The sequence below is a fragment of the Phyllobates terribilis genome, unplaced genomic scaffold (genome assembly GCF_046119375.1).
Source record: "Phyllobates terribilis strain yellow unplaced genomic scaffold, ASM4611937v1 Scaffold_3__8_contigs__length_932513732, whole genome shotgun sequence".
NCBI lineage: Eukaryota > Metazoa > Chordata > Amphibia > Anura > Dendrobatidae > Phyllobates > Phyllobates terribilis.
The window spans coordinates 2917900-3025854 of record NW_027362763.1 but is presented as its reverse complement, the minus strand read 5'-3'; the positions used below and the strand labels follow the sequence as shown (position 1 = coordinate 3025854).

General features: G+C 39.6%; 46 non-coding genes across 46 annotated transcripts; all 46 read right to left on the bottom strand.

Annotated features, from left to right (window-relative positions):
* Positions 1-3363: 3363 nt before the first annotated feature.
* On the bottom strand, positions 3364-3435 carry TRNAG-CCC (transfer RNA glycine (anticodon CCC)). The gene has a single exon. It is a non-coding gene; the product is annotated as a tRNA-Gly (tRNA).
* A 1355-nt stretch (positions 3436-4790) lies between these two features.
* On the bottom strand, positions 4791-4862 carry TRNAG-UCC (transfer RNA glycine (anticodon UCC)). Its single transcript has one exon. It is a non-coding gene; the product is annotated as a tRNA-Gly (tRNA).
* A 5613-nt stretch (positions 4863-10475) lies between these two features.
* On the bottom strand, positions 10476-10547 carry TRNAG-UCC (transfer RNA glycine (anticodon UCC)). The gene has a single exon. It is a non-coding gene; the product is annotated as a tRNA-Gly (tRNA).
* Positions 10548-12063: 1516 nt separating this feature from the next.
* On the bottom strand, positions 12064-12135 carry TRNAG-CCC (transfer RNA glycine (anticodon CCC)). Its single transcript has one exon. It is a non-coding gene; the product is annotated as a tRNA-Gly (tRNA).
* A 5445-nt stretch (positions 12136-17580) lies between these two features.
* Positions 17581-17652, bottom strand: TRNAG-UCC (transfer RNA glycine (anticodon UCC)). The gene has a single exon. It is a non-coding gene; the product is annotated as a tRNA-Gly (tRNA).
* Positions 17653-17749: 97 nt separating this feature from the next.
* TRNAG-CCC (transfer RNA glycine (anticodon CCC)) lies at positions 17750-17822 on the bottom strand. Its single transcript has one exon. It is a non-coding gene; the product is annotated as a tRNA-Gly (tRNA).
* A 1183-nt stretch (positions 17823-19005) lies between these two features.
* TRNAG-UCC (transfer RNA glycine (anticodon UCC)) lies at positions 19006-19077 on the bottom strand. The gene has a single exon. It is a non-coding gene; the product is annotated as a tRNA-Gly (tRNA).
* A 96-nt stretch (positions 19078-19173) lies between these two features.
* TRNAG-CCC (transfer RNA glycine (anticodon CCC)) lies at positions 19174-19245 on the bottom strand. The gene has a single exon. It is a non-coding gene; the product is annotated as a tRNA-Gly (tRNA).
* A 2268-nt stretch (positions 19246-21513) lies between these two features.
* On the bottom strand, positions 21514-21585 carry TRNAG-UCC (transfer RNA glycine (anticodon UCC)). The gene has a single exon. It is a non-coding gene; the product is annotated as a tRNA-Gly (tRNA).
* Positions 21586-22766: 1181 nt separating this feature from the next.
* On the bottom strand, positions 22767-22838 carry TRNAG-CCC (transfer RNA glycine (anticodon CCC)). The gene has a single exon. It is a non-coding gene; the product is annotated as a tRNA-Gly (tRNA).
* Positions 22839-24021: 1183 nt separating this feature from the next.
* On the bottom strand, positions 24022-24093 carry TRNAG-CCC (transfer RNA glycine (anticodon CCC)). Its single transcript has one exon. It is a non-coding gene; the product is annotated as a tRNA-Gly (tRNA).
* Positions 24094-42549: 18456 nt separating this feature from the next.
* Positions 42550-42621, bottom strand: TRNAG-CCC (transfer RNA glycine (anticodon CCC)). Its single transcript has one exon. It is a non-coding gene; the product is annotated as a tRNA-Gly (tRNA).
* Positions 42622-42717: 96 nt separating this feature from the next.
* Positions 42718-42789, bottom strand: TRNAG-CCC (transfer RNA glycine (anticodon CCC)). Its single transcript has one exon. It is a non-coding gene; the product is annotated as a tRNA-Gly (tRNA).
* Positions 42790-42885: 96 nt separating this feature from the next.
* TRNAG-CCC (transfer RNA glycine (anticodon CCC)) lies at positions 42886-42957 on the bottom strand. The gene has a single exon. It is a non-coding gene; the product is annotated as a tRNA-Gly (tRNA).
* A 1173-nt stretch (positions 42958-44130) lies between these two features.
* On the bottom strand, positions 44131-44202 carry TRNAG-UCC (transfer RNA glycine (anticodon UCC)). The gene has a single exon. It is a non-coding gene; the product is annotated as a tRNA-Gly (tRNA).
* A 1519-nt stretch (positions 44203-45721) lies between these two features.
* TRNAL-CAA (transfer RNA leucine (anticodon CAA)) lies at positions 45722-45793 on the bottom strand. The gene has a single exon. It is a non-coding gene; the product is annotated as a tRNA-Leu (tRNA).
* A 1351-nt stretch (positions 45794-47144) lies between these two features.
* Positions 47145-47216, bottom strand: TRNAG-CCC (transfer RNA glycine (anticodon CCC)). Its single transcript has one exon. It is a non-coding gene; the product is annotated as a tRNA-Gly (tRNA).
* A 6696-nt stretch (positions 47217-53912) lies between these two features.
* TRNAG-UCC (transfer RNA glycine (anticodon UCC)) lies at positions 53913-53984 on the bottom strand. Its single transcript has one exon. It is a non-coding gene; the product is annotated as a tRNA-Gly (tRNA).
* A 1517-nt stretch (positions 53985-55501) lies between these two features.
* Positions 55502-55573, bottom strand: TRNAG-CCC (transfer RNA glycine (anticodon CCC)). Its single transcript has one exon. It is a non-coding gene; the product is annotated as a tRNA-Gly (tRNA).
* Positions 55574-56923: 1350 nt separating this feature from the next.
* Positions 56924-56995, bottom strand: TRNAG-CCC (transfer RNA glycine (anticodon CCC)). The gene has a single exon. It is a non-coding gene; the product is annotated as a tRNA-Gly (tRNA).
* Positions 56996-59596: 2601 nt separating this feature from the next.
* Positions 59597-59668, bottom strand: TRNAG-UCC (transfer RNA glycine (anticodon UCC)). Its single transcript has one exon. It is a non-coding gene; the product is annotated as a tRNA-Gly (tRNA).
* Positions 59669-59764: 96 nt separating this feature from the next.
* TRNAG-CCC (transfer RNA glycine (anticodon CCC)) lies at positions 59765-59836 on the bottom strand. Its single transcript has one exon. It is a non-coding gene; the product is annotated as a tRNA-Gly (tRNA).
* Positions 59837-61019: 1183 nt separating this feature from the next.
* TRNAG-UCC (transfer RNA glycine (anticodon UCC)) lies at positions 61020-61091 on the bottom strand. Its single transcript has one exon. It is a non-coding gene; the product is annotated as a tRNA-Gly (tRNA).
* Positions 61092-62455: 1364 nt separating this feature from the next.
* TRNAG-UCC (transfer RNA glycine (anticodon UCC)) lies at positions 62456-62527 on the bottom strand. Its single transcript has one exon. It is a non-coding gene; the product is annotated as a tRNA-Gly (tRNA).
* A 1348-nt stretch (positions 62528-63875) lies between these two features.
* Positions 63876-63947, bottom strand: TRNAG-UCC (transfer RNA glycine (anticodon UCC)). Its single transcript has one exon. It is a non-coding gene; the product is annotated as a tRNA-Gly (tRNA).
* Positions 63948-64043: 96 nt separating this feature from the next.
* On the bottom strand, positions 64044-64115 carry TRNAG-CCC (transfer RNA glycine (anticodon CCC)). The gene has a single exon. It is a non-coding gene; the product is annotated as a tRNA-Gly (tRNA).
* A 4012-nt stretch (positions 64116-68127) lies between these two features.
* Positions 68128-68199, bottom strand: TRNAG-UCC (transfer RNA glycine (anticodon UCC)). Its single transcript has one exon. It is a non-coding gene; the product is annotated as a tRNA-Gly (tRNA).
* Positions 68200-70971: 2772 nt separating this feature from the next.
* On the bottom strand, positions 70972-71043 carry TRNAG-UCC (transfer RNA glycine (anticodon UCC)). The gene has a single exon. It is a non-coding gene; the product is annotated as a tRNA-Gly (tRNA).
* A 96-nt stretch (positions 71044-71139) lies between these two features.
* Positions 71140-71211, bottom strand: TRNAG-CCC (transfer RNA glycine (anticodon CCC)). Its single transcript has one exon. It is a non-coding gene; the product is annotated as a tRNA-Gly (tRNA).
* A 16283-nt stretch (positions 71212-87494) lies between these two features.
* TRNAG-CCC (transfer RNA glycine (anticodon CCC)) lies at positions 87495-87566 on the bottom strand. Its single transcript has one exon. It is a non-coding gene; the product is annotated as a tRNA-Gly (tRNA).
* Positions 87567-90170: 2604 nt separating this feature from the next.
* Positions 90171-90242, bottom strand: TRNAG-UCC (transfer RNA glycine (anticodon UCC)). The gene has a single exon. It is a non-coding gene; the product is annotated as a tRNA-Gly (tRNA).
* A 96-nt stretch (positions 90243-90338) lies between these two features.
* TRNAG-CCC (transfer RNA glycine (anticodon CCC)) lies at positions 90339-90410 on the bottom strand. The gene has a single exon. It is a non-coding gene; the product is annotated as a tRNA-Gly (tRNA).
* A 1183-nt stretch (positions 90411-91593) lies between these two features.
* On the bottom strand, positions 91594-91665 carry TRNAG-UCC (transfer RNA glycine (anticodon UCC)). The gene has a single exon. It is a non-coding gene; the product is annotated as a tRNA-Gly (tRNA).
* A 1350-nt stretch (positions 91666-93015) lies between these two features.
* On the bottom strand, positions 93016-93087 carry TRNAG-UCC (transfer RNA glycine (anticodon UCC)). The gene has a single exon. It is a non-coding gene; the product is annotated as a tRNA-Gly (tRNA).
* A 1350-nt stretch (positions 93088-94437) lies between these two features.
* TRNAG-UCC (transfer RNA glycine (anticodon UCC)) lies at positions 94438-94509 on the bottom strand. Its single transcript has one exon. It is a non-coding gene; the product is annotated as a tRNA-Gly (tRNA).
* A 1350-nt stretch (positions 94510-95859) lies between these two features.
* On the bottom strand, positions 95860-95931 carry TRNAG-UCC (transfer RNA glycine (anticodon UCC)). Its single transcript has one exon. It is a non-coding gene; the product is annotated as a tRNA-Gly (tRNA).
* Positions 95932-97281: 1350 nt separating this feature from the next.
* On the bottom strand, positions 97282-97353 carry TRNAG-UCC (transfer RNA glycine (anticodon UCC)). The gene has a single exon. It is a non-coding gene; the product is annotated as a tRNA-Gly (tRNA).
* A 1350-nt stretch (positions 97354-98703) lies between these two features.
* On the bottom strand, positions 98704-98775 carry TRNAG-UCC (transfer RNA glycine (anticodon UCC)). Its single transcript has one exon. It is a non-coding gene; the product is annotated as a tRNA-Gly (tRNA).
* Positions 98776-100125: 1350 nt separating this feature from the next.
* TRNAG-UCC (transfer RNA glycine (anticodon UCC)) lies at positions 100126-100197 on the bottom strand. Its single transcript has one exon. It is a non-coding gene; the product is annotated as a tRNA-Gly (tRNA).
* Positions 100198-100293: 96 nt separating this feature from the next.
* TRNAG-CCC (transfer RNA glycine (anticodon CCC)) lies at positions 100294-100365 on the bottom strand. The gene has a single exon. It is a non-coding gene; the product is annotated as a tRNA-Gly (tRNA).
* Positions 100366-101205: 840 nt separating this feature from the next.
* On the bottom strand, positions 101206-101277 carry TRNAE-UUC (transfer RNA glutamic acid (anticodon UUC)). The gene has a single exon. It is a non-coding gene; the product is annotated as a tRNA-Glu (tRNA).
* A 439-nt stretch (positions 101278-101716) lies between these two features.
* TRNAG-CCC (transfer RNA glycine (anticodon CCC)) lies at positions 101717-101788 on the bottom strand. Its single transcript has one exon. It is a non-coding gene; the product is annotated as a tRNA-Gly (tRNA).
* A 1182-nt stretch (positions 101789-102970) lies between these two features.
* On the bottom strand, positions 102971-103042 carry TRNAG-UCC (transfer RNA glycine (anticodon UCC)). Its single transcript has one exon. It is a non-coding gene; the product is annotated as a tRNA-Gly (tRNA).
* Positions 103043-104392: 1350 nt separating this feature from the next.
* TRNAG-UCC (transfer RNA glycine (anticodon UCC)) lies at positions 104393-104464 on the bottom strand. The gene has a single exon. It is a non-coding gene; the product is annotated as a tRNA-Gly (tRNA).
* A 96-nt stretch (positions 104465-104560) lies between these two features.
* On the bottom strand, positions 104561-104632 carry TRNAG-CCC (transfer RNA glycine (anticodon CCC)). Its single transcript has one exon. It is a non-coding gene; the product is annotated as a tRNA-Gly (tRNA).
* Positions 104633-105814: 1182 nt separating this feature from the next.
* TRNAG-UCC (transfer RNA glycine (anticodon UCC)) lies at positions 105815-105886 on the bottom strand. The gene has a single exon. It is a non-coding gene; the product is annotated as a tRNA-Gly (tRNA).
* Between the last annotated feature and the right edge of the window lie 2069 nt (positions 105887-107955).

Below are 107955 nucleotides of genomic sequence, written 5' to 3'. Positions count from 1 at the left end.
TTGTCCGCTAAAAGAAGTAGACATTTTAGTTTGGCTGGAAGATGGTCTTTCTTCTGCAGATGTTACTGTTGCTTTAACACCTACCCCACGGACACAACCTTTTTTCCCCTTCCCAACACGCCTATTCCCCTTTCCACCAGCAGCAGGCCTTTTTCCACTCATTTTGGTGGTTAACTAATTAACAACTCTGGAGTTGTTTGCACAAAAAAACAATGGATGGGAACCGAGCAGAGCTGAGTGGCCAAACTGTGGTATTAGGCCAAAACTATTGGCTGGGTTAGATGCAGAAAAAAATTATATTCAATTTGCAACCTGATGGAGGTCAGTATAGATGGACTAATAGAGAAAGTCCCACATACTGCTAGAAGGCCAAATATTTTTTCAGAGCTAGATGCAGATAAAAATTATTTTTAATTTGCAACCTGATGGAGGTCAGTATAGATGGACTAATAGAGAAAGTCCCACACACAGCTAGAAGCCCAATATTTTTTCAGAGGTAGATGCAGAAAAAAATTATTTTTAATTTGCAACCTGATGGAGATCAGTATAGATGGACTAATAGAGAAAGTCCCACACACAGCTAGAAGCCCAATATTTTTTCAGAGGTAGAGGCAGAAAAAAATATATTCAGTTTGCAACCTGATGGAGGTCTGTATAGATGGATTAATAGAACAAGTCCCACACACAGCTAGAAGCCCAATATTTTTTCAGAGGTAGATGCAGAAAAAAATATATTCAGTTTGCAACCTGATGGAGGTCTGTATAGATGGATTAATAGAACAAGTCCCACACACAGCTAGAAGCCCAATATTTTTTCAGAGGTAGATGAAGAAAAAAATATATTCAGTTTGCAACCTGATGGAGGTCTGTATAGATGGATTAATAGAACAAGTCCCACACACAGCTAGAAGCCCAATATTTTTTCAGAGGTAGATGCAGAAAAAAATATATTCAGTTTGCAACCTGATGGAGGTCTGTATAGATGGATTAATAGAACAAGTCCCACACACAGCTAGAAGCCCAATATTTTTTCAGAGGTAGATGCAGAAAAAAATATATTCAGTTTGCAACCTGATGGAGGTCTGTATAGATGGATTAATAGAACAAGTCCCACACACAGCTAGAAGCCCAATATTTTTTCAGAGGTAGATGCAGAAAAAAATATATTCAGTTTGCAACCTGATGGAGGTCTGTATAGATGGATTAATAGAACAAGTCCCACACACAGCTAGAAGCCCAATATTTTTTCAGAGGTAGATGCAGAAAAAAATATATTCAGTTTGCAACCTGATGGAGGTCTGTATAGATGGATTAATAGAACAAGTCCCACACACAGCTAGAAGCCAAATATTTTTTCAGAGGTAGATGCAGAAAAAAATATATTCAGTTTGCAACCTGATGGAGGTCTGTATAGATGGATTAATAGAACAAGTCCCACACACAGCTAGAAGCCCAATATTTTTTCAGAGGTAGATGCAGAAAAAAATATATTCAGTTTGCAACCTGATGGAGGTCTGTATAGATGGATTAATAGAACAAGTCCCACACACAGCTAGAAGCCCAATATTTTTTCAGAGGTAGATGAAGAAAAAAATATATGCAGTTTGCAACCTGATGGAGGTCAGTATAGATGGACTAATACAACAAGTCCCACACACAGCTAGAAGCCCAATATTTTTTCAGAGCTAGATGCAGAAAAAAATTATATTCAATTTGCAACCTGATGGAGGTCAGTATAGATGGACTAATAGAATGATGCTATGCCCAAAAGATTTTACTTCACTAGGTGCAGTAAAAAAATTGGTATTCTATACACAGGTGGTATATCTTGCAATACAGATAGGCTACTCCACTGACTAACACACTCTGCAATAGGCCAAAAAGGATTAGCTTTGCTAGATTCAGCCAAATGCTGTGAAAAAAACTTGCACAGCACTGGCACAGACCTGCCTGGCAAAAACTGATAGGAACTGATGTAACCTAGTCCTGAAAAGGACTCCAATTACAATTAGTCTTTACTCCCACAATCTATCTATTTAAGAGCACAGACCTGCCTGATAAAAGTCGTAGGAAATGCTGTAACCTAGTCCTTACAAGGACTGCAATCACAACTATTCCCTACTCCCAAGCTATCTGTAGATTTGTGCGAAAATTGACTTGAAATTAACAAGGTATAGCACACACAGCAAGAGCGGTGCCGTCTAACACGCAGCTGCAGCAGTGAGAAAATGGTGGCGACGGGGAAAATGGCTTGGTCTTATAGGGCAAGGACATGTGACATACACTGCCAATGACACATGCCCTTGCTTGTGTGAAAAAAAGCACTTCGCTCCGTGTATGCGCTGCTGATGGGCTGACAGATTGCACCTCCCCACTGCAAATGCGGGAAAGAGAAAAAAAAATGGAGATCTTCATTGTTCCTGCAGAGATCCATCCCCTGCCCCTCCCCCCACCCCGCTGTACACTCAAACTGCGTATTAACATTAATTTTCATCATTACTGAGAAAAAATCCAGTTATGATTTTGGTGCACGAACAGTTATCGAACATAACCTCGAACAGCCGAATTTTTCTCAAATTGTTCGTGTTCGCCGAACGGCTCAAACACTGCCCAAAACAGCTCGAATTTGAGATTGGCGAACAGTTCGAGTAGAACAACGCTCATCTCTACTGAAGAGCAGAAGATCAGTTAGATGAGACAGTTGAAAAAAATCTAAGAAATATTCTCTTCAATTTTTTTCTCATTTTCGTGGTTGCTAAACTCTAAGAAGAAAGAAGAGCCTGAGACTTAACACGAAAAATTAAAAGAGACTAAAAGCATCACCAAATGTGAAAAACAATTCATGCGTTTTCATGCGTTGGCCAGGAATCGAACCCGGGTCAACTACTTGGAAGGAAGCGATTCTCACCACTATACCACCAACACTTACAGAAGCCATGTTTTTTTCTTACATTTTCTGCACTAACAATACGAAATTATTAGTAAAAAGTAAGACGTGCCAGGAAAAAAAAACCCACATAAGTATTGCATTGACCAGGAATTAATCGCAGGTCAACTGCTTGGAAAGCATGTTTGCTCACCACTATACCAAAAATGCTTAAGGTACCCAGCATTTTTTTCACATTTTCTGCACTAACCCTTCAAAATTGTTAGTAAAAATTATGACGTGCCTGAAAAAAAAACACACCCATGTTTTACATTGGCCAGTAATCAAACCCGGGTCAACTGCTTGGAAGGCAGCTATGCTCACCACTATACCACCAATGCTTACAGGATCAGCTTTTTTTTTTACATTTTCTGCACTAACATTACAAAATAGTTTGTAAAATGTATGATATGCCAGAAATAAAACTACATAAGTATTGCATTGGCTGGGAATCAAACCCGGGTCAACTGCTTGGGAAGCAGCTATGCTCACCACTATACCACCAATGCATGAACCAGCTTGACTGGTTTGGGATCATGTCTGTTAAATCTGCTAAAGTTTTACTTAAAAAAAAGGAGGACTGAATATGTCTTGAAAGAGCCAAATACTAAAAAGTTTAAAAACAAGGCAAAGCATTGTCCAAAACTCAAAGATGAATTCTTGTGAATCAGCTATGGAGCTTTTCCGCCAATTCTTACAATTCTCTCAATTATTTTCACTTTTTTGCCAATAAGGTAACTAAACTCTTACCAAGAAAGAAAGTACACTATGAGCCTTAGGTCAAACAGATTACAAAGAGTGAACAGCAGCACCAAATTCCCCATAAAGATCTCTGCCATTTTTGGCATTTTTAACACTAACGCTAAAGACAGAGGAGTTTTTGGAATCAGTTATGTAGCTTTTCCACCTCTGCCTACAAATTCTCTCAATTAGCTTTGCTTTTTGCCCACTAAGGTAGCTAAAGTGTTACCAAGAAAGAAATAAAAGCATAAGCCTTAGCACAGAAAGTGAAAAAGAGTCCAAACACCACCAAATGCAAAAAAACAATGAGTTCTTCAAGAATTAAACTATGGCCTATTGTTTTAAAAGCAACTACACCCACCAGCATAACACCAATGCCAACCCTGACATTGCTTTCATATTGGAGACAAACCCTACAAAGTATTTAATCAACAACTGAAGAGCAGAAGATCAGTTAGATGAGACAGTTGAAAAAAAGCTAAGAAATATTCTCTTCAATTTTTTTCTCATTTTCGTGGTTGCTAAACTCTAAGAAGAAAGAAGAGCCTGTGACTTAACACGAAAAATTAAAAGAGACTAAAAGCATCACCAAATGTGAAAAACATTTCATGCGTTGGCTGAGAATCGAACTCGGGTCAACTACTTGGAAGGCAACGATTCTCACCACTATACCACCAACACTTACAGAAGCCATGTTTTTTTCTTACATTTTCTGCACTATCAATACGAAATTATTAGTAAAAAGTAAGACGTGCCAAGAAAAAACCCCCCACATAAGCATTGCATTGACCAGGAATCAATCGCAGGTCAACTGCTTGGAAGGCAGGTTTGCTCACCACTATACCAAAAATGCTTAAGGTACCCAGCGTTTTTTTCACATTTTCTGCACTAACCCTACAAAATTGTTAGTAAAAAGTATGACGTGCCTGAAAAAAAAAAACCCACATAAGTATTGCATTGACCAGGAATCAATCGCAGGTCAACTGCTTGGAAGGCATGTTTGCTCACCACTATACCAAAAATGCTTAAGGTACCCAGCATTTTTTTCAAATTTTCTGCACTAACCCTTCAAAATTGTTAGTAAAAAGTATGACGTGACTGAAAAAAAAAAACACCGATGTTTTGTATTGGCCGGGAATTGAACCCGGGTCAACTGCTTGGAAGGCAGCTATGCTCACCACTATACCACCAATGCTTACAGGGTCAGCTATTTTTTTTACATTTTCTGCACTAACATTACAAAATAGTTTGTAAAATGTATAATATGCCAGAAATAAAACTACATAAGTATTGCATTGGCTGGAAATCGAAACCGTGTCAACTGCTTGGGAAGCTGCTATGCTCACCACTATACCACCAATGCATGAACTAACTTGACTGGTTTGGGATTATGGCTGTTAAATCTGCTAAAGTTTTACTTAAAAAAAGGAGGACTGAATATGTCTTGAAAGAGCCAATTACTAAAAAGTTTAAAAACAAGGCAAAGCATTGTCCAAAACTCAAAGATGAATTCTTGTGAATCAGCTATGGAGCTTTTCCACCAATTCTTACAATTCTCTCAATCATCTTCACTTTTTTGCCAATAAGGTAACTAAACTCTTACCAAGAAAGAAAGTACACTATGAGCCTTAGCTCAAAAAGATTACAAAGAGTCAGCACCAGCACCAAATTACCCCTAAAGACCTCTGCCATTTTTGGCATTTTTAACACTAACTCTAAAGACAGGGGAGTTTTTGGAATCAGTTATGTAGCTTTTCCACCTCTGCCTACAAATTCTCTCAATTAGCTTTGCTTTTTGCCAACTAAGGTAGCTAAAGTGTTACCAAGAAAGAAATAAAAGCATAAGCCTTAGCACAGAAAGTGAAAAAGAGTCCAAACACCACCAAATGCAAAAAAACAATGAGTTCTTCAAGAATTAAACTATGGCCTATTGTTTTAAAAGCAACTACACCCACCAGCATAACACCAATGCCAACCCTGACATTGCTTTCATATTGGAGACTAACCCTACAAAGTGTTTAATCAACAACTGAAGAGCAGAAGATCAGTTAGATGAGACAGTTGAAAAAAAGCTAAGAAATATTCTCTTCATTTTTTTTCTCATTTTCGTGGTTTCTAAACTCTAAGAAGAAAGAAGAGCCTGAGACTTATCACGAAAAATTAAAACAGACTAAAAGCATCACCAAATGTGAAAAACAATTCATACATTCGCTGAGAATCAAACTCAGGTCAACTACTTGGAAGGCAGCGATTCTCACCACTATACCACCAACACTTACAGAAGCCATGTTTTTTTCTTACATTTTCTGCACTATCAATACAAAATTATTAGTAAAAAGTAAGACGTGCCAAGAAAAAACCCCCCACATAAGTATTGCATTGACCAGGAATCAATCGCAGGTCAACTGCTTGGAAGGCAGGTTTGCTCACCACTATACAAAAAATGCTTAAGGTACCCAGCATTTTTTTCACATTTTCTGCACTAACCCTACAAAATTGTTAGTAAAAAGTATGACGTGCCTGAAAAAAAAAACACCAATGTTTAGTATTGGCCGGGAATTGAACCCAGGTCAACTGCTTGGAAGGCAGCTATGCTCACCACTATACCACCAACGCTTATAGGGTCAGCTTTTTTTTTTACTTTTTCTGCATTAACATTACAAAATAGTTTGTAAAATGTATGATATGCCAGAAATAAAGCTACATAAGTATTGCATTGGCTGGAAATCAAACCCAGGTCAACTGCTTGGTAAGCAGCTTTGCTCACCACTATACCACCAATGCATGAACCAACTTGACTGGTTTGGGATTATGGCTGTTAAATCTGCTAAAGTTTTACTTAAAAAAAGGAGGACTGAATATGTCTTGAAAGAGCCAATTACTAAAAAGTTTAAAAACAAGGCAAAGCATTGTCCAAAACTCAAAGATGAATTCTTGTGAATCAGCTATGGAGCTTTTCCACCAATTCTTACAATTCTCTCAATCATCTTCACTTTTTTGCCAATAAGGTAACTAAACTCTTACCAAGAAAGAAAGTACACTATGAGCCTTAGCTCAAAAAGATTACAAAGAGTCAGCACCAGCACCAAATTACCCCTAAAGACCTCTGCCATTTTTGGCATTTTTAACACTAACTCTAAAGACAGGGGAGTTTTTGGAATCAGTTATGTAGCTTTTCCACCTCTGCCTACAAATTCTCTCAATTAGCTTTGCTTTTTGCCAACTAAGGTAGCTAAAGTGTTACCAAGAAAGAAATAAAAGCATAAGCCTTAGCACAGAAAGTGAAAAAGAGTCCAAACACCACCAAATGCAAAAAAACAATGAGTTCTTCAAGAATTAAACTATGGCCTATTGTTTTAAAAGCAACTACACCCACCAGCATAACACCAATGCCAACCCTGACATTGCTTTCATATTGGAGACTAACCCTACAAAGTGTTTAATCAACAACTGAAGAGCAGAAGATCAGTTAGATGAGACAGTTGAAAAAAAGCTAAGAAATATTCTCTTCATTTTTTTTCTCATTTTCGTGGTTTCTAAACTCTAAGAAGAAAGAAGAGCCTGAGACTTATCACGAAAAATTAAAACAGACTAAAAGCATCACCAAATGTGAAAAACAATTCATACATTCGCTGAGAATCAAACTCAGGTCAACTACTTGGAAGGCAGCGATTCTCACCACTATACCACCAACACTTACAGAAGCCATGTTTTTTTCTTACATTTTCTGCACTATCAATACAAAATTATTAGTAAAAACTAAGACGTGCCAAGAAAAAACCCCCCACATAAGTATTGCATTGACCAGGAATCAATCGCAGGTCAACTGCTTGGAAATCAGGTTTGCTCACCACTATACAAAAAATGCTTAAGGTACCCAGCATTTTTTTCACATTTTCTGCACTAACCCTACAAAATTGTTAGTAAAAAGTATGACGTGCCTGAAAAAAAAAAAACCAATGTTTAGTATTGGCCGGGAATTGAACCCAGGTCAACTGCTTGGAAGGCAGCTATGCTCACCACTATACCACCAATGCTTATAGGGTCAGCTTTTTTTTTTACTTTTTCTGCATTAACATTACAAAATAGTTTGTAAAATGTATGATATGCCAGAAATAAAGCTACATAAGTATTGCATTGGCTGGAAATCAAACCCAGGTCAACTGCTTGGGAAGCAGCTTTGCTCACCACAATACCACCAAAGCATGAACCAACTTGACTGGTTTGGGATTATGGCTGTTAAATCTGCTAAAGTTTTACTTAAAAAAAGGGAGGACTGAATATGTCTTGAAAGAGCCAATTACTGAAAAGTTTAAAAACAAGGCAAAGCATTGTCCAAAACTCAAAGATGAATTCTTGTGAATCAGCTATGGAGCTTTTCCACCAATTCTTGCAATTCTCTCAATTATTTTCACTTTTTTGCCAATAAGGTAACTAAACTCTTACCAAGAAAGAAAGTACACTATGAGCCTTAGCTCAAAAAGATTACAAAGAGTCAGAACCAGCACCAAATTACCCCTAAAGACCTCAGCCATTTTTGGCATTTTTAACACTAACTCTAAAGACAGAGGAGTTTTTGGAATCAGTTATGTAGCTTTTCCATCTCTGCCTACAAATTCTCTCAATTAGCTTTGCTTTTTGCTAACTAAGGTAGCTAAAGTGTTACCAAGAAAGAAATAAAAGCATAAGCCTTAGCACAGAAAGTGAAAAAGAGTCCAAACACCACCAAATGCAAAAAAACAATGAGTTCTTCAAGAATTAAACTATGGCCTATTGTTTTAAAAGCAACTACACCCACCAGCATAACACCAATGCCAACCCTGACATTGCTTTCATATTGGAGACTAACCCTACAAAGTGTTTAATCAACAACTGAAGAGCAGAAGATCAGTTAGATGAGACAGTTGAAAAAAAGCTAAGAAATATTCTCTTCATTTTTTTTCTCATTTTCGTGGTTGCTAAACTCTAAGAAGAAAGAAGAGCCTGAGACTTAACACGAAAAATTAAAACAGACTAAAAGCATCACCAAATGTGAAAAACAATTCATACATTGGCTGAGAATCAAACTCGGGTCAACTACTTGGAAGGCAGCGATTCTCACCACTATACCACCAACACTTACAGAAGCCATGTTTTTTTCTTACATTTTCTGCACTATCAATACGAAATTATTAGTAAAAAGTAAGACGTGCCAAGAAAAAACCCCCCACATAAGTATTGCATTGACCAAGAATCAATCGCAGGTCAACTGCTTGGAAGGCAGGTTTGCTCACCACTATACCAAAAATGCTTAAGGTACCCAGCATTTTTTTCACATTTTTTGCACTAACCCTACAAAATTGTTAGTAAAAAGTATGACGTGCCTGAAAAAAAAAACACCAATGTTTAGTATTGGCCGGGAATTGAACCCAGGTCAACTGCTTGGAAGGCAGCTATGCTCACCACTATACCACCAATGCTTATAGGGTCAGCTTTTTTTTTTACATTTTCTGCATTACCATTACAAAATAGTTTGTAAAATGTATGATATGCCAGAAATAAAGCTACATAAGTATTGCATTGGCTGGAAATCAAACCCAGGTCAACTGCTTGGGAAGCAGCTATGCTCACCACAATACCACCAAAGCATGAACCAACTTGACTGGTTTGGGATTATGGCTGTTAAATCTGCTAAAGTTTTACTTAAAAAATGGAGGACTGAATATGTCTTGAAAGAGCCAATTGCTGAAAAGTTTAAAAACAAGGCAAAGCATTGTCCAAAACTCAAAGATGAATTCTTGTGAATCAGCTATGGAGCTTTTCCACCAATTCTTGCAATTCTCTCAATTATTTTCACTTTTTTGCCAATAAGGTAACTAAACTCTTACCAAGAAAGAAAGTACACTATGAGCCTTAGCTCAAAAAGATTACAAAGAGTCAGAACCAGCACCAAATTACCCCTAAAGACCTCTGCCATTTTTGGCATTTTTAACACTAACTCTAAAGACAGAGGAGTTTTTGGAATCAGTTATGTAGCTTTTCCACCTCTGCCTACAAATTCTCTCAATTAGCTTTGCTTTTTGCCAACTAAGGTAGTTAAAGTGTTACCAAGAAAGAAATAAAAGCATAAGCCTTAGCACAGAAAGTGAAAAAGAGTCCAAACACCACCAAATGCAAAAAAACATTGAGTTCTTCAAGAATTAAACTATGGCCTATTGTTTTAAAAGCAACTACACCCACCAGCATAACACCAATGCCAACCCTGACATTGATTTCGTATTGGAGACTAACCCTACAAAGTGTTTAATCAACAACTGAAGAGCAGAAGATCAGTTAGATGAGACAGTTGAAAAAAATCTAAGAAATATTCTCTTCAATTTTTTCTCATTTTCGTGGTTGCTAAACTCCAAGAAGAAAGAAGAGCATGAGCCATAACACGAAAAATTAACACAGACTAAAAGCATCACCAAATGTGAAAAACAATTCATATGATGGCCAGGAATTGAACCCGGGTCAACTGCTTGGAAGGCAGCTATGCTCACCACTATACCACCAACACTTACAGAAGCCATGTTTTTTTCTTACATTTTCTGCACTAACAATACAAAATTATTAGTAAAAAGTAAGACGTGCCAGGAAAAAAAAACCCACATAAGTATTGCATTGACAAGGAATCAATCGCAGGTCAACTGCTTGGAAGGCAGGTTTGCTCACCACTATACCAAAAATGCTTAAGGTACCCAGCATTTTTTTCACATTTTCTGCACTAACCCTACAAAATTGTTAGTAAAAATTATGACGTGCCTGAAAAAAAAACACACCTATGTTTTGCATTGGCCAGGAATCGAACCTGGGTCAACTGCTTGGAAGGCAGCTATGCTCACCACTATACCACCAATACTTACAGGATCAGCTTTTTTTTTTACATTTTCTGCACTAACATTACAAAATAGTTTGTAAAATGTATGATATGCCAGAAATAAAACTACATAAGTATTCCATTGGCCGGGAATCGAACCCGGGTCAACTGCTTGGGAAGCAACTATGCTCACCACTATACCACCAATGCATGAACCAGCTTGACTGGTTTGGGATTATGGCTGTTAAATCTGCTAAAGTTTTACTTAAAAAAAGGAGGACTGAATATGTCTTGAAAGAGCCAATTACTAAAAAGTTTAAAAACAAGGCAAACCATTGTCCAAAACTCAAAGATGAATTCTTGTGAATCAGCTATGGAGCTTTTCCACCAATTCTTACAATTCTCTCAATTATTTTCACTTTTTTGCCAATAAGGTAACTAAACTCTTACCAAGGAAGAAAGTACACTATGAGCCTTAGCTCAAAAAGATTACAAAGAGTCAGCACCAGCATCAAATTACCCCTAAAGACCTCAGCCATTTTTGGCATTTTTAACACTAACTCTAAAGACAGAGGAGTTTTTGGAATCAGTTATGTAGCTTTTCCATCTCTGCCTACAAATTCTCTCAATTAGCTTTGCTTTTTGCTAACTAAGGTAGCTAAAGTGTTACCAAGAAAGAAATAAAAGCATAAGCCTTAGCACAGAAAGTGAAAAAGAGTCCAAACACCACCAAATGCAAAAAAACAATGAGTTCTTCAAGAATTAAACTATGGCCTATTGTTTTAAAAGCAACTACACCCACCAGCATAACACCAATGCCAACCCTGACATTGCTTTCATATTGGAGACTAACCCTACAAAGTGTTTAATCAACAACTGAAGAGCAGAAGATCAGTTAGATGAGACAGTTGAAAAAAAGCTAAGAAATATTCTCTTCATTTTTTTTCTCATTTTCGTGGTTGCTAAACTCTAAGAAGAAAGAAGAGCCTGAGACTTAACACGAAAAATTAAAACAGACTAAAAGCATCACCAAATGTGAAAAACAATTCATACATTGGCTGAGAATCAAACTCGGGTCAACTACTTGGAAGGCAGCGATTCTCACCACTATACCACCAACACTTACAGAAGCCATGTTTTTTTCTTACATTTTCTGCACTATCAATACGAAATTATTAGTAAAAAGTAAGACGTGCCAGGAAAAAAAAACCCACATAAGTATTGCATTGACCAAGAATCAATCGCAGGTCAACTGCTTGGAAGGCAGGTTTGCTCACCACTATACCAAAAATGCTTAAGGTACCCAGCATTTTTTTCACATTTTCTGCACTAACCCTACAAAATTGTTAGTAAAAAGTATGACGTGCCTGAAAAAAAAAACACCAATGTTCAGTATTGGCCGGGAATTGAACCCAGGTCAACTGCTTGGAAGGCAGCTATGCTCACCACTATACCACCAATGCTTATAGGATCAGCTTTTTTTTTACATTTTCTGCACTAACATTACAAAATAGTTTGTAAAATGTATGTTATGCCAGAAATAAAACTACATAAGTATTGCATTGGCCGGGAATCGAACACGGGTCAACTGCTTGGGAAGCAGCTATGCTCACCACTATACCACCAATGCATGAACCAACTTGACTGGTTTGGGATTATGGCTGTTAAATCTGGTAAAGTTTTACTTAAAAAAAGGAGGACTGAATATGTCTTGAAAGAGCCAATTACTAAAAAGTTTAAAAACAAGGCAAAGCATTTTCCAAAACTCAAAGATGAATTCTTGTGAATCAGCTATGGAGCTTTTCCACCAATTCTTACAATTCTCTCAATTATTTTCACTTTTTTGCCAATAAGGTAACTAAACTCTTACCAAGAAAGAAAGTACACTATGAGCCTTAGCTCAAAAAGATTACAAAGAGTCAGCACCAGCACCAAATTACCCCTAAAGACCTCTGCCATTTTTGGCATTTTTAACACTAACTCTAAAGACAGAGTAGTTTTTGGAATCAGTTATGTAGCTTTTCCACCTCTGCCTACAAATTCTCTCAATTAGCTTTGCTTTCTGCCCACTAAGTTAGCTAAAGTGTTACCAAGAAAGAAATCAAAGCATAAGCCTTAGCACAGAAAGTGAAAAAGATTCCAAACACCACCAAATGCAAAAAAACAATGAGTTCTTCAAGAATTAAACTATTGCCTATTGTTTTAAAAGCAACTACACCCACCAGCATAACACCAATGCCAACCCTGACATTGCTTTTATATTGGAGACTAACCTTACAAAGTGTTTAATCAACAACTGAAGAGCAGAAGATCAGTTAGATGAGACAGTTGAAAAAAAGCTAAGAAATATTCTCTTCAAATTTTTTCTCATTTTCGTGGTTGCTAAACTCTAAGAAGAAAGAAGAGCCTGAGACTTAACACGAAAAATTAAAACAGACTAAAAGCATCATCAAATGTGAAAAACAATTCATGCGTTGGCTGAGAATCGAACTTGGATCAACTACTTGGAAAGCAGCGATTCTCACCACTATACCACCAACACTTACAGAAGCCATGTTTTTTTCTTACATTTTCTGCACTAGCAATACGAAATTATTAGTAAAAAGTAAGACGTGCCAGGAAAAAAACCCCCACATAAGTATTGCATTGACCAGGAATCAATCGCAGGTCAACTGCTTGGAGGGCAGGTTTGCTCACCACTATACCAAAAATGCTTAAGGTACCCAGCATTTTTTTCACATTTTCTGCACTAACCCTACAAAATTGTTAGTAAAAAGTATGACGTGCCTGAAAAAAAAAAACACAGATGTTTTGTATTGGCAGGGAATTAAACCCGAGTCAACTGCTTGGAAGGCAGCTATGCTCACCACTATACCACCAATGCTTACAAGACCAGCTTTTTTTTTTACATTTTCTGCACTAACATTACAAAATAGTTTGTAAAATGTATGATATGCCAGAAATAAATCTACATAAGTATTGCAATGGCCGGGAATCAAACCCGGGTCAACTGGTTAGGAAGCAGCTATGCTCACCACTATACCACCAATGCATGAACCCACTTGACTGGTTTGGGATTTTGGCTGTTAAATCTGCTAAAGTTTTACTTAAAAAAGGAGGACTGAATATGTCTTGAAAGAGCCAATTACTAAAAAGTTTAAAAACAAGGCAAAGCATTGTCCAAAACTCAAAGATGAATTCTTGTGAATCAGCTATGGAGCTTTTCCACCAATTCTTACATTTCTCTCAATTATTTTCACTTTTTTGCCAATAAGATAACTAAACTCTTACCAAGAAAGAAAGTACACTATGAGCCTTAGCTCAAACAGATTACAAAGAGTCAACAGCAGCACCAAATTCCCCCTAAAGACCTCTGCCATTTTTGGCATTTTTAACACTAACTCTAAAGACAGAGGAGTTTTTGGAATCAGTTATGTAGCTTTTCCACCTCTGCCTACAAATTCTCTCAATTAGCTTTGCTTTCTGCCCACTAAGGTAGCTAAAGTGTTACCAAGAAAGAAATTAAAGCATAAGCCTTAGCACAGAAAGTGAAAAAGATTCCAAACACCACCAAATGCAAAAAACAATGAGTTCTTCAAGAATTAAACTATGGCCTATTGTTTAAAAAGCAACTACACCCACCAGCATAACACCAATGCCAACCCTGACATTGCTTTCATATTGGAGACTAACCCTACAAAGTATTTAATCAACAACTGAAGAGCAGAAGATCAGTTAGATGAGACAGTTGAAAAAAATCTAAGAAATATTCTCTTCAATTTTTTTCTCATTTTCGTGGTTGCTAAACTCTAAGAAGAAAGAGGAGCATGAACCTTAACACGAAAAATTAAAACAGACTAAAAGCATCACCAAATGTGAAAAACAATTCATGCGTTGGCAGGGAATTGAACCCGGGTCAAATGCTTGCAAGGCAGATATGCTGACCACTATACCACCAACACTTTCAGAAGTCATGTTTTTTTCTTACATTTTCTGCACTAACAATACAAAATTATTAGTAAAAAGTAAGACGTGCCAGGAAAAAAAAACCCACATAAGTATTGCATTGACCAGGAATCAATCGCAGGTCAACTGCTTGGAAGGCAGGTTTGCTCACCACTATACCAAAAATGCTTAAGGTACCCAGCATTTTTTTCACATTTTCTGCACTAACCCTACAAAATTGTTAGTAAAAATTATGACGTGCCTGAAAAAAAAACACACCCATGTTTTGCATTGGCCAGGAATCGAACCCAGGTCAACTGCTTGGAAGGCAGCTATGCTCACCACTATACCACCAATGCTTACAGGATCAGCTTTTTTTTTTACATTTTCTGCACTAACATTACAAAATAGTTTGTAAAATGTATGATATGCCAGAAATAAAACTACATATGTTTTGCATTGGCCGGGAATCGAACCCAGGTTAACTGCTTGGGAAGCAACTATGCTCTCCACTATACCACCAATGCATGAACAAACTTGAGGGATTTGGGATTATGGCTGTTAAATCTACTAAAGTTTTACTTAAAAAAAGGAGGACTGAATATGTCTTGAAAGAGCCAATTACTAAAAAGTTTAAAAACAAGGCAAAGCATTGTCCAAAACTCAGAGATGAATTCTTGTGAATCAGCTATGGAGCTTTTCCACCAATTCTTACAATTCTCTCAATTATTTTCACTTTTTTACCAATAAGGTAACTAAACTCTTACCAAGAAAGAAAGTACACTATGATCCTTAGCTCAAAAAGATTACAAAGAGTCTGCACCAGCACCAAATTACCCCTAAAGACCTCTGCCATTTTTGGCATTTTTAACACTAACTCTAAAGACAGAGGAGTTTTTGGAATCAGTTATGTAGCTTTTCCACCTCTGCCTACAAATTCTCTCAATTAGCTTTGCTTTCTGCCCACTAAGGTAGCTAAAGTGTTACCAAGAAAGAAATAAAAGTATAAGCCTTAGCACAGAAAGTGAAAAAGAGTCCAAACACCACCAAATGCAAAAAAACAATGAGTTCTTCAAGAATTAAACTATGGCCTATTGTTTTAAAAGCAACTACACCCACCAGCATAACACCAATGCCAACCCTGACATTGCTTTTATATTGGAGACTAACCTTACAAAGTGTTTAATCAACAACTGAAGAGCAGAAGATCAGTTAGATGAGACAGTTGAAAAAAAGCTAAGAAATATTCTCTTCAATTTTTTTCTCATTTTCGTGGTTGCTAAACTCTAAGAAGAAAGAAGAGCCTGAGACTTAACACGAAAAATTAAAACAGACTAAAAGCATCACCAAATGTGAAAAACAATTCAAGCGTTGGCTGAGAATCAAACTTGGATCAACTACTTGGAAAGCAGCGATTCTCACCACTATACCACCAACACTTACAGAAGCCATGTTTTTTTCTTACATTTTCTGCACTAACAATACGAAATTATTAGTAAAAAGTAAGACGTGCCAGGAAAAAAACCCCCACATAAGTATTGCATTGACCAGGAATCAATCGCAGGTCAACTGCTTGGAGGGAAGGTTTGCTCACCACTATACCAAAAATGCTTAAGGTACCCAGCATTTTTTTCACATTTTTTGCACTAACCCTACAAAATTGTTAGTAAAAAGTATGACGTGCCTGAAAAAAAAAAACACACATGTTTTTTATAGGCAGGGAATTGAACCCGGGTCAACTGCTTGGAAGGCAGCTATGCTCACCACTATACCACCAATGCTTACATGGTCAGCTTTTTTTTTTACATTTTCTGCACTAACATTACAAAATAGTTTGTAAAATGTATGATATGCCAGAAATAAAACTACATAAGTATTGCGTTGGCTGGAAATCGAACCCGGGTCAACTGCTTGGGAAGCAGCTATGCTCACCACTATACCACCAATGAATGAACCAAGTTAACTGGTTTGGGATTTTGGCTGTTAAATCTGCTAATGTTTTACTTAAAAAAGAAGGACTGAATAGGTCTTGAAAGAGCTAATTACTAAAAAGTTTAAAAACAAGGCAAAGCATTGTCCAAAACTCAAAGATGAATTCTTGTGAATCAGCTATGTAGCTTTTCCACCAATTCTTACATTTCTCTCAATTATTTTCACTTTTTTGACAATAAGGTAACTAAACTCTTACCAAGAAATAAAGTACACTATGAGCCTTAGCTCAAACAGATTACAAAGAGTCAACAGAAGCACCAAATTCCCCCTAAAGACCTTTGCCGTTTTTGGCATTTTTAACACTAACTCTAAAGACAGAGGAGTTTTTGGAATCAGTTATGTAGCTTTTCCACCTCTGCCTACAAATTCTCTCAATTAGCTTTGCTTTTTGCCAACTATGGTAGCTAAAGTGTTACCAAGAAAGAAATAAAAGCATAAGCCTTAGCACAGAAAGTGAAAAAGAGTCCAAACACCACCAAATGCAAAAAAACAATGAGTTCTTCAAGAATTAAACTATGGCCTATTGTTTTAAAAGCAACTACACCCACCAGCATAACACCAATGCCAACCCTGACATTGCTTTCATATTGGAGACTAACCCTACAAAGTGTTCAATCAACAACTGAAGAGCAGAAGATCAGTAAGAATGGACAGTTGAAAAAAAGCTAAGAAATATTCTCTTCAATTTTTTTCTAATTTTCGTGGATGCTAAACTCTAAGAAGAAAGAAGAGCCTGAGACTTAACACGAAAAATTAAAACAGACTAAAAGCATCACCAAATGTGAAAAACAATTCATGCGTTGGCCGGGAATCGAACCCAGGTCAACTGCTTAGAAGGCAGCTATGCTCACCACTATGCCACCAACTCTTACAAAAGCCATGTTTTTTTCTTACATTTTCTGCACTAACAATACAAAATTATTAGTAAAAAGTAAGACGTGCCAGGAAAAAAAAACCCACATAAGTATTGCATTGACCAGGAATCAATCGCAGGTCAACTGCTTGGAAGGCAGGTTTGCTCACCACTATACCAAAAATGCTTAAGGTACCCAGCATCTTTTTCACATTTTCTGCACTAACCCTACAAAATTGTTAGTAAAAAGTATGACGTGCCTGAAAAAAAAACACACCTATGTTTTGCATTGGCCAGGAATCGAACCCGGGTCAACTGCTTGGAAGGCAGCTATGCTCACCACTATACCACCAATGCTTACAGGGTCAGCTTTTTTTTTTTACATTTTCTGCACTAACATTACAAAATAGTTTGTAAAATGTATGATATGCCAGAAATAAAACTACATAAGTATTGCATTGGCCGGGAATCGAACCCGGGTCAACTGCTTGGGAAGCAGCTATGACTCACCACTATACCACCAATGCATGAACCAACTTGACTGGTTTGGGATTATGGCCGTTAAATCTGCTAAAGTTTTACTTAGAAAAAGGAGGACTGAATATGTCTTGAAAGAGCAAATTACTAAAAAGTTTAAAAACAAGGCAAAGCATTGTCCAAAACTCAAAGATGAATTCTTGTGAATCAGCTATGGAGCTTTTCCACCAATTCTTACAATTCTCTCAATTAGTTTCACTTTTTTGACAATAAGGTAACTAAACTCTTACCAAGAAAGAAAGTACACTATGAGCCTTAGCTCAAACAGATTACAAAGAGTCAACAGCAGCACCAAATTCCCCCTAAAGACCTCTGCCATTTTTGGCATTTTTAACACTAACTCTAAAGACAGAGGAGTTTTTGGAATCAGTTATGTAGCTTTTCCACCTCTGCCTACAAATTCTCTCAATTAGCTTTGCTTTCTGCCCACTAAGGTAGCTAAAGTGTTACCAAGAAAGAAATAAAAGCATAAGCCTTAGCACAGAAAGTGAAAAAGATTCCAAACACCACCAAATGGAAAAAAACAATGAGTTCTTCAAGAATTAAACTATGGCCTATTGTTTTAAAAGCAACTACACCCACCAGCATAACACCAATGCCAACCCTGACATTGCTTTCGTATTGGAGACTAACCCTACAAAGTATTTAATCAACAACTGAAGAGCAGAAGATCAGTTAGATGAGACAGTTGAAAAAAATCTAAGAAATATTCTCTTCAATTTTTTTCTCATTTTCGTGGTTGCTAAACTCTAAGAAGAAAGAAGAGCATGAGCCTTAACACGAAAAATTAAAACAGACTAAAAGCATCCCCAAATGTGAAAAACAATTCATGCATTGGCCAGGAATTGAACCCGGGTCAACTGCTTGGAAGGCAGCTATGCTCACCACTATACCACCAACACTTACAGAAGCCATGTTTTTTTCTTACATTTTCTGCACTAACAATACAAAATTATTAGTCAAAAGTAAGACGTGCCAGGAAAAAAAAAACCCACATAAGTATTGCATTGACCAGGAATCAATCGCAGGTCAACTGCTTGGAAGGCAGGTTTGCTCACCACTATACCAAAAATGGTTAAGGTACCCAGCATTTTTTTCACATTTTCTGCACTAACCCTACAAAATTGTTAGTAAAAATTATGACGTGCCTGAAAAAAAAACACACCCATGTTTTGCATTGGCCGGGAATCGAACCCAGGTCAACTGCTTGGAAGGCAGCTATGCTCACCACTATACCACCAATGCTTACAGGATCAGCTTTTTTTTTTACATTTTCTGCACTAACATTACAAAATAGTTTGTAAAATGTATGATATGCCAGAAATAAAACTACATAATTATTGCATTGGCCGGGAATCAAACCCAGGTTAACTGCTTGGGAAGCAGCTATGCTCACCACTATACCACCAATGCATGAACCAACTTGACTGGTTTGGGATTATGGCCGTTAAATCTGCTAAAGTTTTACTTAGAAAAAGGAGGACTGAATATGTCTTGAAAGAGCCAATTACTAAAAAGTTTAAAAACAAGGCAAAGCATTGTCCAAAACTCAAAGATGAATTCTTGTGAATCAGCTATGGAGCTTTTCCACCAATTCTTACAATTCTCTCAATTATTTTCACTTTTTTGCAATAAGGTAACTAAACTCTTACCAAGAAAGAAAGTACACTATGAGCCTTAGCTCAAACAGATTACAAAGAGTCAAAAGCAGCACCAAATTCCCCCTAAAGACCTCTGCCATTTTTGGCATTTTTAACACTAACTCTAAAGACAGAGGAGTTTTTGGAATCAGTTATGTAGCTTTTCCACCTCTGCCTACAAATTCTCTCAATTAGCTTTGCTTTCTGCCCACTAAGGTAGCTAAAGTGTTACCAAGAAAGAAATAAAAGCATAAGCCTTAGCACAGAAAGTGAAAAAGATTCCAAACACCACCAAATGGAAAAAAACAATGAGTTCTTCAAGAATTAAACTATGGCCTATTGTTTTAAAAGCAACTACACCCACCAGCATAACACCAATGCCAACCCTCACATTGCTTTCGTATTGGAGACTAACCCTACAAAGTATTTAATCAACAACTGAAGAGCAGAAGATCAGTTAGATGAGACAGTTGAAAAAAATCTAAGAAATATTCTCTTCAATGTTTTTCTCATTTTCGTGGTTGCTAAACTCTAAGAAGAAAGAAGAGCATGAGCCTTAACACGAAAAATTAAAACAGACTAAAAGCATCACCAAATGTGAAAAACAATTCATGCGTTGGCCAGGAATTGAACCCGGGTCAACTGCTTGGAAGGCAGCTATGCTCACCACTATACCACCATCACTTACAGAAGCCATGTTTTTTTCTTACATTTTCTGCACTAACAATACAAAATTATTAGTAAAAAGTAAGACGTGTAAGGAAAAAATAAAAACTACATAAGTATTGCATTGGCCGGGAATCGAACCTGGGTCAACTGTTTGGGAAGCAGCTATGCTCACCACTATACCACCAATGCATGAACCAACTTGACTGGTTTGGGATTATGGCCGTTAAATCTGCTAAAGTTTTACTTAGAAAAAGGAGGACTGAATATGTCTTGAAAGAGCCAATTACTAAAAAGTTTAAAAACAAGGCAAAGCATTGTCCAAAACTCAAAGATGAATTCTTGTGAATCAGCTATGGAGCTTTTCCACCAATTCTTACAATTCTCTCAATTAGTTTCACTTTTTTGACAATAAGGTAACTAAACTCTTACCAAGAAAGAAAGTACACTATGAGCCTTAGCTCAAACAGATTACAAAGAGTCAACAGCAGCACCAAATTCCCCCTAAAGACCTCTGCCATTTTTGGCATTTTTAACACTAACTCTAAAGACAGAGGAGTTTTTGGAATCAGTTATGTAGCTTTTCCACCTCTGCCTACAAATTCTCTCAATTAGCTTTGCTTTCTGCCCACTAAGGTAGCTAAAGTGTTACCAAGAAAGAAATAAAAGCATAAGCCTTAGCACAGAAAGTGAAAAAGATTCCAAACACCACCAAATGGAAAAAAACAATGAGTTCTTCAAGAATTAAACTATGGCCTATTGTTTTAAAAGCAACTACACCTACCAGCATAACACCAATGCCAACCCTGACATTGCTTTCGTATTGGAGACTAACCCTACAAAGTATTTAATCAACAACTGAAGAGCAGAAGATCAGTTAGATGAGACAGTTGAAAAAAATCTAAGAAATATTCTCTTCAATTTTTTTCTCATTTTCGTGGTTGCTAAACTCTAAGAAGAAAGAAGAGCATGAGCCTTAACACGAAAAATTAAAACAGACTAAGAGCATCACCAAATGTGAAAAACAATTCATGCATTGGCCAGGAATTGAACCCGGGTCATCTGCTTGGAAGGCAGCTATGCTCACCACTATACCACCAACACTTACAGAAGCCATGTTTTTTTCTTACATTTTCTGCACTAACAATACAAAATTATTAGTAAAAAGTAAGACGTGCCAGGAAAAAAAAAACCCACATAAGTATTGCATTGACCAGGAATCAATTGCAGGTCAACTGCTTGGAAGGCAGGTTTGCTCACCACTATACCAAAAATGCTTAAGGTACCCAGCATTTTTTTCACATTTTCTGCACTAACCCTACAAAATTGTTAGTAAAAATTATGACGTGCCTGAAAAAAAAACACACCCATGTTTTGCATTGGCCGGGAATCGAACCCGGGTCAACTGCTTGGAAGGCAGCTATGCTCACCACTATACCACCAATGCTTACAGGATCAGCTTTTTTTTTTACATTTTCTGCACTAACATTACAAAATAGTTTGTAAAATGTATGATATGCCAGAAATAAAACTACATAATTATTGCATTGGCCGGGAATCAAACCCAGGTTAACTGCTTGGAAAGCAGCTATGCTCACCACTATACCACCAATGCATGAACCAACTTGTCTGGTTTGGGATAATGGCCGTTAAATCTGCTAAAGTTTTACTTAGAAAAAGGAGGACTGAATATGTCTTGAAAGAGCCAATTACTAAAAAGTTTAAAAACAAGGCAAAGCATTGTCCAAAACTCAAAGATGAATTCTTGTGAATCAGCTATGGAGCTTTTCCACCAATTCTTACAATTCTCTCAATTATTTTCACTTTTTTGCAATAAGGTAACTAAACTCTTACCAAGAAAGAAAGTACACTATGAGCCTTAGCTCAAACAGATTACAAAGAGTCAAAAGCAGCACCAAATTCCCCCTAAAGACCTCTGCCATTTTTGGCATTTTTAACACTAACTCTAAAGACAGAGGAGTTTTTGGAATCAGTTATGTAGCTTTTCCACCTCTGCCTACAAATTCTCTCAATTAGCTTTGCTTTCTGCCCACTAAGGTAGCTAAAGTGTTACCAAGAAAGAAATAAAAGCATAAGCCTTAGCACAGAAAGTGAAAAAGATTCCAAACACCACCAAATGGAAAAAAACAATGAGTTCTTCAAGAATTAAACTATGGCCTATTGTTTTAAAAGCAACTACACCCACCAGCATAACACCAATGCCAACCCTCACATTGCTTTCGTATTGGAGACTAACCCTACAAAGTATTTAATCAACAACTGAAGAGCAGAAGATCAGTTAGATGAGACAGTTGAAAAAAATCTAAGAAATATTCTCTTCAATATTTTTCTCATTTTCGTGGTTGCTAAACTCTAAGAAGAAAGAAGAGCATGAGCCTTAACACGAAAAATTAAAACAGACTAAAAGCATCACCAAATGTGAAAAACAATTCATGTGTTGGCCAGGAATTGAACCCAGGTCAACTGCTTGGAAGGCAGCTATGCTCACCACTATGCCACCAACACTTACAGAAGCCATGTTTTTTTCTTACATTTTCTGCACTAACAATACAAAATTATTAGTAAAAAGTAAGACGTGCCAGGAAAAAATAAAAACTACATAAGTATTGCATTGGCCGGGAATCGAACCTGGGTCAACTGCTTGGGAAGCAGCTATGCTCACCACTATACCACCAATGCATGAACCAACTTAACTGGTTTGGGATTATGGCTGTTAAATCTGCTAAAGTTTTACTTAGAAAAAGGAGGACTGAATATGTCTTGAAAGAGCCAATTACTAAAAAGTTTAAAAACAAGGCAAAGCATTGTCCAAAACTCAAAGATGAATTCTTGTGAATCAGCTATGGAGCTTTTACACCAATTCTTACAATTCTCTCAATTAGTTTCACTTTTTTGACAATAAGGTAACTAAACTCTTACCAAGAAAGAAAGTACACTATGAGCCTTAGCTCAAACAGATTACAAAGAGTCAACAGCAGCACCAAATTCCCCCTAAAGACCTCTGCCATTTTTGGCATTTTTAACACTAACTCTAAAGACAGAGGAGTTTTTGGAATCAGTTATGTAGCTTTTCCACCTCTGCCTACAAATTCTCTCAATTAGCTTTGCTTTCTGCCCACTAAGGTAGCTAAAGTGTTACCAAGAAAGAAATAAAAGCATAAGCCTTAGCACAGAAAGTGAAAAAGATTCCAAACACCACCAAATGCAAAAAAACAATGAGTTCTTCAAGAATTAAACTATGGCCTATTGTTTTAAAAGCAACTACACCCACGAGCATAACACCAATGCCAACCCTGACATTGCTTTCGTATTGGAGACTAACCCTACAAAGTATTTAATCAACAACTGAAGAGCAGAAGATCAGTTAGATGAGACAGTTGAAAAAAATCTAAGAAATATTCTCTTCAATTTTTTTCTCATTTTCGTGGTTGCTAAACTCTAAGAAGAAAGAAGAGCATGAGCCTTAACACGAAAAATTAAAACAGACTAAAAGCATCACCAAATGTGAAAAACAATTCATGCATTGGCCGGGAATCAAACCCGGGTCAACAGCTTGGAAGGCAGCTATTCTCACCACTATACCAGCAACACTTACAGAAGCCATGTTTTCTTCTTACATTTTCTGCACTAACAATACAAAATTATTAGTAAAAAGTAAGACGTGCCAGGAAAAAAAAAACCCACATAAGTATTGCATTGACCAGGAATCAATCGCAGGTCAACTGCTTGGAAGGCAGGTTTGCTCACCACTATACCAAAAATGCTTAAGGTACCCAGCATTTTTTTCACATTTTCTGCACTAACCCTACAAAATTGTTAGTAAAAATTATGACGTGCCTGAAAAAAAAACACACCCATGTTTTGCATTGGCCGGGAATCGAACCCGGGTCAACTGCTTGGGAAGCAGCTATGCTCACCACTATACCACCAATGCATGAACCAACTTGACTGGTTTGGGATTATGGCCGTTAAATCTGCTAAAGTTTTACTTAGAAAAAGGAGGACTGAATATGTCTTGAAAGAGCCAATTACTAAAAAGTTTAAAAACAAGGCAAAGCATTGTCCAAAACTCAAAGATGAATTCTTGTGAATCAACTATGGAGCTTTTCCACCAATTCTTACAATTCTCTCAATTAGTTTCACTTTTTTGACAATAAGGTAACTAAACTCTTACCAAGAAAGAAAGTACACTATGAGCCTTAGCTCAAACAGATTACAAAGAGTCAACAGCAGCACCAAATTCCCCCTAAAGACCTCTGCCATTTTTGGAATTTTTAACACTAACTCTAAAGACAGAGGAGTTTTTGGAATCAGTTATGTAGCTTTTCCACCTCTGCCTACAAATTCTCTCAATTAGCTTTGCTTTCTGCCCACTAAGGTAGCTAAAGTGTTATCAAGAAAGAAATAAAAGCATAAGCCTTAGCACAGAAAGTGAAAAAGATTCCAAACACCACCAAATGGAAAAAAACAATGAGTTCTTCAAGAATTAAACTATGGCCTATTGTTTTAAAAGCAACTACACCCACCAGCATAACACCAATGCCAACCCTGACATTGCTTTCATATTGGAGACTAACCCTACAAAGTGTTTAATCAACAACTGAAGAGTAGTGTTGAGCCACCCCCATAGTGTTCGAGTTCGGTTCGGTTCGTCGAACACCCGTGTGTTCGCCGAACTGTTCGTCGAACACTTTAGAACACCGTCGAACACCGTTAAAACCAATGGCAGGCAAACAAAAACACATAGAAACACATAGAAAACACCTTCAAAGGTGTCCAAAAGCTGACAAACTGCTCAGAAGACATAACTAACACATGGAAAAGTGACAAGTACATATAGTCATGCGAAAATAAAAGAGGTGGAGGAGTAAAAGGAGGGGGAGACACAGATATAGGCATGTCATGCCCTTCTAAAATCCAAAAAGTGAGAAGCCGACACGGCCAGTCCGCTCCTGCCCGTGCCACCTCCGTGTCGCCGGGTTTGTGCCAGAGCCGCGGTGAACCCTGATGGCCAGCCCCCCTCTCCCAATACTGGTGCCTGTCCGCTGGTGGGTCGAGCGAGCCCCCCTGTGGTGGAGGCAGCTCTAAGCTTTTTAATTTAAATTGTCTCTCTAATTTGAATGAATACACTTTAAATCCATTTACAAGGATCTATTGGAGGGCAAGTCTAATGCCAGCAGCCGTGTAATTCCAGCTCCAGTAGCGTCCACTAAAGCTGCTGCAGTTAAAAAGCTTTTATAAGGATCGAGCTCGGCTGTCCACCGCAAGGCACCCTACTGCCAGTCCCATCCCCTATGCCTTGGGGTGCCTCCTGATGCTCTTCACTGAGTATCCCGTGGTCCCGAAGCATTTCCTTTGAAAAAATTAAGTGTCCAAACTACAGGTGGTGTAGCTTGCTTAACAGCCGGGATAATCTGCTGACTAGCAGACACTGCTACTAGGCACAAAGTATTTCCTGGGCTAGATGCAGTTAAAAATTTGTAATTAGATACTCTCGTTGGATGCTGAGAAAGCATTCCATAGAGTCTCCTGGCACGCCATATATGATTCTCTTAAAAAGCTTGGGGTAGGGGTCTAGGGGACCATTTTATAGCCAAAATCACGGCCCTGTATCACAATACGTCACCTAGGCTGAAGATAAATGGAACTGTAGCACCCTGAGGGCTCGGTTGCTACAGAGGTATTGCACCTCACTGTCACACTGTCACAGAATACTGGAGGTAGGGGGCCTAAGCTGACCCTAAGCTGGGGCCCTGACTAATCCCTCATCCTGGAGGTACTGTTAAAGGTACAGAGGTCCAGGCCGCCAGCGTAACCCCTACCTCCTGAGGATCCCTGCACCACAGTAATCTAGTCCTGAGAAGGACCCCGATCACAACAATTGGGAACCAGCGATAATATGCCCACACACAGTATTTAGACGAACGAGACAGTACAAGGGAAAAACCAAAACCACCTTGCATACAACTTCAACAAAACTACAACAGAGGGAACACCAACGGGAAAGGAGATAAATGATAAAGCGAGGAAAGGGAAATAACACTTTCAAATACACTTATCTCAGAAACTCCAAACACCACGATCCGCTCTGTAAGTCTGAATGAAAAGCTTTCACCGACACCTCACAAACAGACCTGCAGGAATATAAAGGAGTCTCACTAACGAAGCATTGATTGCAGCTGGGCGAGGCTGGACCTCAGCTAGCCCAGAGAGAGAGAGAGAATTAACTCCTACACTGCCGAGAAAACACAAAGCACCAACAAGTCAGCTGCGAGAAGTCAGGCTGTGTACTCGTGACGATCTTCGTGGCAACACACCCGTGACAGTACCCCCCCTTCTACGAGGGGCCTCCGGACCCTCAGGGCCAGGTTTATCCGGGTGAGTCGTGTGGAAGGCCCGAACTAATCGGTCTGCGTTAATATCCGACGCAGGAACCCACATCCTCTCCTCAGGACCATACCCCTTCCAATGAACCAAGTACTGAAGGGACCGGCGATTAAAGCGTGAATCAATGACCCTCGATACCTGGAACTCCAAGTTACCATTGACAACCACAGGAGGGGGAGGTAAAGGTGACGGTACCACCGGCGCCACATACCTCTTAAGCAATGATCTGTGAAACACGTTGTGAATTTTAAACGTAGGAGGGAGGTCAAGACGGAATGCCACCGGATTAATAACAGAACTGATTCTGTACGGCCCGATGAACCTGGGACCCAGTTTCCAGGAGGGAACCTTAAGTTTAATATTCCTGGTAGACAACCATACCTGATCGTTCACACTTAGGTCCGGACCAGACACTCTCCTCCTATCAGCCATACGTTTGTATCGGTTCCCCATAGTATTCAGATTCTTCAGCACCCCTCTCCATACTGAAGCGAGAGATGAGGAAAATCGTTCCTCCTCCGGAACCCCCGAAGAGCCCCCCCTACTGAAAGTACAAAACTGGGGGTGAAAACCATATGCCCCAAAAAACGGGGACTTACCAGTGGACTCGCTTCGCCTATTATTGAGAGCAAACTCTGCCAGAGGTAGGAAAGAAGCCCAGTCCTCCTGGTTCTCTGACACAAAACACCGAAGATATGTCTCCAAGCTCTGGTTCATACGTTCCGTCTGACCATTGGTCTGAGGATGAAAAGCCGACGAGAATGACAAATGCATCCCCCGCCGTGCACAAAACGCCTTCCAGAACTTGGACACAAACTGAGACCCCCGATCAGACACCACCTCGGAGGGTACCCCGTGAAGCCTCACAATCTCCCCAATGAACACCTGCGCAAGAGTTTTAGCATTAGGGAGAGCCGGAAGAGCGATAAAATGTGCCATCTTGCTGAACCTGTCCACTACAACGAGTATGACCGTTTTACCCGAAGACGGAGGGAGGTCCGTAATAAAGTCCATAGACAGATGAGTCCAAGGACGCTCCGGGATCTTCAAAGGTAAGAGGGCCCCAGACGGACGGGTATGTGAGGTCTTAGAGCGCGCACAAACCCCACAGGACGCGACAAAAGTTACCACCTCTTTATGTAAGTTAGGCCACCAAAACCGACGCGAGAGGAGATCCACAGTTGCTTTACTCCCCGGGTGTCCTGCAAAAACTGAGTTATGGTGTGCCTCGATCACCTTTTGTCGCAACTGATCTGGAACGAACAGTCTCCCCGGAGGTCCAACAGGGGCGTCCCCCTGAGCCTCCAATATCTCCTCCTCCAGCTCAGAGCATACTGCCGAAACCACCACCCCCTCCTGAAGAACAGGAATCGGGTCGTCCGTATTCCCGGCCCCAGGGAAACTACGAGATAAGGCATCCGCCTTTACATTTTTAGACCCAGGACGATATGTAACGACGAAATTAAACCTGGTAAAAAACAATGACCACCTAGCTTGTCTGGGATTCAGACGTTTAGCGGACTCCAGATATAGCAGGTTCTTGTGATCGGTGATGACGGTGACCGGATGGACTGCCCCCTCCAAAAAATGGCGCCACTCCTCAAAAGCTAACTTAATGGCCAGGAGTTCCCTATTGCCGACATCGTAATTCCTCTCAGCGGACGACAATTTTTTAGAGAAAAAGGCGCACGGATGCCACTTACCAGGGGACGAACCCTGTGACAATACTGCTCCCACCCCTACCTCGGAAGCGTCTACCTCTACAAAGAATGGCTGAGACGCATCAGGTTGAATGAGTATGGGTGCCGAGGCAAAACATTTTTTCAAGGAGGAGAATGCTTGACAAGCCTTGTCAGACCACCTAGAAAAATCCGTCCCCTTTTTAGTCATGTCTGTGAGAGGCTTAACCACGGACGAGAAATTACGAATGAACTTCCGGTAATAGTTAGCAAACCCCAGGAAACGTTGTAGTGCCTTAAGATTCTCCGGCCGATCCCACTCAAGAACTGCCCGCACTTTCCCAGGGTCCATACGAAAACCGGACGCAGAAACCAGGAAGCCTAAAAACTGGAGTTCCTGTACGGCGAACACACACTTTTCCCACTTGGCATACAGTTTATTATCCCGCAAGATCTGTAACACCTGTCTAACATGCTCCTGATGAGACACCAGATCCGGCGAGTAAATTAAGATATCATCCAGATATATGACAACAAACTGTCCCACCAGGTGGCGAAAAATATCATTAACAAAGTGTTGAAACACCGCCGGGGCATTAGTCAGACCGAATGGCATGACAAGGTTCTCATAATGCCCCTCCGGAGTGTTAAAAGCCGTCTTCCACTCATCCCCCTCCTTCATCCTAATCAAATTGTACGCCCCCCTGAGATCCAACTTAGAGAACCATTTGGCGCCCACGATCTGATTAAAGAGATCGGGAATAAGTGGGAGCGGATACGGATCTCGGACCGTAATCCGATTAAGTTCACGGAAATCCAGGCAAGGGCGTAGGCCTCCATCTTTCTTCTTAACAAAGAAGAACCCCGCGGCCACCGGTGAAGATGAAGGTCTAATATGCCCCTTAGCCAGACTTTCAGAAATATAATCCTTCATGGCCTGCCTCTCAGGACCAGAAAGGTTATACAACCTAGCTTTAGGTAACTTGGCCTCAGGGAGCAGTTTTACAGAACAGTCATACTCGCGATGAGGAGGTAGTTCCTGACACCCATTCTCCGAGAATACATCCTCAAAGTCTGCCAGAAATGGAGGTAAGACCCAAGGAGTAACCACACCGATGACCGTGTTCATGCAGTTTTTATTACAGAATTTACTCCATTGGCTTATCTCTCTGGTTTGCCAATTAATAACAGGGTTATGCTTAGCTAACCAAGGAAGGCCCAACACTATAGGAGTGGGAAGACCCTCCAACACGTAGCAAGACAACAGTTCTTTATGTATTGCCCCCACTTGAAGTTTTACGCCATGCACAGCTTGCAAAAAACTTCCCTGACCGAGAGGCCTGGCATCGATCGAGAATATGGGGATGGGTTTAGCCAACTCACTCAATCGCATACCTTGAACCCGGGCAAACCGAGCATCAACCAGATTAGCCCCGGCCCCACTATCCAGAAGAACAGATATCCTCTCAGTTCTCGTACCCACCACCACCTCCGCCGGTACGAGAAACTGAGACGAACCTAGGGACGAAATACCTACTCCCAGATTGCCGTCCACCACACAACCTGGGATCAACAGTTTTTTCGACGACTCTTTACTCAGCAAGGGGTGGGATGGACACCCCCCAATAAAATGTCCCTTTTTCCCGCAGAGGAAACACCTTCCTGTCTTATGGCGCACCACCGGTCCCCTTCCCCGAAATGATGTCCCTCCTAATTGCATAGGCTCCTCCGGACTGACCAGGGGAACCACCATATGAGGGGACCTTGTAAGAGGTGGAGACATTACAGGGGGTAGAGTTATCCCGCACCTCTCCCGAAGCCGTCTGTCAACGCGAATAGCAAGGGCCATAGCGGCTTCCAGTGACGCGGGAGAGTCATACTGTGCCAACACATCCTGTAATTTGTCGGATAAACCATGACAAAACTGGCTCCTAAGAGCCGGGTCATTCCACTGGGTGTCCGTGGCCCACCTACGGAACTCCGAACAGAATTCCTCCGCCGGACGATCTCCCTGCTGAATCCTACGTAACTTAGACTCAGCAAGGGAGATCCGATCTGGGTCATCATATACGAGTCCCAAAGCAGCGAAAAACCTATCCACTGACTGGAGAACTGGGGAGCTAGGGGGAAGAGAGAACGCCCAAGATTGTGGGTCCCCTTGTAGGAGCGAGATGACAATTCCCACCCTTTGTTCTTCACTGCCCGATGACCGAGGCCGCAGCCGAAAGTACAATTTGCATGCCTCCCGGAAAACAAAAAACTTGTCCCGCCCCCCAGTGAACCTGTCAGGGAGAGCTACTTTAGGTTCTGGTCCGGCTTGCTCCAGAGGATGCAAAACCTTGGACCTAACGTCCGCCAGCCCCATGGACAAACTCTGCAACTGCTGAGCTAGACCGGCTACTGGATCCATGGTAGCTGGAGAAAAACTAAGTTGGTCGGTGAAAATGTCACACTGTCACAGAATACTGGAGGTAGGGGGCCTAAGCTGACCCTAAGCTGGGGCCCTGACTAATCCCTCATCCTGGAGGTACTGTTAAAGGTACAGAGGTCCAGGCCGCCAGCGTAACCCCTACCTCCTGAGGATCCCTGCACCACAGTAATCTAGTCCTGAGAAGGACCCCGATCACAACAATTGGGAACCAGCGATAATATGCCCACACACAGTATTTAGACGAACGAGACAGTACAAGGGAAAAACCAAAACCACCTTGCATACAACTTCAACAAAACTACAACAGAGGGAACACCAACGGGAAAGGAGATAAATGATAAAGCGAGGAAAGGGAAATAACACTTTCAAATACACTTATCTCAGAAACTCCAAACACCACGATCCGCTCTGTAAGTCTGAATGAAAAGCTTTCACCGACACCTCACAAACAGACCTGCAGGAATATAAAGGAGTCTCACTAACGAAGCATTGATTGCAGCTGGGCGAGGCTGGACCTCAGCTAGCCCAGAGAGAGAGAGAGAATTAACTCCTACACTGCCGAGAAAACACAAAGCACCAACAAGTCAGCTGCGAGAAGTCAGGCTGTGTACTCGTGACGATCTTCGTGGCAACACACCCGTGACACTCACCCAGAGGTGTGATATCTCACTCTCAGGTAAGGATGGAGTGTGGATCAGGACCCGACACCTGCATGCATTACACCACATTGCCGTGGGGCAGGGCGACCAATATGCCCCTGAGATGGGCACGACAGTCCCTGTCCCTGGCTGGAGTGGGGGGAGGGAGCACTGAGGAAGGGGAACCCTGTAGTGCAGGAGCAGGGAGGAAGCAGTTCCTGGGTGCATTGAGAAGGGAGTATAAAAGGTGGGCACCATCTTAGTTCAGTGCAGAGAAGTCTGAGCAGAAGTGGCAGGGAGCAGGGGCTCTGCATGAGTAACAGAGGCCCAGGCCTGGAAGAGGGAGAAGGAAGGAAGAGGAGCGGAGAAGGCTCCAGGAACGAGGAATGAAGGGATCCCAGGGGTGCGGACGGGCGAGTCGCCACCTCACGCCCGAATCCACCTGCATGGAGGGGTCAGGCCAAAGGGGGAAACCGGTCCCCGAACTAGTGGAGGCAGGAAACGACCCTCAGCTAGAAACCGGAGGCTCTGACATTTTATGTGGCGCAGCCCCTCTCTACACCCGCTAGGAAGGCACCACATAGGGTCAGGGAAACTGGCGCCAAGTTTACCAAGAGGAGGCCCGAGGCAGCCGGACAGAAGTGTTGGTAAGAAAGGCCAGACAAAGGACACACAAAGGGGGTCCTGTGAAGTGCTCCAAAGTTATCTGGGAGTTGTCTGAGCCCCTCACCTGGTGAGCACAGTACGACGTGGGCAGCCGTTACCTGCAGACGTGGTCTGGATAATAAGAACTGTGAGTAAAGGCCCTGAACTGCATCACTGACTCCGTGTCGTTACTGCTGCTGCCCTGCACCATCACCCCCATCCTCCGCATACACTGCCCTGAGGCATACTCCTCCCGTGGGGAGTTATGCTACGCTCTGCTGCACCCACAACACCAGCCTCAGTGGTCTGCCCTGTAGCGGCAGTTCACTCTGACCGCAATCCACGGGTGGCGTAGTCGGACATTTAAACATCAAAACCACATAAATAGTTCCGCCACTGGTTTGACCACCCTGAGCCACGGAACCGGGTCGCCGCCACGAAGACTACAACCACCAGCATCCACCAAAAAGGGTCCGGCTTCGGGTGTCCCAAGGCCCAGGGGGTGCATCAGAACATTTTCATCACCTTTCACAATCACCAATGGGACAAGGCAGGGATGTCCTCTGTCCCCTCTCTTATAGATCCTAGTGACGGAGCACCTGCTCTCATCAATTCGCCATAACCCCAATATTAGGTGGATTGAGGTGGGAGGCACCGAGTACAAGTGCTCTCTATTTGCTGATGATGTCCTAGTATATATCACTCAATCACATATATCCATCCATGCTGCTATGGCTGAAATAGATCACTTTGTTACATGGTCAAATTTTAAAATCAATGCAGCGAAGTCTGAGGCCCTCGATGTCTCCCTCCCCAAATCCATATAGGATTCCATATAGGATTCCATCCAGTCCAACTTTCCCTTTGCCTGGCCCTCACAGGGTATCAAATACTTAGGAATTCCTATTCATAGAGACCTCTCCCATCTATGTTATCTTAATTTTGGGCCCTTTATTGAACAACTCCATACAGACCACGGTTGGCAAGTTAGAACTGTAAGATTCACTACGTGAACCACTGGTGTTTTGTGGAAAAGCACATGTACACTGTGTTCCAAATTATTATGCAAAAAGTGTTTAGGAGTGATAAGGGAAGAATTTGTTTGTTTGTCAGTTAAACTCATTGATGGTGATGTGTGTCAGGGCTCTTTATATCACTGTAAGCAATTGCAGACACCTGTGCTAATTAGTTTGGCAGGTGTGTCCAATGAAAGGCAAGACTACTTAAGAAGGCTCTCTTACATTATTAAGCAGCCTACATTTTCTGCCAAAATGGAAAAGAAAAAGGATGTGTCGGCTGCTGAGAAGCAACAAATTGTGGAGTGTTTAGGTCAAGGCATGACTACAATCAACATTGTGCGATGATCAGGATGAAGTGTCTTGGCAATCAAGAAGTATGTAGCTGATTCACAGTACACATGTGTGCGTGCTGATAAGGGCAAATTGAGGACTCTTTCCTACAGGCAATTACATCAGGTTGAAAGAGCAGCGGCAAAAATGCCTTGTCATAGCAGCAGACAAGTTTTTGAAGCTGCTTGTGCCTCCAACGTCCCCCGAACAACAAGATGCAGGGTCCTTCAGAGGTTTGCAGCTGTGCATACGCCATCCTGTCGACCTCCTCTATCCACTTCACACAAGCAGAAACGGCTCCAGTGGGCCAAACATTACATGAAGACTGATTTCAAAACTGTTTTGTTCACGGATGAGTGCCGTGCAGCGCTCGATGGTCCAGATGGATGGAGTGGAGGATGGCTGCTTGATGGACACCCCACGCAAACACGGCTACAGCGCCAACAAGGAGGAGGTGGAGTAATGTTTTGGGCTGGAATCATGGGGAGAGAGATTGTCGGCCCCTTTAGGATCCCTGAAGGCGCTAAAGATGAACTCCATAATGTATGTGGATTTTCTCAAACAGCACTTCCTGCCATGGTTCAAGAAGAAGAACCGTGTATTTCACAGCAAGATCATTTTTCTGCATGATAATGCACCATCTCATGCTGCACATAAAACATCTGCATCTCTGGCTGATATGGGCATAAAAGGGGACAAACTTATGGTGTGACCCCCATGCTCCCCTGACCTCTACCCCATTCAGAACCTTTGGAGCATCATTAAAAGGAGTGTCTATGATGGCGGGAGGCAGTTCACATCTAAGCAACAGCTCTGGGAGGGTATTCTGTCCTCATGCAAAACAATTGAAGCAGAAACCATCCAAAACCTGACAAATTCAATGGACGAGAGAGTTCAGAAGCTCCTTTCGAACAAGGGGTCCTATGTGAAAATGTAACATCACCTAGAATAAAGTTTTGAGTTGAAAACTGTTTGATTTCAGTTTCTAACAACCTGCTAATGCTTATAATTTCAAAAATGACCATTTTTTTGGTCTTTATTAAAATGAAAAGGTTGATCGAAAAGTTTGGGGGATCTAAGAGTGTGGCAACCCAGTAGTCATGATTACTTCGAATTCTGACAATATGAGGGTCATGCTGCAGGTAGTGCAGCAAGAAGGCACTTATGTGTCTTGCGCATCTCGGAGCCCCAAAATTATTTTCCAGGCTAGATGCAGCTAAAAATTATTATTAATTTTAAATCTGGTGAAGCTTTAGTATAGATGGCCTAATAGGATCAGTGCTGCACACTGCTACAAAGCCCAAATTATTTTCCAGCCAAGATACAGATAAACATGATTAGTAATTTGAAAGCTTAAAACGGTTGGTAGGGTGATTTTAACCAATCATCAAGCTTTTACTCTCCCCAGGATGACACAGGGGTAGAAAAGTCGTTTCGGATCCATGATTTGTTCATCTTTATGAACGTGAGTCTGTCTACATTATCAGTGGAGAGCCGCGTGCGCTTATCTGTCAGCACACCACCAGCAGCGCTGAACACACGTTCAGACAGAACGCTGGCTGCGGGGCATGACAAGATCTCCAAGGCGTAAGTGGCTAGCTCCGGCCATTTATCCAGATTGGAAGCCCAAAAAGAGCCAGGGTCCAGTGACACAGTCGTGGCTTCAATGTTTACTTGGAGATACTCCTGTACCATCGTCTCTAGGCGTTGACTATGTGTCAGACTTCTTGTCTCCTGTGGCCTTGCAAAGGATGGGCTAAAAAAGTGGTGAAATGATTCCGCAAAATTGATGTTACCAGCAGATACTGTGGTTCTGTTACGGTTTGAGTGCTGAACACTTGACGGTCCCACGGTTGGCAAGTTGGAACTGTGAGATTCACTACGTGCACCACTGGTATTTTGTGGAAAAGCACATGTAAGATTCTGCAACAGTCTCTGCTGATACTCCTGCATGCGTGCATCCCTTTCTATGGCAGGAATAATTTCTGCAAATTTACTTTTGTACCGGGGATCTAACAGTGTGGCAACCCAGTAGTCAGGATTATTTCTAATTCTCACAATTTGAGGGTCATGTTGCAGGTAGTGCAGCAAGAAGGCACTCATGTGTGTTGCGCATCCAGGAGCACCAAGTCCCTGTTGTGTTGGTGGCGAGGTAACAATCATGCTTCCTTCCTCTGTCCTCTCCCCCCAACCTCGCACAACAAAAATGTGATCAAGTGTCTCCCTCATCTGATGAGTCTTCCATCAGTTCGTCCTCCACTTCTTCCTGGGCTCCTGCACCTTCCTCACTAGTTTGGCTGCTACTATGCGCCCTGGTAAAACCATCTCCCCCACCCTCACATGCCTGCCGCCTTGGTGCTGCCGACCGTCTGGACCTTGCAGATGTTAGCCCTTCCGCATACAACTCCTCCTCCTCTACTTCCTCCACCTCCTCTTGTGCCACCACCTGACTCCGAATTCTGTTTAACATGTGCTCCAGCATGTAAATCACCGGAATAGTCATGCTGATAATGGCATCGTCAGCACTAAACATCTTCGTCGCCATTTCAAAACTGTGCAGAAGGGTGCATAGGTCCCTGATCTGAGACCACTCCTCCAGCGTGATTTGCCCCACCTCTGGATCTCGTTGGCCCAGGCTATACGTCAGAACGTATTGCACCAGGGCTTGTCGGTGCTGCCACAGTCGCTGCAACATGTGCAGAGTTGAATTCCACCGGGTAGGCACATCGCATTTTAGCCGGTGAAGTGGCAGGCCCAACGACTTCTGTAGAGATGTAAGTCGCTGAGCTGCGGGCTGCGAATGGCGAAAGTGAGCACACAGCGACCGTGCCCTCTGCAGAAGGCCATCTAGTGTGGGATAGTGGGCTAAAAATTGCTGGACAACCAGGTTCAACACGTGAGCCATACAAGGCACGTGTGTGACATTGCCCAGACGAAGGGCCGCACCCAGGTTTGCAGCATTGTCGCACACGGCCTTCCCTTGTTTCAGGTCCAGTGGAGACAACCATTCATGAAATTGGTTCTCCAGAGCTGACCACAACTCCTCAGCTGTGTGACTCAAATTTCCCAGACATTTCAATGTAAAAACCGCCTGATGACGTTGAGCCCTACTGCCAGCATAGTAAGGAGGTGTGCAGGATCCCTTCTGCGCAGTTAGAAAGCTTGTGGCATGACCAGACAGGCTTTGGGTGCAGGTGGAAGACCGAGAGGAGGTTGAGGAGGCAGAAGCAGTGGAGGAACTTTGACATAAAGAGGATTGACGCACAACTCGTGGGGACGGCAAGACTTGGACAGCAGCCCCTTGTCCTGCTGTCACCATAGTTACCCAGTGCCCAGTCAGCGACATGTAACGCTCCTGTCCATGCCTACTCGTCCAAGTGTCTGTGGTGAAATGCACCCTGTCACACACAGAGTTTCTCAAAGAAGCGGTGATGTTGTGTGCGACATGCTGGTGGAGCGCAGGCACACCTTTCTTTGAGAAGTAGTGCCGACTGGGCATCTGGTACTGGGGCACTGCGACGGACATAAGGTCTCGAAAATCCTCTGTGTCCACCAGGCGGAAAGGCAGCATTTCTGTAGCCAAGAGCTTGCAGATGGTGAAATTCAACCTCTTAGCTTTCTCATGGCTAGGAGGAAATGGTCTTTTACTTGTCCACATCTGAGGGACCGAGGGCTGGCTATTGTGCTTAGACGGGGTTGATAAGGGTGTCCCCGGCAAACTGCCGGTCTGTGAGGAAGATGCAGGCGGACATGTTAGGTTGCCTTGATCCAAAGGTGGTGCTATCGATGTCGGACAGCGCTCAACACCAGCTGGTGTTACCACCTCCAAAGAAAATGATGACCTGCCAATCACGCTGGCTGTTGCGGGTAAAGAGGTGGCAGGTGTGCGCCCCAAAACAGGTGTGACTGCTGTCCCCCCAGTCACAGAGGATGAAGAGGCCGCGGATGCACAAGATATGGGAGACGGTGGTTGGCCCGGCCGGCTAGGCCGCATTGTAGCACACTGAGCTTCCCACTGCAACTTATGCTTCATGTCCATGTGCCGGTTCATGCATGAAGTACTCAAACTATGTATTTTTTGGCCTCTACTTAGCTTTTGCTGACAAATGTTACAGATAACACGAGTTGGGTCATCTTTATCGATCTGAAAAAATGCCCAGGCTATGCAAGGCTTAGCACCCATGCGACCTGAAGAGCCACCACGACTTGTGGTGAGAGGCAGAGTTGTGTTTGAGGATGCAGTTGTTGACGTGCTTCCAGTACTACGTCTCTGTCCAGGAAGGCGCAACCTGACCTCGTCGTCACTAGCATCTTCCTCCACCTCCTCTGCTGACCTCATCTCTTGGCTGACTGTGGGTTGACAGTAAGTGGGATCTCCAACCTCATCATCATCACCCTGTGCGTTATCACACCCGTCGTCCTCAGAGCCAACCTGTTCCTGCCCTGACAAAAAACTAAAGTTGTCGCTCCAATCAGGTATTTGAGTCTTATCATCGTCTTCCTCATTGTCTCCACCAACAGGAGTTACAGTTTGGGAATGAGGGTCTACATTATGGTCAGAACCTTCTGCGTCTGGTCCTGGATCCGACTCATAAAGATTCTGGGCATCAGTGCAGATCATTTCCTCGTCTGGATTCACAGAAGCGCTGGAGTCGACCTCTGATTCCCAGGCTATAGTATGAGTAAACAGCTCTGCAGACTCAACCATCTGTTCTACCTCATACTCAGACGGGCAGCTGGAGATTTGGGAGCTGTGAGGAAGCAAGTGCGATTGGGGTGACACCTTTGAGGACTGGAGTATTTGTGATGTTGAAGTTGATGTGGAGGAGAGCCCACTTAAAGGAGCACTTGATATCCGTTGAAGCACCTGCTGTTTTTGTGCCTCATCTGGAATTTGTAGCAATTGGCGTGGCCGTAAGAAAGGGATCTTATCACATTGTCCGCTAAAAGAAGTAGACATTTTAGTTTGGCTGGAAGATGGTCTTTCTTCTGCAGATGTTACTGTTGCTTTAACACCTACCCCACGGACACAACCTTTTTTCCCCTTCCCAACATGCCTATTCCCCTTTCCACCAGCAGCAGGCCTTTTTCCACTCATTTTGGTGGTTAACTAATTCACAACTCTGGAGTTGTTTGCACAAAAAAACAATGGATGGGAACCGAGCAGAGCTGAGTGGCCAAACTGTGGTATTAGGCCAAAACTATTGGCTGGGTTAGATGCAGAAAAAAATTATATTCAATTTGCAACCTGATGGAGGTCAGTATAGATGGACTAATAGAGAAAGTCCCACACACAGCTAGAAGCCCAATATTTTTTCAGAGGTAGATGCAGAAAAAAATTATTTTTAATTTGCAACCTGATGGAGATCAGTATAGATGGACTAAAAGAGAAAGTCCCACACACTGCTAGAAGGCCAAATATTTTTTCAGAGCTAGATGCAGATAAAAATTATTTTTAATTTGCAACCTGATGGAGGTCAGTATAGATGGACTAATAGAGAAAGTCCCACACACAGCTAGAAGCCCAATATTTTTTCAGAGGTAGATGCAGAAAAAAATTATTTTTAATTTGCAACCTGATGGAGATCAGTATAGATGGACTAATAGAGAAAGTCCCACAAACAGCTAGAAGCCCAATATTTTTTCAGAGGTAGATGCAGAAAAAAATATATTCAGTTTGCAACCTGATGGAGGTCTGTATAGATGGATTAATAGAACAAGTCCCACACACAGCTAGAAGCCCAATATTTTTTCAGAGGTAGATGCAGAAAAAAATATATTCAGTTTGCAACCTGATGGAGGTCTGTATAGATGGATTAATAGAACAAGTCCCACACACAGCTAGAAGCCCAATATTTTTTCAGAGGTAGATGCAGAAAAAAAATATATTCAGTTTGCAACCTGATGGAGGTCTGTATAGATGGATTAATAGAACAAGTCCCACACACAGCTAGAAGCCCAATATTTTTTCAGAGGTAGATGCAGAAAAAAATATATTCAGTTTGCAACCTGATGGAGGTCTGTATAGATGGATTAATAGAACAAGTCCCACACACAGCTAGAAGCCCAATATTTTTTCAGAGGTAGATGCAGAAAAAAAAATATTCAGTTTGCAACCTGATGGAGGTCTGTATAGATGGATTAATAGAACAAGTCCCACACACAGCTAGAAGCCCAATATTTTTTCAGAGGTAGATGCAGAAAAAAATATATTCAGTTTGCAACCTGACGGAGGTCTGTATAGATGGATTAATAGAACAAGTCCCACACACAGCTAGAAGCCCAATATTTTTTCAGAGGTAGATGCAGAAAAAAATATATTCAGTTTGCAACCTGATGGAGGTCAGTATAGATGGACTAATACAACAAGTCCCACACACAGCTAGAAGAACAATATTTTTTCAGAGGTAGATGCAGAAAAAAATATATTCAGTTTGCAACCTGATGGAGGTCTGTATAGATGGATTAATAGAACAAGTCCCACACACAGCTAGAAGCCCAATATTTTTTCAGAGGTAGATGCAGAAAAAAATATATTCAGTTTGCAACCTGATGGAGGTCTGTATAGATGGATTAATAGAACAAGTCCCACACACAGCTAGAAGCCCAATATTTTTTCAGAGGTAGATGCAGAAAAAAATATATTCAGTTTGCAACCTGATGGAGGTCTGTATAGATGGATTAATAGAACAAGTCCCACACACAGCTAGAAGCCCAATATTTTTTCAGAGGTAGATGCAGAAAAAAATATATTCAGTTTGCAACCTGATGGAGGTCTGTATAGATGGATTAATAGAACAAGTCCCACACACAGCTAGAAGCCCAATATTTTTTCAGAGGTAGATGCAGAAAAAAATATATTCAGTTTGCAACCTGATGGAGGTCAGTATAGATGGACTAATACAACAAGTCCCACACACAGCTAGAAGCCCAATATTTTTTCAGAGGTAGATGCAGAAAAAATATATTCAGTTTGCAACCTGATGGAGGTCTGTATAGATGGTTTAATAGAACAAGTCCCACACACAGCTAGAAGCCCAATATTTTTTCAGAGGTAGATGCAGAAAAAAATATATTCAGTTTGCAACCTGATGGAGGTCTGTATAGATGGATTAATAGAACAAGTCCCACACACAGCTAGAAGCCCAATATTTTTTCAGAGGTAGATGCAGAAAAAAATATATTCAGTTTGCAACCTGATGGAAGTCTGTATAGATGGATTAATAGAACAAGTCCCACACACAGCTAGAAGCCCAATATTTTTTCAGAGGTAGATGCAGAAAAAAATATATTCAGTTTGCAACCTGATGGAGGTCTGTATAGATGGATTAATAGAACAAGTCCCACACACAGCTAGAAGCCCAATATTTTTTCAGAGGTAGATGCAGAAAAAATATATTCAGTTTGCAACCTGATGGAGGTCTGTATAGATGGATTAATAGAACAAGTCCCACACACAGCTAGAAGCCCAATATTTTTTCAGAGGTAGATGAAGAAAAAAATATATGCAGTTTGCAACCTGATGGAGGTCAGTATAGATGGACTAATACAACAAGTCCCACACACAGCTAGAAGCCCAAAATTTTTTCAGAGCTAGATGCAGAAAAAAATTATATTCAATTTGCAACCTGATGGAGGTCAGTATAGATGGACTAATAGAATGATGCTATGCCCAAAAGATTTTACTTCACTAGGTGCAGTAAAAAAATTGGTATTCTATACACAGGTGGTATATCTTGCAACACAGATAGGCTACTCCACTGACTAACACACTCTGCAATAGGCCAAGAAGGATTAGCTTTGCTAGATTCAGCCAAATGCTGTGAAAAAAACTTGCACAGCACTGGCACAGACCTGCCTGGCAAAAACTGATAGGAACTGATGTAACCTAGTCCTGAAAAGGACTCCAATTACAATTAGTCTTTACTCCCACAATCTATCTATTTAAGAGCACAGACCTGCCTGATAAAAGTCGTAGGAAATGCTGTAACCTAGTCCTTAAAAGGACTGCAATCACAACTATTCCCTACTCCCAAGCTATCTGTATATTTGTGCGAAAATTGGCTTGAAATTAACAAGGTATAGTGCACACAGCAACAGCGGTGCCGTCTAACACGCAGCTGCAGCAGTGAGAAAATGGTGGCGACGGGGAAAATGGCTTGGTCTTATAGGGCAAGGACATGTGACATACACTGCCAATGACACATGCCCTTGCTTGTGTGAAAAAAAGCACTTCGCTCCGTGTGTGCGCTGCTGATGGGCTGACAGATTGCACCTCCCCACTGCAAATGCGGGAAAGAGAAAAAAAAATGGAGATCTTCATTGTTCCTGCAGAGATCCATCCCCTGCCCCTCCCCCCACCCCGCTGTACACTCAAACTGCGTATTAACATTAATTTTCATCATTACTGAGAAAAAATCCAGTTATGATTTTGGTGCACGAACAGTTATCGAACATAACCTCGAACAGCCGAATTTTTCTCAAATTGTTCGTGTTCGCCGAACGGCTCGAACACCGCCCAAAACAGCTCGAATTTGAGATTGGCGAACAGTTCGAGTAGAACAACGCTCATCTCTACTGAAGAGCAGAAGATCAGTTAGATGAGACAGTTGAAAAAAATCTAATAAATATTCTCTTCAATTTTTTTCTCATTTTCGTGGTTGCTAAACTCTAAGAAGAAAGAAGAGCCTGACACTTAACACGAATAATTAAAACAGACTAAAAGCATCACCAAATGTGAAAAACAATTCATGCGTTGGCCAGGAATCAAACCCGGGTCAATTACTTGGAAGGCAGCGATTCTCACCACTATACCACCAACACTTACAGAAGTCATGTTTTTTTCTTACATTTTCTGCACTAACAATACGAAATGATTAGTAAAAAGTAAGACGTGCCAGGAAAAAAAAACCCATATAAGTATTGCATTGACCAGGAATTAATCGCAGGTCAACTGCTTGGAAGGCAGGTTTGCTCACCACTATACCAAAAATGCTTAAGGTACCCAGCATTTTTTTCACATTTTCTGCACTAACCCTTCAAAATTGTTAGTAAAAATTATGACGTGCCTGAAAAAAAAACACACCCATGTTTTGCATTGGCCAGGAATCAAACCCGGGTCAACTGCTTGGAAGGCAGCTATGCTCACCACTATACCACCAATGCTTACAGGATCAGCTTTTTTTTTTACATTTTCTGCACTAACATTACAAAATAGTTTGTAAAATGTATGATATGCCAGAAATAAAACTACATAAGTATTGCATTGGCTGGGAATCGAACCCGGGCCAACTGCTTGGGAAGCAGCTATGCTCACCACTATACCACCAATGCTTACAGGATCAGCTTTTTTTTTTACATTTTCTGCACTAACATTACAAAATAGTTTGTAAAATGTATGATATGCCAGAAATAAAACTACATAAGTATTGCATTGGCTGGGAATCGAACCCGGGCCAACTGCTTGGGAAGCAGCTATGCTCACCACTATACCACCAATGCTTACAGGATCAGCTTTTTTTTTTACATTTTCTGCACTAACATTACAAAATAGTTTGTAAAATGTATGATATGCCAGAAATAAAACTACATAAGTATTGCATTGGCTGGGAATCGAACCCGGGCCAACTGCTTGGGAAGCAGCTATGCTCACCACTATACCACCAATGCATGAACCAACTTGACTGGTTTGGGATTATGGCTGTTAAATCTGCTAAAGTTTTACTTAAAAAAAGGAGGACTGAATATGTCTTGAAAGAGCCAAATACTAAAAAGTTTAAAAACAAGGCAAAGCATTGTCCAAAACTCAAAGATGAATTCTTCTGAATCAGCTATGGAGCTTTTCCGCCAATTCTTACAATTCTCTCAATTATTTTCACTTTTTTGCCAATAAGGTAACTAAACTCTTACCAAGAAAGAAAGTACACTATGAGCCTTAGCTCAAAAAGATTACAAAGAGTCAGCACCAGCGCCAAATTACCCCTAAAGACCTCTGCCATTTTTAACACTAACTCTAAAGACAGAGGAGTTTTTGGAATCAGTTATGTAGCTTTTAAACCTCTGCCTACAAATTCTCTCAATTAGCTTGGCTTTTTGCCAACTAAGGTAGCTAACGTGTTACCAAGAAAGAAATAAAAGCATAAGCCTTAGCACAGAAAGTGAAAAAGAGTCCAAACACCACCAAATGCAAAAAAACAATGAGTTCTTCAAGAATTAAACTATGGCCTATTGTTTTAAAAGCAACTACACCCACCAGCATAACACCAATGCCAACCCTGACAATGCTTTCATATGGGAGACTAACCCTACAAAGTGTTTAATCAACAACTGAAGAGCAGAAGATCAGTTAGATGAGACAGTTGAAAAAAAGCTAAGAAATATTCTCTTCAATTTTTTTCTCATTTTCGTGGTTGCTAAACTCTAAGAAGAAAGAAGAACCTGAGACTTAACACGAAAAATTAAAACAGACTAAAAGCATCACCAAATGTGAAAAACAATTCATGCGTTGGCCAGGAATCAAACCCGGGTCAATTATTTGGAAGGCAGCGATTCTCACCACTATACCACCAACACTTACAGAAGCCATGTTTTTTTCTTACATTTTCTGCATTAACAATACGAAATGATTAGTAAAAAGTAAGACGTGCCAGGAAAAAAAAACCCATATAAGTATTGCATTGACCAGGAATTAATCGCAGGTCAACTGCTTGGAAGGCAGGTTTGCTCACCACTATACCAAAAATGCTTAAGGTACCCAGCATTTTTTTCACATTTTCTGCACTAACCCTACAAAATTGTTAGTAAAAAGTATGACGTGCCTGAAAAAAAAAAACACCGATGTTTTGTATTGGCTGGGAATTGAACCCAGGTCAACTGCTTGGAAGGCAGCTATGCTCACCACTATACCACCAATGCTTACAGGGTCAGCTTTTTTTTTTACATTTTCTGCACTAACATTACAAAATCGTTTGTAAAATGTATGATATGCCAGAAATAAAACTACATAAGTATTGCATTGGCTGGGAATCGAACCCGGGTCAAATGCTTGGGAAGCAGCTATGCTCACCACTATACCACAAATGCATGAACCAACTTGACTGGTTTGGGATTATGGCTGTTAAATCTGCTAAAGTTTTACTTAAAAAAAGGAGGACTGAATATGCCTTGAAGGAGCCAAATACTAAAAAGTTTAAAAACAAGGCAAAGCATTGTCCAAAACTCAAAGATGAATTCTTGTGAATCAGCTATGGAGCTTTTCCACCAATTCTTACAATTCTCTCAATTATTTTCACTTTTTTGCCAATAAGGTAACTAAACTCTTACCAAGAAATAAAGTACACTATGAGCCTTAGCTCAAAAAGATTACAAAGAGTCAGCACCAGCACCAAATTCCCCCTAAAGACCTCTGCCATTTTTGGCATTTTTAACACTAACTCTAAAGACAGAGGAGTTTTTGGAATCAGTTATGTAGCTTTTCCACCTCTGCCTACAAATTCTCTCAATAAGCTTTGATTTCTGCCCACTAAGGTAGCTAAAGTGTTACCAAGAAAGAAATAAAAGCATAAGCCTTAGCACAGAAAGTGAAAAAGATTCCAAACACCACCAAATGCAAGAAAACAATGAGTTCTTCAATGAATTAATCTATGGCCTATTGTTTTAAAAGCAACTACACCAACCAGCATAACACCTATGGCAACCCTGACATTGCTTTCGTATTGGAGACTAACCCTACAAAGTGTTTAATCAACAACTGAAGAGCAGAAGATCAGTTAGATGAGACAGTTGAAAAAAAGCTAAGAAATATTCTCTTCAATTTTTTTCTCATTTTCGTGGTTGCTAAACTCTAAGAAGAAAGAAGAGCATGAGCCTTAACACGAAAAATTAAAACAGACTAAAAGCATCACCAAATGTGAAAAACAATTCATGCGTTGGCCAGAAATCGAACCCGGGTCAACTGCTTGGAAGGCAGCGATTCTCACCACTATACCACCAACACTTACAGAAGCCATGTTTTTTTCTTACATTTTCTGCACTAACAATACGAAATTATTAGTAAAAAGTAAGACGTGCCAGGAAAAAAAACCCCGCATAAGTATTGCATTGACCAGGAATCAATCGCAGGTCAACTGCTTGGAAGGCAGGTTTGCTCACCACTATACCAAAAATGCTTAAGGTACCCAGCATTTTTTTCACATTTTCTGCACTAACCCTACAAAATTGTTAGTAAAAAGTATGACGTGCCTGAAAAAAAAAAATAACGATGTTTTGTATTGGCTGGGAATTGAACCCAGGTCAATTGCTTGGAAGGCAGCTATGCTCACCACTATACCACCAATGCTTACAGGGTCAGCTTTTTTTTTTACATTTTCTGCACTAACATAACAAAATAGTTTGTAAAATGTATGATATGCCAGAAATAAAACTACATAAGTATTGCATTGGCTGGGAATCGAACCCGAGTCAACTGCTTTTGAAGCAGCTATGCTCACCACTATACCACCAATGCATGAACCCACTTGACTGGTTTGGGATTTTGGCTGTTAAATCTGCTAAAGTTTTACTTAAAAAAGGAGGACTGAATATGTCTTGAAAGAGCCAATTACTAAAAAGTTTAAAAACAAGGCAAAGCATTGTCCAAAACTCAAAGATGAATTCTTGTGAATCAGCTATGGAGCTTTTCCACCAATTCTTACAATTCTCTCAATTATTTTCACTTTTTTTTTGCAATAAGGTAACTAAACTCTTACCAATAAAGAAAGTACACTATGAGCCTTAGCTCAAAAAGATTACAAAGAGTCAGCACCAGCACCAAATTACCCCTAAAGACCTCTGCCATTTTTAGCATTTTTAACACTAACTCTAAAGACAGAGGAGTTTTTGGAATCAGTTATGTAGCTTTTCCACCTCTGCCTACAAATTCTCTCAATTAGCTTTGCTTTTTGCCAACTAAGGTAGCTAAAGTGTTACCAAGAAAGAAATAAAAGCATAAGCCTTAGCACAGAAAGTGAAAAAGAGTCCAAACACCACCAAATGCAAAAAAACAATGAGTTCTTCAAGAATTAAACTAAGGCCTATTGTTTTAAAAGCAACTACACCCACCAGCATGACACCAATGCCAACCTTGACATTGCTTTCATATTGGAGACTAACCCTACAAACTGTTTAATCAACAACTGAAGAGCAGAAGATCAGTTAGATGAGACAGTTGAAAAAAAGCTAAGAAATATTCTCTTCAATTTTTTTCTCATTTTCGTGGTTGCTAAACTCTAAGAAGAAAGAAGAGCCTGAGACTTAACACGAAAAATTAAAACAGACTAAAAGCATCACCAAATGTGATAAAATATTCATGCGTTGGCTGAGAATCGAATTCGGGTCAACTACTTGGAAGGCAGCGATTCTCACCACTATACCACTAACACTTACAGAAGGCATGTTTTTTTCTTACATTTTCTGCACTAACAATACGAAATTATTAGTAAAAAGTAAGACGTGCCAGGAAAAAAAACCTCGCATAAGTATTGCATTGACCAGGAATCAATCGCAGGTCAACTGCTTGGAAGGCAGGTTTGCTCACCACTATACCAAAAATGCTTAAGGTACCCAGCATTTTTTTCACATTTTCTGCACTAACCCTACAAAATTGTTAGTAAAAAGTATGACGTGCCTGAAAAAAAAAAACACCGATGTTTTGTATTGGCTGGGAATTGAACACGGGTCAACTGCTTGGAAGGCAGCTATGCTCACCACTATACCACCAATGCTTACAGGTTCAGCTTTTTTTTTTACATTTTCTGCACTAACATTACAAAATAGTTTGTAAAATGTATGATATGCCAGAAATAAAACTACATAAGTATTGCATTGGCCGGGATTCGAATCCAGGTCAACTGCTTGGGAAGCAGCTATGCTCACCACTATACCACCAATGCATGAACCAACTTGACTGGTTTGGAATTATGGCTGTTAAATCTGCTAAAGTTTTACTTAAAAAAAGGAGGACTGAATATGTCTTGAAAGAGCCAATTACTAAAAAGTTTAGAAACAAGGAAAAGCATTGTCCAAAACTCAAAGATAAATTCTTGTGAATCAGCTATGGAGCTTTTCCACCAATTATTACAATTCTCTCAATTATTTTCACTTTTTTGCTAATAAGGTAACTAAACTCTTACCAAGAAAGAAAGTACACTATGAGCCTTAGCTCAAAAATATTACAAACAGTCAGCACCAGCACCAAATTACCCCTAAAGACCTCTGCCATTTTTGGCATTTTTAACACTAACTCTAAAGACAGAGGAGTTTTTGGAATCAGTTATGTAGCTTTTCCACCTCTGCCTACAAATTCTCTCAATTAGCTTTGCTTTTTGCCAACTAAGGTAGCTAAAGTGTTACCAAGAAAGAAATAAAAGCATAAGCCTTAGCACAGAAAGTGAAAAAGAGTCCAAACACCACCAAATGCAAAAAAACAATGAGTTCTTCAAGAATTAAACTATGGCCTATTGTTTTAAAAGCAACTACACCCACCAGCATAACACCAATGCCAACCCTGACATTGCTTTCGTATTGGAGACTAACCCTACAAAGTGTTTAATCAACAACTGAAGAGCAGAAGATCAGTTAGATGAGACAGTTGAAAAAAAGCTAAGAAATATTCTCTTCAATTTTTTTCTCATTTTCGTGGTTGCTAAACTCTAAGAAGAAAGAAGAGCCTGAGACTTAACACGAAAAATTAAAACAGACTAAAAGCATCACCAAATGTGAAAAACAATTCATGCGTTGGCTGAGAATCGAACTCGGGTCAACTACTTGGAAGACAGCGATTCTCACCACTATACCACCAACACTTACAGAAGCCATGTTTTTTTCTTACATTTTCTGCACTAACAATACGAAATTATTAGTAAAAAGTAAGACGTGCCAGGAAAAAAAACCCCACATAAGTATTGCATTGACCAGGAATCAATCGCAGGTCAACTGCTTGGAAGGCAGGTTTGCTCACCACTATACCAAAAATGCTTAAGGTACCCAGCATTTTTTTCACATTTTCTGCACTAACCCTACAAAATTGTTAGTAAAAAGTATGATGTGCCTGAAAAAAAAAAACACTGATGTTTTGTATTGGCCAGAAATTGAACCCAGGTCAACTGCTTGGAAGGCAGCTATGCTCACCACTATACCACCAATGCTTATAGTGTCAGCTTTTTTTTTACATTTTCTGCACTAACATTACAAAATAGTTTGTAAAATGTATGATATGCCAGAAATAAAACTACATAAGTATTGCATTGGCTGGAAATCGAACCTGGGTGAACTGCTTGGGAAGCAGCAATGCTCACCACTATACCACCAATGCATGAACCCACTTGACTGGTTTGGGATTTTGGCTGTTAAATCTGCTAAAGTTTTACTTAAAAAAGGAGGACTGAATATGTCTTGAAAGAGCCAATTACTAAAAAGTTTAAAAACAAGGCAAAGCATTGTCCAAAACTCAAAGATGAATTCTTGTGAATCAGCTATGGAGCTTTTCCACCAATTCTTACAATTCTCTCAATTATTTTCACTTTTTTTTTGCAATAAGGTAACTAAACTCTTACCAATAAAGAAAGTACACTATGAGCCTTAGCTCAAAAAGATTACAAAGAGTCAGCACCAGCACCAAATTACCCCTAAAGACCTCTGCCATTTTTAGCATTTTTAACACTAACTCTAAAGACAGAGGAGTTTTTGGAATCAGTTATGTAGCTTTTCCACCTCTGCCTACAAATTCTCTCAATTAGCTTTGCTTTCTGCCCACTAAGGTAGCTAAAGTGTTACCAAGAAAGAAATAAAAGCATAAGCCTTTGCACAGAAAGTGAAAAAGATTCCAAACACCACCAAATGCAAAAAAACAATGAGTTCTTCAAGAATTAAACTATGGCCTATTGTTTTAAAAGCAACTACACCAAACAGCATAACACCAATGCCAACCCTGATATTGTTTTCGTATTGGAGACTAACACCTAAAGTATTTAATCAACAACTGAAGAGCAGAAGATCAGTTAGATGAGACAGTTGAAAAAAAGCTAAGAAATATTCAATTCAATTTTTTTCTCATTTTCGTGGTTGCTAAACTCTAAGAAGAAAGAAGAGCATGAGCCTTAACACGAAAAATTAAAACAGACTAAAAGCATCACCAAATGTTAAAAACAATTCATGCGTTGGCCAGGAATCGAACCCTGGTCAACTGCTTGGAAGGCAGCTATGCTCACCACTATACAAAAATGCTTAAGGTACCCAGCATTTTTTTCACATTTACTGCACTAACCCTACAAAATTGTTAGTAAAAAGTATGACGTGCCTGAAAAAAAAAAACACCGATGTTTTGTATTGCCCAGGAATCGAACCCCGGGTCAACTGCTTGGAAGGCAGCTATGCTCACTACTATACCACCAATGCTTACAGGATCAGCTTTTTTTTTTACATTTTCTGCACTAACATTACAAAATAGTTTGTAAAATGTATGATATGCCAGAAATAAAACTACATAAGTATTGCATTGGCCGGGAATCGAGCCCAGGTCAACTGCTTGGGAAGCAGCTATAACTCACCACTATACCACCAATGCATGAACCAACTTGACTGGTTTGGAACTATGGCTGTTAAATCTGCTAAAGTTTCACTTAAAAAAGGAGGACTGAATATGTCTTGAAAGAGCCAATTACTAAAAAGTTTAAAAACAAGGCAAGCATTGTCCAAAACTCAAAGATGAATTCTTGTGAATCAGCTATGGAGCTTTTCCACCAATTCTTACAATTCTCTCAATTATTTTCACTTTTTTGCCAATAAGGTAACTAAACTCTTACCAAGAAAGAAAGTACACTATGAGCCTTAGCTCAAAAAGATTACAAAGAGTCAGCACCAGCACCAAATTACCCCTAAAGACCTCTGCCATTTTTGGCATTTTTAACACTAACTCTAAAGACAGAGGAGTTTTTGGAATCGGTTATGTAGCTTTTCCACCTCTGCCTACAAATTCTCTCAATTAGCTTTGCTTTTTGCCAACTAAGGTAGCTAAAGTGTTACCAAGAAAGAAATAAAAGCATAAGCCTTAGCAGAGAAAGTGAACAAGAGTCCAAACACCACCAAATGCAAAAAAACAATGAGTTCTTCAAGAATTAAACTATGGCCTATTGTTTTAAAAGCAACTACACCCACCAGCATAACACCAATGCCAACCCTGACATTGCTTTCATATTGGAGACTAACCCTACAAAGTGTTTAATCAACAACTGAAGAGCAGAAGATCAGTTAGATGAGACAGTTGAAAAAAAGCTAAGAAATATTCTCTTCAATTTTTTTCTCATTTTCGTGGTTGCTAAACTCTAAGAAGAAAGAAGAGCCTGAGACTTAACACGAAAAATTAAAACAGACTAAAAGCATCACCAAATGTGAAAAACAATTCATGCGTTGGCTGAGAATCGAACTCGGGTCAACTACTTGGAAGGCAGCGATTCTCACCACTATACCACCAACACTTACAGAATCCATCTTTTTTTCTTACATTTTCTGCACTAACAATACGAAATTATTAGTAAAAAGTAAGACGTGCCAGGAAAAAAAAACCCACATAAGTATTGCATTGACCAGGAATCAATCGCAGGTCAACTGCTTGGAAGGCAGGTTTGCTCACCACTATACCAAAAATGCTTAAGGTACCCAGCATTTTTTTCACATTTTCTGCACTAACCCTACAAAATTGTTAGTAAAAAGTATGACGTGCCTGAAAAAAAAACACACAAATGTTTTGTATTGGCCAGGAATTGAACCAGGGTCAACTGCTTGGAAGGCAGCTATGCTCACCACTATACCACCAATGCTTACAGGGTCAGCTTTTTTTTTTACATTTTCTGCACTAACATTACAAAATAGTTTGTAAAATGTATGATATGCCAGAAATAAAACTACATAAGTATTGCATTGGCTGGAAATTGAACCTGGGTCAACTGCTTGGGAAGCAGCTATGCTCACCACTATACCACCAATGCATGAACCCACTTGACTGGTTTGGGATTTTGGCTGTTAAATCTGCTAAAGTTTTACTTAAAAAAGGAGGACTGAATATGTCTTGAAAGAGCCAATTACTAAAAAGTTTAAAAACAAGGCAAAGCATTGTCCAAAACTCAAAGATGAATTCTTGTGAATCAGCTATGTAGCTTTTCCACCAATTCTTACATTTCTCTCAATTATTTTCACTTTTTTGCCAATAAGGTATCTAAACTCTTACCAAGAAAGAAAGTACACTATGAGCCTTAGCTCAAACAGATTACAAAGAGTCAGCACCAGCACCAAATTACCCCTAAAGACCTCTGCTATTTTTGGCATTTTTAACACTAACTCTAAAGACAGAGGAGTTTTTGGAATCAGTTATGCAGCTTTTCCACCTCTGCCTACAAATTCTCTCAATTTGCTTTGCTTTTTGCCAACTAAGGTAGCTAAAGTCTTACCAAGAAAGAAATAAAAGCATAAGCTTTAGCACAGAAAGTGAAAAAGATTCCAAACACCACCAAATGCAAAAAAACTATGAGTTCTTCAAGAATTAAACTATGGCCTATTGTTTTAAAAGCAACTACACCCACCAGCATAACACCAATGCCAACCCTGACATTGCTTTCGTTTTGGAGACTAACCCTACAAAGTGTTTAATCAACAACTGAAGAGCAGAAGATCAGTTAGATGAGACAGTTGAAAAAAAGCTAAGAAATATTCTCTTCAATTTTTTTCTCATTTTCGTGGTTGCTAAACTCTAAGAAGAAAGAAGAGCCTGAGACTTAACACGAAAAATTAAAACAGACTAAAAGCATCACCAAATGTGAAAAACAATTCATGCGTTGGCTGAGAATCAAACTCGTGTCAAATATTTGGAAGGCAGCGATTCTCACCACTATACCACCAACACTTACAGAAGCCATGTTTTTTTCTTACATTTTCTGCACTAACAATACGAAATTATTAGTAAAACGTAAGACGTGCCAGTAAAAAAAAACCCACATAAGTATTGCATTGACCAGGAATCAATCGCAGGTCAACTGCTTGGAAGGCAGGTTTGCTCACCACTATACCAAAAATGCTTAAGGTACCCAGCATTTTTTTAACATTTTCTGCACTAACCCTACAAAATTGTTAGTAAAAAGTATGACGTGCCTGAAAAAAAAAAAACACCGATGTTTTGTATTGGCCAGTAATTGAACCCGGGTCAACTGCTTGGAAGACAGCTATGCTCACCACTATACCACCAATGCTTACAGGGTCAGCTTTTTTTTTTACATTTTCTGCACTAACATTACAAAATAGTTTGTAAAATGTATGATATGCCAGAAATAAAACTACATAAGTATTGCATTGGCTGGAAATTGAACCCGGATCAACTGCTTGGGAAGCAGCTATGCTCACCACTATACCACCAATGCATGAACCAACTTGACTGGTTTGGGATTTTGGCTGTTAAATCTGCCAAAGTTTTACTTAAAAAAAGGAGGACTGAATATGTCTTGAAAGAGCCAATTACTAAAAAGTTTAAAAACAAGGCAAAGCATTGTCCAAAACTCAAAGATGAATTCTTGTGAATCAGCTATGGAGCTTTTCCAACAATTCTTACAATTCTCTCAATTATTTTCACTTTTTTGCCAATAAGGTAACTAAACTCTTACCAAGAAAGAAAGTACACTATGAGCCTTAGCTCAAAAAGATTACAAAGAGTCAGCACCAGCACCAAATTACCCCTAAAGACCTCTGCCATTTTTGGCATTTTTAACACTAACTCTAAAGACAGAGGAGTTTTTGGAATCAGTTATGTAGCTTTTCCACCTCTGCCTACAAATTCTCTCAATTAGCTTTGCTTTTTGCCAACTAAGGTAGCTAAAGTGTTACCAAGAAAGAAATAAAAGCATAAGCCTTAGCACAGAAAGTGAAAAAGAGTCCAAACACCACCAAATGCAAAAAAACAATGAGTTCTTCAAGAATTAAACTATGGCCTATTGTTTTAAAAGCAACTACACCCACCAGCATAACACCAATGCCAACCCTGACATTGCTTTCATATTGGAGACTAACCCTACAAAGTGTTTAATCAACAACTGAAGAGCAGAAGATCAGTTAGATGAGACAGTTGAAAAAAAGCTAAGAAATATTCTCTTCAATTTTTTTCTCATTTTCGTGGTTGCTAAACTCGAAGAAGAAAGAAGAGCCTGAGACTTAACATGAAAAATTAAAACAGACTAAAAGCATCACCAAATGTGAAAAACAATTCATGCGTTGGCTGAGAATCAAATTCGGGTCAACTACTTGGAAGGCAGAGATTCTCACCACTATACCACCAACACTTACAGTAGCCATCTTTTTTTCTTACATTTTCTGCACTAACAATACGAAATTATTAGTAAAAAGTAAGACGTGCCAGGAAAAAAAACCCCACATAAGTATTGCATTGACCAGGAATCAATCGCAGGTCAACTGCTTGGAAGGCAGGTTTGCTCACCACTATACCAAAAATGCTTAAGGTACCCAGCATTTTTTTCACATTTTCTGCACTAACCCTACAAAATTGTTAGTAAAAAGTATGACGTGCCTGAAAAAAAAACACACCGATGTTTTGTATTGGCCGGGAATTGAACCCAGGTCAACTGCTTGGAAGGCAGCTATGCTCACCACTACACCACCAATGCTTACAAGGTCAACTTTTTTTTTTACATTTTCTGCACTAACATTACAAAATAGTTTGTAAAATGTATGATATGCCAGAAATAAAACTACATAAGTATTGCATTGGCTGGAAATAGAACCTGGGTCAACTGCTTGGGAAGCAGCTATGCTCACCACTGTACCACTAATGCATGAACCCACTTGACTGGTTTGGGATTTTGGCTGTTAAATCTGCTAAAGTTTTACTTAAAAAAGGAGGACTGAATATGTCTTGAAAGAGCCAATTACTAAAAAGTTTAAAAACAAGGCAAAGCATTGTCCAAAACTCAAAGATGAATTCTTGTGAATCAGCTATGGAGCTTTTCCACCAATTCTTACATTTCTCTCAATTATTTTCACTTTTTTGCCAATAAGGTAATTAAACTCTTACCAAGAAAGAAAGTACACTATGAGCCTTAGCTCAAACAGATTACAAAGAGTCAACAGCAGCACCAAATTCCCCCTAAAGACCTCTGCCATTTTTGGCATTTTTAACACTAACTCTAAAGACAGAGGAGTTTTTGGAATCAGTTATGTAGCTTTTCCACCTCTGCCTACAAATTCTCTCAATTAGCTTTGCTTTCTGCCCACTAAGGTAGCTAAAGTGTTACCAAGAAAGAAATAAAAGCATAAGCCTTAGCACAGAAAGTGAAAAAGATTCCAAACACCACCAAATGCAAAAAAACAATGAGTTCTTCAAGAATTAAACTATGGCCTATTGTTTTAAAAGCAACTACACCCACCAGCATAACACCAATGCCAACCCTGACATTGCTTTCATATTGGAGACAAACCCTACAAAGTATTTAATCAAGAACTGAAGAGCAGAAGATCAGTTAGATGAGACAGTTGAAAAAAATCTAAGAAATATTCTCTTCAATTTTTTTCTCATTTTCGTGGTTGCTAAACTCTAAGAAGAAAGAAGAGCATGAGCCTTAACACGAAAAATTAAAACAGACTAAAAGCATCACCAAATGTGAAAAACAATTCATGCGTTGGCCAGGAATCAAACCCAGGTCAACCGCATGGAAGTCAGCTATGCTCACCACTATACCACCAACACTTACAGAAGCCATGTTTTTTTCTTACATTTTCTGCACTAACAATACAAAATTATTAGTAAAAAGTAAGACGTGCCAGGAAAAAAAACCCCACATAGGTATTGCATTGACCAGGAATCAATCGCAGGTCACCTGCTTGGAAGGCAGGTTTGCTCACCACTATACCAAAAATGCTTAAGGTACCCAGCACCTTTTTCACATTTTCTGCACTAACCCTACAAAATTGTTAGTAAAAAGTATGACGTGCCTGAAAAAAAAACACACCCATGTTTTGCATTGGCCAGGAATCGAACCCGGGTCAACTGCTTGGAAGGCAGCTATGCTCACCTCTATACCACCAATGCTTACAGGATCAGATTTTTTTTATACATTTTCTGCACTAACATTACAAAATAGTTTGTAAAATGTATAATATGCCAGAAATAAAACTACATGAGTATTGCATTGGCCGGGAATCGAACCCGGGTCAACTGCTTGGGAAGCAGCTATGCTCACCACTATACCGCCAATGCTTGAACCAACTTGACTGGTTTCGGATTATGGCTGTTAAATCTGCTAAAGTTTTACTTAAAAAAAGGAGGACTGAATATGTCTTGAAAGAGCCAATTACTAAAAAGTTTAAAAACAAGGCAAAGCATTGTCCAAAACTCAAAGATGAATTCTTGTGAATCAGCTATGGAGCTTTTCCACCAATTCTTACAATTCTCTCAATTATTTTCACTTTTTTGCCAATAAGGTAACTAAACTCTTACCAAGAAAGAAAGTACACTATGAGCCTTAGCTCAAAAATATTACAAAGAGTCAGCACCAGCACCAAATTAACCCTAAAGACCTCTGCCATTTTTGGCATTTTTAACACTAACTCTAAAGACAGAGGAGTTTTTGGAATCAGTTATGTAGCTTTTCCACCTCTGCCTACAAATTCTCTCAATTCGCTTTGCTTTTTGCCAACTAAGGTAGCTAAAGTGTTACCAAGAAAGAAATAAAAGCATAAGCCTTAGCACAGAGAGTGAAAAAGATTTCAAACACCACCAAATGCAAAAAAACAATGAGTTCTTCAAGAATTAAACTATGGCCTATTGTTTTAAAAGCAACTACACCCACCAGCATAACACCAATGCCAACCCTGACATTGCTTTCATATTGGAGACAAACCCTACAAAGTATTTAATCAAGAACTGAAGAGCAGAAGATCAGTTAGATGAGACAGTTGAAAAAAATCTAAGAAATATTCTCTTCAATTTTTTTCTCATTTTCGTGGTTGCTAAACTCTAAGAAGAAAGAAGAGCATGAGCCTTAACACGAAAAATTAAAACAGACTAAAAGCATCACCAAATGTGAAAAACAATTCATGCGTTGGCCAGGAATCAAACCCAGGTCAACCGCATGGAAGTCAGCTATGCTCACCACTATACCACCAACACTTACAGAAGCCATGTTTTTTTCTTACATTTTCTGCACTAACAATACAAAATTATTAGTAAAAAGTAAGACGTGCCAGGAAAAAAAACCCCACATAGGTATTGCATTGACCAGGAATCAATCGCAGGTCACCTGCTTGGAAGGCAGGTTTGCTCACCACTATACCAAAAATGCTTAAGGTACCCAGCACCTTTTTCACATTTTCTGCACTAACCCTACAAAATTGTTAGTAAAAAGTATGACGTGCCTGAAAAAAAAACACACCCATGTTTTGCATTGGCCAGGAATCGAACCCGGGTCAACTGCTTGGAAGGCAGCTATGCTCACCTCTATACCACCAATGCTTACAGGATCAGATTTTTTTTATACATTTTCTGCACTAACATTACAAAATAGTTTGTAAAATGTATAATATGCCAGAAATAAAACTACATGAGTATTGCATTGGCCGGGAATCGAACCCGGGTCAACTGCTTGGGAAGCAGCTATGCTCACCACTATACCGCCAATGCTTGAACCAACTTGACTGGTTTCGGATTATGGCTGTTAAATCTGCTAAAGTTTTACTTAAAAAAAGGAGGACTGAATATGTCTTGAAAGAGCCAATTACTAAAAAGTTTAAAAACAAGGCAAAGCATTGTCCAAAACTCAAAGATGAATTCTTGTGAATCAGCTATGGAGCTTTTCCACCAATTCTTACAATTCTCTCAATTATTTTCACTTTTTTGCCAATAAGGTAACTAAACTCTTACCAAGAAAGAAAGTACACTATGAGCCTTAGCTCAAAAATATTACAAAGAGTCAGCACCAGCACCAAATTAACCCTAAAGACCTCTGCCATTTTTGGCATTTTTAACACTAACTCTAAAGACAGAGGAGTTTTTGGAATCAGTTATGTAGCTTTTCCACCTCTGCCTACAAATTCTCTCAATTCGCTTTGCTTTTTGCCAACTAAGGTAGCTAAAGTGTTACCAAGAAAGAAATAAAAGCATAAGCCTTAGCACAGAGAGTGAAAAAGATTTCAAACACCACCAAATGCAAAAAAACAATGAGTTCTTCAAGAATTAAACTATGGCCTATTGTTTTAAAAGCAACTACACCCACCAGCATAACACCAATGCCAACCCTGACATTGCTTTCATATTGGAGACTAACCCTACAAAGTGTTTAATCAACAACTGAAGAGCAGAAGATCAGTTAGATGAGACAGTTGAAAAAAGCTAAGAAATATTCTCTTCAATTTTTTTCTCATTTTCGTGGTTGCTAAACTCTAAGAAGAAAGAAGAGCATGAGCTTTAACACGAAAAATTAAAACAGACTAAAAGCATCACCAAATGTGAAAAACAATTCATGCGTTGGCCGGGAATCGAACCCGGGTCAACTGCTTTGAAGGCAGCTATGCTCACCACTATACCACCAACACTTAAAGAAACCTTGTTTTTTTCTTACATTTTCTGCACTAACAATACAAAATTATTAGTAAAAAGTAAGACGTGCCAGGAAAAAAAACCCCACATAAGTATTGCATTGACCAGGAATCAATCGCAGGTCAACTGCTTGGAAGGCAGGTTTGCTCACCACTATACCAAAAATGCTTAAGGTACCCAGCATTTTTTTCACATTTTCTGCACTAACCCTACAAAATTGTTAGTAAAAAGTATGACGTGCCTGAAAAAAAAACACACCCATGTTTTGCATTGGCCAGGAATCAAACCCTAGTCAACTGCTTGGAAGGCAGCTATGCTCACCACTATAACACCAATGCTTACAGGGTCAGCTTTTTTTTTTACATTTTCTGCACTAACATTACAAAATAGTTTGTAAAATGTATGATATGCCAGAAATAAACTACATAAGTATTGCATTGGCTGGAAATCGAACCCGGGTCACCTGCTTAGGAAGCAGCTATGCTCACCACTATACCACCAATGCATGAACCCACTTGACTGGTTTGGGATTTTGGCTGTTAAATCTGCTAAAGTTTTACTTAAAAAAGGAGGACTGAATATGTTTTGAAAGAGCCAATTACTAAAAAGTTTAAAAACAAGGCAAAGCATTGTCCAAAACTCAAAGATGAATTCTTGTGAATCAGCTATGTAGGTTTTACACCAATTCTTACATTTCTCTCAATTATTTTCACTTTTTTGCCAATAAGGTAACTAAACTCTTACCAAGAAAGAAAGTACACTATGAGCCTTAGCTCAAACAGATTACAAAGAGTCAACAGCAGCACCAAATTCCCCCTAAAGACCTCTGCCATTTTTGGCATTTTTAACACTAACTCTAAAGACAGAGGAGTTTTTGGAGTCAGTTATGTAGCTTTTCCACCTCTGCCTACAAATTTTCTCAATTAGCTTTGCTTTCTGCCCACTAAGGTAGCTAAAGTGTTACCAAGAAAGAAATAAAAGCATAAGCCTTAGCACAGAAAGTGAAAAAGATTCCAAACACCACCAAATGCAAAAAAACAATGAGTTCTTCAAGAATTAAACTATGGCCTATTGTTTTAAAAGCAACTACACCCACCAGCATAACACCAATGTCAACCCTGACATTGCTTTCGTATTGGAGACTAACCCTACAAAGTATTTAATCAGCAACTGAAGAGCAGAAGATCAGTTAGATGAGACAGTTGAAAAAAATCTAAGAAATATTCTCTTCAATTTTTTTCTCATTTTCGTGGTTGCTAAACTCTAAGAAGAAAGAAGAGCATGAGCCTTAACACGAAAAATTAAAACAGACTAAAAGCATCACCAAATGTGAAAAACAATTCATGTGTTGGCCAGGAATCAAACCCGGGTCAACTGCTTGGAAGGCAGCTATGCTCACCACTATACCACCAACACTTACAGAACCCATGTTTTTTTCTTACATTTTCTGCACTAACAATACAAAATTATTAGTAAAAAGTAAGACGTGCCAGGAAAAAAAAACCCACATAAGTATTGCATTGACCAGGAATCAATCGCAGGTCAACTGCTTGGAAGGCAGGTTTGCTCACCACTATACCAAAAATGCTTAAGGTACCCAGCATTTTTTTCACATTTTCTGCACTAACCCTACAAAATTGTTAGTAAAAAGTATGACGTGCCTGAAAAAAAAACACACCCATGTTTTGCATTGGCCAGGAATCGAACCCGGGCCAACTGCTTGGAAGGCAGCTATGCTCACCACTATACCACCAATGCTTACAGGATCAGCTTTTTTTTTTACATTTTCTGCACTAACATTACAAAATAGTTTGTAAAATGTATGATATGCCAGAAATAAAACTACATCAGTTTTGCATTGGCCAGGAATCGAACCCGGGTCAACTGCTTGGGAAGCAGTTATGCTCACCACTATACCACCAATGCATAAACCAACTTGACTGGTTTGGGATTATGGCTGTTAAATCTGCTAAAGTTTTACTTAAAAAAAGGAGGACTGAATATGTCTTGAAAGAGCCAATTACTAAAAAGTTTAAAAACAAGGCAAAGCATTGTCCAAAACTCAAAGATGAAATCTTGTGAATCAGCTATGGAGCTTTTCCACCAATTCTTACAATTCTCTCATTTATTTTCACTTTTTTGCCAATAAGGTAACTAAACTCTTACCAAGAAAGAAAGTAAACTATGAGCCTTAGCTCAAAATGATTACAAAGAGTCAGCACCAGCACCAAATTACCCCTAAAGACCTCTGCCATTTTTGGCATTTTTAACACTAACTCTAAAGACAGAGGAGTTTTTGGAATCAGTTATGTAGCTTTTCCACCTCTGCCTACAAATTCTCTCAATTAGCTTTGCTTTTTGCCAACTAAGGTAGCTAAAGTGTTACCAAGAAAGAAATAAAAACATAAGCCTTAGCACAGAAAGTGAAAAAGAGTCCAAACACCACCAAATGCAAAAAAACAATGAGTTCTTCAAGAATTAAACTATGGCCTATTGTTTTAAAAGCAACTACACCCACCAGCATAACACCAATGCCAACCCTGACATTGCTTTCATATTGGAGACTAACCCTACAAAGTGTTTAATCAACAACTGAAGAGCAGAAGATCAGTTAGATGAGACAGTTGAAAAAAAGCTAAGAAATATTCTCTTCAATTTTTTTCTCATTTTCGTGGTTGCTAAACTCTAAGAAGAAAGAAGAGCCTGAGACTTAACACGAAAAATTAAAACAGTCTAAAAGCATCACCAAATGTGAAAAACAATTCATGCGTTGGCTGAGAATCGAACTCAGGTCAACTACTTGGAAGGCAGCGATTCTTACCACTATACCACCAACACTTACAGAAGCCATGTTTTTTTCTTACATTTTCTGCACTAACAATACGAAATTATTAGTAAAAAGTAAGACGTGCCAGGAAAAAAAACCCCACATAAGTATTGCATTGACCAGGAATCAATCGCAGGTCAACTGCTTGGAAGGCAGGTTTGCTCACCACTATACCAAAAATGCTTAAGGTACCCAGCATTTTTTTCACATTTTCTGCACTAACCCTACAAAATTGTTAGTAAAAAGTATGACGTGCCTGAAAAAAAAAAAACACGGATGTTTTGTATTGGCCGGGAATTGAACCCAGGTCAACTGCTTGGAAGGCAGCTATGCTCACCACTATACCACCAATGCTTACAAGGTCAGCTTTTTTTTTTACATTTTCTGCACTAACATTACAAAATAGTTTGTAAAATGTATGATATGCCAGAAATAAAACTACATAAGTATTGCATTGGCTGGAAATAGAACCCGGGTCAACTGTCTGGGAAGCAGCTATGCTCACCACTATACCACCAATGCATGAACCCACTTGACTGGTTTGGGATTTTGGCTGTTAAATCTGCTAAAGTTTTACTTAAAAAAGGAGGACTGAATATGTCTTGAAAGAGCCAATTACTAAAAAGTTTAAAAACAAGGCAAAGCATTGTCCAAAACTTAAAGATGAATTCTTGTGAATCAGCTATGTAGCTTTTCCACCAATTCTTACATTTCTCTCAATTATTTTCACTTTTTTGCCAATAAGGTAACTAAACTCTTACAAAGAAAGAAAGTACACTATGAGCCTTAGCTCAAACAGATTACAAAGAGTCAACAACAGCACCAAATTCCCCCTAAAGACCTCTGCCATTTTTGGCATTTTTAACACTAACTCTAAAGACAGAGGAGTTTTTGGAATCAGTTATGTAGCTTTTCCACCTCTGCCTACAAATTCTCTCAATTAGCTTTGCTTTCTGCCCACTAAGGTAGCTAAAGTGTTACCAAGAAAGAAATAAAAGCATAAGCCTTAGCACAGAAAGTGAAAAAGATTCCAAACACCACCAAATGCAAAAAAACAATGAGTTCTTCAAGAATTAAACTATGGCCTATTGTTTTAAAAGCAACTACACCGACCAGCATAACACCAATGTCAACCCTGACATTGCTTTCGTATTGGAGACTAACCCTACAAAGTGTTTAATCAACAACTGAAGAGCAGAAGATCAGTTAGATGAGACAGTTGAAAAAAACCTAAGAAATATTCTCTTCAATTTTTTTCTCTTCAATTTTTTTCTCATTTTCGTGGTTGCTAAACTCTAAGAAGAAAGAAGAGCATGAGCCTTAACACGAAAAATTAAAACAGACTAAAAGCATCACCAAATGTGAAAAACAATTCATGCGTTGGCTGGGAATCAAACCCGGGTCAACTGTTTGGAAGGCAGCTATGCTCACCACTATACCACCAACACTTACAGAAGCCATGTTTTTTTCTTACATTTTCTGCACTAACAATACAAAATTATTAGTAAAAAGTAAGACGTGCCAGGAAAAAAAAACCCACATAAGTATTGCATTAACCAGGAATCAATCGCAGGTCAACTGCTTGGAAGGCAGGTTTGCTCACCACTATACCAAAAATGCTTAAGGTACCCAGCATTTTTTTCACATTTTCTGCACTAACCCTACAAAATTGTTAGTAAAAATTATGACGTGCCTGAAAAAAAGCCACACCCATGTTTTGCATTGGCCAGGAATCGAACCCGGGTCAACTGCTTGGAAGGCAGCTATGCTCACCACTATACCACCAATGCTTACGGGATCAACTTTTTTTTTACATTTTCTGCACTAACATTACAAAATAGTTTGTATAATGTATGATAAGGCAGAAATAAAACTACATAAGTATTGCATTGGCCGGAATCAAACCCAGGTCAACTGCTTGGGAAGCAGCTATGCTCACCACTATACCACCAATGCATGAACCAAATTGACTGGTTTGGGATTATGGCTGTTAAATCTGCTAAAGTTTTACTTAAAAAAAGGAGGACTGAATATGTCTTGAAAGAGCCAATTACTAAAAAGTTTAAAAACAAGGCAAAGCATTGTCCAAAACTCAAAGATGAATTCTTGTGAATCAGCTATGTAGCTTTTCCACCAATTCTTACATTTCTCTCAATTATTTTCACTTTTTTGCCAATAAGGTAACTAAACTCTTACCAAGAAAGAAAGTACACTATGAGCCTTAGCTCAAACAGATTACAAAGAGTCAACAGCAGCACCAAATTCCCCCTAAAGACCTCTGCCATTTTTGGCATTTTTAACACTAACTCTAAAGTCAGAGGAGTTTTTGGAATCAGTTATGTAGCTTTTCCACCTCTGCCTACAAATTCACTCAATTAGCTTTGCTTTATGCCCACTAAGGTAGCTAAAGTGTTACCAAGAAAGAAATAAAAGCATAAGCCTTAGCACAGAAAGTGAAAAAGATTCCAAACACCACCAAATGCAAAAAAACAATGAGTTCTTCAAGAATTAAACTATGGCCTATTGTTTTAAAAGCAACTACACCCACCAGCATAACACCAATGTCAACCCTGACATTGCTTTCGTATTGGAGACTAACCCTACAAAGTATTTAATCAGCAACTGAAGAGCAGAAGATCAGTTAGATGAGACAGTTGAAAAAAATCTAAGAAATATTCTCTTCAATTTTTTTCTCATTTTCGTGGTTGCTAAACTCTAAGAAGAAAGAAGAGCATGAGCCTTAACACGAAAAATTAAAACAGACTAAAAGCATCACCAAATGTGAAAAACAATTCATGTGTTGGCCAGGAATCAAACCCGGGTCAACTGCTTGGAAGGCAGCTATGCTCACCACTATACCACCAACACTTACAGAACCCATGTTTTTTTCTTACATTTTCTGCACTAACAATACAAAATTATTAGTAAAAAGTAAGACGTGCCAGGAAAAAAAAACCCACATAAGTATTGCATTGACCAGGAATCAATCGCAGGTCAACTGCTTGGAAGGCAGGTTTGCTCACCACTATACCAAAAATGCTTAAGGTACCCAGCATTTTTTTCACATTTTCTGCACTAACCCTACAAAATTGTTAGTAAAAAGTATGACGTGCCTGAAAAAAAAACACACCCATGTTTTGCATTGGCCAGGAATCGAACCCGGGCCAACTGCTTGGAAGGCAGCTATGCTCACCACTATACCACCAATGCTTACAGGATCAGCTTTTTTTTTTACATTTTCTGCACTAACATTACAAAATAGTTTGTAAAATGTATGATATGCCAGAAATAAAACTACATAAGTATTGCATTGGCCGGGAATCGAACCCAGGTCAACTGCTTGGGAAGCAGCTATGCTCACCACTATACCACCAATGCATGAACCCACTTGTCTGGTTTGGGATTTTGGCTGTTAAATCTGCTAAAGTTTTACTTAAAAAAGGAGGACTGAATATGTCTTGAAAGAGCCAATTACTAAAAAGTTTAAAAACAAGGCAAAGCATTGTCCAAAACTCAAAGATGAATTCTTGTGAATCAACTATGTAGCTTTTCCACCAATTCTTACATTTCTCTCAATTGTTTTCACTTTTTTGCCAATAAGGTAGCTAAACTCTTACCAAGAAAGAAAGTACACAATGAGCCTTAGCTCTAAAGGATTACAAAGAGTCAGCACCAAATTCCCCCTAAAGACCTCTGCCATTTTTGGCATTTTTAACACTAACTCTAAAGACAGAGGAGTTTTTGGAATCAGTTATGTAGCTTTTCCACCTCTGCCTACAAATTCTCTTAATTAGCTTTGCTTTTTGCCAACTAAGGTAGCTAAAGTGTTACCAAGAAAGAAATAAAAGCATAAGCCTTAGCACAGAAAGTGAAAAAGAGTCCAAACACCACCAAATGCAAAAAAACAATGAGTTCTTCAAGAATTAAACTATGGCCTATTGTTTTAAAAGCAACTACACCCACCAGCATAACACCAATGCCAACCCTGATATTGCTTTCATATTGGAGACTAACCCTACAAAGTGTTTAATCAACAACTGAAGAACAGAAGATCAGTTAGATGAGACAGTTGAAAAAAAGCTAAGAAATATTCTCTTCAATTTTTTTCTCATTTTCGTGGTTGCTAAACTCTAAGAAGAAAGAAGAGCCAGAGACTTAAAACGAAAAATTAAAACAGACTAAAAGCATCGCCAAATGTGAAAAACAATTCATGCGTTGGCTGAGAATCGAACTCGGGTCAACTACTTTTAAGGCAGCGATTCTCACCACTATACCACCAACACTTACAGAAGCCATGTTTTTTTCTTATATTTTCTGCACTAACAATACGAAATTATTAGTAAAACATAAGACGTGCCAGTTAAAAAAAACCCACATAAGTATTGCATTGACCAGGAATCAATCGCAGGTCAACTGCTTGGAAGGCAAGGTTGCTCACCACTATAACAAAAATGCTTAAGGTACCCAGCATTTTTTTCACATTTTCTGCACTAACCCTACAAAATTGTTAGTAAAAAGTATGACGTGCCTGAAAAAAAAAAACACCGATGTTTTGTATTGGCCGGGAATTGAACCCGGTTCAACTGCTTGGAAGGCAGCTATGCTCACCACTATACCACCAATGCTTACAGGGTCAGCTTTTTTTTTTACATTTTCTGCACTAACATTACAAAATAGTCTGTAAAATGTATGATATGCCAGAAATAAAACTACATAAGTATTGCATTGGCTGGAAATCGAACCCGGGTCAACTGCTTGGGAAGCAGCTATGCTCACCACTATACCATCACTGCATGAACCCACTTGACTGGTTTGGGATTTTGGCTGTTAAATCTGCTAAAGTTTTACTTAAAAAAGGAGGACTGAATATGTCTTGAAAGAGCCAATTACTAAAAAGTTTAAAAACAAGGCAAAGCATTGTCCAAAACTCAAAGATGAATTCTTGTGAATCAGCTATGTAGCTTTTACACCAATTCTTACATTTCTCTCAATTATTTTCACTTTTTTGCCTATAAGGTAACTAAACTCTTACCAAGAAAGAAAGTACACTATGAGCCTTAGCTCAAACAGATTACAAAGATTCAACAGCAGCACCAAATTCCCCCTAAAGACCTCTGCCATTTTTGGCATTTTTAACACTAACTCTAAAGACAGAGGAGTTTTTGGAATCAGTTATGTAGCTTTTCCACCTCTGCCTACAAATTCTCTCAATTAGCTTTGCTTTTTGCCAACTAAGGTAGCTAAAGTGTTACCAAGAAAGAAATAAAAGCATAAGCCTTAGCACAGAAAGTGAAAAAGAGTCCAAACACCACCAAATGCAAAAAAACAATGAGTTCTTCAAGAATTAAACTATGGCCTATTGTTTTAAAAGCAACTTCACCCACCAGCATAACACTAATGCCAACCCTGACATGGACTTCATATTGGAGACTAACCCTACAAAGTGTTTAATCAACAACTGAAGAGCAGAAGATCAGTTAGATGAGACAGTTGAAAAAAATCTAAGAAATATTCTCTTCAATTTTTTTCTCATTTTCGTGGTTGCTAAACTCTAAGAAGAAAGAAGAGCCTGAGACTTAACACAAAAAATTAAAACAGACTAAAAGCATCACCAAATGTGAAAAACAATTCATGCATTGGCTGAGAATCAAACTCAGGTCAACTACTTGGAAGGCAGAGATTCTTAGCACTATACCACCAACAATTACAGAAGCCATGTTTTTTTCTTACATTTTCTGCACTAACAATACGAAATTATTAGTAAAAAGTAAGACGTGCCAGGAAAAAAACCCCCACATAAGTTTTACATTGACCAGGAATCAATCGCAGGTCAACTGCTTGGAAGGCAGGTTTGCTCACCACTATACCAAAAATGCTTAAGGTACCCAGCATTTTTTTCACATTTTCTGCAGTAACCCTACAAAATTGTTAGTAAAAAGTATGACGTGACTGAAAAAAAAAAACACCGATGTTTTGTATTGGCCGGGAATTGAACCCAGGTCAACTGCTTGGAAGGCAGCTATGCTCACCACTTTACCACCAATGCTTACAGGGTCAGCTTTTGTTTTTACATTTTCTGCACTAACATTACAAAATAGTTTGTAAAATGTATGATATGCCAGAAATAAAATTACATAAGTATTGCATTGGCTGGAAATCGAACCTGGGTCAACTGCTTGGGAAGCAGCTATGCTCACCACTATACCACCAATGCACGAACCATCTTGACTGGTTTGGGATTTTGGCTGTTAAATCTGCTAAAGTTTTACTTAAAAAAAGGATGACTGAATATGCCTTGAAAGAGCCAATTACTAAAAAGTTTAAAAACAAGGCAAAGCATTGTCCAAAACTCAAAGATGAATTCTTGTGAATCAGCTATGTAGCTTTTCCACCAATTCTTACATTTCTCTCAATTGTTTTCACTTTTTTGCCAATAAGGTAACTAAACTCTTACCAAGAAAGAAAGTACACAATGAGCCTTAGCTCTAAAGGATTACAAAGAGTCAGCACCAAATTCCCCCTAAAGACCTCTGCCATTTTTGGCATTTTTAACACTAACTCTAAAGACAGAGGAGTTTTTGGAATCAGTTATGTAGCTTTTCCACCTCTGCCTACAAATTCTCTTAATTAGCTTTGCTTTTTGCCAACTAAGGTAGCTAAAGTGTTACCAAGAAAGAAATAAAAGCATAAGCCTTAGCACAGAAAGTGAAAAAGAGTCCAAACACCACCAAATGCAAAAAAACAATGAGTTCTTCAAGAATTAAACTATGGCCTATTGTTTTAAAAGCAACTACACCCACCAGCATAACACCAATGCCAACCCTGATATTGCTTTCATATTGGAGACTAACCCTACAAAGTGTTTAATCGACAACTGAAGAACAGAAGATCAGTTAGATGAGACAGTTGAAAAAAAGCTAAGAAATATTCTCTTCAATTTTTTTCTCATTTTCGTGTTTGCTAAACTCTAAGAAGAAAAAAGAGCCAGAGACTTAAAACGAAAAATTAAAACAGACTAAAAGCATCGCCAAATGTGAAAAACAATTCATGCGTTGGCTGAGAATCGAACTCGGGTCAACTACTTTTAAGGCAGCGATTCTCACCACTATACCACCAACAATTACAGAAGCCATGTTTTTTTCTTACATTTTCTGCACTAACAATACGAAATTATTAGTAAAACGTAAGACGTGCCAGTTAAAAAAAACCCACATAAGTATTGCATTGACCAGGAATCAATCGCAGGTCAACTGCTTGGAAGGCAAGTTTGCTCACCACTATACCAAAAATGCTTAAGGTACCCAGCATTTTTTTCACATTTTCTGCACTAACCCTACAAAATTGTTAGTAAAAAGTATGACGTGCCTGAAAAAAAAAAACACCGATGTTTTGTATTGGCCGGGAATTGAACCCAGGTCAACTGCTTGGAAGGCAGCTATGCTCACCACTATACCACCAATGCTTACAGGGTCAGCTTTTTTTTTTACATTTTCTGCACTAACATTACAAAATAGTCTGTAAAATGTATGATATGCCAGAAATAAAACTACATAAGTATTGCATTGGCTGGAAATCGAACCCGGGTCAACTGCTTGGGAAGCAGCTATGCTCACCACTATACCATCACTGCATGAACCCACTTGACTGGTTTGGGATTTTGGCTGTTAAATCTGCTAAAGTTTTACTTAAAAAAGGAGGACTGAATATGTCTTGAAAGAGCCAATTACTAAAAAGTTTAAAAACAAGGCAAAGCATTGTCCAAAACTCAAAGATGAATTCTTGTGAATCAGCTATGTAGCTTTTACACCAATTCTTACATTTCTCTCAATTATTTTCACTTTTTTGCCTATAAGGTAACTAAACTCTTACCAAGAAAGAAAGTACACTATGAGCCTTAGCTCAAACAGATTAGAAAGATTCAACAGCAGCACCAAATTCCCCCTAAAGACCTCTGCCATTTTTGGCATTTTTAACACTAACTCTAAAGACAGAGGAGTTTTTGGAATCAGTTATGTAGCTTTTCCACCTCTGCCTACAAATTCTCTCAATTAGCTTTGCTTTTTGCCAACTAAGGTAGCTAAAGTGTTACCAAGAAAGAAATAAAAGCATAAGCCTTAGCACAGAAAGTGAAAAAGATTCCAAACACCACCAAATGCAAAAAAACAATGAGTTCTTCAAGAATTAAACTATGGCCTATTGTTTTAAAAGCAACTACACCCACCAGCATAACACCAATGCCAACCCTGACATTGCTTTCATATTGGAGACTAACCCTACAAAGTGTTTAATCAACAACTGAAGAGCAGAAGATCAGTTAGATGAGACAGTTAAAAAAAATCTAAGAAATATTCTCTTCAATTTTTTTCTCATTTTCGTGGTTGCTAAACTCTAAGAAGAAAGAAGAGCCTGAGACTTAACACGAAAAATTAAAACAGACTAAAAGCATCACCAAATGTGAAAAACAATTCATGCATTGGCTGAGAATCAAACTCGGGTCAACTACTTGGAAGGCAGAGATTCTTACCACTATACCACCAACAATTACAGAAGCCATGTTTTTTTCTTACATTTTCTGCACTAACAATACGAAATTATTAGTAAAAATTAAGACGTGCCAGGAAAAAAACCCCCACATAAGTTTTGCATTGACCAGGAATCAATCGCAGGTCAACTGCTTGGAAGGCAGGTTTGCTCACCACTATACCAAAAATGCTTAAGGTACCCAGCATTTTTTTCACATTTTCTGCACTAACCCTACAAAATTGTTAGTAAAAAGTATGACGTGACTGAAAAAAAAAAACACCGATGTTTTGTATTGGCCGGGAATTGAACCCAGGTCAACTGCTTGGAAGGCAGCTATGCTCACCACTTTACCACCAATGCTTACAGGGTCAGCTTTTTTTTTTACATTTTCTGCACTAACATTACAAAATAGTTTGTAAAATGTATGATATGCCAGAAATAAAATTACATAAGTATTGCATTGGCTGGAAATCGAACCTGGGTCAACTGCTTGGGAAGCAGCTATGCTCACCACTATACCACCAATGCACGAACCCACTTGACTGGTTTGGGATTTTGGCTGTTAAATCTGCTAAAGTTTTACTTAAAAAAAGGATGACTGAATATGCCTTGAAAGAGCCAATTACTAAAAAGTTTAAAAACAAGGCAAAGCATTGTCCAAAACTCAAAGATGAATTCTTGTGAATCAGCTATGTAGCTTTTCCAAAAATTCTTACATTTCTCTCAATTATTTTCACTTTTTTACCAATAAGGTAACTAAACTCTTACCAAGAAAGAAAGTACACTATGAGCCTTAGCTCAAACAGATTACAAAGAGTCAGCACCAGCACCAAATTACCCCTAAAGACCTCTGCCATTTTTGGCATTTTTAACACTAACTCTAAAGACAGAGGAGTTTTTGTAATCAGTTATGTACCTTTTCCACCTCTGCCTACAAATTCTCTCAATTAGCTTTGCTTTCTGCCCACTAAGGTAGCTAAAGTGTTACCAAGAAAGAAATAAAAGCATAAGCCTTAGCACAGAAAGTGAAAAAGATTCCAAACACCACCAAATGCAAAAAAACAATGAGTTCTTCAAGAATTAAACTATGGCCTATTGTTTTAAAAGCAACTACACCCACCAGCATAACACCAATGCCAACCCTGACATTGCTTTCTTATTGGAGACTAACCCTACAAAGTATTTAATCAACAACTGAAGAGCAGAAGATCAGTTAGATGAGACAGTTGAAAAAAATCTAAGAAATATTCTCTTCAATTTTTTTCTCATTTTCGTGGTTGCTAAACTCTAAGAAGAAAGAAGAGCATGAGCCTTAACATGAAAAATTAAAACAGACTAAAAGCATCACCAAATGTGAAAAACAATTCATGCGTTGGCCAGGAAACGAACCCCGGTCAACTGTTTGGAAGGCAGCTTTGCTCACCACTATACCACCAACACTTACAGAAGTCATGTTTTTTTCTTACATTTTCTGCACTAACAATACAAAATTATTAGTAAAAAGTAAGACGTGCCAGGAAAAAAAAAACCCACATAAGTATTGCATTGACCAGGAATCAATCGCAGGTCAACTGCTTGGAAGGCAGGTTTGCTCACCACTATACCAAAAATGCTTAAGGTACACAGCATTTTTTTCACATTTTCTGAACTAACCCTACAAAATTGTTAGTAAAAATTATGACGTGCCTGAAAAAAAAACACACCTATGTTTTGCATTGGCCGGGAATCGAACCCGGGTCAACTGCTTGGAAGGCAGCTATGCTCACGACTATACCACCAATGCTTACAGGATCAGCTTTTTTTTTTACATTTTCTGCACTAACTTTACAAAATAGTTTGTAAAATGTATGATATGCCAGAAATAAAACTACATAAGTATTGCATTGGCCGGGTATCGAACCTGGGTCAACTGCTTGGGAAGCAGCTATGCTCACCACTATACCACCAATGCATGAACCAACTTGACTGGTTTGGGATTATGGCTGTTAAATCTGCTAAAGTTTTACTTAAAAAAAGGAGGACTGAATATGTCTTGAAAGAGCCAATTACTAAAAAGTTTAAAAACAAGGCAAAGCATTGTCCAAAACTCAAAGATGAATTCTTGTGAATCAGCTATGGAGCTTTTCCACCAATTCTTACAATTCTCTCAATTATTTTCACTTTTTTGCCAATAAGGTAACTAAACTCTTACCAAGAAAAAAAGTACACTATGAGCCTTAGCTCAAAAAGATTACAAAAAGTCAGCACTAGCACCAAATTACCCCTAAAGACCTCTGCTATTTTTGGCATTTTTAACACTAATTCTAAAGACAGAGGAGTTTTTGGAATCAGTTATGTAGCTTTTCCACCTCTGCCTACAAATTCTCTCAATTAGCTTTGCTTTTTGCCAACTAAGATAGCTAAAGTGTTACCAAGAAAGAAATAAAAGCATAAGCCTTAGCACAGAAAGTGAAAAAGAGTCCAAACACCACCAAATGCAAAAAAACAATGAGTTCTTCAAGAATTAAACTATGGCCTATTGTTTTAAAAGCAACTACACCCACCAGCATAACACCAATGCCAACCCTGACATTGCTTTCACATTGGAGACTAACCCTACAAAGTGTTTAATCAACAACTGAAGAGTAGAAGATCAGTTAGATGAGACAGTTGAAAAAAAGCTAAGAAATATTCTCTTCAATTTTTTTCTCATTTTCGTGGTTGCTAAACTCTAAGAAGAAAGAAGAGCATGAGCCTTAACACGAAAAATTAAAACAGACTAAAAGCATCACCAAATGTGAAAAGCAATACATGCATTGGCTGAGAATCGAACTCGGGTCAACTAATTGGAAGGCAGCGATTCTCACCACGATACCACCAACACTTACAGAAGCCATGTTTTTTTCTTACATTTTCTGCACTAACAATACGAAATTATTAGTAAAAAGTAAGACGTGCCAGGAAAAAAACCCCCACATAAGTATTGCATTGAACAGGAATCAATCGCAGGTCAACTGCTTGGAAGGCAAGTTTGCTCACCACTATACCAAAAATGCTTAAGGTACCCAGCAATTTTTTCACATTTTCTGCACTAACCCTACAAAATTGTTAGTAAAAAGTATGGCGTGACCGAAAAAAAAAACACCGATGTTTGGTATTGGCCGGGAATTGAACCCAGGTCAACTGCTTGGAAGGCAGCTATGCTCAACACTATACCACCAATGGTTACAGAGTCAGCTTTTTTTTTTTACATTTTCTGCACTAACATTACAAAATAGTTTGTAAAATGTATGATATGCCAGAAATAAAGATACATAAGTATTGCATTGGCTGGAAATCGAACCCGGGTCAACTGCTTGGGAAGCAGCTATGCTCACCACTATACCACCAATGCATGAACCCACTTGACTGGTTTGGGATTTTGGCTGTTAAATCTGCTAAAGTTTTACTTAAAAAAGGAGGACTGAATATGTCTTGAAAGAGCCAATTACTAAAAAGTTTAAAAACAAGGCAAAGCATTGTCCAAAACTCAAAGATGAATTCTTGTGAATCAGCTATGGAGCTTTTCCACCAATTCTTACATTTCTCTCAATTATTATCACTTTTTTGCCAATAAGGTAACTAAACTCTTACCAAGAAAGTACACTATGAGCCTTAGCTCAAACAGATTACAAAGAGTCAACAGCAGCATCAAATTCCCCCTAAAGACCTCTGCCATTTTTGGCATTTTTAACACTAACTCTAAAGACAGAGGAGTTTTTGGAATCAGTTATGTAGCTTTTCCACATCTGCCTACAAATTCTCTCAATTAGCTTTGCTTTCTGAACACTAAAGTAGCTAAAGTGTTACCAAGAAAGAAATAAAAGCATAAGCATTAGCACAGAAAGTGAAAAAGATTCCAAACACCACCAAATGCAAAAAAACAATGAGTTCTTCAAGAATTAAACTATGGCCTATTGTTTTAAAAGCAACTACACCCACCAGCATAACACCAATGCCAACCCTGACATTGCTTTCGTATTGGAGACTAACCCTACAAAGTATTTAATCAACAACTGAAGAGCAGAAGATCAGTTAGATGAGACAGTTGAAAAGAAGCTAAGAAATATTCTCTTCAATATTTTTCTCTTTTTCGTGGTTGCTAAACTCTAAGAAGACAGAAGAGCATGAGCCTTAACACGAAAAATTAAAACAGACTAAAAGCATCACCAAATGTGAAAAACAATTCATGCGTTGGCTGAGAATCCAACTCAGGTCAACTACTTGGAAGGCAGCGATTCTCACCACTATACCACCAACACTTACAGAAGCCATGTTTTTTTCTTACATTTTCTGCACTAACAATACGAAATTATTAGCAAAAAGTTAGACGTGCCAGGAAAAAAACCCACATAAGTATTGCATTGACCAGGAATCAATCGCAGGTCAACTGCTTGGAATGCAGGTTTGCTCACCACTATACCAAAAATGCTTAAGTTACCCAGCATTTTTTTCACATTTTCTGCACTAACCCTACAAAATTGTGAGTAAAAAGTATGACGTGCCTGATAAAAAAAATCACCGATGTTTAGTATTGGCCAGGAATTGAAACCTGGTCAACTGCTTGGAAGGCAGCTATGCTCACCACTATACCAGCAATGCTTACAGGATCAGCTTTTTTTTTTACATTTTCTGCACTAACATTACAAAATAGTTTGTAAAATGTATGATATGCCAGAAATAAAACTACATAAGTATTGCATTGGCTGGAAATTGAACCTGAGTCAACTGCTTGGGAAGCAGCTATGCTCACCACTATACCACCAATACATGAACCCACTTGACTGGTTTGGGATTTTGGCTGTTAAATCTGCTAAAGTTTTACTTAAAAAAGGAGGACTGAATATGTCTTGAAAGAGCCAATTACTAAAAAGTTTAAAAACAAGGCAAAGCATTGTCCAAAACTCAAAGATGAATTCTTGTGAATCAGCTATGGAGCTTTTCCACCAATTCTTACATTTCTCTCAATTATTTTCACTTTTTTGCCAATAAGGTAACTAAACTCTTACCAAGAAAGAAAGTACACTATGAGCCTTAGCTCCAACAGATTACAAAGAGTCTACAGCAGCACCAAATTACCCCTAAAGACCTCTGCCATTTTTGGCATTTTTAACACTAACTCTAAAGACAGAGGAGTTTTTGGAATCAGTTATGTAGCTTTTCCACCTCTGCCTACAAATTCTCTCAATTACCTTTGCTTTCTGCCCACTAAGGTAGCTAAAGTGTTACCAAGAAAGAAATAAAAGCATAAGCCTTAGCACAGAAAGTGAAAAAGATTCCAAACACCACCAAATGCAAAAAAACAATGAGTTCTTCAAGAATTAAACTATGGCCTATTGTTTTAAAAGCAACTACACCCACCAGCATAACACCAATGCCAACCCTGACATTGCTTTCATATTGGAGACTAACCCTACAAAGTGTTTAATCAACAACTGAAGAGTAGTGTTGAGCCACCCCCGTAGTGTTTGAGTTCGGTTCGGTTCGTCGAACACCTTCGAACACCGTTAAAACCAATGGCAGGCAAACAAAAACACATAGAAACATATAGAAAACACCTTCAAAGGTGTCCAAAAGCTGACAAACTGCTCAGAAGACATAACTAACACATGGAAAAGTGACAAGTACATATAGTCATGCGAAAAGAAAAGAGGTGGAGGAGTAAAAGGAGGGGGAGACACAGATATAGGCATGTCATGCCCTTCTAAAATCCAAAAAGTGGGAAGCCGACACGGCCAGTCCGCTCCTGCCTGTGCCACCTCCGTGTCGCCGGGTTTGTGCCAGAGCCGCGGTGAACCCTGATGGCCAGCCCCCCTCTCCCAATACTGGTGCCTGTCCGCTGGTGGGTCGAGCGAGCCCCCCTGTGGTGGAGGCAGCTCTAAGCTTTTTAATTTAAATTGTCTCTCTAATTTGAATGAATACACTTTAAATCCATTTACAAGGATCTATTGGAGGGCAAGTCTCATGCCAGCAGCCGCGTAATTCCAGCTCCAGTAGCGTCCACTAAAGCTGCTGCAGTTAAAAAGCTTTTATAAGGATCGAGCTCGGCTGTCCACCGCAAGGCATCCTACTGCCAGTCCCAGCCCCTATGCCTTGGGGTGCCTCCTGATGCTCTTCACTGAGTATCCCGTGGTCCCGAAGCATTTCCTTTGAAAAAATTAAGTGTCCAAACTACAGGTGATGTAGCTTGCTTAACAGCCGGGATAATCCGCTGACTAGCAGACACTGCTACTAGGCACAAAGTATTTCCTGGGCTAGATGCAGTTAAAAATTTGTAATTAGATACTCTCGTTGGATGCTGAGAAAGCATTGCATAGAGTCTCCTGGCACGCCATATATGATTCTCTTAAAAAGCTTGGGGTAGGTGTCTAGGGGACCCTTTTATAGCCAAAATCACGGCCCTGTATCACAATACGTCACCTAGGCTGAAGATAAATGGAACTGTAGCACCCTGAGGGCTCGGTTGCTACAGAGGTATTGCACCTCACCCAGAGGTGTGATATCTCACTCTCAGGTAAGGATGGAGTGTGGATCAGGACCCGACACCTGCATGCATTACACCACATTGCCGTGGGGCAGGGCGACCAATATGCCCCTGAGATGGGCACGACAGTCCCTGTCCCTGGCTGGAGTGGGGGGAGAGAACACTGAGGAAGGGGAACCCTGTAGTGCAGGAGCAGGGAGGAAGCAGTTACTGGGTGCATTGAGAAGGGAGTATAAAAGGTGGGCACCATCTTAGTTCAGTGCAGAGAAGTCTGAGCAGAAGTGGCAGGGAGCAGGGGCTCTGCATGAGCTCTGCTCCGGAGGCGGGCCTAGTAACAGAGGCCCAGGCCTGGAAGAGGGAGAAGGAAGGAAGAGGAGCGGAGAAGGCTCCAGGAACGAGGAATGAAGGGATCCCAGGGGTGCGGACGGGCGAGTCACCAACGCACGCCCGAATCCACCTGCGTGGAGGGGTCAGGCCAAAGGGGGAGACCGGTCCCCGAACTAGTGGAGGCAGGAAACGACCCTCAGCTAGAAACCGGAGGCTCTGACATTTTATGTGGCGCAGCCCCTCGCTACACCCGCTAGGAAGGCACCACATAGGGTCAGGGAAACTGGCGCCAAGTTTACCAAGAGGAGGCCCGAGGCAGCCGGACAGAAGTGTTGGTAAGAAAGGCCAGACAAAGGACACACAAAGGGGGTCCTGTGAAGCGCTCCAAAGTTATCTGGGAGTTGTCTGAGCCCCTCACCTGGTGAGCACAGTACGACGTGGGCAGCCGTTACCTGCAGACGTGGTTTGGATAATAAGAACTGTGAGTAAAGGCCCTGAACTGCATCACTGACTCCGTGTCGTTACTGCTGCTGCCCTGCACCATCACCCCCATCCTCCGCATACACTGCCTTGAGGCTATACTCCTCCCGTGGGGAGTTATGCTACGCTCTGCTGCACCCACAACACCAGCCTCAGCGGTCTGCCCTGTAGCGGCAGTTCACTCTGACCGCAATCCACGGGTGGCGTAGTCGGACATTTAAACATCAAAACCACATAAATAGTTCCGCCACTGGTTTGACCACCCTGAGCCACGGAACCGGGTCACCGCCACGAAGACTACAACCACCAGCATCCACCAAAAAGGGTCCGGCTTCGGGTGTCCCCAAGGCCCAGGGGTGCATCAGAACATTTTCATCACCTTTCACAATCACCAATGGGACAAGGCAGGGATGTCCTCTGTCCCCTCTCTTATACATCCTAGTGACGGAGCACCTGCTCTCATCAATTTGCCATAACCCCAATATTAGGTGGATTGAGGTGGGAGGCACCGAGTACAAGTGCTCTCTATTTGCTGATGATGTCCTAGTATATATCACTCAATCACATATATCCATCCATGCTGTTATGGCTGAAATAGATCACTTTGTTACATGGTCAAATTTTAAAATCAATGCAGCGAAGTCTGAGGCCCTCGATGTCTCCCTCCCCAAATCCATATAGGATTCCATCCAGTCCAACTTTCCCTTTGCCTGGCCCTCACAGGGTATCAAATACTTAGGAATTCCTATTCATAGAGACCTCTCCCATCTATGTTATCTTAATTTTGGGCCCTTTATTGAACAACTCCATACAGACCACGGTTGGCAAGTTAGAACTGTAAGATTCACTACGTGAACCACTGGTGTTTTGTGGAAAAGCACATGTACACTGTGTTCCAAATTATTATGCAAAAAGTGTTTAGGAGTGATAAGGGAAGAATTTGTTTGTTTGTCAGTTAAACTCATTGATGGTGATGTGTGTCAGGGCTCTTTATATCACTGTAAGCAATTGCAGACACCTGTGCTAATTAGTTTGGCAGGTGTGTCCATTGAAAGGCAAGACTACTTAAGAAGGCTCTCTCACATTATTAAGCAGCCTACATTTTCTGCCAAAATGGGAAAGAAAAAGGATGTGTCGGCTGCTGAGAAGCAACAAATTGTGGAGTGTTTAGGTCAAGGCATGACTACAATCAACATTGTGCGATGATCAGGATGAAGTGTCTTGGCAATCAAGAAGTATGTAGCTGATTCACAGTACACACGTGTGCGTGCTGATAAGGGCAAATTGAGGACTCTTTCCTACAGGCAATTACGTCAGGTTGAAAGAGCAGCGGCAAAAAAGCCTTGTCATAGCAGCAGACAAGTTTTTGAAGCTGCTTGTGCCTCCAACGTCCCCCGAACAACAAGATGCAGGGTCCTTCAGAGGTTTGCAGCTGTGCATACGCCATCCTGTCGACCTCCTCTATCCACTTCACACAAGCAGAAACGGCTCCAGTGGGCCAAACATTACATGAAGACTGATTTCAAAACTGTTTTGTTCACGGATGAGTGCCGTGCAGCGCTCGATGGTCCAGATGGATGGAGTGGAGGATGGCTGGTTGATGGACACCCCACGCAAACACGGCTACAGCGCCAACAAGGAGGAGGTGGAGTAATGTTTTGGGCTGGAATCATGGGGAGAGAGATTGTCGGCCCCTTTAGGATCCCTGAAGGCGCTAAAGATGAACTCCATAATGTATGTGGATTTTCTCAAACAGCACTTCCTGCCATGGTTCAAGAAGAAGAACCGTGTATTTCACAGCAAGATCATTTTTCTGCATGATAATGCACCATCTCATGCTGCACATAAAACATCTGCATCTCTGGCTGATATGGGCATAAAAGGGGACAAACTTATGGTGTGACCCCCATGCTCCCCTGACCTCTACCCCATTCAGAACCTTTGTAGCATCATTAAAAGGAGTGTCTATGATGGCGGGAGGCAGTTCACATCTAAGCAACAGCTCTGGGAGGGTATTCTGTCCTCATGCAAAACAATTGAAGCAGAAACCATCCAAAACCTGACAAATTCAATGGACGAGAGAGTTCAGAAGCTCCTTTCGAACAAGGGGTCCTATGTGAAAATGTAACATCACCTAGAATAAAGTTTTGAGTTGAAAACTGTTTGATTTCAGTTTCTAACAACCTGCTAATGCTTATAATTTCAAAAATGACCATTTTTTTGGTCTTTATTAAAATGAAAAGGTTGATCGAAAAGTTTGGGGGATCTAAGAGTGTGGCAACCCAGTAATCATGATTACTTCGAATTCTGACAATATGAGGGTCATGCTGCAGGTAGTGCAGCAAGAAGGCACTTATGTGTCTTGCGCATCTCGGAGCCCCAAAATTATTTTCCGGGCTAGATGCAGCTAAAAATTATTATTAATTTTAAATCTGGTGAAGCTTTAGTATAGATGGCCTAATAGGATCAGTGCTGCACACTGCTACAAAGCCCAAATTATTTTCCAGCCAAGATACAGATAAACATGATTAGTAATTTGAAAGCTTAAAACGGTTGGTAGGGTGATTTTAACCAATCATCAAGCTTTTACTCTCCCCAGGATGACACAGGGGTAGAAAAGTCGTTTCGGATCCATGATTTGTTCATCTTTATGAATGTGAGTCTGTCTACATTATCAGTGGAGAGCCGCGTGCGCTTATCTGTCAGCACACCACCAGCAGCGCTGAACACACGTTCAGACAGAACGCTGGCTGCGGGGCATGACAAGATCTCCAAGGCGTAAGTGGCTAGCTCCGGCCATTTATCCAGATTGGAAGCCCAAAAAGAGCAGGGGTCCAGTGACACAGTCGTGGCTTCAATGTTTACTTGGAGATACTCCTGTACCATCGTCTCTAGGCGTTGACTATGTGTCAGACTTCTTGTCTCCTGTGGCCTTGCAAAGGATAGGCTAAAAAAGTGGTGAAATGATTCCGCAAAATTGATGTTACCAGCAGATACTGTGGTTCTGTTACGGTTTGAGTGCTGAACACTTGACGGTCCCACGGTTGGCAAGTTGGAACTGTGAGATTCACTACGTGCACCACTGGTATTTTGTGGAAAAGCACATGTAAGATTCTGCAACAGTCTCTGCTGATACTCCTGCATGCGTGCATCCCTTTCTATGGCAGGAATAATTTCTGCAAATTTACTTTTGTACCGGGGATCTAACAGTGTGGCAACCCAGTAGTCAGGATTATTTCTAATTCTCACAATTCGAGGGTCATGTTGCAGGTAGTGCAGCAAGAAGGCACTCATGTGTGTTGCGCATCCAGGAGCACCAAGTCCCTGTTGTGTTGGTGGCGAGGTAACAATCATGCTTCCTTCCTCTGTCCTCTCCCCCCAACCTCGCACAACAAAAATGTGATCAAGGTCTCCCTCATCTGATGAGTCTTCCATCAGTTCGTCCTCCACTTCTTCCTGGGCTCCTGCACCTTCCTCACTAGTTTGGCTGCTACCATGCGCCCTGGTAAAACCATCTCCCCCACCCTCACATGCCTGCCGCCTTGGTGCTGCCGACCGTCTGGACCTTGCAGATGTTAGCCCTTCCGCATACAACTCCTCCTCCTCTACTTCCTCCACCTCCTCTTGTGCCACCACCTGACTCCAAATTCTGTTTAACATGTGCTCCAGCATGTAAATCACCGGAATAGTCATGCTGATAATGGCATCGTCAGCACTAAACATCTTCGTCGCCATTTCAAAACTGTGCAGAAGGGTGCATAGGTCCCTGATCTGAGACCACTCCTCCAGCGTGATTTGCCCCACCTCTGGATCTCGTTGGCCCAGGCTATACGTCAGAACGTATTGCACCAGGGCTTGTCGGTGCTGCCACAGTCGCTACAACATGTGCAGAGTTGAATTCCACCGGGTAGGCACATCGCATTTTTGCCGGTGAAGTGGCAGGCCCAACGACTTCTGTAGAGATGTAAGTCGCTGAGCTGTGGGCTGCGAACGGCGAAAGTGAGCACACAGCGACCGTGCCCTCTGCAGAAGGCCATCTAGTCTGGGATAGTGGGCTAAAAATTGCTGGACAACCAGGTTCAACACGTGAGCCATACAAGGCACGTGTGTGACATTGCCCCGGCGAAGGGCCGCACCCAGGTTTGCAGCATTGTCGCACACGGCCTTCCCTGGTTTCAGGTCCAGTGGAGACAACCATTCATGAAATTGGTTCTCCAGAGCTGACCACAACTCCTCAGCTGCGTGACTCACATTTCCCAGACATTTCAATGTAAAAACCGCCCGATGACGTTGAGCCCTACTGCCAGCATAGTAAGGAGGTGTGCATTATCCCTTCTGCGCAGTTAGAAAGCTTGTGGCATGACCAGACAGATTTTGGGTGCAGGTGGAAGACCGAGAGGAGGTTGAGGAGGCAGAAGCAGTGGAGGAACTTTGACATAAAGAGGATTGACGCACAACTCGTGGGGACGGCAAGACTTGGACAGCAGCCCCTTGTCCTGCTGTCACCATAGTTACCCAGTGCCCAGTCAGCGACATGTAACGCCCCTGTCCATGCCTATTCGTCCAAGTGTCTGTGGTGAAATGCACCCTGTCACACACAGAGTTTCTCAAAGAAGCGGTGATGTTGTGTGCGACATGCTGGTGGAGCGCAGGCACACCTTTCTTTGAGAAGTAGTGCCGACTGGGCATCTGGTACTGGGGCACTGCGACGGACATAAGGTCTCGAAAATCCTCTGTGTCCACCAGGCGGAAAGGCAGCATTTCTGTAGCCAAGAGCTTGCAGATGGTGAAATTCAACCTCTTAGCTTTCTCATGGCTAGGAGGAAATGGTCTTTTACTTGTCCACATCTGAGGGACCGAGGGCTGGCTATTGTGCTTAGACGGGGTTGATAAGGGTGTCCCCGGCAAACTGCCGGTCTGTGAGGAAGATGCAGGCGGATATGTTAGTTTGCCTTGATCCAAAGGTGGTGCTATCGATGTCGGACAGCACTCAACACCAGCTGGTGTTACCACCTCCAAAGAAAATGATGACCTGCCAATCACGCTGGCTGTTGCGGGTAAAGAGGTGGCAGGTGTGCGCCCCAAAACAGGTGTGACTGCTGTCCCCCCAGTCACAGAGGATGAAGAGGCCGTGGATGCACAAGATATGGCAGACGGTGGTTGGCCCGGCCGGCTAGGCCGCATTGTAGCACACTGAGCTTCCCACTGCAACTTATGCTTCATGTCCATGTGCCGGTTCATGCATGAAGTACTCAAACTATGTATTTTTTGGCCTCTACTTAGCTTTTGCTGACAAATGTTACAGATAACACGAGTTGGGTCATCTTTATCGATCTGAAAAAATGCCCAGGCTATGCAAGGCTTAGCACCCATGCGACCTGAAGAGCCACCACGACTTGTGGTGAGAGGCAGAGTTGTGTTTGAGGATGCAGTTGTTGACGTGCTTCCAGTACTACGTCTCTGTCCAGGAAGGCGCAACCTGACCTCGTCGTCACTAGCATCTTCCTCCACCTCCTCTGCTGACCTCATCTCTTGGCTGACTGTGGGTTGACAGTAAGTGGGATCTCCAACCTCATCATCATCACCCTGTGCGTTATCACACCCGTCGTCCTCAGAGCCAACCTGTTCCTGCCCTGACAAAAAACTAAAGTTGTCGCTCCAATCAGGTATTTGAGTCTTATCATCGTCTTCCTCATTGTCTCCACCAACAGGAGTTACAGTTTGGGAATGAGGGTCTACATTATGGTCAGAACCTTCTGCGTCTGGTCCTGTATCCGACTCATAAAGATTCTGGGCATCAGTGCAGATCATTTCCTCGTCTGGATTCACAGAAGCGCTGGAGTCGACCTCTGATTCCCAGGCTATAGTATGAGTAAACAGCTCTGCAGACTCAACCATCTGTTCTACCTCATACTCAGACGGGCAGCTGGAGATTTGGGAGCTGTGAGGAAGCACGTGCGATTGGGGTGACACCTTTGAGGACTGGAGTATTTGTGATGTTGAAGTTGATGTGGAGGAGAGCCCACTTAAAGGAGCACTTGATATCCGTTGAAGCACCTGCTGTTTTTGTGCCTCATCTGGAATTTGTAGCAATTGGCGTGGCCGTAAGAAAGGGATCTTATCACATTGTCCGCTAAAAGAAGTAGACATTTTAGTTTGGCTGGAAGATGGTCTTTCTTCTGCAGATGTTACTGTTGCTTTAACACCTACCCCACGGACACAACCTTTTTTCCCCTTCCCAACACGCCTATTACCCTTTCCACCAGCAGCAGGCCTTTTTCCACTCATTTTGGTGGTTAACTAATTAACAACTCTGGAGTTGTTTGCACAAAAAAACAATGGATGGGAACCGAGCAGAGCTGAGTGGCCAAACTGTGGTATTAGGCCAAAACTATTGGCTGGGTTAGATGCAGAAAAAAATTATATTCAATTTGCAACCTGATGGAGGTCAGTATAGATGGACTAATAGAGAAAGTCCCACACACTGCTAGAAGGCCAAATATTTTTTCAGAGCTAGATGCAGATAAAAATTATTTTTAATTTGCAACCTGATGGAGGTCAGTATAGATGGACTAATAGAGAAAGTCCCACACACAGCTAGAAGCCCAATATTTTTTCAGAGGTAGATGCAGAAAAAAAATATTTTTAATTTGCAACCTGATGGAGGTCAGTATAGATGGACTAATAGAGAAAGTCCCACACACAGCTAGAAGCCCAATATTTTTTCAGAGGTAGATGCAGAAAAAAATATATTCAGTTTGCAACCTGATGGAGGTCTGTATAGATGGATTAATAGAACAAGTCCCACACACAGCTAGAAGCCCAATATTTTTTCAGAGGTAGATGCAGAAAAAAATATATTCAGTTTGCAACCTGATGGAGGTCTGTATAGATGGATTAATAGAACAAGTCCCACACACAGCTAGAAGCCCAATATTTTTTCAGAGGTAGATGCAGAAAAAAATATATTCAGTTTGCAACCTGATGGAGGTCTGTATAGATGGATTAATAGAACAAGTCCCACACACAGCTAGAAGCCCAATATTTTTTCAGAGGTAGATGCAGAAAAAAATATATTCAGTTTGCAACCTGATGGAGGTCAGTATAGATGGACTAATACAACAAGTCCCACATATAGCTAGAAGCCCAATATTTTTTCAGAGGAAGATGCAGAAAAAAATATATTCAGTTTGCAACCTGATGGAGGTCTGTATAGGTGGATTAACCACACACAGCTAGAAGCCCAATATTTTTTCAGAGGTAGATGCAGAAAAAAATATATTCAGTTTGCAACCTGATGGAGGTCTGTATAGATGGATTAATAGAACAAGTCCCACACACAGCTAGAAGCCCAATATTTTTTCAGAGGTAGATGCAGAAAAAAATATATTCAGTTTGCAACCTGATGGAGGTCAGTATAGATGGACTAATACAACAAGTCCCACACACAGCTAGAAGCCCAATATTTTTTCAGAGGTAGATGCAGAAAAAAATATATTCAGTTTGCAACCTGATGGAGGTCTGTATAGATGGATTAATAGAACAAGTCCCACACACAGCTAGAAGCCCAATATTTTTTCAGAGGTAGATGCAGAAAAAAATATATTCAGTTTGCAACCTGATGGAGGTCTGTATAGATGGATTAATAGAACAAGTCCCACACACAGCTAGAAGCCCAATATTTTTTCAGAGGTAGATGCAGAAAAAAATATATTCAGTTTGCAACCTGATGGAGGTCTGTATAGATGGATTAATAGAACAAGTCCCACACACAGCTAGAAGCCCAATATTTTTTCAGAGGTAGATGCAGAAAAAAATATATTCAGTTTGCAACCTGATGGAGGTCTGTATAGATGGATTAATAGAACAAGTCCCACACACAGCTAGAAGCCCAATATTTTTTCAGAGGTAGATGCAGAAAAAAATATATTCAGTTTGCAACCTGATGGAGGTCAGTATAGATGGACTAATACAACAAGTCCCACACACAGCTAGAAGCCCAATATTTTTTCAGAGGTAGATGCAGAAAAAAATATATTCAGTTTGCAACCTGATGGAGGTCTGAATAGATGGATTAATAGAACAAGTCCCACACACAGCTAGAAGCCCAATATTTTTTCAGAGGTAGATGCAGAAAAAAATATATTCAGTTTGCAACCTGATGGAGGTCTGTATAGATGGATTAATAGAACAAGTCCCACACACAGCTAGAAGCCCAATATTTTTTCAGAGGTAGATGCAGAAAAAAATATATTCAGTTTGCAACCTGATGGAGGTCTGTATAGATGGATTAATAGAACAAGTCCCACACACAGCTAGAAGCCCAATATTTTTTCAGAGGTAGATGCAGAAAAAAATATATTCAGTTTGCAACCTGATGGAGGTCTGTATAGATGGATTAATAGAACAAGTCCCACACACAGCTAGAAGCCCAATATTTTTTCAGAGGTAGATGCAGAAAAAAATATATTCAGTTTGCAACCTGATGGAGGTCTGTATAGATGGATTAATAGAACAAGTCACACACACAGCTAGAAGCCCAATATTTTTTCAGAGGTAGATGCAGAAAAAAATGTATTCAGTTTGCAAACTGATGGAGGTCTGTATAGATGGATAATTAGAACAATCCCACACACTGCTAGAAGCCCAATATTTTTTCAGAGCTAGATGCAGAAAAAAATTATATTCAATTTGCAACCTGATGGAGGTCAGTATAGATGGACTAATAGAATGATGCTATGCCCAAAAGATTTTACTTCACTAGGTGCAGTAAAAAAATTGGTATTCTATACACAGTTGGTATATCTTGCAACACAGATAGGCTACTCCACTGACTAACACACTCTGCAATAGGCCAAAAAGGATTAGCTTTGCTAGATTCAGCCAAATGCTGTGAAAAAAACTTGCACAGCACTGGCACAGACCTGCCTGGCAAAAACTGATAGGAACTGATGTAACCTAGTCCTGAAAAGGACTCCAATTACAATTAGTCTTTACTCCCACAATCTATCTATTTAAGAGCACAGACCTGCCTGATAAAAGTCGTAGGAAATGCTGTAACCTAGTCCTTACAAGGACTGCAATCACAACTATTCCCTACTCCCAAGCTATCTGTAGATTTGTGCGAAAATTGGCTTGAAATTAACAAGGTATAGCGCACACAGCAACAGCGGTGCCGTCTAACACGCAGCTGCAGCAGTGAGAAAATGGTGGCGACGGGGAAAATGGCTTGGTCTTATAGGGCAAGGACATGTGACATACACTGCCAATGACACATGCCCTTGCTTATGTGAAAAAAAGCACTTCGCTCCGTGTGTGCGCTGCTGATAGGCTGACAGATTGCACCTCCCCACTGCAAATGCGGGAAAGAGAAAAAAAAATGGAGATCTTCATTGTTCCTGCAGAGATCCATCCCCTGCCCCTCCCCCCACCCCGCTGTACACTCAAACTGCGCATTAACATTAATTTTCATCATTACTGAGAAAAAATCCAGTTATGATTTTGGTGCACGAACAGTTATCGAACATAACCTCGAACAGCCGAATTTTTCTCAAATTGTTCGTGTTCGCCGAATGGTTCGAACACCGCCCAAAACAGCTCGAATTTGAGATTGGCGAACAGTTCGAGTAGAACAACGCTCATCTCTACTGAATATGTCTTGAAAGAGCCAATTACTGAAAAGTTAAAAACAAGGCAAAGCATTGTCCAAAACTCAAAGATGGATTCTTGTGAATCAGCTATGTAGCATTTCCACCAATTCTTACATTTCTCTCAATTATTTTCACTTTTTTGCCAATAAGGTAACTAAACTCTTACCAAGAAAGAAAGTACACTATGAGCCTTAGCTCAAACAGATTACAAAGAGTCAACAGCAGCACCAAATTCCCCCTAAAGACCTCTGCCATTTTTGGCATTTTTAACACTAACTCTAAAGACAGAGGAGTTTTTGGAATCAGTTATGTAGCTTTTCCACCTCTGCCTACAAATTCTCTCAATTAGCTTTGCTTTCTGCCCACTAAGGTAGCTAAAGTGTTACCAAGAAAGAAATAAAAGCATAAGCCTTAGCACAGAAAGTGAAAAAGATTCCAAACACCACCAAATGCAAAAAAACAATGAGTTCTTCAAGAATTAAACTATGGCCTATTGTTTTAAAAGCAACTACACCCACCAGCATAACACCAATGCCAACCCTGACATTGCTTTCGTATTGGAGACTAACCTTACAAAGTATTTAATCAACAACTGAAGAGCAGAAGATCAGTTAGATGAGACAGTTGAAAAAAATCTAAGAAATATTCTCTTCAATTTTTTTCTCATTTTCGTGGTTGCTAAACTCTAAGAAGAAAGAAGAGCATGAGCCTTAACACGAAAAATTAAAACAGACTAAAAGCATCACCAAATGTGAAAAATAATTCATGCGTTGGCCAGCAATCGAACCCAGGTCAACTGCTTGGAAGGCAGCTATGCTCACCACTATACCACCAACACTTACAGAAGCCATGTTTTTTTCTTACATTTTCTGCACTAACAATACAAAATTATTAGTAAAAAGTAAGACGTGCCAGGAAAAAAAAACCCACATAAGTATTGCATTGACCAGGAATCAATCGCAGGTCAACTGCTTGGAAGGCAGGTTTGCTCACCACTATACCAAAAATGCTTAAGGTACCCACCATTTTTTTCACATTTTCTCCACTAACCCTAAAAAATTGTTAGTAAAAAGTATGACGTGCCTGAAAAAAAAAAACACCTATGTTTTGCATTGGCCAGGAATTGAACCCAGGTCAACTGTTTGGAAGGTAGATATGCTCACCACTATACCACCAATGCTTACAGGGTCAGTTTTTTTTTTACATTTTCTGCACTAACATTACAAAATAGTTTGTAAAATGTATGATATGCCAGAAATAAAACTACATAAGTATTGCATTGGCCAGGAATCGAACCCGGGTCAACAGCTTGGGAAGCAGCTATGCTCACCACTATACCACCAATGCATGAACCAACTTAACTGGTTTGGGATTATGGCTGTTAAATCTGCTAAAGTTTTACTTAAAAAAAGGAGGACTGAATATGTCTTGAAAGAGCCAATTACTAAAAAGTTTAAAAACAAGGCAAAGCATTGTCCAAAACTCAAAGATGAATTCTTGTGAATCAGCTATGGAGCTTTTCCACCAATTCTTACAATTCTCTCAATTATTTTCACTTTTTTGCCAATAAGGTAACTAAACTCTTACCAAGAAAGAAAGTACACTATGAGCCTTAGCTCAAAAAGATTACAAAGAGTCAGCACCAGCACCAAATTACCCCTAAAGACCTCTGCCATTTTTGGCATTTTTAACACTAACTCTAAAGACAGAGGAGTTTTTGGAATCAGTTATGTAGCTTTTCCACCTCTGCCTACAAATTCTATCAATTAGCTTCGCTTTTTGCCAACTAAGGTAGCTAAAGTGTTACCAAGAAGAAATAAAAGCATAAGCCTTAGCACAAAAAGTGAAAAAGAGTCCAAACACCACCAAATGCAAAAAAACAATGAGTTCTTCAAGAATTAAACTATGGCCTATTGTTTTAAAAGCAACTACACCCACCAGCATAACACCAATGCCAACCCTGACATTGCTTTCAGATTGGAGACTAACCCTACAAAGTGTTTAATCAACAACTGAAGAACAGAAGATCAGTTAGATGAGACAGTTGAAAAAAATCTAAGAAATATTCTCTTCAATTTTTTTCTCATTTTCGTGGTTGCTAAACTCAAAGAAGAAAGAAGAGCCTGAGACTTAACACGAAAAATTAAAACAGACTAAAAGCATCACCAAATGTGAAAAACAATTCATGCGTTGGCCGGGAATCAAACGCGGGTCAACTACTTGGAAGGCAGCGATTCTCACCACTATACCACCAACACTTACAGAAGCCATGTTTTTTTCTTACATTTTCTGCACTAACAATGCGAAATTATTAGTAAAAAGTAAGACGTGCCAGGAAAAAAAAAACCACATAAGTATTGCATTGACCAGGAATCAATCGCAGGTCAACTGCTTGGAAGGGAGGTTTGCTCACCACTATACCAAAAATGCTTAAGGTACCGAGCATTTTTTTCACATTTTCTGCACTAACCCTACAAAATTGTTAGTAAAAAGTATGACGTGCCTGAAAAAAAAAATACACCGATGTTTTGTATTGGCCGAGAATTGAACCCGGGTCAACTGCTTGGAAGGCAGCTATGCTCACCACTATACCACCAATGCTTACAGGGTCAGCTATTTTTTTTTACATTTTCTGCACTAACATTACAAAATAGTTTGTAAAATGTATGATATGCCAGAAATAAAACTACATAAGTATAGCATTGGCCGGGAATCAAACACGGGTCAACTGGTTAGTAAGCAGCTATGCTCACCACTATACCACCAATGCATGAACCCACTTGACTGGTTTGGGATTTTGGCTGTTAAATCTGCTAAAGTTTTACTTAAAAAAGGAGGACTGAATATGTCTTGAAAGAGCCAATTAATAAAAAGTTTAAAAACAAGGCAAAGCATTGTCCATAACTCAAAGATGAATTCTTGTGAATCAGCTATGGAGCTTTTCCACCAATTCTTACATTTCTCTCAATTATTTTCACTTTTTTGCCAATAAGGTAACTAAACTCTTACCAAGAAAGAAAGTACATTATGAGCCTTAGCTCAAACAGATTACAAAGAGTCAACAGCAGCACCAAATTCCCCCTAAAGACCTCTGCCATTTTTGGCATTTTTAACACTAACTCTAAAGACAGAGGAGTTTTTGGAATCAGTTATGTAGCTTTTCCACCTCTGCCTACAAATTCTCTCAATTAGCTTTGCTTTCTGCCCACTAAGGTAGCTAAAGTGTTACCAAGAAAGAAATAAAAGCATAAGCCTTAGCACAGAAAGTGAAAAAGATTCCAAACACCACCAAATGGAAAAAAACAATGAGTTCTTCAAGAATTAAACTATGGCCTATTGTTTTAAAAGCAACTACACCCACCAGCATAACACCAATGCCAACCCTGACATTGCTTTCGTATTGGAGACTAACCCTACAAAGTATTTAATCAACAACTGAAGAGCAGAAGATCAGTTAGATGAGACAGTTGAAAAAAATCTAAGAAATATTCTCTTCAATTTTTTTCTCATTTTCGTGGTTGCTAAACTCTAAGAAGAAAGAAGAGCATGAGCCTTAACACGAAAAATTAAAACAGACTAAAAGCATCACCAAATGTGAAAAACAATTCATGCATTGGCCAGGAATCGAACCCGGGTCAACAGCTTGGAAGGCAGCTATGCTCACCACTATACCACCAACACTTACAGAAGCCATGTTTTTTTCTTACATTTTCTGCACTAACAATACAAAATTATTAGTAAAAAGTAAGACGTGCCAGGAAAAAAAAACCCACATAAGTATTGCATTGACCAGGAATCAATCGCAGGTCAACTGCTTGGAAGGCAGGTTTGCTCACCACTATACCAAAAATGCTTAAGGTACCCAGCATTTTTTTCACATTTTCTGCACTAACCCTGCAAAATTGTTAGTAAAAATTATGACCTGCCTGAAAAAAAAACACACCTATGTTTTGCATTGGCCAGGAATCGAACCCGGATCAACTGCTTGGAAGGCAGCTATGCTCACCACTATACCACCAATGCTTACAGGGTCAGCTTTTTTTTTTACATTTTCTGCACTAACACTACAAAATAGTTTGTAAAATGTATGATATGCCAGAAATAAAACTACATAAGTATTGCATTGGCCGGGAATCGAACCCCGGTCAACTGCTTGGGAAGCAGCTATGCTCACCACTATACCACCAATGCATGAACAAACTTGACTGGTTTGGGATTATGGCCGTTAAATCTGCTAAAGTTTTACTTAGAAAAAGGAGGACTGAATATGTCTTGAAAGAGCCAATTACTAAAAAGTTTAAAAACAAGGCAAAGCTTTGTCCAAAACTCAGAGATGAATTCTTGTGAATCAGCTATGGCGCTTTTCCACCAATTCTTACAATTCTCTCAATTAGTTTCACTTTTTTGACAATAAGGTAACTAAACTCTTACCAAGAAAGAAAGTACACTATGAGCCTTAGCTCAAACAGATTACAAAGAGTCAACAGCAGCACCAAATTCCCCCTAAAGACCTCTGCCATTTTTGGCATTTTTAACACTAACTCTAAAGACAGAGGAGTTTTTAGAATCAGTTATGTAGCTTTTCCACCCCTGCCTACAAATTCTCTCAATTAGCTTTGCTTTCTGCCCACTAAGGTAGCTAAAGTGTTACCAAGAAAGAAATAAAAGCATAAGCCTTAGCACAGAAAGTGAAAAAGATTCCAAACACCACCAAATGGAAAAAAACAATGAGTTCTTCAAGAATTAAACTATGGCCTATTGTTTTAAAAGCAACTACACCCACCAGCATAACACCAATGCCAACCCTGACATTGCTTTCGTATTGGGGACTAACCCTACAAAGTATTTAATCAACAACTGAAGAGCAGAAGATCAGTTAGATGAGACAGTTGAAAAATATCTAAGAAATATTCTCTTCAATTTTTTTCTCATTTTCGTGGTTGCTAAACTCTAAGAAGAAAGAAGAGCATGAGCCTTAACACGAAAAATTAAAACAGACTAAAAGCATCACCAAATGTGAAAAACAATTCATGCGTTGGCCAGGAATTGAACCCGGGTCAACAGCTTGGAAGGCAGCTATGCTCACCACTATACCACCAACACTTACAGAAGCCATGTTTTTTTCTTACATTTTCTGCACTAACAATACAAAATTATTAGTAAAAAGTAAGACGTGCCAGGAAAAAAAAAACCCACATAAGTATTGCATTGACCAGGAATCAATCGCAGGTCAACTGCTTGGAAGGCAGGTTTGCTCACCACTATACCAAAAATGCTTAAGGTACCCAGCATTTTTTTCACATTTTCTGCACTAACCCTACAAAATTGTTAGTAAAAATTATGACGTGCCTGAATAAAAAACACACCCATGTTTTGCATTGGCCGGGAATCGAACCCGGGTCAACTGCTTGGAAGGCAGCTATGCTCACCACTATACCACCAATGCTTACAGGATCAGCTTTTTTTTTACATTTTCTGCACTAACATTACAAAATAGTTTGTAAAATGTATGATATGCCAGAAATAAAACTACATAAGCATTGCATTGGCCGGGAATAGAATCCGGGTCAACTGCTTGGGAAGCAGCTATGCTCACCACTATACCACCAATGCATGAACCAACTTGACTGGTTTGGGATTATGGCTGTTAAATCTGCTAAAGTTTTACTTAAAAAAAGGAGGACTGAATATGTCTTGAAAGAGCCAATTACTAAAAAGTTTAAAAACAAGGAAAAGCTTTGTCCAAAACTCAAAGATGAATTCTTGTGAATCAGCTATGGAGCTTTTCCACCAATTCTTACAATTCTCTCAATTAGTTTCACTTTTTTGACAATAAGGTAACTAAACTCTTACCAAGAAAGAAAGTACGCTATGAGCCTTAGCTCAAACAGATTACAAAGAGTCAACAGCAGCACCAAATTCCCCCTAAAGACCTCTGCAATTTTTGGCAATTTTAACACTAACTCTAAAGACAGAGGAGTTTTTGGAATCAGTTATGTAGCTTTTCCACCTCTGCCTACAAATTCTCTCAATTAGCTTTGCTTTCTGCCCACTAAGGTAGCTAAAGTGTTACCAAGAAAGAAATAAAAGCATAAGCCTTAGCACAGAAAGTGAAAAAGATTCCAAACACCACCAAATGGAAAAAAACAATGAGTTCTTCAAGAATTAAACTATGGCCTATTGTTTTAAAAGCAACTACACCCACCAGCATAACACCAATGCCAACCCTGACATTGCTTTCGTATTGGAGACTAACCCTACAAAGTATTTAATCAACAACTGAAAAGCAGAAGATCAGTTAGATGAGACAGTTGAAAAAAATCTAAGAAATATTCTCTTCAATTTTTTTCTCATTTTCGTGGTTGCTAAACTCTAAGAAGAAAGAAGAGCATGAGCCTTAACACGAAAAATTAAAACAGACTAAAAGCATCACCAAATGTGAAAAACAATTCATGCGTTGGCCAGGAATCGAACCCGGGTCAACAGCTTGGAAGGCAGCTATGCTCACCACTATACCACCAGCACTTACAGAAGCCAGGTTTTTTTCTTACATTTTCTGCACTAACAATACAAAATTATTAGTAAAAAGTAAGACGTGCCAGGAAAAAAAAAACCCACGTAAGTATTGCATTGACCAGGAATCAATTGCAGGTCAACTGCTTGGAAGGCAGGTTTGCTCACCACTATACCAAAAATGCTTATGATACCCAGCATTTTTTTCACATTTTCTGCACTAACCCTACATAATTGTTAGTAAAAATTATGACGTGCCTGAAAAAAAAACACACCTATGTTTTGCATTGGCCGGGAATCGAACCCGAGTCAACTGCTTGGAAGGCAGCTATGCTCACCACTATACCACCAATGCTTACAGGATCAGCTTTTTTTTTACATTTTCTGCACTAACATTACAAAATAGTTTGTAAAATGTATGATATGCCAGAAATAAAACTACATAAGTATTGCATTGGCCGGGAATAGAATCCGGGTCAACTGCTTGGGAAGCAGCTATGCTCACCACTATACCACCAATGCATGAACCAACTTGACTGGTTTGGGATTATGGCTGTTAAATCTGCTAAAGTTTTACTTAAAAAAAGGAGGACTGAATATGTCTTGAAAGAGCCAATTACTAAAAAGTTTAAAAACAAGGAAAAGCTTTGTCCAAAACTCAAAGATGAATTCTTGTGAATCAGCTATGGAGCTTTTCCACCAATTCTTACAATTCTCTCAATTAGTTTCACTTTTTTGACAATAAGGTAACTAAACTCTTACCAAGAAAGAAAGTACACTATGAGCCTTAGCTCAAACAGATTACAAAGAGTCAACAGCAGCACCAAATTCCCCCTAAAGACCTCTGCCATTTTTGGCAATTTTAACACTAACTCTAAAGACAGAGGAGTTTTTGGAATCAGTTATGTAGCTTTTCCACCTCTGCCTACAAATTCTCTCAATTAGCTTTGCTTTCTGCCCACTAAGGTAGCTAAAGTGTTACCAAGAAAGAAATAAAAGCATAAGCCTTAGCACAGAAAGTGAAAAAGATTCCAAACACCACCAAATGGAAAAAAACAATGAGTTCTTCAAGAATTAAACTATGGCCTATTGTTTTAAAAGCAACTACACCCACCAGCATAACACCAATGCCAACCCTGACATTGCTTTCGTATTGGAGACTAACCCTACAAAGTATTTAATCAACAACTGAAAAGCAGAAGATCAGTTAGATGAGACAGTTGAAAAAAATCTAAGAAATATTCTCTTCAATTTTTTTCTCATTTTCGTGGTTGCTAAACTCTAAGAAGAAAGAAGAGCATGAGCCTTAACACGAAAAATTAAAACAGACTAAAAGCATCACCAAATGTGAAAAACAATTCATGCGTTGGCCAGGAATCGAACCCGGGTCAACAGCTTGGAAGGCAGCTATGCTCACCACTATACCACCAGCACTTACAGAAGCCAGGTTTTTTTCTTACATTTTCTGCACTAACAATACAAAATTATTAGTAAAAAGTAAGACGTGCCAGGAAAAAAAAAACCCACGTAAGTATTGCATTGACCAGGAATCAATTGCAGGTCAACTGCTTGGAAGGCAGGTTTGCTCACCACTATACCAAAAATGCTTATGGTACCCAGCATTTTTTTCACATTTTCTGCACTAACCCTACATAATTGTTAGTAAAAATTATGACGTGCCTGAAAAAAAAACACACCTATGTTTTGCATTGGCCGGGAATCGAACCTGGGTCAACTGCTTGGAAGGCAGCTATGCTCACCACTATACCACCAATGCTTACAGGATCAGCTTTTTTTTTACATTTAATGCACTAACATTACAAAATAGTTTGTAAAATGTATGATATGCCAGAAATAAAACTACATAAGTATTGCATTGGCCGGGAATAGAATCCGGGTCAACTGCTTGGGAAGCAGCTATGCTCACCACTATACCACCAATGCATGAACCAACTTGACTGGTTTGGGATTATGGCTGTTAAATCTGCTAAAGTTTTACTTAAAAAAAGGAGGACTGAATATGTCTTGAAAGAGCCAATTACTAAAAAGTTTAAAAACAAGGAAAAGCTTTGTCCAAAACTCAAAGATGAATTCTTGTGAATCAGCTATGGAGCTTTTCCACCAATTCTTACAATTCTCTCAATTATTTTCACTTTTTTGACAATAAGGTAACTAAACTCTTACCAAGAAAGAAAGTACACTATGAGCCTTAGCTCAAACAGATTACAAAGAGTCAACAGCAGCACCAAATTCCCCCTAAAGACCTCTGCCATTTTTGGCATTTTTAACACTAACTCTAAAGACAGAGGAGTTTTTGGAATCAGTTATGTAGCTTTTCCACCCCTGCCTACAAATTCTCTCAATTAGCTTTGCTTTCTGCCCACTAAGGTAGCTAAAGTGTTACCAAGAAAGAAATAAAAGCATAAGCCTTAGCACAGAAAGTGAAAAAGATTCCAAACACCACCAAATGGAAAAAAACAATGAGTTCTTCAAGAATTAAACTATGGCCTATTGTTTTAAAAGCAACTACACCCACCAGCATAACACCAATGCCAACCCTGACATTGCTTTCGTATTGGGGACTAACCCTACAAAGTATTTAATCAACAACTGAAGAGCAGAAGATCAGTTAGATGAGACAGTTGAAAAATATCTAAGAAATATTCTCTTCAATTTTTTTCTCATTTTCGTGGTTGCTAAACTCTAAGAAGAAAGAAGAGCATGAGCCTTAACACGAAAAATTAAAACAGACTAAAAGCATCACCAAATGTGAAAAACAATTCATGCGTTGGCCAGGAATTGAACCCGGGTCAACAGCTTGGAAGGCAGCTATGCTCACCACTATACCACCAACACTTACAGAAGCCATGTTTTTTTCTTACTTTTTCTGCACTAACAATACAAAATTATTAGTAAAAAGTAAGACGTGCCAGGAAAAAAAAAACCCACATAAGTATTGCATTGACCAGGAATCAATCGCAGGTCAACTGCTTGGAAGGCAGGTTTGCTCACCACTATACCAAAAATGCTTAAGGTACCCAGCATTTTTTTCACATTTTCTGCACTAACCCTACAAAATTGTTAGTAAAAATTATGACGTGCCTGAATAAAAAACACACCCATGTTTTGCATTGGCCGGGAATCGAACCCGGGTCAACTGCTTGGAAGGCAGCTATGCTCACCACTATACCACCAATGCTTACAGGATCAGCTTTTTTTTTACATTTTCTGCACTAACATTACAAAATAGTTTGTAAAATGTATGATATGCCAGAAATAAAACTACATAAGCATTGCATTGGCCGGGAATAGAATCCGGGTCAACTGCTTGGGAAGCAGCTATGCTCACCACTATACCACCAATGCATGAACCAACTTGACTGGTTTGGGATTATGGCTGTTAAATCTGCTAAAGTTTTACTTAAAAAAAGGAGGACTGAATATGTCTTGAAAGAGCCAATTACTAAAAAGTTTAAAAACAAGGAAAAGCTTTGTCCAAAACTCAAAGATGAATTCTTGTGAATCAGCTATGGAGCTTTTCCACCAATTCTTACAATTCTCTCAATTAGTTTCACTTTTTTGACAATAAGGTAACTAAACTCTTACCAAGAAAGAAAGTACGCTATGAGCCTTAGCTCAAACAGATTACAAAGAGTCAACAGCAGCACCAAATTCCCCCTAAAGACCTCTGCAATTTTTGGCAATTTTAACACTAACTCTAAAGACAGAGGAGTTTTTGGAATCAGTTATGTAGCTTTTCCACCTCTGCCTACAAATTCTCTCAATTAGCTTTGCTTTCTGCCCACTAAGGTAGCTAAAGTGTTACCAAGAAAGAAATAAAAGCATAAGCCTTAGCACAGAAAGTGAAAAAGATTCCAAACACCACCAAATGGAAAAAAACAATGAGTTCTTCAAGAATTAAACTATGGCCTATTGTTTTAAAAGCAACTACACCCACCAGCATAACACCAATGCCAACCCTGACATTGCTTTCGTATTGGAGACTAACCCTACAAAGTATTTAATCAACAACTGAAAAGCAGAAGATCAGTTAGATGAGACAGTTGAAAAAAATCTAAGAAATATTCTCTTCAATTTTTTTCTCATTTTCGTGGTTGCTAAACTCTAAGAAGAAAGAAGAGCATGAGCCTTAACACGAAAAATTAAAACAGACTAAAAGCATCACCAAATGTGAAAAACAATTCATGCGTTGGCCAGGAATCGAACCCGGGTCAACAGCTTGGAAGGCAGCTATGCTCACCACTATACCACCAGCACTTACAGAAGCCAGGTTTTTTTCTTACATTTTCTGCACTAACAATACAAAATTATTAGTAAAAAGTAAGACGTGCCAGGAAAAAAAAAACCCACGTAAGTATTGCATTGACCAGGAATCAATTGCAGGTCAACTGCTTGGAAGGCAGGTTTGCTCACCACTATACCAAAAATGCTTATGATACCCAGCATTTTTTTCACATTTTCTGCACTAACCCTACATAATTGTTAGTAAAAATTATGACGTGCCTGAAAAAAAAACACACCTATGTTTTGCATTGGCCGGGAATCGAACCCGAGTCAACTGCTTGGAAGGCAGCTATGCTCACCACTATACCACCAATGCTTACAGGATCAGCTTTTTTTTTACATTTTCTGCACTAACATTACAAAATAGTTTGTAAAATGTATGATATGCCAGAAATAAAACTACATAAGTATTGCATTGGCCGGGAATAGAATCCGGGTCAACTGCTTGGGAAGCAGCTATGCTCACCACTATACCACCAATGCATGAACCAACTTGACTGGTTTGGGATTATGGCTGTTAAATCTGCTAAAGTTTTACTTAAAAAAAGGAGGACTGAATATGTCTTGAAAGAGCCAATTACTAAAAAGTTTAAAAACAAGGAAAAGCTTTGTCCAAAACTCAAAGATGAATTCTTGTGAATCAGCTATGGAGCTTTTCCACCAATTCTTACAATTCTCTCAATTAGTTTCACTTTTTTGACAATAAGGTAACTAAACTCTTACCAAGAAAGAAAGTACACTATGAGCCTTAGCTCAAACAGATTACAAAGAGTCAACAGCAGCACCAAATTCCCCCTAAAGACCTCTGCCATTTTTGGCAATTTTAACACTAACTCTAAAGACAGAGGAGTTTTTGGAATCAGTTATGTAGCTTTTCCACCTCTGCCTACAAATTCTCTCAATTAGCTTTGCTTTCTGCCCACTAAGGTAGCTAAAGTGTTACCAAGAAAGAAATAAAAGCATAAGCCTTAGCACAGAAAGTGAAAAAGATTCCAAACACCACCAAATGGAAAAAAACAATGAGTTCTTCAAGAATTAAACTATGGCCTATTGTTTTAAAAGCAACTACACCCACCAGCATAACACCAATGCCAACCCTGACATTGCTTTCGTATTGGAGACTAACCCTACAAAGTATTTAATCAACAACTGAAAAGCAGAAGATCAGTTAGATGAGACAGTTGAAAAAAATCTAAGAAATATTCTCTTCAATTTTTTTCTCATTTTCGTGGTTGCTAAACTCTAAGAAGAAAGAAGAGCATGAGCCTTAACACGAAAAATTAAAACAGACTAAAAGCATCACCAAATGTGAAAAACAATTCATGCGTTGGCCAGGAATCGAACCCGGGTCAACAGCTTGGAAGGCAGCTATGCTCACCACTATACCACCAGCACTTACAGAAGCCAGGTTTTTTTCTTACATTTTCTGCACTAACAATACAAAATTATTAGTAAAAAGTAAGACGTGCCAGGAAAAAAAAAACCCACGTAAGTATTGCATTGACCAGGAATCAATTGCAGGTCAACTGCTTGGAAGGCAGGTTTGCTCACCACTATACCAAAAATGCTTATGGTACCCAGCATTTTTTTCACATTTTCTGCACTAACCCTACATAATTGTTAGTAAAAATTATGACGTGCCTGAAAAAAAAACACACCTATGTTTTGCATTGGCCGGGAATCGAACCCGGGTCAACTGCTTGGAAGGCAGCTATGCTCACCACTATACCACCAATGCTTACAGGATCAGCTTTTTTTTTACATTTAATGCACTAACATTACAAAATAGTTTGTAAAATGTATGATATGCCAGAAATAAAACTACATAAGTATTGCATTGGCCGGGAATAGAATCCGGGTCAACTGCTTGGGAAGCAGCTATGCTCACCACTATACCACCAATGCATGAACCAACTTGACTGGTTTGGGATTATGGCTGTTAAATCTGCTAAAGTTTTACTTAAAAAAAGGAGGACTGAATATGTCTTGAAAGAGCCAATTACTAAAAAGTTTAAAAACAAGGAAAAGCTTTGTCCAAAACTCAAAGATGAATTCTTGTGAATCAGCTATGGAGCTTTTCCACCAATTCTTACAATTCTCTCAATTATTTTCACTTTTTTGCCAATAAGGTAACTAAACTCTTACCAAGAAAGAAAGTACACTATGAGCCTTAGCTAAAAACGATTACAAAGAGTCAGCACCAGCACCAAATTACCCCTAAAGACCTCTGCCATTTTTGGCATTTTTAACACTAACTCTAAAGACAGAGGAGTTTTTGGAATCAGTTATGTAGCTTTTCCACCTCTGCCTACAAATTCTCTCAATTAGCTTTGCTTTCTGCCCACTAAGGTAGCTAAAGTGTTACCAAGAAAGAAATAAAAGCATAAGCCTTAGCACAGAAAGTGAAAAAGATTCCAAACACCACCAAATGCAAAAAAACAATGAGTTCTTCAAGAATTAAACTATAGCCTATTGTTTTAAAAGCAACTACACCCACCAGCATAACACCAATGCCCACCCTGACATTGCTTTCGTATTGGAGACTAACCCTACAAAGTATTTAATCAACAACTGAAGAGCAGAAGATCAGTTAGATGAGACAGTTGAAAAAAATCTAAGAAATATTCTCTTCAATTTTTTTCTCATTTTCGTGGTTGCTAAACTCTAAGAAGAAAGAAGAGCATGAGCCTTAACACGAAAAATTAAAACAGACTAAAAGCATCACCAAATGTGAAAAACAATTCATGCGTTGGCCAGGAATCGAACCTGGGTCAACAGCTTGGAAGGCAGTTATGCTCACCACTATACCACCAACACTTACAGAAGCCATGTTTCTTTCTTACATTTTCTGCACTAACAATACAAAATTATTAGTAAAAAGTAAGACGTGCCAGGAAAAAAAAAACCCACATAAGTATTGCATTGACCAGGAATCAATCGCAGGTCAACTGCTTGGAAGGCAGGTTTGCTCACCACTATACCAAAAATGCTTAAGGTACCCAGCATTTTTTTCACATTTTCTGCACTAACCCTACAAAATTGTTAGTAAAAATTATGACGTGCCTGAAAAAAAAACAAACCCATGTTTTGCATTGGCCAGGAATCGAACCCGGGTCAACTGCTTGGAAGGCAGCTATGCTCACCACTATACCACCAATGCTTACAGGATCAGCTTTTTTTTTTACATTTTCTGCACTAACATTACAAAATAGTTTGTAAAATGTATGATATGCCAGAAATAAAACTACATAAGGATTGCATTGGCCGGGAATCGAACCCGGGTCAACTGCTTGGGAAGCAGCTATGCTCACCACTATACCACCAATGCATGAACCAGCTTGACTGGTTTGGGATTATGGCCGTTAAATCTGCTAAAGTTTTACTTAGAAAAAGGAGGACTGAATATGTCTTGAAAGAGCCAATTACTAAAAAGTTTAAAAACAAGGCAAAGCATTGTCCAAAACTCAAAGATGAATTCTTGTGAATCAGCTATGGAGCTTTTCCACCAATTCTTACAATTCTCTCAATTAGTTTCACTTTTTTGACAATAAGGTAACTAAACTCTTACCAAGAAAGAAAGTACACTATGAGCCTTAGCTCAAACAGATTACAAAGAGTCAACAGCAGCACCAAATTCCCCCTAAAGACCGCTGCCATTTTTGGCATTTTTAACACTAACTCTAAAGACAGAGGAGTTTTTGGAATCAGTTATGTAGCTTTTCCACCTCTGCCTACAAATTCTCTCGATTAGCTTTGCTTTCTGCCCACTAAGGTACCTAAAGTGTTACCAAGAAAGAAATAAAAGCATAAGCCTTAGCACAGAAAGTGAAAAAGATTCCAAACACCACCAAATGCAAAAAAACAATGAGTTCTTCAAGAATTAAACTATAGCCTATTGTTTTAAAAGCAACTACACCCACCAGCATAACACCAATGCCCACCCTGACATTGCTTTCGTATTGGAGACTAACCCTACAAAGTATTTAACCAACAACTGAAGAGCAGAAGATCAGTTAGATGAAACAGTTGAAAAAAATCTAAGAAATATTCTCTTCAATTTTTTTCTCATTTTCGTGGTTGCTAAACTCTAAGAAGAAAGAAGAGCATGAGCCTTAACACGAAAAATTAAAACAGACTAAAAGCATCACCAAATGTGAAAAACAATTCATGCGTTGGCCAGGAATCGAACCTGGGTCAACAGCTTGAAAGGCAGCTATGCTCACCACTATACCACCAACACTTACAGAAGCCATGTTTTTTTCTTACATTTTCTGCACTAACAATACAAAATTATTAGTAAAAAGTAAGACGTGCCAGGAAAAAAAAAACCCACATAAGTATTGCATTGACCAGGAATCAATCGCAGGTCAACTGCTTGGAAGGCAGGTTTGCTCACCACTATACCAAAAATGCTTAAGGTACCCAGCATTTTTTTCACATTTTCTGCACTAACCCTACAAAATTGTTAGTAAAAATTATGACGTGCCTGAAAAAAAACCACACCCATGTTTTGCATTGGCTGGGAATCGAACCCGGGTCAACTGCTTGGAAGACAGCTATGCTCATCACTGTACCACCAATGCTTACAGGATCAGCTTTTTTTTTTACATTTTCTGCACTAACATTACAAAATAGTTTGTAAAATGTATGATATGCCAGAAATAAAACTACATAAGTATTGCATTGGCCGGGAATCGAACCCGGGTCAACTGCTTGGGAAGCAGCTATGCTCACCACTATACCACCAATGCATGAACCAGCTTGACTGGTTTGGGATTATGGCCGTTAAATCTGCTAAAGTTTTACTTAGAAAAAGGAGGACTGAATATGTCTTGAAAGAGCCAATTACTAAAAAGTTTTAAAACAAGGCAAAGCATTGTCCAAAACTCAAAGATGAATTCTTGTGAATCAGCTATGGAGCTTTTCCACCAATTCTTACAATTCTCTCAATTAGTTTCACTTTTTTGCAATAAGGTAACTAAACTATTACCAAGAAAGAAAGTACACTATGAGCCTTAGCTCAAACAGATTACAAAGAGTCAACAGCAGCACCAAATTCCCCCTAAAGACCTCTGCCATTTTTGGCATTTTTAACACTAACTCTAAAGACAGAGGAGTTTTTGGAATCAGTTATGTAGCTTTTCCACCTCTGCCTACAAATTCTCTCAATTAGCTTTGCTTTCTGCCCACTAAGGTAGCTAAAGTGTTACCAAGAAAGAAATAAAAGCATAAGCCTTAGCACAAAAAGTGAAAAAGATTCCAAACACCACCAAATGCAAAAAAACAATGAGTTCTTCAAGAATTAAACTATGGCCTATTGTTTTAAAAGCAACTACACCCACCAGCATAACACCAATGCCAACCCTGACATTGCTTTCGTATTGGAGACTAACCCTACAAAGTATTTAATCAACAACTGAAGAGCAGAAGATCAGTTAGATGAGACAGTTGAAAAAAATCTAAGAAATATTCTCTTCAATTTTTTTCTCATTTTCGTGGTTGCTAAACTCTAAGAAGAAAGAAGAGCATGAGCCTTAACACGAAAAATTAAAACAGACTAAAAGCATCACCAAATGTGAAAAACAATTCATGCATTGGCCGGGAATCAAACCCGGGTCAACAGCTTGGAAGGCAGCTATTCTCACCACTATACCACCAACACTTACAGAAGCCATGTTTTCTTCTTACATTTTCTGCACTAACAATACAAAATTATTAGTAAAAAGTAAGACGTGCCAGGAAAAAAAAAACCCACAGAAGTATTGCATTGACCAGGAATCAATCGCAGGTCAACTGCTTGGAAGGCGGGCTTGCTCACCACTATACCAAAAATGCTTAAGGTACCCAGCATTTTTTTCACATTTTCTGCACTAACCCTACAAAATTGTTAGTAAAAATTATGACGTGCCTGAAAAAAAAACACACCCATGTTTTGCATTGGCCGGGAATCGAACCCAGGTCAACTGCTTGGAAGGCAGCTATGCTCACCACTATACCACCAATGCTTACAGGATCAGCTTTTTTTTTTACATTTTCTGCACTAACATTACAAAATAGTTTGTAAAATGTATGATATGCCAGAAATAAAACTACATAAGTATTGCATTGGCCGGGAATCGAACCTGGGTCAACTGCTTGGGAAGCAGCTATGCTCACCACTATACCATCAATGCATGAACCAATTTGACTGGTTTGGGATTATGGCCGTTAAATCTACTAAAGTTTTACTTAGAAAAAGGAGGACTGAATATGTCTTGAAAGAGCCAATTACTAAAAAGTTTAAAAACAAGGCAAAGCATTGTCCAAAACTCAAAGATGAATTCTTGTGAATCAGCTATGGAGTTTTTCCACCAATTCTTACAATTCTCTCAATTAGTTTCACTTTTTTGACAATAAGGTAACTAAACTCTTACCAAGAAAGAAAGTAAACTATGAGCCTTAGCTCAAACAGATTACAAAGAGTCAACAGCAGCACCAAATTCCCCCTAAAGACCTCTGCCATTTTTGGCATTTTTAACACTAACTCTAAAGACAGAGGAGTTTTTGGAATCAGTTATGTAGCTTTTCCACCTCTGCCTACAAATTCTCTCAATTAGCTTTGCTTTCTGCCCACTAAGGTAGCTAAAGTGTTACCAAGAAAGAAATAAAAGCATAAGCCTTAGCACAGAAAGTGAAAAAGAGTCCAAACACCACCAAATGGAAAAAAACAATGAGTTCTTCAAGAATTAAACTATGGCCTATTGTTTTAAAAGCAACTACACCCACCAGCATAACACCAATGCCAACCCTGACATTGCTTTCGTATTGGAGACTAACCCTACAAAGTATTTCATCAACAACTGAAGAGCAGAAGATCAGTTAGATGAGACAGTTGAAAAAAATCTAAGAAATATTCTCTTCAATTTTTTTCTCATTTTCGTGGTTGCTAAACTCTAAGAAGAAAGAAGAGCATGAGCCTTAACACGAAAAATTAAAACAGACAAAAAGCATCACCAAATGTGAAAAACAATTCATGCGTTGGCCGGGAATCAAACCCGGGTCAACAGCTTGGAAGGCAGCTATGCTCACCACTATACTACCAACACTTACAGAAGCCATGTTTTTTTCTTACATTTTCTGCACTAACAATACAAAATTATTAGTAAAAAGTAAGACGTGCCAGGAAAAAAAACCCCACATAAGTATTGCATTGATCAGGAATCAATCGCAGATCAACTGCTTGGAAGGCAGGTTTGCTCACCACTATACCAAAAATGCTTAAGGTACCCAGCATTTTTTTCACATTTTCTGCACTAACCCTACAAAATTGTTAGTAAAAATTATGACGTGCCTGAAAAAAAAACACACCCATGTTTTGCATTGGCCAGGAATTGAACCCGGGTCAACTGCTTGGAAGGCAGCTATGCTCACCACTATACCACCAATGCTTACAGGATCAGCCTTTTTTTTTACATTTTCTGCACTAACATTACAAAATAGTTTGTAAAATGTATGATATGCCATAAATAAATCTACATAAGTATTGCATTGGCCGGGAATCGAACCCGGGTCAACTGCTTGGGAAGCAGCTATGCTCACCACTATACCATCAATGCATGAACCGACTTGACTGGATTAGGATTATGGCCGTTAAATCTGCTAAAGTTTTACTTAGAAAAAGGAGGACTGAATATGTCTTGAAAGAGCCAATTACTAAAAAGTTTAAAAACAAGGCAAAGCATTGTCCATAACTCAAAGATGAATTCTTGTGAATCAGCTATGGTGTTTTTCCACCAATTCTTACAATTCTCTCAATTAGTTTCACTTTTTTGACAATAAGGTAACTAAACTCTTACCAAGAAAGAAAGTACACTATGAGCCTTAGCTCAAAAAGACTACAAAGAGTCAGCACCAGCACCAAATTCCCCCTAAAGACCTCTGCCATTTTTGGCATTTTTAACACTAACTCTAAAGACAGAGGAGTTTTTGGAATCAGTTATGTAGCTTTTCCACCTCTGCCTACAAATTCTCTCAATTAGCTTTGCTTTTTGCCAACTAAGGTAGCTAAAGTGTTACCAAGAAAGAAATAAAAGCATAAGCCTTAGCACAGAAAGTGAAAAAGAGTCCAAACACCACCAAATGCAAAAAAACAATGAGTTATTCAAGAATTAAACTATGGCCTATTGTTTTAAAAGCATCTACACCCACCAGCATAACACCAATGCCAACCCTGACATTGCTTTCATATTGGAGACTAACCCTACAAAGTGTTTAATCAACAACTGAAGAGCAGAAGATCAGTTAGATGAGACAGTTGAAAAAATGCTAAGAAATATTCTCTTCAATTTTTTTCTCATTTTCGTGGATGTTAAACTCTAAGAAGAAAGAAGAGCCTGAGACTTAACACGAAAAATTAAAACAGACTAAAAGCATCACCAAATGTGAAAAACAATTCATGCGTTGGCTGAGAATCGAACTCGGGTCAACTACTTGGAAGGCAGCGATGCTCACCACTATACCACCAACAATTACAGAAGCCATGTTTTTTGCTTTCATTTTCTGCACTAACAATACAAAATTATTAGTAAAAAGTAAGACGTGCCAGGAAAAAAAACCCCACATAAGTATTGCATTGACCAGGAATCAATCGCAGGTCAACTGCTTGGAAGGCAGGTTTGCTCACCATTATACCAAAAATGCTTAAGGTACCCAGCATTTTTTTCACATTTTCTGCACTAACCCTACAAAATTGTTAGTAAAAAGTATGACGTGCCTGAAAAAAATACACACCTAAGTTTTGCATTGGCCAGGAATCGAACCCGGGTCAACTGCTTGGAAGGCAGCTATGCTCACCACTATACCACCAATGCTTACAGGATCAGCCTTTTTTTTTACATTTTCTGCACTAACATTACAAAATAGTTTGTAAAATGTATGATATGCCAGAAATAAATCTACATAAGTATTGCATTGGCCGGGAATCGAACCCGGGTCAACTGCTTGAGAAGCAGCTATGCTCACCACTATACCACCAATGCATGAACCAACTTGACTGGTTTGGGATTATGGCTGTTAAATCTGCTAAAGTTTTACTTAAAAAAAGGAGGACTGAATATGTCTTGAAAGAGCCAATTACTAAAAAGTTTAAAAACAAGGCAAAGCATTGTCCAAAACTCAAAGATGAATTCTTGTGAATCAGCTATGGAGCTTTTCCACCAATTCTTACAATTCTCTCAATTATTTTCACTTTTTTGCCAATAAGGTAACTAAACTCTTACCAAGAAAGAAAGTACACTATGAGCCTTAGCTCAAACAGATTACAAAGAGTCAACAGCAGCACCAAATTCCCCCTAAAGACCTCTGCCATTTTTGGCATTTTTAACACTAACTCTAAAGACAGAGGAGTTTTTGGAATCAGTTATGTAGCTTTTCCACCTCTGCCTACAAATTCTCTCAATTAGCTTTGCTTTTTGCCAACTAAGGTAGCTAAAGTGTTACCAAGAAAGAAATAAAAGCATAAGCCTTAGCACAGAAAGTGAAAAAGATTCCAAACACCACCAAATGCAAAAAAACAATGAGTTCTTCAAGAATTAAACTATGGCCTATTGTTTTATAAGCAACTACACCCACCAGCATAACACCAATGCCAACCCTGACATTGCTTTCATATTGAAGACTAACCCTACAAAGTGTTTAATCAACAACTGAAGAGCAGAAGATCAGTTAGATGAGACAGTTGAAAAAAAGCTAAGAAATATTCTCTTCAATTTTTTTCTCATTTTCGTGGTTGCTAAACTCTAAGAAGAAAGAAGAGCCTGAGACTTAACACGAAAAATTAAAACAGACTAAAAGCATCACCAAATGTGAAAAACAATTCATGTGTTGGCTGAGAATCGAACTAGGGTCAACTGCTTGGAAGGCAGCGATTCTCACCAATATACCACCAACACTTACAGAAGCCATGTTTTTTTCTTACATTTTCTGCACTAACAATACAAAATTATTAGTAAAAAGTAAAACGTGCCAGGAAAAAAAAACCCACATAAGTATAGCATTGACCAGGAATCAATCACAGGTCAACTGCTTGGAAGGCAGGTTTGCTCACCACTATACCAAAATGCTTAAGGTACCCAGCATTTTTTTCACATTTTCTGCACTAACCCTACAAAATTGTTAGTAAAAAGTATGACGTGCCTGAAAAAAAAAAAACACCGATGTTTTGTGTTGGCTGGGAATTGAACCCGGGTCAACTGCTTGGAAGGCAGCTATGCTCACCACTATACCACCAATGCTTACAGGGTCAGCTTTTTTTTTTACATTTTCTGCACTAACATTACAAAATAGTTTGTAAAATGTATGATATGACAGAAATAAAGCTACATAAGTATTGCATTGGCTGGAAATCGAACACGGGTCAACTGCTTGGGAAGCAGCTATGCTCACCACTATACCACCAATGCATGAACCCACTTGACTGGTTTGGGATTTTGGCTGTTAAATCTGCTAAAGTTTTACTTAAAAAAGGAGGACTGAATATGTTTTGAAAGAGCCAATTACTAAAAAGTTTGAAAACAAGGCAAAGCATTGTCCAAAACTCAAAGATGAATTCTTGTGAATCAGCTATATAGCTTTTCCACCAATTCTTACATTTCTCTCAATTATTTTCACTTTTTTGCCAATAAAGTAGCTAAACTCTTACCAAGAAAGAAAGTACACTATGAGCCTTAGCTCAAACAGATTACAAAGAGTCAACAGCAGCACCAAATTCCCCCTAAAGACCTCTGCCATTTTTGGCATTTTTAACACTAACTCTAAAGACAGAGGAGTTTTTGGAATCAGTTATGTAGCTTTTCCACCTCTGCCTACAAATTCTATCAATTAGCTTTGCTTTCTGCCCACTAAGGTAGCTAAAGTGTTACCAAGAAAGAAATAAAAGCAT